We start from the raw sequence: 144,179 nt of genomic DNA on the forward strand, positions 1-144,179 counted from the left end.
TTTGATCGACCTCTGCACATAAGCAGCATACAAACGTTTGGAACTGGAGAGTCAAAAGTCCGTCTCATGACTTGTGTGGGATTGGAAGTTTGGCTTTCAGACACTGTCAGAATTACAGAGTTTAACATTCTAAAGGCTGAAGTGTGCCTTTCCTGGGTGAATTCTAACCAAAGGAAAGAAATAAATGAAATGTGAGAATGTGTGTGTGTGTGTGTGTGACACAGGGTGACCAGAGACAATGATGTTTAGGGACTGGTATAAAAGTGGCCCAGTGGTCAGAAACACCCTTTGCACTTTTCCCACCTGGAACCCAGATGCCAGAGCACTGATCATGGCCGCTGATTCCATTCCTTCCAGCAAACTTCTCCATGTCTGATTCTCCATTGTCCTTCTATAAAATAAGCCATTTGGAGAACATGACTGCTGATATCCCTTCCAGCACAAATAGTTCAGAAGAGCGGGAATGTTCATCAAGGCACCCAAGAGTAAAGATTTTCTCAAGAGGCCTGTGTTCATCCCAGCTTCCCTGCGCACTGACTGTAAACTTGGTCTTGAGCAAGTGTCTCACCTCTTTAAGCCCCAGTCTCCTCATCCAAAAAATGGGGATGATAATAGTATCTACCTAAAAGAGTTACGATGGGAATTACCGTGTTTCCCTGAAAATAAGACCTAGCCGGACCATCAGCTCTAATGAGTCTTTTGGAGCAAAAATTAATATAAGGCCCAGTCTTATATTACTATTTTACTATAATATAAGACCAGGTCTTTGTAATATAATGTAATATAATATAATATAATATAATATAATATAATATAATATAATATAATATAATACTGGGTCTTATATTAATTTTTGCTCCAAAAGACATATTAGAGCTGATTGTCTGGCTAGGTCTTACTTTGGAGGAGCACAGTAACTAAGATGATGCATGTAGGATACCTGCCTGGCACAGAGTAAGAGCTAATAAATCTAAACCATCATTATAATTGTGTCGTTAGCATTACAATTATTCTAGGATCCTAGAGCGCATACCGGGGATGCCAAAAAATATATGTACACATTTTAAGAGATGTTAACACTTTGGTCAACGTTGCTCAAGCAGTAGATCACCGTAATCAGAAGTGTCTGGACGCTGATGAGCACCTCTTGTAATTGCAGAGGTCAAACATGATTTGTATTTATCTTTTGTTATCGGTATATATTATTACAATTTTAATACAGTTTTACCTTTCTTAAAATATGTATACTTTTTTTGGCACCCTCTATATATCAGAGAGTATTGTCAGTAGCAAAGGATTAAGGGCACAGTTGTGCGGCCAGACTGCTCGGGTCACTGAAATGACCACACAATATCTGGCATTAGGTTGACAATTTCTATTACCTATTATTGTTCTCTTATCACTAAAAGTTCTGTTGCCCTTGGGAGGGGTGATGTGGGGGGTTGCAGATTTTTATTTTCATCTTTATGCTTTTCTGTACCTTCTAAAATTTCTACAATGAATAGAAATTACTTTTAAAACAGAAAAAAAATCCTTTTCTTGGTTTGTTTTAAATACAGTATTGACTAGATCATGGACCAACCATTCATGAATGTATACACTGCTATCTGATAGACAGGAATCATTTCTTTGTTCAGAGTAAAAGTTTACCTGGTTCTTATTTGAGTTATTATAATGGAGAGCATGTTTGTATGAATCAGATTGGCCAGCATCACCCGTCTGGTGTTGGTGGAAATACTCTGAGGCCTCCAGGTTTCAAACTATGTTTTCTCCCATCAACCTGAAACTTCTCCCCAGAGTTTCATTGCTATGGGGAGACCTTGCTACACATGTGATGACAAATTTCTAGGGATGTCCAGTGGGGGAATCTTATAAATTGGGAGCCCAGCTAGTGACACAAACAAAGAGACACAGGGAATGGACGCAGTGACCAGCAGAGATAGCAAATGACCTGTGTCTTCCTCCTGAAGTGATCACAGTTCTATTTGTTACAAGGAAAGCTTCTTCCTGCTAACAGGGAAGGTAAGAGGCCCCAAATAATGCCTTTCATCACTCCAAGTTATAAAATACAATGAAGGCTTTTTAAACAAGAAGGGGGCGAAATCCTCGGAAAAAGTTAGAACACATTTTTAAGGGGTTGAGTGCCCATTGGTAGAAGGTACAGAAAAGCATAAAGATGAAAATAACACAGCAACAAGAAAGAAAAGATGATTTCCTGTGATCAGTATAAATTTATATACACACGACTTGGGATTTTATCATTACTTTTACATATACCAAAGCTTATCAATCTCCCACTAACATGTGGCCAGGACAAAGGAAAGTTAACACGTGAGCCCTGTGTGTGTTTGGGGGCACATGCAAAGAGTAGCAGGGAAGGACAGCCTATAGTAGACCCCAGAAAGCTTGCAATTTCTTCTAAGACTTGGGATTTTATCTTAAAATGATATCGATTCATTATTTCTCTATAATGAAATAATGAACCAAACACTTGTTTTCTGATTCTTTGCCCAATGGTCTTTCTAATTTATCACACTGCCTCTTTTATGGCTAACTGTGACACTCTGAAGAAATACCCATCTTTGTTCCTTTGAATGCCCATTTCTATCGGGGTTAGCAATTATAAAACGGGATGTTAGTATCCCAGAGAGAAAAAGCAACACCACAGGTGATAACACTCTACTGGGGGGATAGGGAGATGAATATGTATGGTTCTGATGCAGCAAATAGGAGGGACGCCATCTTCCCAAGCATGTATGCAAGCTATGATTGAAAACCTGCCAGAAATAATCAGGCAGTGATCACTGCCCACTTGTGCTGACTCATGTAGGAACAAATGATACAGTCATTAAAGCTCTACAGTACAACACTGGAGACTTTGAAGTTCAGCTCAGGAAACAGACCTGAGGGCACAGGTAGTATCTTCATTTCTCTTTCAACATAGAGCCTGACTTCAGAAAAGATGGAGTTTTTGACAATTAGTTAAGTCAGTGGTAGAGTATAACTGACATTTTGTTTTCTAAAATTAAGCTCTTCTAACTGATACGTACTGAAAAAAATTCCAGTGTAGATAGTAAGAGGGTCCTTCCGCATATTAAAGTTATGATTTAATGAGAGCATACTGACTGGCAGGAGTTTATTTTACAAAAGACAGGTGGGAAGTACCTTGCCACAGACTCAGAGAAGCCATCCCAAAACAGACTTAAAGTAAATGTGATGAGAGACAGTAAGAAACCCAGAAAAAAAAAACAGAACTAAAAACAGATTTTATGGACAATATAATTCATTTTGGATAAAGAGAAACAAAGTGGAGTAGACAGTTTCTAAGGGTGGATAGTGATTATCATAGGAACTTTATCAAGAACAATATGAGATCTGACAAATAAGTTGCGAACTCATCCTAGAAAAAGTGCTACATACCGCATTGCTGAATATCACTACTGTCACCTTCGAAGTACTCCCCTTGGGAAGCTATGCACCAACACCAGTGCCTAGTCCACCCTTCAAAGCAATTTCGGAACTCTGTTTCTGGAATGGCCACCAGAGCTGTCGTTGTATTGCCCTGTGTGTCCTGGATGTCATCAAAATGTCTTCCTTTCAATATTTCCTTTATCTTCAGGTAAAGAAAGAAGACATTGGGGGGCAGATCAGGTGAGTGGGGAGGGTGTTCCAATACAGTTATTTGTTTACTGGCTAAAAACTCCCTCACAAACAGTGTCGTGTGAGCTGGTGCATTGTCGTGATGCAAAAACCATGAATTGTTGGTGAAAAGTTCAGGTCATTTTCGTCTAACTTTTTCACACAGCCTTTTCAGCACTTCCAAATAGTAAACTTGGCTGTTTGTCTAGTTAGAACAAATTTATAATGAACAATCCCTCTGATATCAAATAAAGGTTAGCAACAGCATTGCAACAATTCACAAACTTAATTGTTAGACCTCATATATGAATATTACATGTAGAATCTGCGAAACAAAACAAATATGGGTTTTACGTTTTTAAAGTAGAAACTAAATGTTATCATTTGTTTAAAAGAAAACGCATCTACTAGAAACATTGCGAGTTTGTACATGATGAAGGTTGCATACTTGTGTGAAAATCCACGGTCTAGAAAGTGGATGCACAGTGAAGACCGTTGAGATTAGGATTAAAAATTATAGAAATACTATCATTGTGGGAGAATTATATAGGCAGCTTAGACAAATGAAGGCCATGCATCATGCTTTCTTAATTTAATTTTTAATTATAGATATTTGAAACATATGTAAGTATGTAAAATAAACCCTTTTACCTATCACTCACAATATTAAGTTTGCCTTTTCCTCTCCCTCCTCCTCTTCTTCTTCTTCTGGATAAAGAGATTTACAAACAATAGCCAAGTCCCACACCCACATCCCATCCATTTTCCTCCCTCTCTAGGTAGAGATAACCAGCACAGAGGGCTATCTGTTCCATTCTTTTTTATTTTTATCAAGGAATAAATTCACAAACAGCACAGTAAATGGCTTTCTAGGTTAAAAAACTTGAGAACAGCATATCATACATATAATTTTTAAAACTTTATTTTTTTCCACTTGACATCATGTTTTTGACAATTATCACTATTAATTCATGGAAGACTAGGGTATTTATTTTAAACCTTTATAGTATTGCAAAACAAAGCTTCCAACATTGACGTACAATTAAGTCTTTTTTTTTTTAACTATTGCTTAAAATTCTCGAAATACAAGATTTTACATAGCTCCTGCATATTTCCTCAAATTTTTCTTTGGGAGATAACTAGCAGTGGAATTTGAGGTAAAAAAAAAAATTATGTACATCTTCCACTTAACAATATATTACAGAATTGATCTCCATGGCTGGTTTGTTCATGTACAGCCCTTTCAACATTAAATGAAAATCTCTTTTTACCGCATACTCAACAGTACTTGGAGTCCTCAGGTTTCTACCAGGTTTTCAGTGTGGTGTGTATGAAAGAGCATGGTGTTTTAGTTTACATTTTCCTGGTTAATGTAGAGATTCAGCATCACTGTATATGTTTTCTTTTTTTATATATTTTATTTTTTAATTAAATTTATTGGGGTTACCATGGTTAATAAAATCACGTAGATTTCAGGTGTACAATTTATAACACATCATCTATGTATCACATTCTGTGCTCACCACCCAGAGTCAGTTCTCCTGGCCATTCAGCTGCCCTCTTCTTTAAAGTGTTGCTTATATTTTTAAGTTTGTAGAATGTAGAATGGTTCAAACATTTCAATGTTTTTTTAAATACCTTTTTTATTTTTGGGTCTTACTTGAGAAATTTTTCCTTCATACAATATCATAAACATGTTCTTACCTAAATTTTTTAAAAAGCTTTGTTTTTCATAGTTAAGACTCTGTATACAAGGTAGAGATGTTTCTCTATTTGGAGAGTTGATTATCCCAGAACCACTTATTAAATAGTCTATCCATTACTCAATGATTTGTCATGGCCTCTGGGTCGTATACTAAACAATTATATAATTTATAGGTATACACACACACACATATATGTATATATACTTACATGTTTATATATAGTAGTAGTACATATAATATGCAAATAGTACATATACATTTATATATAAGCAATATATAATATATATATTTATATATACATAGTTTCTAGTTTCTCTCTTCTTTTTACATTGGTCTATTTGGCTTGTTCTTACTTTTAACCCTCTGATATCAGCCATGATTATTGTTATTGTTGCTGCTACTGTCGTTGTTATCTTATGGTATTGTTATTATCAGTATTGGTTTTATAGTGAATGCTTATTTAAATTTACCCATATGACCACCAATTTCTTTGATCAAAATTACTTATTGTGTGTCAACTGACAACTATTTTCTCAGATAAATTTCTTCCCCAAATAATTCTTAATAAGTCTTCAGGTGGGGCCTGTGAGTTGTCTCTCAGTCTGAGAAAGTCTTTCTTTTCCCTTACTCCTGAATAACAGAACAACTGGATATAGAATTTTCAACTAACAGTAATGTTCCCTGAACTCAAAGAAGAGGTCACTCTGCTGTTTTCTGGATTGTTCCTTTTGAGATGTCTGCTGTCGGTATAATTGTTCCTTTTTTAGATAAGTCTTTTCTTTCAAATTGCTTTTAAGATTTATTTTTTGGTGTGCTGCAGCTTAACCATTACGTGGCTACAGGCACTTTATGTATCATTCTGGGACTTGATGTGTTTCTTCATTCTAAAGATTTGTACCTCTCATCACCTTTGAAAAATTATCAGCCGTTATCTTTTCTAATATATCTCCTTTGCATTCTCCATTCTTTCCTTTTAAACTCCTTTTCCTATGGATATATGTCAGAGTTTTTTCTATTCTCATGTCTCTTGACGTCTTAAGATTTTATAACTCTCTGTGTTACATTCTGGGTAATTTATTTATAATTTATTCTATTCCAGTTAATTTATTTCTTCAGCTGCATATAAGCCACTATTTATTTTGCCTATTAGGTATTATTTTCCCTAATTTTATATATATACATATTTCTCATTGCAAAAATTCTATTTGGTTCTTTTTCAAATCTGCTTCTTTTCTTAGTGACTTGTTCTTTCCTTGTGCTTTGACTTCTTTTATCTCTCCTCCTTCACTTTATGTATTTTTTTTTTAATTTGGACTCAGGTTCAGAGAATGGAATTAACCGTGTGTCTCAGACATTAATAATGACAGCTGCCACACGTTGGGCTCCCTAGAAAGCAAACCTGAGGCAGAGATTAGACTGTAGGGACTTTATTAGGGATGGTTCTTGGGTTCCACATGTGTGGAAGGGAAGAGGATGAAGCAGGATGGGGCAGGGAGAGAAACTGAGTCGTGGTGCCTCCCTGTGGAAAGCAGAGTGAAGCTGCTGCCCCTTCACAGGTGACTCCAGCGGGACAGACATCAGCCCTTTGCAATCTCATGAATTGGGTGCAAGCCACCCCAGAAAGAGGGTGGTAACTTTGGATGAGGCCGTTTCCTAAAGGAGCTGCCCGCTGAGGTCTTCTCCTTGTCTGCCATGCTCCTGGCAGTTAAAGGGTTAAATCCTTGAGTCCTGAAGAGAGTCTCGGCAGCCCCTTATGGGCAGCCCCTGCAACAACTAAAAGTATGTGGCAGCATTATGTACTTTCTCCACATTCCTGTGAAGCAGGTACTGTGGTAAGCTGTCAGAAATGAGGAAACTGAGGCACAGAGTGATTAAGTACCTTGTCTAACCAACTAGACCCAGTCAATTAGGTGGCAGCATTGAAATCTAAATGGAGGTCATCTGGCTTCAACACCTGTGTACTTCCTGTTATGCTATGGGTGCCTCAGGTCATGGCCTGCCAGCATCTTCAGTCCATACAACAGCCTGTTGCTACTTTATTTCATTATTTTTCTACCCTAATCCCCACTCCTATTCTTCTCTTGTGTACATAGATTGTATTGTTCTAGAGAAGTCACATTCTTACTATTTTCTCAAATTCAACACTATTTAAGACCTATCCATGTTAATACACATGCCTCTACTTTAGTCTTCAGTCTGCCTAATAGCTCATCTCTTTAAAAACGTGTATGTTATAGTCTCTTTCAGATTTGATTTTACTATGTCCATTTCTGGGGTAAAAGAGTAATATCCTTGTTTGTTGAATGTATAGACTCTTGATTGTCAGGGATTTGTTCTTGGTGTGTGTTTCAGTGTTTGTTTGCTAGCTCATCTTCAGTAGGATTTTTTTCTGTGGTAAGTCCCAACTGCCTGGATTGGGGAGGTTCCCTCAAGAGCTATTTTGGGTTGGATTCTTCCAGATGTCCCAGGAACAGCACTGACGTTGGACCACTTTTGTGTTAATTTCTCAGTAAGAAATTTAAACTCCAATCCTACTTTATGGAACAAAACCAGCCTTCTGCTTTCATACCCTGTGTTCCCCGAAAATAAGACCTAGCTGGACAATCAGCTCTAATGCGTCTTTTGGAGCAAAAATTAATATAAGACCTGGTATTATATTATATTATTATATTATATTATATTATATTATATTATATTATATTATATTATATTAAAGACCCATTCTTATATTATAGTAAAATAAGACCGGGTCTTATATTAATTTTTGTTCTCCAGCTAGGTCTTATTTTCGAGGAGACATGGTATGAGAGAACTTTGCTTTGCTTAGAAAGCAACAAGAACTAAATTTATCTTTGGTCTCCTTATGTGGATGAGCAGATTTTTTTCTAGTCTCCTTTTGCTCTGTGTGTAGTCCTTCAGAAATCTGGCTCTGGGCTGGGGGTCCGATATAGCTCCCTCCTCACCAGGCCTTACATGCCACTTCTGCAAGGGCAGGAAGTCCCATCCCCGTGCTATGATCAGAACCAGCCTTCTCCCTTTCCAGGGTGATCACGTGTTTAAGGAACACTTGTAATTCTACCATCTGGCCCCTACAGAACCCCTGCCTTTCCTGCAAGCTCATGGACATCTTAAAAATGGTTTGTTATATTTTATTCAGCACTTGATATTGTAGCTGGAATGCTTGTGTGTTAGCTTAGATCATTGTGTTGCCAAAAGCTAAAGTCCTCTCACCTGAATCATGTGTTCTTAGTGCCTGAGCTAAATCGGGTGGAAAAGGAATCATTCATCTACCTGCTTAGCAGCAGCCTTTTTTTTTAACAGCTCTATTGAGATATAGTTCATACCTTAAAACTTGCACTTTAAAGTATACGATTTAGTGAGTTTTAGTATATTCACAGTGTAGTGCAACCATTACCATGGTCAATTTTAGAGTGTTTTCATCATCGCAAAAACACTCACGCCCATTACCAGTCCCTCCTCATTTTCTCCAGCCTCTCAGCCCCTGGCAACCAGAAATCTACTTTCTGTCTCTATGGATTTGCCTGTTCTGGACATTTCCTATAAATGTAATCATATGATATGTGGTCTCGTATGACTGGTTTCTTTCACTTGACATAATGTTTCCAGGGCCCATCCATATAGTAAGTAGCATGTGTGAGTACTTCATTGTTTTTTATTGCTGAGTAATATCCCTTTGGACATATATACCACATTTTGCTTATCCAAGTTGACGGACATTTGGATTGTTTTCATTATTTAACTATAGTTAACAATGCTGCTATAAGCATTTGTGTATAAGGTTTTCTGTGGGTATATGTTTTCATTTCTCTTGGGGATACACATAGGAGTGGAATTTCTGGGTCATTGGCAACTCTATGTTTAACGTTTTCAGGAACCGACAAACTTTTTCAAACTGGTTGCACCCTGTTACATTCCCACCAGCAGTGTGCGAAGGTTCCAGGCTGTTCTGCACATGCTGAAATGCAGTGCATTCTAGAGTCTTGAGGTGCAGAGCACTGCGCTTTCTGACACCTCTGTCCACTCTTGAAGCAGAGCATTCTCTTTGGATGTTTGACAGACACCTCAAACCCAGTAAGTCCCAAATAAGAACCGTATCTCTCCCTTCCTATAAATGTGCTTCTCTTGTATTCACCAACTTGCCCATACAGAAACCGCAGAAATCTGGGAGTCACCCTAGGTGCCCCAATCTCGCTCATGCCCCCACTTTTAACCTTCACTTCCCTGTGAAGAGCTCACAAAGTCATCTTCCACTGTGTGTCACAAATGTGATTGCCTCAATTTACATTCTCACATAAATCATTGAAATGGCCAGTTTACTGATTGCCCTGCCTTTGTTCTCATCTGTCTGCCAACCACCAGCCAACTTACTGGGCATGAGGTCTTTATAAATGGCAAAATGCAAATCCAATTATATCCTCCCCCACCTTCTCTCTTTTTTTTTTTTTAAATGTGTCCCAGAACTGACAGGAAACTATCTAAATTCTATAGTAGAGCATCCAGAGCCCTTCAGGATCTGGCCACACCCAGCTCCCCAATGTCTGTCTTTCCTTTTACAACCTCTGCTCCTACAACACTGAGCTCCTTTCCATCCCCCTAACTACCTCTGCTACCTCAAACCACAGGCTTCAGTACATATTTACTTATCACCAAATTTGATCACAGCACTTGAAGTGGGCAGGGCAGACTCTATTGATGGCACTCACGCTTGGTGAAGAGAGCTGCCCAAAGTCCTACAAAATCTAAGGCAAGAAGCCGGAGCTCATATCCGGGTACTCTGAGTCTGAGACACTTCGTTCTGCCCCATACCTGTCTCCATGCTAAGCACAGAACCAAGACTGAGCTTTGCCTTCACTGCCTGAATCTCATCGCATTCCCTCTTAGTTACCTTGGATCCTTTAACTGCTATTCTCATTCCATGCACCATTACACTCTCTCCATTTTCTTCATTACTGCATCATTTGACTTTAGCACACACATTTATGTTTCATCATACACTATTTTGCACTTTTAAATGGTCTTATGTGGTGATTTCTCATCTAGATGAGGACTGCCCACGATTTTTGCACAATGCCAGGCGATGGTAGGAATTCAATTATTATTGCTTGGCTGGTGGCTGGATTCTTCCCATAGCCGTCTTTTAGCCTTTATCCAGAAGAGTTCCCTATAAAGCACAAATACTATATAGCATCTTATGTCAGAGCATTTTTACAGTTTCTATTCTTGCCATATTACAATATACTAGTTTCTTGTATTACTATATATATATTGGGATCTGGGGCCTTGAAACATACAACTACTTATTATTATTTATATATTTACATTTGAAAATCAAGAACCATATATTGGTCCTTATTATATATAATTGGGGGGGGGGATAATGGTATTCTGTCAATTAATTATAGTGACAATTAAAATAGACTTATCTATTTTGAGTTCACCCACAATTTTACCAATTCCAGAATCAGATGGTTCTTGACTTTCTTTAATAAACTGCTCTGCCTGGCATCTTCTGACAATATCTTACATCTCACTGGAGCATAAATCAGAGGTGAAAACCTTTCATTTCATCAGTCACTGATTCTCTGTTGGTTTATATAGAACTTTCAATTGTGCCAAATGCTTTAATGCTTTTGGGCTTTACTACTTCTCTTTCACAAAAGCCTCATGAACTAGAAAACAAACTTTATCAACCTTTTATTTTCTACCATCAAACTACAATTAGAACTCACACTCCCAAAGCCTTCTCCATTGCTCAGTTTTTTATGCTTTTGTGCCGTATATTTTTTTATTTATTTTTATTATTATCAGTGTGTTATGTTAAGATCATAATCTCCTCCCAAACAGTGATTAAAACTTGCATTTAAGAAATGCAGGGGAGTTTATGAAAAAAGTTTACTATTAAATCTCTAAAATAGGTACAAGTTAAAAGTCACATTGGAATGTTGATTATTAAACTTTCTGAAATTCTATAATATAATTGAGCTGCATCAGAATTTACTCAGGGACATTTCAAGTGATGCAGAACATAAGGTCTTGACTAGTTTATTTTCTGCTTTGGAAAATGCAAAGGACCTTGAACAGTGAAGTCTATAATAATCTAAAATTGTCATCATATCTGACACATTCTTGCCCATAGTATTAGTCAAATACTATTTGATTGGTATACCGAATCTAGGTAATATGTAATAAATGCATTAATGTTAAAAGGATGGTTCCATTTAGTTTTTCAGCTTCAGATGAACATTGACAATTAAACGTTAATTTAAAAATTATTTTAAGATAATGTAGCCTACACAGGTGATTAATTTATGTTACCTGATCATTGAATCTTAACTTTCGTATGGATCCTTAGTTATCCCATTTTGTGTTACTTTTAAAAATTCTTTTCAGCATCCAGACTTAATGGAGAAATCCCCTGATTTTTTGATCTGTGGAAGATGTACAAGAAATGTAAGACACCTGTGTACACACACACACACACACACACACACACACACACCTCAATTCATCTTTTTCTAATGATTGCCTCCAAGCAGCTCTTTCCATGAGCTGATGGCATTGTGTGTCAGGTAGAGCTCACGTCTTCACAAAACAGAGCTATGCTGCCTCCAGAATTTTAATTTCAAAACGTAGCCTTTTCTGATTCTGTGCATATTCAACAGGTGACATTTGGAAAATGTGAGGCCCTTTCACCAAGGAAGTCTTTTAGAGTGAGTCATTGTGTTCCTTTCCAACTCCAAGAACACAGATAATGTTCTGACTTATACTTACGTTGAGAGTGTTCTTTGGTACTTGTTCCAGCTAAGATGGTTAACTTGGAACTTGGAGCTGCTCAATTAGATGATTTGGTCTATAGCAGTACTGTCCAGTAGAAGTTTAATGCAAGTTACAAACGTGAGCCACATGGGTAAGTTTCCATTTTCCAGGTAGTCACATTTAAAATGTAAAAAGGAAATATGACATTAGTTTTAACAATACATTTTATTTCACACAATATGTAATCATTTCAACATGTTATATGTATAAAATTGAGATATCTTTTATACTAAGTCTTTGAAATCGTGTGTGTGGTGTATATACTTACAACACACGTCAATTTTAACGAGCTACATTTCAAGCCACCTCCACGGTATCAGATAGCTCAAATCTAGAGCTTCTCTATGTAGCAGTCACCAAAATCATTCTCGTATCAGGATTCTTTTTGTATCTAATGTACCAACATTCTTCTTCTCAAAAAGATGCCCAGCTATAAGCCAAGCAGTCAACAATTTCAATAACAAACCAAAAAGAAATCTAGTCTCTCAGTTTGGTTCCAGTCATAAGATTTAATCTTCTATGCTAGCAAAAATACTTGGCTGAAAGGATAACCAACAAATCACTAATTTCATCCTTTACTTCTCTCTCAAGTAGGCAAACAGTAGCAACAACAGAAAAAAAAGAAAAAAAAAAAGTCTGTCTGAGTTATATTGTAACCAGGGCCTGGGTATTTCCATATTGATATATTGTCATGAAGATACATGTCAGTAGCTTAAGTGATAGTCACATAGGAAAAATGGGAAAGTGTTGGGCGTGATTCATCAGTCTCAGCGCCCAAGGGCAGAGATTGAAAACCCATGATATGTGCTAACACAGAAATCATAATTGGAAGGTTAACTGAATTCATTATAGTTTGTGTCTTCCACTTTCCATCCTTTCCTCCTATGCAGAAGCATTGCTCCCGAAATACACCTAATGGTACAGTGCAGTATTCTTGGCAGGGAAAAAAGACTTCCTGATCTCATGCTCTGCAGCATCAAGACTGATAGGCCTGTCATCCTTCAAAATGATAGTTGGTTTTTGAGGGTAGTGCATTTGTTTTGAAATGGATCTTCTTATGGTCACTTAGAACCTCTAGTCAAGGAAAGGTTAGGCTTCACTTGTACGTGCCCTGTCCTAGGCGCATTGAGCAACCCTAACAGTATATTCTGATGGACATGTGCTTTCATAAAGCTTGGAAAATAAAGAGATTTTAACAGAAAAAGAAAAAAAAACTGATAGGCCTGTAATTTTACCAAAGTGTAGCAACCACAAATGTTCTTCTTTTTCACATATGACTGTTTAATCCCTGTTAGAAACGTGCTATGCTACGTGAACGAGTAACGCTTTAACACTGTGGGTTTCACAGGTTAATTACAAATTGCTAAAAAGAAGGGACCACAGTCGCCCAGTTTATTAGGTCGTAGATATAAGACACTATCAAGAAAACCTGTTTCCCGCACTCCTGAGTAAGGAGAAAATGGAAAATTTAGGAATAGAAGTATCTGAGCGGTTGTAACTAGACGTAAATTTGGGGTGTGGTACAGTTTTAATATAAGTGGTAGTTTTATCTGATGTGAGTTAAAGTGTTAGGCAAGTGATTTATCTCCACTCGTCTGATCTCACAAAACTTCTAAGAAAGACAAGAGAAAGAGGCATACGAGAAATAAACTGGAAGAGAAACTTGTGAGTTAATTGGTTTAACCCATGTTGAGAGCTAATAGAATGACACAGCAGAATCTTGTTTGTTCCTGTTTCTTTTTGTACTTGCACTGCTTTAGAAAAAGGCCTAAGAGCTACTCAGCTCATGTCTGTTTCCTTAAATGGCAATACAGCTGTCTACTGCCCATTCTGATAAAACGGAGAAGCAGGGTGTCAGTATTTTTGTTACATTCAAAAAATGATCACAATGTGTCTATACTTCCTTGAGTAATAAGTGCAGTGCCTAATGCAGGGGTAAAGCTTTAGGTGAGTTTACTTATATCTAAGGCTTTGCTCCTTTTCATCTTAGTACGAGGGATGAAGAGAAAACAAAAACTGACTTTCATGTAGAAAAATGTCCTGATAAATCTGAACTCAGAGTCAAGATACTTGGTTTGACAAAGGACTGGTTTCTGAATACAAATGTATATTGTGAAAACAGAACTGAAAATAAGATTGTTCTAGAAATAAGAAGAGCAAACACTTACATAAGCACATGAATCAGGTACCTTTTATTATTCTAAGTGCTTTGCATTATATTAGCTTTAATTCTTACAACAACCCTCTCTGATGTAGATATTCTCTTTTTCCCTTCTTCTTTTAGAGATAAGCATGTGCAGGCACAGAGAGGTTAAATAACTTGTTCTAGGTCACTCAGCTTGTACATTGGTGCTGGGATGCAAAATCAAGGCAGACTGGAACGAAACGGGGACCCTCAGCTATCTATCATGTGTGGCCATCATGCCGGTGTGTAGTCAGAATAGAGTGTCTACAAAGTCCTAGGCTAAAAGTACTATTGGTCTTTAAAATAACTTCCTCAAAGTGTCCCAAATTTCTATTAGTCGTGTCTCTCCTTCCAAGAAACATCATTTCCAAGAAGCCCAAATTAAGTGCAAATATTATCAGAAAGGCATCACACCTATCACAGCTTCCATAGTAGCACAAAATGTACAGCAGCGTTGATGGAAAACAATTTTTAAAAACTGCTGAGCTATGAGGAATTGAATCTTGAGGAAACTGAGTTCAGGACAGATTAACTTTCTTAGGTCAGGAGAAGGGATCCAGAAAAACACGAAATCGACATCTCAGGGATGAAAAAACATAAGGAAAAAAGCAAAGCAAAGACTAAGATATGACCCTATATATTTAGCCAAAAGTTTATTCTGTTCCAAATCCAGCAAAGCCGTAAAAACTCAAACCCAGTGAAGATTAAACAAAAAGTGAAAGATAACTTTTCATTCAAGTATCCGATTATTGTATTTCTCTTTTTTTTGTTTGTTTTGTTTTGTTCAGAGGATATTGTGATAGAATCAGAGCAAATATATTTTGAACATATGTGGACCAGGCTCATTTCTAGACATTGTGGTTGGATTAGTTTATTGCATCTTCACATAGATCCTATGCAGAAGATAGTATTATTATTCCCATTTTACCAATGAGAAAAACCAAAGGACTTGGTTTTATCATGATCTAAACCCTATAAGGTATGCAAAATGACTTTCTTAAGGTTGAACGTAGTAGACTCAACTAGTAAATGATAATTTAAAAAAAAAACTTAAGGGATGATTAAAATCCTCCATTTCTCATTAACATCCATCTGAAATTTGATGCCTGCACACAAGAGCCAATAACCCGTCCATTTGACTATATAGCATGATTTTTTAAAATAAAGAATCGTTGTATCAGAAAGCTTGATAGTATAGGAAAGGGGCACAGGGGAAATTTTTATGTGTTTTTACCTTTCTACTATCCACTTTTCCCTTTCCCCATCCTTAAAAATTGATCAATAGTCAGAATGCACTTAAAAAGTCCGACTTTAAAATTGAGTGTGAGAGTTAATTACAATTAAACTCCCTGCAATTGGTCCGTGTGTTTGATCACAGACCACTTCACAGAATCTAATTCAGAGATAGATGGCCCCTTAGGCTGGCGGGGCAAGGAACATGTTGCAATTCCTTCTACAATAGGAGGTCTGAGGCAGAAGAACCTTCCCTTTTAAGTTTGGCTTCCTATGGAAATTAACTCTGAGTCCCCCTGAAAAATATTACGATGCAAACATGGGATTCATTTTTTAATTTCTTAGAAGCCTACGTGTCGGGCCATTATGTCAATGGTTCGTAATCTTTTTATCATATACTTCACAGAGAAACCTCATGCAATTTAAGAAAGCTCCTCACACAAAGACATATATATAGATACACACATTTCAGGAATTTTATGAACCCAGCGCAGCCTATGTATGTGCTCTATTCTCTGTCAGATACCAGATGCACAAATGAAGACCAACTGAGTTAAAGCAAAGGCGAGGCCAGGAGACACTCAATTCGTGGAACAAAAACATTCCTCAGTCCTAGTGGGCGTTGGATTATATCATTTATTTTAAAAACCTCGGAAAACAATGGTGAGGGATTATCTTTCACGCACCTCACTGCTGGCCTCCTCTTCATTTTGCAATGATGTGTCTTTTTTCAGTGTGTCTCTCTCAGGAATACATACAAGAGAATGAATCATGTTCACCTGCAATATAAGAGGAAAGGATGTTGCTAATTAAGAGCAGGGCAATTCAAACTTCTTCTTAGCCCTGGGGAAGAATACCCAGGTGTGCTGAGACAGATAGGCTCGCAGAAAGAAAAGGAGATGCTCTCTAGTCAAACACACAGCTCTCGCCCTTCTCTCGTGAATTGATTTTCCCACTGGGTGACATCCTGGCAATTTCTGCTACCCAACCGATGATATAACTAAGTAGATGAAGCTGAAAGCCGGGTCAGATAGAAAAAGAATGTTTAATCTAACAAGAGCAGCCTGAGTCTTGCCATGAAGGGAGGCTGATTTAACAGGCAGTTGCAGATTAAATAGGAAGCTGAAACAGGAAGAAAAATCATATTAAACCATTGAAGAATGAAGATAGAAGAATGTCACAATGCCAATTATTTGGACAAAAAGCACAACATTTCCATAAAACTTTCAACAATAAGATAAATGATATCTGCCTTAGATGTGCAAAAATAGGCCTTTGTTCTCAGTACATAGTTTAAATAAAATGCTATTGTTTAATTAATAGACTGTAACTTCATGCATTAAAGAAAAGCCTAGGTCATTGGACTATTTTAGACCACAAAATTACTTCTGAATCTCAAAAACAGGGACAGCCAATGTGTTTCGAAGTTTGTAACATAAACCACCTATGTTTGAACTACCTGGAATATTTTTAAAAATTCAGATTCTGAAGCCCCACGGAGCTGTTGAATCAAAAACATAAGGGTAAAGTCTGGAAATCTGCATTTAAACAACCTCCTGGGTCATAAACTTACCAAACTATGAGAACTATTCATTCATACCCTTATTTCTTCCTTCTCCTTCCTTCTCAACAGTAAAAACCCCTTTACTATTAGGGAGCTCCCACAGTCACCCCATTCCTGACCCTCCTCACCGCCCAGAATGGTTTCTGTGGGGGAAGAGTACAACTGAGGGGTGCCAGTGAAAGGCAAGGGGGGGAGAGCTCTTTATTCCCTAATCTCGCTGTTGCTACTCCCAGTTAATGAGACTTCCTGTCCCATCACCCCATCCTCACTCTCGCACTCTCGCTTCTTCCCATCCCCAGTGTTGAAACACCCGGATGAAAGACACTGAAACAAAAGGAACTTTTTATGTCCAAAGACCCACTCATCTGTCTTCCATATACCTTTTGCCTAAAAAATCTAAGTGGGGAAAGAAAAAGGAAAGAGGCAGCCTTCTGGAAATGAATCTTTTTAAAATGCCTTCCTGTTTCCCCATGCAGGTGATAGTCAAATTCCCAAGGGCAGGAACAAGACAGTTTGGAAGCAACAGGACATAAAATAGAGGACAAACAAGAAAAAAACCCAATTCTTGTGCCACTCAGGATAAAGCGGTGGCCGGAGAATCCAAGACAGACCAACACTGCCATCAGGGCTTCTGTTGGGAAGAGGCTCCTTGCCTCCACCCCCAATGCTTGCACCATAATCCCAGCCCTCAGTTCCTTGCTCATCATATCACACCATCACCACACTCCACGCTTCAGCTGGCAAGATGACTTGGAAGAATTTGGAGACCTTCCAACTCAATGCTCTGTGGAGAGTGGCAACGGAGGAGAGGACAGAGAGCCTTCTACCAGGTGGAAGTGGCCTGCTGTCACAAAAGGTTCTCTGAGCCTTTTCCAACGGCAACCACTCGGCAAGATTCTAGAATTCCATTAGTAGAGTGTCACTGATAGGATACTACACAACTTTTAACTTCTTTTGTTAGCCTGAACTGGAGCCACCATTTACTCATTCCCTCATTTAGATTACATTTGTGAAATTAATATCAATTTTCTGAATAATACAACTGTCTTATCATGACCGATGTTTATGTGTTCCACTGTCTGTAATCGTAGAAGTCAGTGGGTGTTGGAGGCAAAGAAACCTTCATTTAAATAAAGGTCCGTAACATACTAACCGTATGATTTGGGACAAGTTATGTAGACTCACCAAGCTTAAGCGTCTGCATCTATAAAATGAGGATGATAGTATATATCTGGAATGGATTCTTGTGAGGATTTAATTAATAAGTATTTATTGAGCTCTTCTACGTAGGCCGTGCATGTTGGGGAAGACCCACCGGCAAACAAGCAGTGTCATTACCATATGCCAAGAGCTCTGATGGGGGCTGGGGTGGGAATAAAGAGCTACAGGAGATGACGAGGGGGATGAGGGATGGGTGAACGTGACCAAAAGGTACAAACTTGCAGTTATAAGATACAGAAAAGTCCTGGGGATGTAATGTACAGCATGATGAATATAGCTCATAATACTGTATTGTATGTTTCAAAGTTTCTGAGAGAGTCTTTTCTCATCACAAGAAAAAAAATGGAATTGTGTGTGACGATGGATGGATGTTAATTAAACTTACTCTGGTAATCATTTCACGATATATACAAATACCAAATCTTATATTGAAAACCTGAACTGAATACAATGTCCGATGTCAATTTAAAAAAAATAATAATAACTACAGGAACATCCAGGAGAAATATCTAAACTATTCTTGGGAGGAAGGAATGCTCACGGAAGGCTTTGCAGAAGTGATGGCATCCACGAGGATACCTCAAGGAGAAGTCAGTGCTAGGAAAGAGGGATGGGCAGGAGGAAGAGCTTGCCTACGCACAGAGGATACCCAGAGTGAAGCCAGAGGAACAGGTGGATGGGAAGAGATTAAAGTCCAGATGGTGGACAAGTAAGAAGCAGTTAGACCCAGGAGGGCACTTCCTGTGCCAGGCTGTTGGGTGTGTGTCCTGAGACAATGAGAAGCCACAAGCCATGGGATGGTGTCATGGTGTCAGTCTAGGAAGATCACTGTAGTTAAAGGGAGGATAAGATGAGTTGTCCTGTAAAGTATCTGGCACTTAGCAGGTACCAATAAGTGATATCTGGTATTATTTATTAAATCATTTGCATCTTTTTTTAGCTTTTTATACTCTTTATTTTTTAACATTTGTTATTTTTCAATTGCAATTGACATATAGTATTATATTAGTTTCAGGTGTACAACATAGTGATTAGACATTTATATAACTTATGAAGTGGTACCCTTGATAAGTCTAGTACCCATCTGACACCACACATAATTATTATAATATTATTGACTATATTCCCTATGCTGTGCTTTACATACCTGTGACTGTTTTTATTACTGACAATTTGTGCTTCTTCATCCCTTCCCTTTTTTCATCCATTCCCCCAAGCCCCCTCTCATTTGTCAACCATTAAAATGTTCTCTGAATCTATGAGTTTGTCTGTTTTTCTTGTTCTTTTACTTTGTTTTTTAGATTCCACATGTAAGTGAAATTATGAGGTATTTGTCTTTCTCTGTATGACTTATTTCACTTAGCATATTATAATACTCTCTAGGTCCATCCTTGTTGTTGCAAGTGGCAAGATTTTATTATTTTTTATGGCCGAGTAATATTCCACTGTATATATTTACCATCTCTCCTGTATCCAGTTGTCTACTATCCATGGATACTTAGGTTGCTTCCATATCTTGGCTATTGTAAATAATTCTGCAATGAACATAGGGGTGCATATATCTTTTTGAATTAGTATTTTGAGTTCCTTCAGATAAATACCCAGAAGTGGGATTACTGGGTCCTTCTTTGTCTCTTGTTATAGCCTTTGTTTTCAAGTCTACTTTGTCTGATATAAGTATTGCTACCCCCAGCGTTTTGTTGTTGCTGTTGTTTCCATTTGCATGTAATAACTTTTTCATCCCTTTACGTTCAGTCTGTGTGTGTCTTTCAATCTGAAGTGGGTGTCTTCTAGGCAGCATATGTATGCATGTGCATTTTATTAATCGGAATAACCTATGTGTTCTGCTTAGGGGTTATTTTTCATGTGAGTTTTTCTGTACTGAGGCACTGTGTATGTTTCTTATATCATAAATTATATTATTGGCATTTGACTCATCACTAGGAATAGTGGCAGCAATTCAACACATGACAACAATTCACACATGAAAGACAGCTCCACGACTATTGATGTTCAAAACACACCCAGTATGGAATGCACAGTGGCTTCTGCTTCCTTGGGAGTCTATCATTGTAAGACCCCCGCAACTCAGATTGGTATTTTAAATACTTGACTGTTTTTAGTAACAGCCAGAGCAGTTGATTGATCACCCTCATTACTCATGATTGTAACGTAAAGTTGTCACCTTCCTTCAGCCATTCTTCGACAGAATCAAACCTCAGGCACAAGCCTCAAGTAGAACAAACCCACACAGACCCAACTGCGGATGGATGCTGAGAGCCCAGAAATTCCAGAGCTATTTTCTTGTCTTCTTGGGATGCTTTGCCTTAGTACTAGTAAAACCGAATCACTTTTGCCTGTAAATTTTTAAAATTTTGAGGCTGAAATTGAATTCCATCTACCAGGGCATTGTTTAGAGTACACACAGGGGAAAAGTGTGGTAAGGTCACTCATTTTCTCCATTAACGTTTATAAGACATGGACGTGCCTCACTGAGCATCTCGAGTCTTTGGGAACTATTTCAGGATCACTTATTAGCTTGGAAGCATCAGTCACAAATAATAATCACCATAAGGGATAGCTATATGTGGGTTACTGAGCAACAGAGAAGTAAGAAAATCAACTGAATCCCACCTGTTTCCTTGAGTCAAACCACAGTGAAGGAACTGCTTAGTTTGAAAAGACCACAGCCCTCAAGGGGGAAAAAAAAAAAAACTTCGCTTTTTATTATTAAGATTATTTGCACAGGTCAGCCTCAATTTTTAAATTCATCAGTACTTCTATACCAACCATAATGTTATTTTGAAAGTTCTCATTTTCTGGGTTGTTTGTTATTGTCTGTTCTTCTTTTCTTTTCTTTTCTTTTTTTTTCTTTTTTCTTCTTTTTCTTCTTCCTTTGGTTACTATGTGAAAGTGCTCACATTTATTTATATGCATTTTGCAAATATGTGCCAAGTGCTTTTTAAACATTTAACACTCTGTTAAGTAATATGGATGTAACAAGTATAAATTATATTTTGAATAAAACAAAGACACATATGCATGTTGGAAAGATCTAAAGAGATATGAAAATATGTGTGTGTTTTTGTTTTCTTAAGTTTGGTTACTCTCTTGTTATTATATAGTTTCTTTTTTTTAATAAGGGTACTACTACTGATGACAATAATAATAGTAGTAATAATAATATTTATCGGGTGTTTTCAATGTCTCAGGAATGTACCACTGCTTGCTTTACATTTATTATGTCATTTAATTATCCCAAGAAATCTATGCAGTTGTTCATATTATTAGCCACAGTTTACAGATGTGAAAACTATGATGTTGAGAAATTAAATAACTTGTTCAAGGCCACATAGTCCAAAAGTGGTGGAGCCACTGACTTCCTGACTCCAGGTTCTGTTCTCTTAACCATTATTCTATGCCACAATAAATACACAAATAAATAAAATACACATGCCTGACCTCAAGAAGAGAAAATTCCAGCTGTGGAGAAAGCCATATATACATAAAATATTCAATCACGATATGAAAAAAATGGAACAGCTGCCAAAAAGCAGATGCCCAATGAATAGTAGAGTCAGTAAAAATTCAAAGGTAGGCACGAATCCAGCAAACGGGAGAGGCGCAGGAATTTTTATGGTTTTGGACATCTTGAATTGGCTGTACAAGGATAGCAGAGCATGGAGGACTGTGCAGGAAATGTGGGGAGAGGGCTAAGTGTGGGAATGTACGTGGTGAGTCTGGGGACACACAGTCACGGTTTTACTGGAGAGGAAGAGGCATAAAGTAAGGCGGCTAGCTGGCGTCAAGTGATAAAAGGCCTCTCATGTCAGGGCATGTGCCTTTGGCCAGTGGGAAGACTGATCAGACACAGAAAGAGACTCTCTGATGTCACTGAAAGACCACGCAGGCTTCAGGGTCAAAGGGCCAAACTCAACCCTATACAGCATGTATGACCTTGGGCAAACCATTTCATCTTTCTACACTTCCGTTTCTGAAAAAGGGAAATTAAAATTAAAATGTTCACTTTGCAGGGTGAACATTTGGATGAGAGACCATTTGAATGCAGCATAGAACAAATGTGGTTGGCATACAGCAGCTTTTCAATAAACAGCAGCAATCTTATCTCTGTTTGAATGCATTTGTTGCAACCATGGTTCCATTGCTTAAAATAGTTTTGATCTTCTTGCTTATCATTTCCCTCAACCAGAGGTTGTATCATTGCAAAAGAAAATCTGCTTCGTTATTTTTTCCAAACATGCATTGATTTTTTTCCTACTATAAATGTACAAAAAAAATCTTCATAATTCAACTGCTCTAATATTAACATTTTAATGTGTTGTCTTCCATCTGGTTTTCCCTGGGTGAGACATTCTTTTATTCACCATTATCATAGTAGAGATGTATATATTTTGCCATTAATTATTATTTATCTGTTCCTTTTGCTAAATAATGTTATTGCAAAGATTGATAATGTACTTTACCAAATTCCATTTCAATTGGTTTTAGATGTTTCCAAAAGTAAAATTTCACTCAAAAGTTGGAGACTTTCAAGATTAATGCAAAAAAAAAAAATTTTTTTTTCAGATTCTAACAAAGTACAAGTCATTGTTCTATTCCTCAAAGGACGTTTTTAGACAAATAAGATGCAATCCCTACCCTCACACTCAAGGAGCTCCCAAGGGCAAATGAAACCAGGTCACACGTGGTATAAAATGATGCATTACACCATGGGATCGGAGTGCCATTCCAGTGTGCTTCCAAAGGTGTTTTTGCACCCTGTTGCACATTGTCAAGTATCTTACAGACAGCACCCCCCAGGTTTTCCTAACTGAGGGGCTCATACTCAGTTGAATGTGTAAGCCCATGTGGATACATTAAAAACCTGTTACATTATTTTATGGTCTTTCTTCACTCATGCCTAGTGAGAAAATATGTGCGCTTTCCCACTCATCCACCTTGCCTGTCATTTCTGGCCACTCGGCGAATATTTTGTAACCTGTGAAAGAAAGCAAGGCTTTGAAAACAGAACCAAGTTCTTTTTTTTAGTGATACACAACGTTGACAGAAATATACTCCAGAGGAATTTAGTGCAGCTTTTTTCGGGTTCCTGGCACAGCTTCTTTCGTGCATCAGTAAGTGAAAAATGAGCCCGGGACACTCCTGACAGTAGAACAGCAGTGAGGAGAGCCTTCCCCACAAAGCCACCGATTAGATTCTACTGTACAAACAGGGAAACGTCTCTGAACTCCTCACCTCTGAAAGGTAAACACTGAGAAGGAAATGCTCCTCCCACGTGCTTTGAAGCATTCACCTTGTAAAAGGAAAAAGGACTTCTTTAAAGAGTTCTTCATGCAGAGAGAAGAGGAAGTTCTTTGAAGTCCAGGATAATTTGGGGTCACCATGAAATCAACTATGCTTCTGTCTGACCTTTTGGACCAAAAACTATAAGCATCCAAAAGGCAGCTCTCTCAGCTCCCTCTCACTCTTTAGCTAAAAGGTAAACCATCCATTAGTGGAGAGAGTAACAAATCTGTTGAGATTCTTCTCTCATATAAAGAATAGAATTGTGTGTTAGAAAAGATATGCCTTTGTGAATTTAAAAAATCCAAATAATGTAATATGTTTTTGCTTTGTAGTACTCAAAGCCAGCATCCAAGAGTTAAGTACCCCTCCGACTTAAATTTCAGTAGCAAATTAAATAGCTTATTGAAGGATCTCTAGGAAGAGCTGTACAAACACAGCTGGAAAATTCCCAGGAGGATGGGCAGGTCCTATCGATTCTTCCATTTGTCCACATGGTTCTCTGGACCAAAGCCCAATAGCCTGCATATCTACTTCAATCCCTGATATTATCTCTTCTTCAGAGATTCTGAGCCACAATTCGGTCACCAGTCTTCCTCACAGTCACCGCTAGAAGAAGAGTGTTTAAGCGATCTCAGAGACGTATGTATGGGTTCAAGATGATTTGCACCAGAAACTTTGAAACAAGTGTCAGAGGAAGGGAAAAAGCTATTTTTATGTTGTTATGCATAGTTCTACAGCTACCGCTCTTGCTGGAAAGGATAGGTTTTATTTACATACCAGGTTTTAACTGTGGGTGGCATGGCCAGCTGGCTTGCTTGGCATGGCACTAACAAGGATGAGGTGGTGGAACTGTTTGCCCCATGGGCCAGACAATGTTGACTGAGGTGAAATGACTGTCACCACACAATGTACCCCCTCCTCATGGCGAGGCATCTCTCCATGTCACAGGGATGTCAGTGAATATGGGCAAAGAGAATCCAAAAATTGACATGATTTTGTATCATGTCATAGAGGCTTAGGACTTTGTAAAGCTTATGATACTTGTAGGTCAGTAGTATCATCTCCATTTTTAAAAATACCAAACACTATATGTAAATTACTCATTAGATGTATGTTGCCTCATGCTTGAGGATGTCAAAAAAAAATTATCAAAACCTTCCTGAGTGTCCACTATGGCTTCACATGATGTGGGTCCCCTTTCTTATTTCCTAAATTTAAGGAGAATATTCTAAATCCGTGTGATATCATCATCGATAAATGTAAGTACACAAGTTAGCCTCAAGTAGGGCATATACAGATCATTCTCTCTCAAGATGTGATTCAGGTTGTCAACATACAGAGGTTCAAGAAGAGTTTTAGCACTATCTCTTCCTTTGTAGAAATTACAGATTAGGAGTTGAGATGCAAATATGGATGATGGATTCGCAAAGGTTTTCCAAAGTTAAATGAGCAGCATTCCATGGGTATTTTCTGAGACTCTGAAAATGACAAAGAGGAATTCAATTACGAGGCAGTTAGTTGCTCAAAATGCTGACAGTGTGAGGGATGGAATACCAGCTCAATGGAACAATGATTAAGTCCTACGTGACATTTTTATTAGTCTGTTTTATCTCTTGCATCCAATTTTCTTCCTAGCGTTGTGAATTTGAATCTTTAATTCTTAAATTTATATAGTGTTTTATCTCATTTAAGCCTCATAACATCATTTGGGGATAGGTTTCTTTTTTTCACATTTTACAAATGAGTGAACTAAGTCTCATAAAGGCATAATAATTTTATCACAGTAAAGTAACTAATAATTAGTAGAACCAAAACTTGAGCCCAGTTAACCCAAAACTAAATCCTATCAGTTCTCCCTTATGTCACGCTTGTCACTGTACAGGCATTCCCCAAATGACAAATAAATCATATTACAATACTTTGTTTTGGAATTTAAATCTGAATTTAATCTCTACAGAAACAATGTTGTAAATGGCAGTTAAGTTTCTGTCTGGTTCAGGAAAGACAATTTAACCTGTAAAATGAAATGAATCATTGTAGACTTGTTAGACAGAATTCTGGGACCTGGAAACAAGAAACTTGTGATGACAGCCCTTCAAACTACCAGAGGTATTTGCATTTTTACAAAAGGTACTTGGTATGCCAGAACAAAGCTATAATTGGAGAAAGTACATGTAATATTTCAGAAGGAAGTGGAAAGCAAACAGCCAGTGTGGGAAGGAGAGAGTTTAGGGCCTGCAGAGAAATCTACCACTGAGGTCACGTCTACTTAATACACTCCTGATTTCCATACCTTCTTTTCTTCCTCTACATTAAAAAAAAAAAAAAAAAGCAGAAACATAACACACACAAAGAAAAGTGCACAATATAAATATACCATTCAATAAATCACCATAAATTCAAAACCCATGTAAACCCCTCAATGTTCAAGAAATAAGACATTGCCGGCCCTTTGGGAAGCTCCCTTCTACCTTCTCCTACTCAAAACTCTTGCTGGTCCTCCAGTGGAAACAATATTTTTATAACTACATATTTTTATAACTTGATCTTCTTTATAGTTTTATTACCTATGTGTATATTCCTAAATTCTTTATTAATGCTTTGCCTACTTGTTAAATTTTATATAAATACGATCATACATAAGCATTTTTTAGAGTCTACTTCTTTTTGCTTAACATTATGTTTGTGACAGTCAACTATGTTTTTGAGCAGAGTTTCAGTTCTCTTCATTGCTATATAAATTCCACCGTACATATTTATCTATGATAGTGTCAATGGTTCTTAAGTTGTTTTCAGTGTTTAACAAGCAAAAATAATCCTGAAATTCTTGTTTATGATATTCACACTTTTCATTGAGTATATATATCAATAAGTAGACTGGCAGGTCATAATAAATGTAAATGCTTAATCATAATCGATAATGCCAACATAGTTTCCAATGTGATTGTATGAATTTTCACTCCCACAAGCAATGGATAAGAGTTTCAGTGTTTCTATCTTTGTCAACATTTGGTAATGTCAGTCTTTAATTTTAGCCTTTCTGATGAATGAGTAGTGTTACATAATTGTGGTTTAATTAGCATTTCCCTGATTACTAATGAGGTTAAACACATCTTATAAGTTTACTGGCCAATTGGATATCCTCTTTTAAAAAGTGCCAGTTAAAGTCTTTTGCCCATTTCACTATTTTACATACTTGATTTGTTGGAGCTAATCATATATTGGATATTCGTTAGTTATACATGCCAAAAAATATTTCACTGCTCTGTAGCATTTTTACTTTCTTGTGTCTTTTGATAAATAGAATTTCTTTAATTTTATGTAATCTAAATTGTTCATCTTTTTTTATGGCTAGTAATTTTTATATGTATTTTAACTTAAGAAATCTTTATATATCATGAACATATTTTCCTATATGATCTTTCAGATGCTATAGTTCAGTACAGTCCACCTGGAATAGCTTTTTATGTGTGGTGAGAGATAAGGGTCAAATGTGATTTTTTTCTCATATGGCTAACCAATTGCCCTAGTACCATTGATTGAAAAGGCCACATTTAGCTCTTCAATGTAACATTGTCAGAAACAAGTGTTCAAATAATCAGACATCTATTTCTGAGCTCTCTATTTAATTCTATTCATATGCCCTTGTGACAGCACTAGATTGTCTTAATCACTGTGTTGTATGAATATGTCTTAATATTTATTACAGCAAATCCTTTCCTCTAGTTCTTCAAATAGTTCTGCTTTGAGTTTACTTTGCTCTTCCTTTCCTTGTTTCCTAATTTAGAAGCTGAGGTAATTGACTTGTGACCTTTCCTCTTTTCTAATTTGTTGCTCAATGCTATAAGTTTTCCTCTTAAGTTCTACTTTGGCTGCATCCCACAAATTTTTATAATTAAACATTACAAAACATTTTTATAATTTAAAATGTTTTCGTCTTGATTCAATTTGGAATATTTTCAATTTTCTCTTTGATTTCTTGTTTGACCCATGGGTTGTTTGGGTTATTATATTGTTATTATGGATTATTATATTGTTTCATTTCCAAATACTTGAGAATTTTCCAAAAATCTTTCTGTTGATTTCTAATTTAGTTTCATTGTAGTCAGAGAACATTTTTCATATGACTTGTTCTTTGGCCTGCAAGACTGTCAGAAGTGCCACTTACTCTTTCCACAATTAGGAGAGAAAGAAGTAAAAACAGTAGAGTTAAAAACTGTCCCAAATACTGGGGTTATTACCCTAACCCTCTGTCCTCAACTAGATCCTGGCTCAGTAACTCATCTCCTACTTGTCATCTTTCCAATGCATTCAAGCAAACTTTTAAAACTATTTTTTCCAACTATTCTAATTTTTCTCAGCAGGGAGTTGGTTTGAACTATTTAATTTATTATTATCAGGGGGGAAAAAAAAACCCTTTTCCCACTTGCCCTTGTTTTGTTTTGTTTTTTCTATTATTACTGTGGCAATAAAGACTAAGAGCATTAGTAAATAAACAATTGTAGGCATATACATACCATTTATAATTTGAGTGCATGCTGTTTGGAATCTTCCCAAATAATTGAAGCTAGAGATACTTCTTATTTCATCTTTAATTTAAATAACATAGTTAAATCAAACATCAAGCTTGCTTTCTCTGAGCTCAGTAACTCTTCTCTGAGACACTTATTTGGCCCTTACCTAAACTATTTATATTATAATTTAATTGTTTTGTGTCTATAAGTCCTCATTCCTTGACTAGTTTGCAAAGTACTTTAGGAGTGAGATTATGTCCTACAATTTTTTCTATCTACTTCTGCTACTTAAGACCATCCATTTTATTAAAATGACAGCTACTCAATACAAAGTTAGCTGATTGAGATTTGAATACCCTCCATTGCACCCAAGAAGAATTCCAAGCTTTTTGATGCCATTCAAAATCTTCATGGTCTGTCACTGCCATGCTCTCCAGCTCTATTACAATCCTGCTTCTCCAATGCCTGGACACAGAAAGTCTATGCTCTAATTCTACTGACCTGCCATGCCATGAGTCTCCAAACTCACTGTATTCTCACAGTTGCATCTTTGTAAATTCTATTTCCTTTGCCTGGAATCCCTTCCTCTCTGTCCTACTCACTATTTTCCCACCACTTTCCCTATCTAACACCTACTAAGTCCTGCTCAGCCATGAGAAATCAGTTTAGATATCACTTCCTCTGGGAAGCTTCCCTGGTTTATTGGAGTAAGTGCTTACTGTAGGTTTTCTGTCTTATTTATCCTTATTACAGTCCTTTCAGCGCTGTATTATAATCACCTCTTTATTCGTGTGTCTCCTGCACTAACTACATATTTCACAAGAGGCTTATGAATTCATTGTTTACATAGTTATTGCTTTCTCACATTCTAGATTCTCAATAAATGTTAAATAATTGACTCGGTGAAGGGATACAAGGAATGAATGAATATAGGCTGAATAAATAGTAATGTGTTGAAAATTGCAGAAATTGTAAGAATGTGTGAAAAAATGTTTTAAAATATGTTGTCAGATGTCAATATGCTATGATAAAAGAAATTATACTTATCAAGGAAAATCCTTAAAGAAGAGAAAAAAGTAAATGAAATGTCCATCTTTCAAAGAAAGGAAAAGTAAGATTGGTCAACCTAAAACACAGTGCCAGGGAAGTTACTAAGATAAATCATCAAAATGATCAATTTGCAATCACCTAGAAGAACATAACGAACTGGGTAGCAACCAGCATGGCTTTTAGAGGAACAAATCATGCCAGACCAATTTAATTTCCTTCTATGATAGAGTGACAGGTCTTGTAGATAAAAAGGATGCAATAGATGTAATCTCTCTAGACTTCTGTAAGCCTTTGATTCTGTCCTACCTGACATTCTCATCAACAAACTGGGGAGATCTAATCTAAACCGCACAACTATTCAGTGGGTGCACAGCTGACCGGACAGAGGCATCTGGAAGGGAGTCGTCAGTGGCTTAACATTAACCCCGAGAACAGTACTGGCAATAGCCTTGCTGTGGGGCATAGGATTATTTGAAATATTTTAAGGTAACAAAAAAGTAAAATTATAAATATAGGCATACCTCTAATAAAGGATATGTTTACACAGAAACTGCTGCAAATAAAATTGGAGTCAAAAGAGTATTTCTGCATTAAGATTACTTGACATAAAACAAATGATCACCAAGCAAATAAATACCTTGTGAGTGACAAATCTTTACGCTAAAGAGATTACTTTCCATACAAATTACAGTCCCAGGTCCATAAGAGTAACCCAGAAGGGTTATAACCCCACCAACACCGACACCAGATCCTATACTGTTTTCCTGAGTAAAATTTCTGCTAATCAATACCCTGACTTCTGCTTCTATCATCTGTTTGTTCTGTGTTGCCATGGACTGCCAGTTCCATCTTCCACTATTTGTTTCCCAGCTTCCTCAGCTGTAGAAATGATCACTTCAGCTCAACCTTCTCTCTTCTTGTTCTGTCTCATAACATCTGCCTTCACGCATAACATGTGACCACCTATTCTTATCCATGTTTTCTTCCCTTGCTGAATATCCAGACAGTGCAGAAGAGTGAGATAGTGTTACTGGAAACTCAAGGTAAGCAAGAAGTTCAGGAGCAACATTTAGAAATGAGGTAATCATCAGGGTCATCTAGAATATATTTTTTTAAGGACAGGTTCAGTAGGCTTGGAGGTGGGTCCTGGAAAGTGATGGATGAGAGAGTAGCCTTGATGGAGTGGACAGTTGAAAAGGATGAGCAGAAAACAGAATCATGTTAGGAGTCGGGTTGTGAGATTCATACAAGAATCAACCATCATCAGAAAGACAAGAGATAAACGCTGGCATGAATGTAGAGAAAAGGGAACCCTTGTGCACTGTTGGTGGGTATGCAAATTGAAATTTGTGCAACCAGTATGGAAAACAGAATAGAAGTTCTCCCCAAAATTAAAACTAGAACTACCATACAATCCAGCAATTCCTCTTCCAGAAATATATCCAAAGGAAATGAAAACACTGACTTGAAAAGATATCTATACACCCATGTCTATAGCAGCATCATTTACAATAGCTAAGGCATGGAAACAACCTGTGTCCATTGATGGATGAAGGGATAAAGAAACGATAATGTAACGTAGTATACAACATGATGATTATGGTTAACACTGCTGTATAATACATAGGAAAGTTAAGAGAGTAGATCCTAAGAGTCCTCATTACAAGGAGAATTGTTTTTTCTTTTTATTGTATTTATATGACATGGTGGATGTTAACTAAACCTAATATGGTGATCATTTCACAATATAAAAACCAATCCATCAGGCTGTACTCCTTAAACTTATACAGGGATATATGTCAAGTATTTTTCAATAAAACAGGAAAAAGTATCCCTCATAAGAATTAGTTTTTAAAAACTTAAGAAGGAACGTAGATAAGATCCTGCTGTCTTGGTACAAGACGGCCTGGGATTGTCGATTTCCAAAATCTTGGATATTAACAGATTTCCTGAGTGGCCAGTTTCCACATCTTGTCCTGTGGTGGCCTTTCTGTCTGGATGAGAGACTGTTCACCAACATTCAGAAAGAGATAACTTGTCTTTAGGGGTGAGTGAAAGCCTTCCAGCAGCTGTACTGCTGCTATTTTTATGCAAACTCATGGACTAGTAGAGATAAGGGGAGGTCTGCTCTGCTCTCTGGGGAAAGAATCGTAACTCTAAAATGGCCAATTAGATTAAACGTCCCTTCTGGAAAGAACAAACTAACAACTAAATGGAATTTGTATTATGTAAAGAAGAGCAAGTTAGATTTTGTTTAAGATAACTTTGGAATTCATTTATAGGCCTCTCCTTCATAGAAACAATTAAGCTCGACTAGCACTAAATATCTCAAGTAGTGATAGAACGTATGAAGTGGAATAAAAAAAATTGACGTTTTAATGAGAGAGTACAAGTCAAAAAATATTTTAAAAACACTTTTTCCTACACATCTGATCAATATTTCAGATGGTAGAACGGCAAACAAAGGGGGCAGGGAGCTCATTCACTCAGCTCCTCAGTTGGCTTTGCAGTAGACGACTAGGTGATGCTGCTGACACTTGTCATAGGCTTAACGATTTCTGGGTAGCAAAGTGTCCCCCACATACTCTATATTTTTGCATCGCCACCCTATCTCTGTAAAGTTACCGGAAATAGTATTATTCTTCCCATTTCATGGGTGAGGAGACTGGAATAGGTAATTAATACAAGATCACAGAATTTTGAGTGTTAGTTGAACTGTAACTAAACTGAGATCTTTCCTTCCTAAGAGAGAACTCTACTAAATCACAGAATTTTTTATAGTTGTTGATATATTGTGAATATACGTTCTCAGCAAAGGTTGTAAATATCACTCTCATGAAACAGCTTGTAAATTCTAAATGTTCATTTGTAATGAATTTGATATTTATAGGCTCCTAAAAAATATAAATTTGAGGGTGTGGAAAATGTGGCTCTGTGTCATTCAATTAGATGACTCAACGAGACTGTGGCTGGTGCAGGCTGAGCAAATGAGGCCTTGGGATGGTGACGAGATGAGTCAGGGACAGAGTCTGAGCAGTTATATAAATAAAGCCAGTGATCTGGAATTACTAGCCATGAATTAACGTGCTTTGGAGAGAGAATGACATTTCAAGTTGTAAAATATGGTGATGGTTTTACTCAAAGTAGCTTTTAAGTACTACACTTGAATTTTATTCACTTTATAGACCTAAATTAATTCATTTTAATCACATTCCACAATAAAGTGTTATTGTACCATTTAACTCCAAGGGAAACTGAATTTAAAAAAAAAAAAAAAGGTAAATAGCCTAAAGTAGAATGTAAAGGGTTCCACTTTAAAACTGATTAATTATGAATTATTGATCAGGAACAGTGTTCAAGAGACAGAAGTAAATTTAACTCTTGGCTTAAACCTCAGTTAAGTACACAAAGCAATTTCAATCTTAACTATAACAAAAGGAACTATCCAATGAGGTTTCTCTTTCTTGGTTTTATAGAAGAGGAGGAAAACTTAGCTTGCGGGAGAAACAGGAAATAATAGCTAAGATGAAGGAAGGAGATGGTAACCAATGTTGGTGATCACCATGGCATTTCATACATCCCAAAGTGACCAGGAAATCTCAGGTGAAAGCAGGAAGTTTAAAACCTACCCTCTGTGAACACACTTTGATATTTTACATCTCTTCTCCCGTGTCCCACTCCCATCCCTGACAGCCTCCCTAATGCTTTCTTAGAATGCCGGCCAGTCACGCTGGTGAAGCTCAGACACACGTATTAATTACAAACTCAGGTCACTGTTTGGACCCAAACAGAAAAAAGCACTGGTATGGTGGGAGGTGCCAGAGGAATGTGCTATAAAAATACAAGTAGAATTTACTGATGAGAAGCAGGAAAAGGAAAAAAAGCAGGGAAAGGAAAAACTGAATAGAGCTCAGGGTCTGCACAGAAAAGGGGAAAAAATGGTAAGCATGAGTCTGCATGCAGGATGCTATTGATGTTTTAATGATTAAAGAAGAATAAACATTAAGTGTACAAACTTGCAACTAGCAGATAAATAAGTCCCGGAGAGCTAATGCAAAACAATATAATACTGTATTATAAACTTCAACGTTGCTAAGAGACGATCTAAATTATTCTCACCACAAGAAAAGGAAATGATAGGCGATGTGATAGAGATGCTAGTTAATGCTACGTTGGTAATCATATTACAATACATAAATTGGATCAAAACAACACTGCACACCGTAAACTTACACATTGTATATGTCAATTCTATCTCAATTTTAAAAAGAGGAAACATCATAATTTCATCAAGAACCAGGAATTCCCTAATAAAACACTCATAATTATCAACAAAAATTTCCTCCATGTCCAGCTCTGTGTTGAGCCTTCTCCATGCATTAACTCAATGAATCTTCACCAGAATCCCACATTTTTACAGCTTTGAGGATGAGGTAAAAGAGGCCCAGAGAGATCAAATAGCTAACTCAAAGACATACAGCCACTAGCCACTCAACAGAAAGCTTTCACTGGAGGAAAAGGAATAGAAAAAAAGAAAAATTAGCATAGCTAGCATTTATTGACATTATATGCCAACATTGTTCTAAGCGTTTTACATGTACTGCCTTATTTAGTGCCACAACTCTATGAGGCAGCCACTGTTTTACCAATGAGGAAACTGAGGCACAGAGTGACTGAGTTGCCCACAAGCTCCCAGCTAACACATGACTGAACCAGGGTTCAAACCCTGACTGAAGAACCCTTGCCCTTAAAATAGTTTTGACAATAATGCCAACCTCACAGGGTTGTTTTGAGTATCAAAACAGTTGACATATGTAAAATGCTTAGGATTGTGTCTGGAACATAGTAAACGTTTAACGAATACTAATTTTATTATTACTAATGAGATTATAGTAAAGAGGCCTCTTCTCGAAATGGAGAATACAAAGCCGGTGAAAATATAAACCCGGCATGATCAATGTTCTAAGAAAATTTCATTGAAAGAGAATAGGTGACATATACAAAATGGTGGGATTTTTCAAGGTTAACTCAACTTAGATTTGAGCACCAGGCAGTTTTAATGCACAGGGGAAGTGCATACCCTATACTGGGACATGAAATTAAAGGGAATGCTTGGCCAGGAGGAAACTGGACCAAAAGTTGCCTGGGACAGAGCCCGTAATTGGACATCTAGCACACAAAACAGGAAAATCAATTTATGCCAGCATGTTGTTTGTGAACGAAAAAGAAAGCAGTGTAACATATTTCTAGAACTCTCCTCCCCACTGTCCTCTAAGCTCCTTGTCCTCTGAGTGTGCAGAAAAGAGAGAAATAACCAGGGACCCTCATTCTTTCCTTACCCTAATATTAGCAATGAGAAAAATTTGAGCCAGCCAGTGCAGGAAACCTACGGGGTGGGCAGCAGGGTCAGATCTTGAGTCTTCTGCTCAAGTTCGCACTAATACATTGTGGGCAATGATTTATCCTTCCTTTTGAATAATCCATTTGTATTCCTGGTTTGGACTTTTGCAAGGCGAAGGATGGTTGATCTCTCAGCCTAAGAGTCGAAGAGCAGAGAATTCCTGTTTGATCTTTTGACCTTGCTTTCTTGTCTGAGATGAAATTGTGTTGACAGCAAGGTCAGCTTCCCAGCCTTGCAACCTGTGCGATCACCCTGGACTCCCTGGGCTTGATTTAATGCTCTGCTGTCACTTCTCAAAATTCTTAATACTTTTTATCTTTGAACAAGATAAAAATCTTGTTCAATGAAATCTTGTTTCATTGTTTTGTAACATCCAGTGAGACAATGGAGATGTGTGAGCAGAGGCATTACACACGACATGTTCCTCCATTCCCTGTCACCCCCTTCACATATAGCATTTCTGATGCCCCGTGACCGCTGACATATAGATTCAGAGAGACTCAAGAACATAAGATAAGCATATTCTGTTGCTAGAGTGTGCATGTATCAAGAAGTGAAGTTAAATAGTTGAGTTAATTTTGTGCAGCATTTTACCTGTTCTGGTAAGAGTAAACTACATACGCACATACAAGCAACAAAATATGCATTGTGTCATTTCAATGCATACTAGTTAAATGCTCTTACATTTGCACTGAAACCTGACATTGCATGATATAAAGATAAATGGTAAAATTTATGCTAGTTTTTTACATTTTGAAGTTTTCTTTACCTAGAATGACAAATAACAAATAACGGCGAGAGATATAGAGATAAAGATAGAGATAAAGAGAAGCTTTACATTTCAGTGCATTTAATGGTACTTTTTTTTTCTATTTTTTTGAACAAGAGGCCCTACATTTTTATTTTGCACTGGGTCTGCAAATTATGTAGCCAGCACTAGTTGACAGATTCTGCATGCCTGGGAGCAAGAGTCTTTCCGAGGCACCCCTTTCATGTTTGAGTTCATTCCCACATGTCCTGAGTCACTTGTTAGCCCAGGGAACTCCTGGTGTGTTTGGGCAAGACCAGTTAGACTGCCACCGCTTTGGAGAAACTGGATCCCTCGTTCCTGTTCCTTCATCCTCTACACCTCCCTCACCTTGGCTGGACTGAACCACTTTACTCTGTGTTCCCAGAGTCCTCTGTAAGCTTTTTACTAGAACACTTCTTATTCTGTGTTGGCGTGGTTCCTGTGATTTTCTTCCTTACCACGCCATTAAGTAGCTCTTGGAAGATGAAGAAAAGCAACCTGAGTCTTTCATCTTGTCATGTCCAGACCCTGAACCTGGGGCCTTGCAGGTGGCGGTCGTTCACAAACATTGTTAAACTGAATTACACCTCGTCCTCCCAATGTCCACTTCCTCATTCCCCTTCATACACCTCCTCACTCACACGAGTATATAATAAAACCTTTTCTTTCCTAGTCCCTAATGGTAGAGAAGAGAACTGTTTTCTTGTTTTTTCATTGTCCCATTGAACTAAGTACAAAAGCAAATAGTCTGATTCTAAGAAACACTCCATAGCAACCAACAAAAAAGGAAACCCTTCTTCCATCTCATGGCACCTTTCAGTCAATCACACCACCTACCAGGTCTGACAATTACATTCGCAAACTTGTTGCAATGATGTTGCTGACCTTTTTTGATATCAGAGTGATTATTCATTATGAATTTGTACCAACTAGACAGTTAACCAAGTTTACTATTTGGAAGTGCTGAAAAGGCTGTGTGAAAAAGTTAAACGAAAATAACAGGAACTTTTCACCAACAATTCATGGCTCTTTTATCATGACAATGCACCAGTTCATGTGACACTGAGGGAGTTTTTAGCCAGTAAACAAATAACTATATTGGAACACCTGCCCTACTCACCTGGTCTGGCCCCAATGACTTCTTTTTTCACCTGAAGATAAATGAAATATGGAAAGGAAGACATTTGGATGACATTCAGGACATAAAGGGTAATATGATGACAGCTCTGATGGCCATTCCAGAGAAAGAGTTTCAAAATTGCTTTTTGAAGGGTGGACTAGGCACTGGCATTGGTGCAAAGCTTCCCAAGGGGCATACTTCGAAGGTGACCATAGTGATATTCAGCAATATGGTATGCAGCACGTTTTCTAGGATGAGTTCATGAACTTAATTGTCCGATCTTGTATATCAGAGGGAAATGGAAGAGATAGACAACAGTAATGAGTTTTACAGACCAGAATTTGATTCCCAGACTGGCTTTCAGCACATGCCTCTAGCCAAACCACTCAAGTTTTCTGAACCTCAGCTTCTTCATTTCAGTAAATCGGTGTGATAATAGTATGCCCGGATAGCGTAGTTGTGACATAAGCAAGTTGTTTCTGTAACATGTGCCGTATATTTTGTAAATCCATAATACGTAACTGATTTTATCATGGTTCCTGTCTCCAAGGAGTTTATATTATTAGATTCTCAATTGATGTTCCATCCTCTGACTGTTTAGTGAAGACAAAGGTCATCAAAGGCTATAAGGCATCTGTTCCCTGGAATGGTCAATAGGTGCTTCTTTCAGTGAGGAAAATTTCATGGGTGAGCTGGAGCCTGAAATAAATAGTTCTAGTCTGTGATGAGACAGAAAGGGTAGGCTCCCCAGGTTTGGAGGGAAATGTCAGCCAAGTATGCACATGACTGCTGTTTTCGTGGCCATACCAATCTATGTGCACAGAGTGGGCACTGGGCAAAGGGTGCGTAACCCAAGGACATTTAGTATGAACGCTGGGCTACAATGTCTAGGCTCCTAGTAGTTTGGACTTGTATGAACCAGTCACTACGAAGTCTTGACCAAGGAGTCTTGCTCGATGTGCGTATGTGTCCGTAGAGAACTTGGTTTGTATTTGTTTAGACGCTTTGGTCTGAATCTCAATATGGGATACTTAGAAGTAGGGACCGTTATTCTACATTTCCCTTCTCCTGGCAGGCCACGAGCGGCTCGCTTGATGACATCAAGAGCTGTAAGCATCCATGTCCAGTGACACCCTGGTCCTGATGGCCAGAGATTCACTTCCTCAACTTCTGCTTCTCAGAGGAAAGCATTTTTAGGAAGAACATTTTATTCTTTGATATTTAGTGAGCAGCTCCTTTGAGGAAAATAAGCCAGTCTCTCTGACCTGAAGAAAACTCACCTTTCATAGAATGTATAAGGTACCAACTCATTTTACCAAGGATAGAGTGGAGTTTTTACACTTAACATTTGGACTCCTGTTGCAAACTGTATAAAATTAAATTAATATTTAAAGCCATGGACTCTGTGTGTGTGTGTGTGTGTGTGTGTGTGTGTGTGTGTGTGTGTCTGTGTATGAGAGCTGAGGGAAGAGTGAGCAGAGATGAGGAGGAGATAAGGTGACAGTGGCAGTTAATGAGTCAGCAGCTGGTGGTGGTAAGCACTTCAAAAACTGGACACAGAAACAGAAACTCTTTTCAGGTTATACCTTCTTTTGTTGCCAACCCTTTTGCAGAAGAGCATAGATTTTCTTGACATATTATGGGCCTTTTTTTCTGACTTTCCTTATCTGTAAGTAATCTTGGAACAACAAATATTTAAGACCTATCTCAGAATTTTTTTCCAGAATCTAACTTTGCTGTGATTAGTCTGCTCCTTCCAAACACTTACTACCTTAGTCATGCATTTGGTTTTCTTTCTTTGTCCGCTCCAGGTCAGCTCTAACAGTGCAGACTATTCCTGAAGGCCCTTTTTGACCATATGAAGAGAAAGTTCTCTGCAGACTCTGTTCCGTGTACACTCACCATTCCTATAATGGAATGCCAGCTATGTTGCCCGAAGCAACCTGACACATGCAACAATATGTGTATTCATTGAAATATTTAACAGCAAAACAGTTCTACAGCACAGGCTTTGTGATCTGTGGATCACAAGCTCTTAGATTCTCGCTTCATCCCTCGCCACACATCACCCTCTACCCCCAGAAAATGCATTTTATTGAACATTTTGTGGCAAGATTTATGACAATTATCATCCAAATCCTTAATTAGCAAGTGGTAACAGATAGGCAGATAGATCCACTTATAGTGACATCTCTGACAGATTGACACCTCCCCCTTTAAAAATACCTGCAAGACTTCTCATTTTAAATGTGACCATGCTCAAACACAGTTGTTGGCAAGCCTAGTCTCGTGTTTGTGGAGGGGGAGGGGGCTATAAAAGCAACATGTTCTCACAAGCATGGCAGAGCCCATGCATAAACCATTTGGCTTTGCAATTAAAAACAGGTTTGGCTTCCCTCTGCATCAGTAAGACAACGTCAAAGCAACATTCATCCCGAAAATTTTCCCCTGTGAATTCAAATGAACTGTGAGTCTTGGATTTCTCTTTGTTTGCATGTGCATGCCTTGAGAGCGAATTTTTGGAAGGGTTCTGTGTGTTTCTATTTGGGTTAATGCCTTGATATGTATATGTGTTGAATCACTGCTACCAGATTGGTCTCAGTGACACTTTCCATTCTGTGTGCCTTGGATATGTGGTTAGCATTTTGGATTCGTTCCGTCAGGCTTATTACTGCCAGTAAATTAACTCTCCAAGACCGACCCTCTTGCCCTAGGAAATGATCACTCATTCTAAAGATCTGCCTGAGCAATTGCCTCTCACAGACTGGACCTGAGTTACAAAGATACTGAAAAACATAAACATGTTTACTACTAGGAAGTGTCATAAACTTGACTACAATGATGGCTAATTGTATCTTTATCACTGTCATTTTTGAACTATTAGATCCCATCCATCTCCTGGGAGAAATCACTATTTTACATCTAAAATCTTCCCCCTCACTGTACAATGAAGAGTTTAAAAGAATTCTATGAAAGGTAATCGCAGTTCCAGTGAAATCAATTTTCTACAGGGTAGTTTGCTTCCATTTTCTTTCCCTCATTCTTTTTCCCATCCAATTGCACAGAAAAGAACATTCCCCTTATTTGAGAGTTTACTGTTAAATGATAGGTTGGAATGTTCTGCCACAGAAGAAGTTACAAAGTAGTAAGACCTAAGCCATGAGTCAAAAACTGTCAGAGTCCAGTCCACTCTGCCTATGAAGAGGTTTTAGCAGCAAAACAGGTCACCAGTACGTAGGCCCGTCCACTGATGAACAAGGGAAGTTCTATCAAAAGCCAATGCATTAAGAATGTCAATTTTTTAATAATAATGATGACGATCAATAGTAATTAAAATAGAGAGACAGATAAAAAAGAACAATTAATCTCGGTGCAGTACACTTGATCTAAAAGTTATCATAGAATGATTCTGCCCCTATTTAATTTATTAAAGTCTCATCAAACTCCACTTAAGAAATTTTAGTTTATTCATGTTCCTTTGGATGAAATGATCTTATCTCACACTATCACCACAAGAGTTGTTCAATAGAATAATTACTAAAATATAGATTGACTTTTTAATTGTATTGTTTTGCAATTCATAATTTGACATAAATATAAAACATGGTTATAATGTGTGAAATAAAAATATTATCAGCACAAAGTAAATAAAAATATACTAATATACATGGTAGTATGAATAGATGTGCTGAAAAATTTTTAGAAATTAACCTATTTTGTCATGTTTACCTTTATATAAAAGTATAGCTATATATTTTTATATATAATTTTTATATACTTTTATATGCAATTATTTATATTTCTCAAAATATGTTTTGCTTACTTTTGATCTATGGATTCAGTGAATAAGAAAAGAGGAAATACATTTCTCTAAATATAAATTTTTATTTTTGCTCTGATAAAGGAAATAAATTCCCTCAATTAACAAGGTATTAACTAAGCAGATGTTTTCTGTTTTTATTAATTCCCTATATTAGAGATTTTTCATTGACTTGGGCTCCCATTGGCTAGACTGGGTGTTTTATAACCAGGTACAAAAAAGGCAAACTATCAGAAACAACTTTAAGTTCACTGCAATTAAGACAGAAATAAATTTAACCATTAATGTCACAAAGATTACATTATAATTTTATTAAAACATATCATAGACATAAAAATAAAGTAAAAGTATATATGTATGAAAATAAAAATAATTTAACAAATCTTTTTCTAACTTGAGTCTTCCCCTCCACTTACCAAAATATTGCTTCTTATTGAAAACATTTTTTTAATGAGCGAGGAACTGCTACCAATTAATTTAAATATTGATTGGAGTGAGAACAGAGTCTATGCTTTTTATAAGCTTATAAATTTTACTGGAGAGGCTACTTTATATGAGTATATTCTTTATTAATTCAGTGTTAATAGCTTTACTTCCTCACAGTTAATGTATCTGAAGTATGGTAAAAGAGAAAAAGGAATAAAGGGAGTTATTAGGTCTTTAAACCCAAGTTTTCAAGCATCAGTAAATGACACGATTAAGTGATTAAAGAAGGTATTGAGTTAGAGAAGGGTTAAAAAAATGAAATATTCAAAACTCATTTGACGTTGTGATCGACAGTCTTTGCGAGAGTTCCAAGAGGCCCAAGGGACAGGATTGCTTCTAGGAGTGGGCTGAAGAATCAGAAAGTTATTAATGAAACTTCTTAGATCTTAATCGTAAGCTTCCATTTCAGTCAATTAAACACCCTCCGTGTAAAGAAAAAATATACACAAGTCATTATATCATTATACTAATTTGTCATATGCCTGAACTGAAAAATCCCATTGCCGAATTTATTCTCAACAACTAGAATTATTACATAGTAGTTTTTAAAAAGAGTATTGTTGTTGTTTTGTTTTGTTTTTAAGCCATTCTCCAAGTTGGAGAACTTACTCTCCCAAACTTACCGTGAATCACATTTATGAGGAGGCTTTCTTTATGGAAACAAAATGAAACTAAAGCACCTGCCTATGGAAACCACATCACTTGTGCCGTTCATATAATGCTAAACATGAATAACAATCAAGTCCTCCGTTTTTCTCCATGTGGTTTAGAGCCAGGGAAAGAGCTCAAAAGGGAAATTCTGTCTCTCTTCCTTGTATTTTTGGTGACAAGTGTCCTGTAAAAAGCACAGACGTGCCACACAGGTGTGTTTGGAAGTCGCTAGTAAAAATGATTTTAAAACATTCAGAAATCGCCAAGCTCTGAGCAAATGCTTATTAAAGAGTAATAAAATTGTGAAAATTGAGGAAAAAACATCCAGTAAACTTTTTTTGTGCGCTTTAAGGAAGTCGGTTTAGTCTCTGTCCACGTGGGCTTGGCTGTGGTAAACTCGGGCAAGAAAAACAAGCTTGGCCATGATTTCACAAGAGTGTTAAGGAGACTGAAGAACAGCAGCTCAATATTCACGAGGTCGCCCATGAAGGCAGAGAGGCATTTCTGTCGTTCGCTATCATAATTCTAGATTTTCACAGGTGATTGAAAGTTCTGCAAACTAATCTCCCAGATCGTGCCCAAGCTCTCAAGGCTAAACTAAGTATGATGAAGTGGAAAATGGTCATTGAGTCTATTTCTGCCTGATTTCGGGACCATGAGGCAGGTGCCTGAGCAAATTTGGTCATTTTTGACAAGCAATGTGGGGTTGTTTCATCTCTGGTAACTGTAAGAAGAATCAGCGTTGCGTGGTCTTAGCGTTCCTGATGCCGTCGATAGGTATCCCTCCAAGATGTTATGGTTTTGCAATGGCCAAAGGGAAATATTTTCCCCCCATCTTATGACATGTGTAGAATGTTTAATTTTTTATTTAAAAATTTATTTTAGGCGAACTCAATCAGCTAAATTTGGCATGAGTATACCTCAATTCTGAGACTGTAGTGACTTTACTCTTTATTCAGTAGCACTGTTTTTACACTGCGCTGATGTCTAAGAATCTTCCAGAATGCTTGTTAAAGATGTACTTCCTGAGTACTGTCCAAGACCTAAGGGACCAAAATCTGTAAAGAAGAGCCCTGAACATAAGCAGTTTTTTTAAGTATCCCAGATTGTGCTTATGATCAAGCAAGTTTGGGAAATCCAGCTTAATTGGAATTGATTTGATGTTGAAAAAAAACCAAAATGCCCCAGAAGTATAGAGAGAGGAATCTTTACTATGTAGCCCCGAGAAGTATAGTCATCTCTTTCCTTAGAGACTTTCTGAGGTCTGTTGTACAGATTTAGAGATAGCACAATAACCAGTAGTTGGTGGCCAGTTTAAACACACACAAACACACATACACAAACATTTCAAAAAGCTGTTTCAAAGGGGATCAAATTTATGGTGATGGAAAGAGAATTGACTTTGGGTGGTAAACACACAATGTGATAATATAGATGATGTAATACAGAATTGTACACCTGAAATCTATGTAGCTTTACTAACCATCGTCACCCCAATAAACTTTATTTTTAAAAAAAGCTTTAGGGAAATAACAGCTTAAAAACTGTAACTAGAGAATCTCAAACATAGTGGTCAAAAATTTGTTAAATGAAAGAGAAAAATTATTCAATCACATAATTATATCTAATTATCCAGTATCTACTTGACATTTCATTAGAATAGATCCTGGGGTAGTGAATTTAATATGTCATATAGATGAGAGGCTAAGCAAAGTGTGTATAGAAATTCATGGGGACATCCAAGAGCATGACTTCCAAAGATAAAAGTTGCTTTGAGTGAAATGGAATAGTGCAGTCATAAAAATATAGTGCTTTTTTTCTGGATTATTACTTCGATATTGAAAATAATATTCTTTATAAAGCCAAGAAATGGCAACAAATGTAGCATAAGAAAATGATTTTTGTTTCACCTTTTGACTAAGAAAACTGTACCCAACCACACCACACACCACAATGATTAAAAATTTATTTTTTTGTGTTGAATATATGAAATTATCCAGGCTGCTTATGTATTAGTTTACATAACAAACAAGTAAAAACACAAATGGGTTCAGTTGGACCAGTTCATACAAACCACGTAATACAAGCTCCTCCAATATAATAGCTCTTATAGGTCAAATATCCCTTTCCACTCCCCATCACCACCAAATACACATTAAGTTGAAGTAGTGGGGTGTAGATGAACAAGCTTTTATCTCATCATCCAATTAACATTCTAGATATATTTTTCCCAGAGCATTCTTCTGAATAAATGGCTACCACCACTAATCATACTAATACTCTTGTTTTTATATCTAAAAGATATTAATATTTAATAAATCAACAGCTTCCTATCACCTTAGTCCAAACAAAGAAACTGAGGCACAGTTGGCTGACTTGCCCATACTCATAGGAGCCGGAAGGGGTTTTCATTTCAGATCAGTGAGACTGGTCACTGTTCCAGAAAGACCAAGACCTAGTGGCAATCAGGGAGAGAACAGCAATTACTGTAATTATTAGTTTCGTCTGTATATCCAATTAAACAATTGTCACTTCCATAAAACTTCATAAAGGAAAAACCATAATGAATAATTTAATGCAAAAGTAACAAAACGAAATTTCCACCTCCAGAAATTTTAGTGACTTTGACAGCAATTGCAATCTGTGCCATAGATCATTGCTTGCCCTTTTATTTTGCTGAAATGCCTCTAGGGGATCCTAATAGCTATATGATATGTTTGCTTTGGAATCAGATACCTGGAACAGTTAGCAGATGACCTGAACACTCAGTGATAAATTCAACCTTGTCTGTTTGCTTATTTGTTACCTGTATGTTGTGATGGAACATTCCCACTCAAAGATTGGCTTTCAAATTAAAAAGCAAGAGTCTGGAAAATTGTTCAGATGATATTCATAGGTTTAAGTCAATGATAATACTTTCATTCTATTTCCAAATGGAGATAAAAAGGAGATGTAGCTGCCTTTCCTTTTTTTTTTTCTTTTCCTCTAGACAGAGAAAACACTTTGAGACTTTCAGAGAGTCTCATCCGTTGTGAAAATAAGGTTTAACCCTCCAGCTGTGTCTGTCTCTATCTACCTCCCTGGGTTTGGCTGCAGGAGAGTGGGAAGGAGACCAGACCAACGAGCTTATTCTTCATTCAGTCTCATCTCCTGTCCGCATCGCTACCAGGCCACCAGAGTGAACAAGGCAGAGGTGTCCAGCCCCTGAGAATTCATAGGCAAAAATGAAATTTTTCCTGGACTCCCAAGTGAAACAAACCTGGAAGTGCTCCAATTATGAATAGTTCTGTGTGGAGGGACATCCCATGTCTAGGACAGGGAAAGGTTGAATCAAACAGGAGACCCAACATCTCATTCTCCTTTCGTGGACAGCAGAAAAGTCCCCTAATCGGCAACCACACAGCTCCTGGAAAGGAGAAATCCATCCTGCTGTTAGGTGGAAAAGAAGGTCTAACTATCCACTATCTCTCAGACATCAAATGTCTATTGAGGACCTGTTTTTATATGTAAGAGACTGCCATGTGGACAAAATCAGTACAAGCTGTGGTGTGGCCTTCAAGCGTTCATAATCTCCATGAGTAGACAAGACTGAAACATGAGAATGTCTTTGCCAAAAAAGTGCCACATGAGACGTATGCAATTTTAGCATAATTATAGCAACAAATACATCCTACAGGATTTCTGAGAAAAATAAGATCACGGGCTCCTGAGATGGCTGGGAAAGAAATAAATCATAGATGGTGAGCAGTTGAAGATCTGAGAGAGTTTGGAAGTAGGACAATAATTATTTCTGATGTTTAGAATTTACCCTGACATCTCATTGTTTCTGATTCTCTTTAATTCATTTAAAATACTCTCTAACCAATGAAAAGCTGAGAGATGAGATCATCATCATAGAGCAAGTGGCAGAGAAACAAATGTTACAAGGTATTTTTCTTTTTGTTAGGTCTTTAATTTGTTTGATTTGATGTATTCCTTCCCTGTAAAAATGATTGGTGTTGAATTTGCTGACTTCTGTCCTAAGGATGAGGCAGGGGTGTTTAAGAAATCTCTGAGCACATTGAATAATTATGCTCTGTTTTCCTTTGTATACCATTCCAATATTACAGTAATGGTAGTTCTAACAAGTCAGTGCAGATTCACCAAAACAAAGTTAATGAAGAAGTGAAGACTACATTCAACTTGTCATTTTTTTCAAGTTTCTTTGTTATGTCTAGCTCTTTTAGCCCAAACTTTCTCCACAATTCTATACTTATTACTCACATTGATTTGATATGTTCATACAATTTTCCCACCGTACATTTTTCACAATTCAGTGCTGACAGGATTGTCTCTTTAACCCTGTGCCAGATAGAAAACTACACTCTTGTTGGGCCTACAATGCATGGGTTACCAAGGTCATTTCCATGGCTGTCGCAAACGTAGAAGAGCGGACTTCCCACAAGGAAAAAGAAAAAAAAAGGCAAGGAAGGAAAAAGGGAGGGAAGGAAAGGAAGAGAAAGTTGGGGGTGGGGAGGAAGAAATAGAGAAAGAGAACAGTAAGCATATATTATTTTAGAGCTCTGTCTTGGCTTGTCACAGAGATATTTCTCTTGAATGAAATAATAGTGCAATAAAATTATAACATCAGTTACTTCAACAACAAGCCTCCCACCCACACAAGTTTGCCAGTCAAATGTCTTGCTCGTTTTTCTTGTTACATTATTATGACCAGCCTCTTAGTCAAGTCTCAGTTTGACTAACTTATTGCCGTGGGCAACTAGTTAGTCAACCTTCATCCCATTTAACAAAAGCAATGAAATGGCCCTGAACGCTCCTGTTGCTTCCACTACTGGCATGAGCTCAACCAGATCATCTAGATAATCGGCTATGTCTGAGATTGAGGGGTCCTTTAGGACCACAAGCTCTTTTTCTTTAGTCCTTCCTTTGCTGCTTGGGATATGTTCTCAACACAGTATTCAATCCATTGAGACAGGTATTCTAAAACACTTTTTTTTCTTCTTTGCATTTACATTTGGAGAAGGAGAATTCCAGTAATTTATAGGGGAATAAGGAACCAAAACTGTGATAAAAATAATAATAATAACTGACACTAACATGTCACTTACCATATCCCAAGCACAGCTCAGAGAGTCTTGCCCAGACAGACTCCCTAAATCCTCGTCACAATTCACTGAGGTGGGTGCTATAACTAACTACCCCCATTTTAGAGACCAGAACATTAGGGCACAGAAACGTTAAATGATTTGCCCAAGGTCACACAGCAGGTGAGTGGTGCCATCAGAATTAAAATCCAGGTGGCTTGTCTCCACATAAACACTCTTAACTACTGTTGATCCACTGAAAATAATGCAGGAACATCACATAGTAAAGTTCTATTGCAGTCTGCACATTTGTAAAAATCTAATCCAGGTTTTAAAAAAAAACAACTCTAAATATAAGAGTGATGGAAAAAATGGCACATGGGGTTGAGGAATGATTTCCCAAATCCATCCTTAAATACTGAGAATCTGAATCCATGTGTCAAATTTTCTACATCTAAAGACTCATGTGAACAAATATATCTCCTATCCAAGAAGCACTGAGCCCCAGTTTCCTCATCTGTGTAATGGAAATAACACTCTCCAGCCTTGTAGGGTTGTTGTAAGGATTAAGATAATGTATGCAAAACCCCGGAATAGACGCCAATCTATGATGGATGGTCGATAAGTTGTAGCTACCCTTTATATCCAACTATTACTGGATTTCCCTCATCTTCCTCATTATCTTGTACTTAGGTATCGACTCTCACTTCAGGAAGTAAATGAATGTCCCCACTCACCCATCAAAACAAACCACAATGCTGTGAAATGATATCTTGAACAGAACGCCAATTAGGAAATAGTGAACACACTGGACTTAGCAATCAGCTTTGAAAGGAAGCACTCCTATGTGACGGTGAAAGTTGTTTTAGAAAGATCTGCTAGAGCAGATATGGAGATGGAAACTTGGATAGACATGCCGACTGAAAGAAGCAAGTTACAGCGACGTAGTTGTAATTAGATAAGGTGCCTCCAAACACATTTATGATTCAGAAACTCAACTCCACATGTTTTGGGAACCACCCGAGCCTATGTCTACTGTGTATTCTTCTCCTCAGTCTGATCATCTCTGCCTCTCTCTTCCCTTCGGAGGAGAGCAGGCCGTCCAAACATGTGAAAGGGCCCAGCTCCCAGATTTTGCAGAAGGAGGCATGGCAGGGCCAGCTGCACACCTTTGCAGGTGTTTGTCCTGTTGCTCTGGCCATGGCTTCACTGCTGTGCTTCTGAAACACAGTTGGAGTCCTGCTTTCAGTGGTCACAGAGGCCACTGGGTTCTAGGAGCAATCCTAGAGGGTGTTTCTCATACCGTGACATATAAAGTTAATTACAGTGCAAACGGTAAAAGGTTACACCTAACCTACTTCATACATCCTAATTTCTGGCTGCCACTACCATTTCCCACACTGAGAGACATAAAAGTTTCATTTAAGTAGCTGTGACCCCCATAGGTTTAATAGGGAGGGCCTATACAAGCATACATGTGTGTCTTGGTCTTTATTTGTATATTTCTGTGTCTGAACTTGTATGTGTCTATATATGGGTATGTCCAAATATATGTGTGTCCATCTGTGTCTGTGTGTGCCTGAGGGTGTGTCTGTCTATATGTGTATGTGCATTTGTAAGTTGTGTCTGTATGTGTTTGTGTGCTTCTGTACAATGTGTCTCTGTTTGTATCTGTATGTTTGTGCGCTTGTGTGTGTGCATACCTGTGTGTGTTTGAATGTGTATGCCTGTCTGTGGGGGCATGCTTAGGAGTTATGCAGGAACCAATGCCAATTCAATCTAGAGGACAATGATTCTGTTTAGGGACCAGCCCTTAATACACATTTGAACTGTGTGTGGATATAAATGTGGCCTGAGCAAGGTAGACAAGAAGGGAAAAGAAGAAAAAGGGGAAAGAAGAATGAATGAGAATTGGAAGAACCAAGGACCTGTTCTCTGATGCTTTCCTGGTGATGCCTGGTGATGCTACTATAGGCCATGCTGAATTGACCACTTTCCTGCACAATTTTGAAGTGATCACTGGGGCCACAGGAGTTCCCACATGAGAAAGACAGTCTTCAAGGACAGAAGGAAATCTTTTCATCTCCCTCCTATAACACATAATATATGACAGCCCATAAGCCCAAGAGAAGAACTGTGTTCAGTAATTTACTAGGTGACTACTAGAGGTTTCATTGACTTTGTTCCTTTCTCCAAAGCTGGCATCATTGCTTTAATCACATTAGCATTTCTTAATGGCAACAATATAAACAATGATATTTGAGATCAGAAATACCAAACACATGAATCCTGTATACATCTTAAACTTGGCCAAAAAAATAGTTTATTGGAACTCCCTGCAAAATTATAACACTATTAATGAGGAGTAAAGAAATACGCATAAGGTTAATGCAAAATACTGATTTGACAGAATTAAACCTTGCAGAGTTGCTAACTTAGATGCAATTTTCATGAAGAGCTACTATTATCCTGTGAAGTAGAGATCTGAGCAATTGATAAAAGGTACTGGAGAATGTGAATGGTGGTTAACTGCCAGTTACTTTTACAATGAAGCTTTAACTTGACACAATAAGCCTGAAGATACCTAGGACAACTGCTGACAATCTCAGAAGAGAAAGACATTCTGATACACATACTGCCTTTACGTTTTCAAATGTGATTAAAGAAATAAGGTGACACCTTGAGAGACGTCCAATCAAGAAGCTTTCAGAAAGATGGGAATGGCTTAATTAACTGCTGATTAACTTTTGGCTAGAGATATCTTCTTAAAAAGACTATATTTGAGTTAACTAGCTTGATGAAAACTTACACGCCGATTTTGGTGTTTCATTATAAAACTAATACTCAGGATGGTTTCTCTAGATAGTTTTCTTCTAAAATGTTTACTGATCACTATCTTTGGGATAATTTTGCAAAAGAGCCCAGCTCTCCACTTGTACTGAAAATTATTGTGGTTTGTATGACAAGGGGAGGAGGGAACAGAGAACATGGGATTTGAAAGATAATTTTGGAAAAGTTTATAATGAGTGTGTGTGTGATATTACACTGCGCTTAGATATCAGGGCACAGTTTACAAGGCCTGGGCTGATAATCAGAAGACCTAAATTCTAATCTCTACCCTGCACTGATTTCCTAATTCACCTCAGGCAAGTCATTTCAGGTCGCAAGGGCCTCTCTTAGCCAAGTTGTGTTGATCTGAATCCTTTCTCAACCACTCATAGCTGCGTAAACTTTGGCAAGTTACTCAACCGCTTGTACTTCCATATTCTTATCTGTAATAGGAGGATAATAGTAGTTTCTAGTTCATAGGGCTGTGGTGAAGGGCAGATGAGATAAGAAGTGTAAAATATTGTTGGGACCATCAAAAATCCTCAGTATATACTAGCCTTTGTTATTAGCTCCGAGTCACAGTGTCCTCACGCAGACCAGGAGAGGGTCAGAGTAGGTGACCTCATGAATTCTTTCAGTCTTCTAGAAAACTGCCATATGGATGGAGCCCATAGCCCAACCTCCCAAAATCTCTGTGGCCACATGGAGCCCTGCTCGATCTTATTTACCAAAGCTCACCCACCGTGCTGCTGGTTGGTCCCACAGGCCTCACTGATTCCCATTTTCCATGCAACTGTAACAACGGTGTTTATCCGATTTCTCAGACTACAGCAAATTCACGGCTCAAATTAGAAAGGAGAAGGATTGTTGGAAGAAAATCACGTTGTAAGCAAGAGTGACTGCAAACAGCCTGACATTAAGATGGTAAAATGAACAACTGTGATCACAGAATGCAGTGCGTGGGCCCCGCCATGACATCACGTCATCAAAAATCTTTGAATTACATTTAGTAAACTGCTCAAGGTAGCTTCTAATTCTAGGACAATTTCTATCAAAAATTCTTAGCTTTAATATGGGCTGGGGGATTATCAATTTTCTGACAATTTTCCTTATGGGAAAATATCACTGGTTATTGTTTAATTTGCGGGCCCGCTTTTATCTCTCCTGCGATAGCATCACTAGCACAGTGCTAAACACACAGGAAGGTGTCCACAACTTTTCTTGTCTCCCCGTGGGGATGTGGACATAGGGTGAGAGACTGTGAGGCCAGGTAACCAGCACTGACAACAGCAATGCCTTCTGGGTAAGCCTGCCTTCAAACCCCTGCCCCATTTGCTTCTACACCTCAATAGTACTGACTTTTTCCGTTGGCCTCACATCCCCTGGCTCCTTTTCAGCTTAGACAGTGACAGGTTCAGGAACTAGGACTCAAGCAGACCTCAAACAAGGTTTCCATCATGCCTCTGCCACTTGCCAGCTAGGCCACTCAGAGCAAAACATTTTCACTCTTCTGCACATGATTGTCTCCTCCACAAAACGTGAATAATAGTGCCTCACTTCCCAAGGCTGTTAAAGAGAGTGAGATTGTGGGGGCAGAGCACAGTGCCTGGCATGGAGGGCGCACTGCAGATGGATTGGCATTCCTGATGCCATTGTAATGGCATCTAAATTCTTAACGGGTCTTCCCCAATCATAGTTCATCACATCACATAGGATGTGCAATGGGTGAAGCATAGGTTTGGAGTCAGTCAGGCTTAGGTTGGAATTCCCATTCCATCATCTACCACCAATGTGACCTTGGCACATTATTTAGGCTTTCTGAGACTCGGCTCCCCCCATCTGCATGTTGAGGACACTACCACTTACCAACAAGCTTTTCTTTTTTTTTTCTTTTTCAATAACAATTGACATTCAATATTATTTTATATTAGTTTCAGGTGTTCAGCGTAGGAGTTAGACATTTATATACCTTATGAAGTGATCCCCTGAGTAGTCTAGTATCCATCTGGCACGATACATAGTTATTACAATATTATTGACTATATTCCTTCCTTATGCTCTACTTTACATCCCTGTGACTATTTTGTAACTGCCAATTTGTACTTCTTAATCCCTTTACCTTTTTCACCCTGCCCGCCCCCAACTCCTCTGCCATCTGGCAACCATGAGTTTGTTCTCTGTATCTATGAGTCTGTTTATGTTTTGACCTGCAAGATTTTGTGATGGGGATTTCGTTAGACAACATATTTAATTAAAGAGCCTGATTCTTGGGAATGAGTGATTAACACTTAAAGTATCTTATCTTGTGCCTGTGGTCTTCAAAGTAGTTTCACATACGTTATCCTACTTTATTCTCACAGAAACATGGTAAGGCAGGGAGGGCAGGTGTTTTTATGCCCCTTTAAAAGAAAAAGAAAGAAACAAGTTAGAAATGTTAAGCGGTTCATCCAACACCACTCAACCCATAAATATATCAGGATGGGGACTGGCACTGAGGCATCTGCCTCGGAGACCAATGTTTCCACTCTAATTTTTTGTTACTATGCTTAAGGTCATCCCTGAGCTGCATATTTCAGTGAGAAACATCGGGGAGAAGGGAATACAAGTAAACACATTTTTTTTTCATCATCTTCCAGCACCATTAGAAGATCTGTTATGATGTCTTCAGAAGAAGGTGATAGAAAGCCCCATCACAAAGTGGCTTCAATAACAAGAATTTGTGTTGTGTCACATAATTGGAAGTCCAGAGAGCGACAGGAGGGTTCGAGGTGCAGTATGCTCAGTAACACAGGAATGTTAACAGACATTCTTTCTCTGTCCTCTCTGTCATCCTCAGCATTGGTTTCGTCTGAAGGGGGGTAGCCCTTATGGTCATCAGATGGGTGTTGGTCGAAATTAGAGCTACCAGCTCTCTTGTTCATATGCAGTTGGTCCTCCCCCCAGCATTGAGTATCTGTCCTTCCCTCAATCTGCTAGGGCTGTGCCAATCATAGGTTATCCACTGGGCCAATAAGCAGAGGCAGAAATGCCTGCACTTCATTACTTCAGGTGACACAGTGGATCCTACAGTGGAGATTGAAGTCACCTGCTCCTTTGTCACTAGAGAGCGGGCTGAACACAGAAATAATTAGGATTTTTATGAAGGAATAGAGGGGAACAGGTGTTGGGTGGGTAACGAACAGTATCCACTCCGCGGCGTAATAATTCACTATTGATTATTAAAATGGCATTCCCCTTTTAATCTACCTGCACTCGCCTTAAAACATTGATTTCCAGTGATTACTGGAATAAAAATTGTGAAGGGATTTTCCCATCAATTTTTTAAAATTTCTCTTACGACCCCATCATTTTAACTTAAAACCAAGCACCAAAATCTTCCAACTTTTTATATGAAACCTAAGAAAGGTGATGGGAGTTCCTATAAAACTAAGTTTTATCAAGAGAAATCAATTTGGAACACAGACAGGTTTTATTTTCCTAAAAGGGAAAAGAAATTTAATGTAGTAGATCCATTTGATAAAGAAGAAATACATAGAATAAAATTGAGAGCATGACAACGGTGGGAAAAATAGAAGGCTAGACAGTAGAGGGCCTCTGTTTTTGACCCACTTCTCCCCTAACCTATTATGTGTCCATGGGTTAGTCACTTAAGAATAGAACTAAATTGGAGGTTGTAAATTGGCATCCCATAGATCTGGCCCTGGATGTGATTTTATTTTATTTTTATTTTTTAAATTTATTTTTGCCAGCACCTAAATAAGGCCTAACTACCTGAGATAACCCTGCTGTTGGGAGCATAGTGACAGAACTTCTGAGAGCAAACACAACCAATCACCAAAAGTCTAGGGCTCAGATACCAAAGGTTCAGGGTCACATAAAATAAAAATATGCTTACAAGTTATCCCCAGAGCCAATAAAAATCCATCACGTTATCAACATACCAAGAAATAAATGCCTTGACTCAGAATTACTGCTTGCAAGTTATAGCCTCAAGATTGCTTATGTAACTCAAAACTCTTTTTATTACCTTGTATTATATGACCCAGATCTGTTAATGGAAAAACATAGGGTACTGTCTTAAGGAGACATTCCCCAAATTGGCTATTGTACAGGTTTTTCTTTTACCTCATGTTTGAGTAGAATGAAGTCCATCCATCTTAAGAGCCCACATGTGCCCCAGAAATGGAAATGACGGTGGCATCAAAATGACTGGCCATTTATACATACGGAAGCCTTTTTGACTCAGTTGACTTGTAATATAGCACCTGACTCAGTTTCATCAAAAGATAGCTAAGCCTTTGTCTAGCTGGGAAGTATTCTCTTTTCAGAGAAGTACTACCAACCACAGAGCTTGTGTGAGCCCATGAAATGTGTTTCCTGATGCCTGTTCTCCTGGAGGTAACGCCTTTTCCTTTGTACTGCTCAGAACTCATTCGTCTGGATCTCATTCGTTTGGCACATCTTGAACATTACACAATCATATGTCAGTACAGAAGATTTTAGCTTCTTGTTGCCGCTCATGCTAAGCCATCCTCAATGTTGTAATATCAGTGATATTTCCAAGAGATAACCCAAAGGTGTCTACTGGCTATATAATTTGTCAGACATTAATGGAGATGGGAGCTACGGTAGCAGTAAACATACGGTATTTTTGTCATCTTTTCCTGATAGGGGTTTTGATAAGATTTAAGAGTAGCCTCAGGTTTAGCTTCCTTAAATACTAGTGTGTGTGTATGTGTGTGTGTGTGTGTGTGTGTATGTGTGTGTGTCTTTGTTTATTTGTTTGTTTGCAACAAGTGATTTAAAATACCACATGTGCTAATCTTTGTCACTATATGCCAAAGAGTTGCTAAACTCTCTGACTTTATGGTCAGCTTTGACAACTGCTTTCTCTTGCTGTAAAATGTACTGTTTTCAGTGTGTTAGTCTTGATACCAGTAAACATGACGAGAGCTAACCTCAAGGAAATTCTCGAGAAAGTCCCAAGAAATGTCTGAACGGTGTGCCTCCATTAGCAGATGAAATAGTTCCCAAAGATCCTCATTAAATTCCTTTTTGAAAACTTAGCAACTTAATAGAAAATAGCACACACATGCTGCATAAAATTCTGATTATTTAAATTCAGTTGATTCCTGCCAGAGCCTGAAGGTTTTCCCAAACTGTGATTAGGAAAATGAACAAAATTGATCAATTTGACCAACTTAATCAGTGCAGTGGAATTTCAGAAATCTTCCACTGAATTAATCATAGAATTTTTAAATTAATCTGATAAGATAATTCAGAAAAAGAAAACCCACAACTTTACAGAGTCCCTGAGGTTGATATTTCAAAGCTGTTCGACATCTGACCCACCTGACCTTTACAGGATTTTCAACATGGCGTCGTTGCATGAACAATATATTCCAGCCAACCTAGTCGACTGACTGCCAGGCATGTCTTCTCTTTGCCTTTGTCCGCCCTGTGTCCAGGGCTGAAGTGCTTTCACTTTCCTCTCTGCTCATCTCCTAAGCTAAATTAAGTCATGCTTCCTTCATGAAGTTTTTGCCAATGACTCTCTGAACCCCTGTGGTACTGATTATGCATCCCATACATTGTAAAATCTCTTGGATTATTGCTATCATTTTGAGTGATTATTACTATTCCCTACCTGACTAGGCATTTCAATTTTATATGCCTCACGTAGATTATCATTTCCCTGAGATGCTATATATTTGTCTTTGTGTCTGTCCACTGCCTTATGCAGTGCCTTGCATATGGCTGACACGGATTATATTAGCTAATCTGAATAGTTTAACTGATTGAGTTTAAATCATTTAATCGGAATACGAAGGTAGAGCAATGGACTGTTAGGGAATAGTTGTAAAAACTGTTATTATATCTGGGGCCCAGACACCTGAAATAAATTTCCAAATCTGCCACTTACTAGATTGTGACTTATCTTGAACAAGTCCTTTCACCTCCCGGCTTCAGTTTTCTCATCTGTAAAAATGAAAGAATAATGATGACTCTCCACCTGTTTCACAAGGTTACTGTGAGAGCCAAATGATGTAATGTCTTTGAAAGTGTTTGTACAAAGTGAAGTACCTTTCAAATATGAATGCTCATTGTTAGACAAACGAAACACTGCCTTTAGAAATCCCATATCAAATGTAGGGAAGAGCCCCTGAATTATCAAGACTCGTGTTAGTTTTAGATACATTTGATCAATTTCAAATACTGCTATAGATCAGGTTGAAAATAAGATATTCTTATTTCCATTTACAGATGAAAGTTTGAAGTTATCTCAAAGCTAATGATTGAAGTGAGATTAACGATGGCTCCAAAATGAGAATCTTCATTTTTTCTAGTTTGTAGCTTTAAGCCTGTGGTGTCAAAACTGCGGCCCACAGGCCAACTGCGGTCCGCAATCCATGGTTAATTGGCCCGCAGCAAATTCCAAAAATATATTTAGTTTACTTAAATAAACCAGGTGAGGCAATACGTACTTCACCTCAAGTGAGTGGCCCAGCTGTTTGTGTATTTTACCGCATATAGCCCTTGGTAAAAAATGTTGAAAAAAGTTTGGACACCCCTGCTTTAAGCCTAATGAGCACTTTCCAAATTTTTCTTTAAGCATCATAAAAGCTCTGAATCTTGGGAATTAATATAAAGCAACACGCTGAAAATATCCCTCTGTCCTCTCTACCATTCCTGACACCTTACATTGGCATCAATAACATCCCTGGATCCATAATTTGACTCTATCTTTCTTCAAAATCTTCCTGTATTTTTTCATAGTCCTCAAATCCATGCCTCCTATTTTGTAAGTCCATAGCATTATCATTTCTTCATCACTGCCTTCCTTTGAGACATTTCTATTTGGATGACCCACAAGAATCTCAAAATTAAGAAAACCAAAGTTAAACTTGTCATCTCGTCCTCTCTTATTCACCACCACCCCTCCCCTCCCATCCTGAAACTTGAACTCTTTCTTTATTGGGACATGCTCGACCATCTACGAAGTGGCCAAAACCCAAAACTTGGTAGTCATCCGTGCCCTTACCCTTCCTCAAGATTTACCAATGTCTGCTAATTCTGTCTCCTTTCCATCTCATCAATTAATTCATAAACTTTCATAAATCTCCATGTTCAAAACCTGGGGTTGTCCCATCCATTGCATATTACCACCCACCATAGTTTTCTAACTATACTCCCGGTGTTCAGTTTGCCTCGCTCCAATCCATGGTCCACTCTAGAGCCAGAGTCATCCCTATCAGATGCAAACTTAATCTTGTCAATCCTTGGTTTACAATCTTTCACTGGCGCCCCATTTCCATCTGCATAGTAGATGTAAAATGGAAGATGAACCATGCACCAAACCCTGTCCTGTGCAGCCAGTGCCTCCCTCACCCAGATCATCCCTTCTCCTTCCTTCAAGCCTCAACTTAGATGTCAAGGAAGCCTGAAATATTTCCCTATTAACTCTCTTCCAAACATTGACTGCTTAGCACCCTACACTTAGCCTGATTGGACATTCTTCCACTCTCTTATAATTGCCATCTGCTTCCCTATGCTCCAGTAGCTTGAAACCTCCTTCAGAGGAAGATCAATGTTTCACCAAGTTGTCTTTGTTACTCTTGCCCTCCGAGCAATCATCCATGCTGTCTGGTACATAATGCAGTCTCAATAAATACAAAACTTAACTTATTCCTCCTCCCTCTACACATACTTTTCTTTATCCTGAAATACCCCTCTACCTCTTCAGCTCTGTTGGATTTTTGAATCATGCTTATTTCAGGAAATCTTCCTAAATTAATCTGCTCTAGTCAGTCCTTGCTCTGCATCCCTTCTCAATGTATTTATTAAATGGATGTTTATCGTTTTCACTTTTGGGAATGTTGTCGATAAATACCACAAAGTTGATGCACAGGTTTATAATGTCTCCCTATACCCACTTTGAACTCCTTGGGGAAGCACCACTCCTCATAAATCTTCAGTTACCCCTGACCTTCACTAGCAGTCAGATAAGGCTCATTGAAGTCTATTTAGGATGTGTCATCATCCCTTTCAGTGTTCACACCCCAAACTCCTGTGAATCATGGTTCATCATGCATCTTTCTCCCTCACTCTCACATAACACTGACAGACTATTCATTCTATTTCCATCTAGCAAGAAGCCAGCGTGGTTATTGACAGGAAGGCAGAGTGGAAGGTGCCCTACTTAGAGGCAGTCAGGACTTGAAGACCCAAGATGTGCTATCTCCCTAATCTAGGGCTCCTTCTTTTATGTTGGGCGAGCCATTTCCAACACTTTAGGGTTTTCTTCATCTACTAAGAGAAGGATTTGCAAGAGTCCTACTAGATCTACACCAGGCTGTATCACAGAAGTAATAGTAACCCAAAGGACTGATCCATGAGAGTCAAAATTGACTGCACCATAATGAACAAAAATCTCTTTCATGTGTTTGAAACATGTTTTTAAAGAAAGAAAATGTCAAGGATAGAGCTAGAGCATCAAAGATTTTAGTTTTACATTCATACAGTCTGTGCCCTTAGCTTAAATTTTCTTAGCTAATGTCACTCCAATGCTTGCTACGTAGAAGAAATTTGAAGAACCCTCACCAAACTAGTGTTCCCAGGAGAAGGAAGTACCGAGAATGAAATAGAAAGCAATTATTGAAGCAACCATGAATCCTTGCAAAGAAACTACGCTACTCTGATCCCCATTGTCCTGTTTCTTTATTTTTGGATTAAAGTCCATACTTCGTTAATTTGTTTAAACTATTTTACACAAAATGTCTGCTAATTGAGGTAACCATATATATGACAAAAGAGGTAGATAAGGAAGTTGACCTGAAAAATGCGTGAAGTTGACTCCATTTTCTTTTGGTTTAATAAAGTCACTGCCAGAGCGACAATATCAGATGGTGTTGTTTGTGTCCCAGGTGTTCTTTTGTTCCAGTGTATCTATCTACATTAACATCAGAATTATCACTGCTGCGAAGAGATTTTTATCTTACTTCAGTAAAAATACTTTAGTAATAATATTTAATAATAATAATTGAGTTGGAAAAATGTGTGTATAGCTACAATATAAATTCAAGGTGTGATCAAAAGATACAGTGAATGTTTAAATTTAAAAAAATTATTATAGTAAAAGACACATTGCCATTAATCCCCCTCAAAATGCTCCCTTTTACTTTGAACACACTTATCCCATCATTCTTACCACGTTCTGAAGCAGTTCTGGAAGTCCTCTGTCGTATCTTTAGTTGCGCTGCTATGGCTGCCTCCATGTCTTGAATCGATTCAAAACGTTTACCCTTCATGGTCATTTTGACTTTGGGGAGGAGCCAGAAGTCGCACAGTGCCAGTGTGGTGAATAAGGCGGGTGAGGACAAATAATGTTTTTATTTGACAGAAATTGCTGTACCAGAAGCGATGTGTGACATGGAGCCTTACATGGTGATAAAAACAAATACGGTGAATGCTGCTGCTGAGTGCAACTCAAAGGCAGGGATCTTCAATACGGGAAGTGGCGCATCAAACCTTAGTAACCAGTGTGTGACAGCTTCCAACTTGTTTGGTGCAATATGTCAGGTGTGAGCTACGGTTGAGAGAAGGTGTGTTTTAAAGTGTGCCGTAAATCATTCTCCATCATGAGAACACTTTGTGTCACATATCACTTCTGGTATACAGCAATTTCTGTCAAAAACATACAGTGTGTCATCATTCACCTTATTCACCGGATCTGGCACTGTGAGACTTCTGGCTCTTCCCCGAAGTCAAATTATTTGGGATCTTGAGGCAGTCACAACAGCACAACTAAAGACACTCATGAAAGAGGACTTCCAAAACTGCTTCAGAAAGTGGCAAGAATGATGGGATCAGTGTGTTCAAAGTGAGGGGGAGTATATTGAGGGAGATTAATGGCAATGTGTCTTTTACTGATGTAAGTTTTATTTTTTATAAAAACTTTCTTGTAATTTTTGATCACACCTCATATGAATTAGGGAAAGAACTGTTCAAAAACAAATATATATATATACATATATATATATATATATATATATATATATATATATATTTACAAGCTGAAATAGTTACAAATTTTCAAAATTACTATAACCTTACAGATCCTAAATCATTTTGTTCTCCCTTATTTTCATATGTTTGTATGTAACAATGGTCATATTATTTTCACTTTTAATATACATAGTATTCAGTTATGCTGTAATAGTGTGGTTAGTTTATATATTTCCTAATTTGGAGGAGTTTGGATCGCTGAAAATAAACTTTAGGTCCTTATAGATAATTCTGCTATGAATATCTTCATTCAGATTTCTCATTGTATACATTCATACAACCAATTTATAAATGCCACCATGGCCGTCATATATGAATGTACATCCCCCTGTAGCCTATTTTTTAAAATTATGATTTTAAAAAATTAGGACCCTTTGTTTTGCTAGGTGAATTGGCATAAACGAAGATACCTAAAATTTGTATAATTTTCATTTATTTTACTATTGATGAGACTGCATGTCATTCACCATGATCCTTTACGAACTCATCCATACAGTGGGAATCTACAGAGCTGTGTGCCAAGTGCTGTGTCAAGACCAAAGATCAGAAACAGGAAGGGGAAAAAGGGCACACAATTTAATGGGGGATACAAACATAAAAATAAGTCACAGCAAAAAATAAGTTACTTCCATACAATGGAATGCTACATAGCAATAAAAAGCAATGAACCACTGACACATGCAGCAACATGGAGGAATATCAAAAGCCTGATGCTAAATGAAAGCAGGCAGACCCAAGAAGCTGTATACTGCCTGATTCCATTTATATAATATTCTGGAAAAGGCAAAACTATATTAACAGACAACAAATCAGTGGCGGCCGGGGAGCAGGGGGAAGAAGAGAACTGACTCAAAACTGCTGGGCGAAAGAAGTATTCTGTAACTTAACTGTGGTACCGACTGCATGACTGTATACGTGGTCAAAATGCATAGAGTTGTACACCTAAAACAGATGAATTTTACTAAATATAAATGATATTTCAACATGCTTAACTTTAAAAAGTGCTAAGTGAAACAGTTTAAGGTATTTGATAAGAGTAAAGCTCTTGGGTCGGGCTGCTAGAATTTGTATTTCTTCTCCATCCCTACTGACTACGTCAGCTGGAGTGATTTTTTAACCACTCTGTGCCTCAACTTGCTGGTCTTTAAAATGGGTGTACATGATGGTGCCTACTTTGTGGCACTACTAGGAGAGATGATCAATGCAAAGTATCTGGAATACTGTAAGAGCTCAATAGATTTTGCTTATTTATCTACTTGAGCGTTAAAACAGAATAGCAATCACTGTCCAGTGGAAAATGGGCAAATGACCAGAAAGGCCATTCATAAATGAAGGAATACAAATGCCCATTAGTCATAGAAAGATAACTTTGGCCTAACTACTAGTCAGAGAACTATATATGAAATATAAACATCACTTTTGTTTACAACATAAGCAAAATGTTTCTTTTCCTTTCATTCTTTAATTATTTAAGACTGAGGCCCAGGGTGGGGGCAGATCTGTTGAAACAGTACTGTCATATTATTGGTAGGCAGTAAATAGATTTACCTTTATAGAAAGCAATTTGGCGTATGTACCAAGGATATGAAAGTATTAAAACTCTTCAATCCAGTTACTTTAAGTTAAAAACTTCTTTTCCTTAACAAGTATCAGCAAAGTTCAGAGAAATTTATGTCAAGGTTATTTATTGTGATATGTTTAGAAGAGAAAAAGATGGTAACTCCATTTTTTCTAATAGATAGCTATTAGAGAGAAGGTTAAATAAAATTTAATATATGCATACTGTTATGTAAACACACACACACACATTTTTGGAAATTACTAAAAGGGTGCAGGAAGAATGCAGCCAAAACAAACTTTTTCAAAGGGTCAGTATCTGGCTTCTGGAGAAAAATAGAAGTTCCTCAGGTGGGAAAAATTGGGAGTTACATTCCAGGCAGGAGAGTTAGGTGCAGAGAGGCCAGTAGCCTAAGATCACTTAGGATGGCCTGGGAAGGTCAAGTACCCCTGAGTGATTGGCATATAGAATTTGCAGGAAGAAATGATAAGATCCAAAGCAAAAAAAAAAAAAAAAAAAAAAGCCATCACCAGTTTTTAAAAGATCTAAATGCCATTCTAATAAGCCTGGACTCTATTTTGCAATTGCAAGCCATTAGAGTTTTTTAAGAAAAGGCTTAACACAATTGTTTTATGCTAACTGACTCCTCTTGTGAGTAGTAAGTAGAACCATCCCATTTTCCTCTTTGGACATTCACCTAATAGAATTAGATATAACAAAAATTAGCTTAAAATTAATAGCAGGGGATATCACCCAAGTTCAGTACACTAAATAGGTGATTACAAGTACAGAAAGAAGCACAGAGATTTAAAACATCGCATAACAGCCCACAAATGCTTGCTGAATCCATCTTTTTCACTGGAGAGCAAGTCCATTTTTGCCATCACCTGTTTTTTGTTGTTTGGACGAATGCTTTTCTAAAAAGGGCTTGTTTCCTCTACTTTGATCTGTTTTTCTCCCTTCTGGGTTGTTTTGCCCACTTTGAGAACACGGTTTAGCTCCTGGGTATGTTTAAATCACATGTATTTTTTTTAATTTTTGATAGGGGAATCAGCTAAAGTTGTAACATTTGGAATCCTAAATCAGCAGTGCAGTTAAAGAGAGTCATCCTCCTTTGCTTTTCAATCTTTGATCATCATTTTGCAAAATGGCCGTCACTGCTCCTAATTAGTAATCAAGGCTTGGAGTGGTTACGCCCTGAACAAAATACCATCTTCTTGGCCAAACTTTTATCAGAAGGCGTTGTAGAAACTCATTAAGTCCCTTGAGTCAAAGACCCAGGTGAATCATTCTGAACCTCCACCCAGTTCACCTTTTTCCTCCAGTAACAGTTAATTATATTTTTCCTTTTTCCCACTCCCACCTCCACCAACATTCAATCACATGTTCCACGTGTCCACACACACTCACTCTGAGTTTACAAGCTCACATAAGGTTCACTTGCCTGGCACTCACAGGAAAGCGATAAGAAATAAAATGTCTATAGGTTTTCTACTGAGTGCCTGGCAGTAAGAAAAAACAAAAATCTAAGAACTTAGTCCTAAAAGTCATGTAGCATTTACTATTGAAATTCAGACTTTAACTTCATAATAAAAAGAATGTAAGGCAAACACATTACATGAAAATATTCAAGTAATAGTGTGCTACCTTATTAATTATTTGAGTAATTAACATAGCTTGCATTACTAGAATCAATGCGTCTTATCACTGCAAGAGTGCCTGAAATTGATCGGGCTGGGTGTGAAGACCAGCCCTCTCACTTACCGTCTGTGTGACTTTCAGCAAGTGACTCAATGACACAGAGCCGTGATTTCATCTGCTGGACTAATACCTGTCTCCGATGGCCGCTGTGGGGAGTCATTGTAATAATATATTCTCTGCTAAACACAATGACTATTCTTTGGGAGGCAAAAATGCAACAATAGTAAACAGCCTGATAACATTTACTGTTCTAATCATTCTACCTAAATGAGCTCACTTCTCCTCTCAACAACCTCATGAAGGAGGCACCACCACGATCCCATTTTACAGATGGGGAAATTAAGACACAGAAAGGTGACTTTCTTTCTTCAAGATCATGAAAATACGAATTGGTACTAAACTGGATTTGAACCCAGAATGCATGCATTTAACCCCTGTGAATACATTCCCTTCTCTCCTTGAAGATTTAGGAGAGGGTTAACTGACAGTCTCAAAAATTCAATGTCATCTTGAAGGTTAGTAACTGAGTTGGAAGGTAGGACCTATAAACCTAACTCTTCCAATTCCATTCTAATATAATAAAACAAAACAAAGATAAACAAAAGATAGAATAAAGCTTGGATAAATGTACGTGGCGGGGTTTGAATAAGAAATGAGAATGTTTCACTACTACTTTGTGATAATGAGAAGTCCAATTACAGTGACTAATTAGTTGGTAATGATCAGTTTTGAAATAGTCACTTCAGGTCCTTATCCTACTTAAGTCAGATTCATAACGCTCCAGAAAGATCCTATCTTAGGAGTTGTAAGGAGGAAATCATCTTTGCTGCTCACACTTCACAATAGGCAAAGCTGGATTTTGGTGCTGTATCCCTCTTTCTTCCTGGTGTCCCTCCCTCTTGCCCACGAGCCCCTCATGCACACTGTCCATTGGTAAAGTAATGAACCCCTGAAAGGGAGAATTACAGTCAGCAGAGTTAAGATGGACTAACTGATAGTGGAGCCCCTAAAGACACCTCACAGAAACAGCCACCTACCCCTCTCACACATAAGACAACCCACTTCCTTGGGTATTATTTGTGGACCCAAGCAAAACCTTCTAAATCTCCTAGCCTTTTGGAGTTGTGACCACACTTACCAAGTCATGCTTTTGCCTCCAAATGCACAGGGATTTTCCCACACCCACCCAAATAGCTATACTGGCCGTGGAGCTCAAGGCCAAGGGCAGTGAGGCTACAGCCAGCTGTACTTGAAGAGATGGGAGGTGTGGGTGTGTTATCTGTGCCTCACCAGCTCCTGACCTGAAGCAAGAAGAGCTAAGGAAACCTACCATTCCAGCTCTCCTAAGGGAAGAGAATGTAGGTCAATGAGCTGTGAGAAGAGCCTCACCTTCCTTAATTGAACTAATCAGTGATGGGGCTACTAGGTGTTAAGGTTGATTAATATCTATCACAGGGAAAACTGATAGCAAAGCATAATCAGGACAATGGTAGTTAACATTCCTTTGTGCACTTGCCATGTGCCAGGCACTCTTCCAACTCCTCCGTGGACTATCTCATTTCGTATCCTTACTGCCATCCTTGAGATTGGTGCCACTCTCTCCATTGTACGGAGGTGGACATGGAGGTGGAGAAAGGTTAAACAGTCTTTCCCCAGCTGCCGTAGCAAGTGAGGGCGACAAGACACAAATCCAGAAATCAGAAGTGAAAGCCCTTGTTCTAAACTCCTTTCCCATGAATAATCAAAAGCAGAGGTTGCCAAGCTTTTTCTGTGAAGAGCCAGAAAGTAACTCTCTTAGGCTTTGCAGGCCAAAAGGCTTTGCTGTCTTCCAATACAACTTGACTTAGGTACACTGAAATGTGCATTTCCTACTACTTTTATGTGCCATGAAATATTATTCTTTTGATTATTCTCCCCCAACCATTCAAAAATATCCAAACCATTCTTAGCTCACAGACCCTATGAAAACAGGCAGCAGACAAGTTTTTGTCCACAGGCCAATAGTTTATTGACCCTAGATCAAAAGGATGGAAAAAAATTAAAGCAAAGAAGTGTGGAGAGAAATATGAATCACCAAGTCATTTTCCTGCCATTTTCACATTGTATGTGTTTCACTCGGAAGATTATTGTCCATTATTCTTCTTTATATCATTTGAGCCCACACAGTCCAGCTCCAGAATCTAGTTCAGACCTCCACGTCTAACAGCGGTGTGGCCTTGGGCAGTTTACTTAACCTTAAACCACAACTTCCTCATTGTAATAACAGGCGTTATCTCACTGGGGTGGTGGTTGTAGGCATTAAATTAAATAATACATGCTAAGCAATTACCACAGCTCCCTAGCACACTGTGAACTCTCAGTAAATGTTAACTCTTATTACTACAAGTGTTATTATTATTACTGCTACTGTTATCAGCATTATCATCACCCCAGGTAAGAACATTAAAAGCACCTCTGCTGAAGCTCACCTCTGTAATCCTCCATCGACTGGGTCTCTACTTAGGAGGTGAATACAAAAGGCTTTTAAATATCTTCCCCACTCTTCTCATGATATGGTATCACTCTATCACACCCCAGGTATAGCCCCTCCCTGAAAAAAGTCCCACTTAATACTCCATATTCTCACCATTCTAGAAAAATAAATGTCCCATGCGCAACGCCTAACAGAATCCTTGCTGTGTCTCCTTCAGTCTCTCCTGCAGGACTATTGATCTGCAACCCTCCCCAACATCTCACTCGCCTGTCTTTAGCTTTCCTGATGCTGGATGCCATGCTCCTGGGTCACTACAAAAACAAGGAGATGCCAGACCCTGATGGTGAACCTCCATGAATGAGAACAACCACATCTTATCTCAGTTAATCAGGCCACGTGTGTGTAACACTCCTTCACTGAAACCACGGAGCTCAGCGCTTGTCACCCCTGCGAGTCTCTTTCTCTACCACTTATTGAACATGTATTGTGTCTCTGGCGCTGTGACACTCTCTAAGCATTTCTGTCCTGGCAGCATTTGCTGTGACAGGCGAAAGGTACAAATAGGATGTTGATGAAGATGCGGAAATGACCGCCATCGCTGTGTGGGCCGAGGAAAACCATGGCTCCGCTCGAAGTCCTCTTGCATCATTATCTCAGACTCTTGGGCCGTTTTCTCGGTTACAAGACTTGTGGGCAAGTAACATTGGTAAAGTTCGTCACTTATCGGCTGGCGAATCAGCTGAGCATGACTTAGTTATCTGATTCTCTAGTTCAGAGGACTGATGGGTTATGTTCTCGGAAGGGCATGACAATTCATCAGGAAAAGGAGTGAGCGAAGGTTCCCAGAAAATGCCTTACTTGTCATCTCGAAGTTTTCCATATCACTGGAGCCAAACGTTACCCCCCACCCCCGCCACCCCCCTCCCATCCCTCACCCCCACCCCGTCAGCTAGAGTAGCAAGAAATATCCTGGCCCTTTGGGGGAAAGAAATAGGCTCCTTGTAATTTTTAAAGTGTGTTGATATGAAATCAAATAATCATAGCCCAGATAATTGTAACAATTGAGTATCTCAATTATTGCACCAAGTACAGACTCTTCCCGCATGCATGAGCACGCAACGGCCTGACTTCCAGGATCATTCCCCCATCATTTCAAATGTCTTCTCAGTATTTGTGTAATGGTTAGTTAGGTAAGAGCTTTTCCTGCCTCCCAAACCAGTTGCTATAAGTGGGACAACTCTGTTGATTAAATATTTTATTTAATTTTTTCTAGAACCACAAAATTATCCAATGAGTTGAATACATGACGATGAACCTACTGGCCCAGCTACTTTCTTGATTTGACTGTAAAATTTAAGCACTCTAAGGAATGAACAGACAGATCACTGGACACAGAATTCTGTCTTTTTTTCCCCCAGAAAATCAATCGTAGGCAAAAATGTGAAGTAAACACAGTTTATCTCTACACACCCCCACCTCTAAGCTGCCAACACTATTGTTTTCCTTTGCTCCCTTCCTCGTAGCTACTTCGTTGGAAGTTGCTTTCATGCTTCCAGATTTCTCTTGGTTAACATGAATAAGGCAAGGCTAGGGAATACATTCTCTCTTCCAGTACAATGTGATATTTTATTTTTTAAAATTATAGTAATGTTTCACACAAAACAGTAAGTATCTAATAGCAGCATCTCACACATTTATAACAAGACAGTGAGGATAGCATTTCTTACTAGGACACTTCCAAGGATCTCTCTCTTGCTACCAATAGGCAGCCACCTCCTCACTTATTTTAATCCCATGCATACAGCCATTTGCCTATTGGTTCACAATCTGTTACCCAATTTTAGGAGTTGGGGGCATAATAAGAGAGATTAGTATCTACTGTAAACAAAGCTTTCTGAAATCTTCCAGGGAATTAACAGATAGTAGAAATGCAATTCACCATTCCCTGCCAGAAGATACACGTACACACACACACACACACACACACACACACACACACTATGAAAAAGTAATGGGAATAGAGAATACTGGTGTACAAAGGCAGCAAATGTGACTCTGTTCAGAAACATCCTGGTCTCTTAACTCATTATCAGGAAGTGCTTAAAGAATTCCTGGTACATAGTAGTCACTAGATCAACAATTGTTAAATAACTGAAAAAGTGACTAATTTGTCAAGTATTTGGAAGCAATCTGAAGATACACTTTTTTTTGTCCTGGGTGCCTTATGAGTTCAGGTCTAAGGAAATTTTTGTTCAAGACATTTAAGTATCAGGAGCCACTAATGATTTCTCCTGCGCCTTACATTAAGTGCTGTATCCATCCTTATTTTCCCATCTGAAAAAAAAAAAAATTAAGTATAACCCTACTCAAGAGAAATGAAAACTTACATCCACACAAAAACACGTGCACAAATGTTTATAGTGGCTTTATTTGTACTCACCAGAAGTTAGAGACAACCCAAAAGTCCCTCAGACACAGAATGAATGAACTATTACACACCCATACAAATGTCACACTGTTCAGTAATAAAAAGGAGCAATAAAAATCATGCTAACACATGCTATAGCACAGCTGAACTCAGAAGCACTACACTAAGTGATGGGAGCCAAAGTTAAAAGGCTGCATGTGATATGATTCCATTTATACGACATTCTTGCCATGACACAACCATAGGGCATTTCCTATGCCCCATGACTAAAACGTGGCAGAGGGAATTGGCGGGTGTGATGGACTCGTCTTATATCTTGATTGTGACAGTGGTTACTCAGCTGTCTACATTTGTGAAAACTCACAGAAGCATGCCCTACAAAGGGTGAATTATACTGTATGTACATTACAGCTTAATTTTTTGAAGTGAAAATAACAATAAAACAATGTTTAGCAGCTCAGTAAGGTAGATAAATATTTTACAGGTATTCATTTTTTGTCCCTGCTGAAATACACGTTTTATTTTTGAGGTTTAAATTTGGAACCAGCAAAAGCAGCATCGGCTTTCAAAGAGGAACATTATGCAGCCTCAGTTACCGTTGAAGGGACCGGGGACCTAATATTGTGGGGACCTCTGAATCCCCTAATATTCTAATCCACCATAAGTGTACTTCTTACCTGGCAAGCACGTAACAAGGATAAATTAGTTAATGTATGCAAAGAACTTTGAACATGAAAAGCACCAGGTGAGTTCTAGAGTGCTGTTGCTCACACTAAAACTGGACTGAAGGTGGAAGCACTTTCAAAGCTAGTGCCTGGGCACTCTGTCGATTTTTCAGCTGGCTCCGACACAGCGATTACACAGATCTGCATCTTTGTACTGAAGCAGAAACCACTAGAAAGAAAAAAGGTACTGTGCAAATGCTACCAAAACAATGATGAGGTGGCAGCTTGGCTGACCAGACATTTCAAAGCTAAGAACGAACGTCTGAAAGTAATCATCTTAGAAGTAAATAGAGCAAAACATATTAGCAATTACAGAACATCACACTTTATAGAATAGATGTGTGTTCCAAAGTGCGCTGCACACAAAGAATTACTCTACTAAAAGTTTATTTTGGAGAAGTAAAGTGTCTCTTTATAGTGTAAGTCATCACATCTGAAAGAATGTGATGGTTAAGTTCAGAATGTTATAGATTAAATTTTCTTACCCAGGCCACGGTCTTCTCTGGTGAGGTCTGCAGCTAAAGATGGATGGGCCAGACCGCAGCATCCATATCTCCGCCTTCATAACGACACAGCCAGGGCAGTGAGCACAGCTAACAGGCACTCTGCAGATTGCCCAAACCCTCACACCAGGCTTGCCCTCCCAAAGGGCTCTACTTATTGTCTTGATTTTTATCTCCCCTGCCTCTTCTCTGGTTGAAGTACAAAGCAATAGTGAAGACCTGGACAACAGCCAACAAGTCTGAGGGAGGAGGAAGAAGAGAAAGGAGATGTTTGGCTAAGCATCTAGTGAGAGAGCCTGGCCTTGAGTCTTTAGGAGGCTTTCCCTGATAAGAGCATTACAAATTAACCTGCAGGTTCATCTGCTTCATTGAAAGACTGGAGCGTAGGAACAGCCCTCATTTCTCTCCCTAAATGTTAAATAAAATCATTGGAAGAATGGGTGCCTACACAATTCTGATGGGCAACATGATATGTTGAAAATTGGTTTTGGACCAAGTCCTAGGGTACCTGAATTCTGGTTCCAATCCTGACATAACAGAGCCAGTGGACACTGTCCCTGGCATGTGGTCTCTCTGGACCTCAGTGTCTTCATCTGTGAAGTTAGAGAGTTTTATGAGATAATCTCTAAGATCCCTTTCAGTTCTAATGTCCAGATTCAGCTAGTTCTCCTTTAAGCTAAAATAGCTTTCTGGGGAACCTAGAAATAACTCCAAGATTTGTCTCTCTCCATTATCCTATTTTCAGAGCAAGCTAACTGAAAACAGTACCATTAGTGATACTACAATTATTAGTTCCTTCATTCTTATATACAGTGCGAACAATCTCACATTGTGCCTTAATTATACCTATCATTCAAAGACATGCCTAGGTGCACTACAGAAATAATGAAATGGAGAAAAAAAAAAAGCTTATTTGCACAAAGGCTGAGGAGAGTCCTACTAGAAGATTATTCCATGGAGAGGAGAGAATCATGCAAACAAGGTTGGCCCAATTAGAAAGCTTTAATTTTAAAGAGGCGGCAATTCTGACAGCATGGTGTCCGGTCCATGGACTTGCATACTAGCTTAGCTCCCATAAGCAATAAGACCCTTAGTCAACCTACAGAACGTAACACCTAACGTGGAGAGCGTCCTTCTCTACCATTGTGCAGTGTAAGCCCCTGAGGACACAAGTAGATCAGTAGGGGCAGTATTTCCTGGTCAAACTGAGTGCCTGAAAGCCATAACTGCATAGCCAACTGTCATGGCAGGACCTAGAGGGGCAGGGACCCCAGCAGGCAAGAGGCGCCCAACCAGGAGCTGACTGAAGCTGGATGAAAGTTAGAAATTCCCCAACTCCAAGGGGAGGCACATGGGTAGGGGTTTTGTGAGTAAGTGTGGCATGGTCCTCAAAACTTCTAGTTATAAGGGTGACTGGGAAGGATGGGAAGTTATTGGTCCAGGGGGCTAAAAAGGAAATGGGAGTGCGACCCCACAAAATTCAGGTTGTAAGTTGTGTTTTGTTTTGTTTTTAATTCACCATGTTTCCATAATACTATTATTTTCACAAAGGAAATCACAGAAAAGGAGTTACAGTTATTAATCAAATTCACTGCGTGAGTATTGGAGTGTAGGAGATGTACTCCATGTAAGTATTATAAATACTAGAAGAACATCACAGAATGCCTTTTCTACCTCTCAGTTGACACAGCAGTGAATACTAGGGATTTCCTCGTCTCTACTTAGAACCAGGAGACCTTTCTCAGCCTCACCTCTGTCTTTCCTCCCACTCTTTATTCCCCAGTTTTGCCACTGTCCATATGTATCATCAGATGTTATAATAGTAACTTGAATTTTTTTTTTCAGATGTATATAGTAAAAAGAGCCATCCCATTCGATTGGGGATTGAGGACTTTGGATGACTTTAGTCCCTAACTTCAAAAATATTTTCTCATAATCTATATTGTAGGGAAGCTTATCAAAAAGAAATCTGGTAAGTACAAAATGTAACTGCAGTCCTACTTACTGTGATAATTCATAGAATCTTTAGAAGGAAAATTAGGATTATCTTCCATATAGTTGGTGTTATGGTATATTTTAGAACTACATTCTATCTGGCTGGCTGTCTCTCCTCTACCCCTCTCCTTTTCTTTCCCTATTTCCTATCTTTCTCTAGGAAAATCTTTCCATAATAGTTCCTGACATTTTGTAGCTTCTCTCGGTCTTATCCACACTAAAGATGATGCCCATAGATGTTGAAGTATCTAAATGGTCCAAATTACATCCATTATCCTTCTAGTAAGTCAACTGGTTGCAGAAGACCTTTCATCTATACTCAGAAACTAGAGTAAAAGTGTAGCTCAAATGTTCTCCCTTGTATGAAATCTGTGATTCCTTGGTCAGAGATTACCAATTCCATCTCTCATTAATTCTGTTTATTTTTTCATTCAACCTTTTTTTTTTTAACAAATATTTTTTAAGTCCAACTATTCTTGAGGTGAAAAATCAGGCACCTTGTGATTTTCTTGTGACTTTTATCATATTCAACTTTATTATCTTAGCTGTCCTTTATTTTTTTTTACTGTGTGATTGCATTTATTTATTTATTTATTTATTTATTTATTCATTCATTCATTCATTCATTCATTAGTTTCAGGGGTACGAAACAATGCAATAGTTAAACATTTCACCCCTCACAAAGTGGTAACCCCCTCCCTCAATCTATTGTCCCTCTGAAATCGTATGTATCTATTACAATTCCATTGACTCTATTAGCTGTCCTTTATTGAGGCACTACTATGTGACAGGAACTGACCTGGGTACTTCACATACTTTCATTCATTTCATCTTTACAGCAAATCTATGAAGCCTGGGTGCTTTCTCTATTTGATAGATAAGGACACAGATCCAGACGAACTACATGACACCATGGTAGATAGAAGAGACGTATCTTTCTGACCCCAATGCCTATTATTTTTCTAGTTCATAAAATAGATAACATCAGAGCTACTCTGACTGAAGCAGGGTCGAGGGACCCAGAGACCTCTCAGCTCACTGTCCCCCACTCCTCAAGGAGCTCTGTAGATCTTCAGGGTTCCCCAATCTGAAAACCACTGCACTACCATACTCCTTTAAGCCCTGCATAATTTAAACCTCCTCAAAGACAAGAACTGTATCTTATTAATTATACTAGTTTCCATAGCACCTTGTTTGTGCCATAAACATGGAGGGTGTTCAGTAGAAATTAGCTAAATTATTTAGCTCTCGATCACACAGAACATTATGCCAGAGAACAACCGTCATCCTTTATGAATTTCTACAGCCATTGGGTTTGCTCAATGCCGTCCATGAGGATAAGCAAATTCCCTTTAAGGTAAGACTTTAGGATAGAGTTTCTAGGAATAGGAACTCACAGCATCAGAGATTTCCAGAAGGCTATTCTCTTCGGGACTTTTCGTGATATGTAAATAAGGAGAGTTTAGAAAGACCTAGAGTAGGGTGAAATAACTACTTTCTACTGCAATTTTGTGACTATCAGGTAGTCCAGTGGAGTACAGGACTAAATACTTAAGGGAAGGACAAGCTAGCATAAGAAAAACAGCCATCAGGATAGGAGTCAAGGAAAAGTTTTACGCTAGTGGTGTCTGAAAATTGGGAGAATGATCTGAAGCAAGATATCTGGCTTCCTGCAGCAAGAACCCTATTGTTGTCTTGTGTCAGAGCAGAGAAACAATCTCAGAGTCTCAAATCTCCCTGGAGAGCCCACCTGGGCAATGCTGCCCAAATTGGGTTCCAAGGAACCCTAAAATCCCAAAGATGGTAACAGGCATGCGCACAAAAATGTTCAATGGACAAACAGGTTTGGGAAATAATATTGCCTCCACCGTCTTCTCTTAGACATTCTCAATGCATTTGCAAAACTGAAAGTCCCAAGAAGATTTGCCCACATTACCAAACTTATTTAGCCATGGAAACCTTTTCAAGGTATACCAGTTACCATTTTGCAAAACGCTGGCTCACATTGGACTCATTTTTGCTACTTATATGTAGCAAAATGGTATTCCCTAGTAATTGCTTCCCTTTATCCCCTTCATCGGTATCCATCTAGGAACATGGAAACAGGCTGAGGGCTTTTTGAAGTTTAACGATAGACCAGAGTAGTCTAGGACAGGGGCTGCTAAACTACAGCCAGCAGGCCAAACCCTGGCCACCTCATGTCATTATAAATAAAGTTTTATTGGAACAAAACCACATCTGCTCATTTACATATTGTCTCAGTCTGCTTCCGGGCTACAACAGCAGAGTTGAGTAGTTGTGACAGAGATCATGTGGCCTGCAAAGCCTGAAATACTTACTATAGGGCCCTTTACAGAACATGTTTGCCTACCCATCGTCAAGGACATCTCATGTGTACTTAAGCCATGATTCACAAAAATTTGAATTTTAAAAACCATTATATCAACATTTTCTATTCTCTCTCTCTCTCTCTCTCTCTCTCTCTCTCTCTCTCTCCTCTAAACTCCTGTGCATATCTATTTTCTCGGGTGCCTTGCCATATTTCCAATGGGAGACCCAATTCTCGAGACCTATGGAAATAAGCCTGGCTCTTACAACCCATGAATTCAACATGAATGAGTGAACAAACTCATATTGTCTTCTCTCTCCCTCTATTTCTACTGTTGTTCAGATCTTTCGTCATTGCCTTCAGTTGTAGCTCCTATGCTAACCTTCTAAGCCTTTTCAGTTCAAAGGAATATTCTAAAGGAACCAAACAATTCCCACTAATCCTGACACAAATAATACCCTTTGCAGTGCCCTCTACAAATATGAAATATCACGTGTAGAGTCTCTTTCTGCATGTAGAGGGTGGCATACTCATGTTACCATCCATGCTAGCACTATTTTCAAGCTCAATCCAGCCTCTATTTAAATGTGCTAACAGTGGTAACACTTTAGCAACAGAAATAGAAGTCGAATCCCATAAAAAGCTTTTTCAATAGAATCCCTTGGGAGCATCTTTCTGTAGAAGAGAATCCCAAGATTGTTCCTTTAAGGAAACATATGTATTGTGTACTTTCCTTCTTCCAATATTCAAAATTAAGCCCCTCCAAATGGCTCACACAGTGAAGTTTATAACCTCAGCCTACACAAGTCCAGTGCGAAAAGATCTACAGCCTGCAGGCAGAGCAAGGAAGCTCTTTAAAGATGAATCATTTTCATAAATGAGTGCAGAGGGAGGTCAGGCCAGGGGACAAGAAAGGTTACATGTGTGCCTGAGATAAGGCCCCATCCATCCTCCTCTTACTGTCAGGTCTTGATGGGTGAACATTGCCTTGAGCTCCCATAAAACATGTTGTTTGTAGAAAACTTGCAGGTGGTTCATAAAAAAGTCCAAACTGTTACCATGAAATTTATCTCCCACTGCGGGATCTGTTTATAATAGAAAGGAAGGATCTCAAATAGAAATTAAGTATCTCAGACTGACTTATATTGGCTAGGAGGATTGAAAAATTCAACCTGCTTCCCAATCATTGCATTAAAAACGTCAAAGTCTTTGTATTGATGACATCTTGACAAGATACAAGTATGTTCAAAAGAAAAATCATGTCCATTATGTTCACAGCCCTTTATCCGTGGGGTTAGAATAGGCTAGGTGAGATTTTATTGGGAGAATTTAATCAGACGACTGAACTCTTCATCACTTTTTATTTCTGAAGAGTGTCAAGGATCTGTTATTTACAATTTTCCCATCTGTATGGTCAAAGTGAAAAGGGCATCTCAATTTTTTTTTAAAAGTTGTTAGGAGGTGTTTATTATCTTGAAGCCGAAAAGAGATTGGGGGCACTGGCAACATTGACCATAATTTGAGTTATCTCCATGTAGAAATTGAAGGGAAATGCTGAGACAATTCATGTAGATAATTCAGACCCTAAAACCTCTGGTACTTGAAATAAAGAGATAAGTGAAAGAGAAGTGTTCAATTTTGTTCATGTTTGTTTTTCCAGTGTCGGTTTGTAATTGGCTCAATTCATCACATCACATACACATACACCTGTATGGTGGTTTGAGGTTGCTGAAAATAGTTGTGGCCATAAATTCCTGTCAAATTGATGACCTTAGCACATCTACATGGCAGAATATTGTGCTGAGAACGGTTTACAGAATCCAAGTGGCTTAGAGCTGGAGGGGATCTGAGGTAGTATGCAGCCCAGGATTTCAACCCCCAGCACAGACATGGAAGGCAGGTGTCTGCAAAACTTCAAGACCTCTTCAAGGACTCACGTGTGCCCTCCACCTTGACAGTAGCTGTGGTCCAGGTCTTCATCCCTCCCACATGCACACCCAAACCTTTCCTCCATTCCTTCACCTGGGTGGAGAGGGAAGGGCAGACTGAAGAGGAGCTGAGAAGCACTGTTTCAATGCAACACCTTTATTTGAAAAATGAGGGTCATGAGACCTGGCTTTATGAGTAGCGAGAAACCAGACATGTTTACTTCAGCGCCCTCTCAGTCCTCTTGTCTCTACTTTAACTCATCTCCAAGCCCACACTCTGGCTATCTGGACCACACTGAATCACCGTTTCCTCTCTGCACAGGAAGTCCCGTGTTCTCTACCCAAGTCGCACCTTGCTTTTCCTTATTTCATGTCAAATTAACATTTTCTCCATGTCCTGTTTTCATCTCTCACTGCTGAGAGAACATCTCTGAGGTCTTATCAGTTCTAGGACTGAAGGTTTCCCTCTTTGTAATAATAGCAAGTCAAAAGGCAGCAGATAATTCTGGTCAAATATGCTACCCCCAAAAGAATGGATTTGTACTTATGGAGTCTCAGGCATTGTGGCAACCAGAAGACAAGTATATTTGGAAATTAGGGGTCCTCTCAGCACGTTAAGTGACTACCTTTATACTATTTTACACATTTTTTGTTGCCAGTTCTTGTCATATATTTCAATATTGAAGGGAAGTAGGAGCCTACTGTTTGGAATGTTAGGCTATAGAAATCTAGCAGGTGACATGTCACCGAAAATGTTTAATTGATATTCTCCAAAGCAGATAACTTGGGCGCATGTAATATGGTAGGGAAGCAACATTGTCCACATCATTCAATGATTGATATTTGCAATTTTAAAATCATAAAATACTGGGGGTGCCAAAAACATCTATACACATTTTAAAAGATGTTATCTTAACATGTGATCTTAAAATGTGTATACCTTCTTTTGGCACCCTCTGTAGATAGGACTTTATCTGCCCTCTAGTCTTCTCTACTGCTTCTAGCAGGATTCTATCTAAAATGACACAAATGAGTTATTAACTTCATCCTAAAGGCCTCCATGAAAAGATTCCTCCCCAATCTGTCTTTCATTCCCGTGTTTCATGTCACTCACTGTCATGGATTGCTTTCTAGTCTAAGACCACCTCCCATGACAAGGCATGAGAGAAGGCTTAGACTCACTTATTTCAAGAACAAATATAGCTTGAGCATTTCTAACGTGCAAGTGAAGTGTTTCATGTTGCTTAAAATCAAGCAAAGATAAAAAGGCAAACTTAATATTTTTGTAAGTCATGGTATATAATAATAATAATAATTGTTAGAGCATAATATAATGCTTAATAGCATAACAAAAAGTACTATGCTAAGAATTGAATTCAAAATAACTAATTTACTCCTACCACAACACTATGGAGTATAAATATTACCATTTTACAGATGAGAAAATTGAGGCTTCTGTTAAGAATCAGGGTCATCTAGCTATATAAAGTAGCAAAGCTAGGCATTTGTTTATTAAGTAAAATTTTAAATATTCTAAAATATTTTTGGTATTTCCCATTTCCCTGACCTCCAGGCACCCATTAATAACCTTTATTTTAAATAAATAAATAAATAAATAAATAAATAAAACTGCATTTCTTGGTCTTAGCTCAACTTCTGAAATGTGACTGTTCTGAAAGTTTATGAAGGACACTAAACTGGACTAAACCAATTATTTTGATGTTTTGTCAATTGAAACAGTATTCAATGGTTAATATAGACATCTGCTTTGATCCAAAAGGAAACCATCAAAAAAAATCTCACCAGATGCTGTTCTCCCCTGCCCAATACAACAAACCCTGAGTTGTATTTCTTCCCATCATCACAAGTAGGCACCAGATAAAACATTCTTGAAATGTTTTATTTAGAATTGTTTTGATAAAATTGATTTAAGTGACTCCTTGTCCTAATGTATAAACCCATTCTCCAACCTTTTATTGAGCACCGATGATTAAGTGCAACACATACCAGAAAATAGAATGATGAGCCCAATGCCAACCGTGTCCCCAAGCTGACAGATAGTCAATGGAGGGGGTAAGATATAAATAAAAATAATATAAGGTAAAAAGTTGGAAAGCCCATGGGAAAATAAAACCCCCAATTTGGAGGTGATCAAATTGAGCTTTATGGTAAAGAGGCCTTTGAGTTAGAACTGGAAGGAGAGGGGAAAAGAATGCACATGATATCAAAGTCTAGCAAAGCAAAGAGAATGTTTGAGGTCTACGGAGAACAAAAAACCTTCTTATGTAACAAAAAATGTAGGCGGTATAAGATTTTGTGACTGTCATACAAAGGAGTTTGAATTGAATTCTCTTAGAGGGAAGAATTCATTAAAGATTTTGAACAGGGAGGGGGAAGAAGTTAAAGTTTTGCATTAGTACTAATGGTCCATTCCAAGCTACTTCTCAACATAGAATATACTCAATACATGTTTGGTGACTTGTTGGGTTTACACAGGGATTGGGGAAAGAGGCTACTAGAGCAGTCAAGGAATATTTTATTAGAACCTAAACTAGGAAATGAGAATACAGAGGGAAGAACAGATGAAAAAGATTTTATAGACATTAGTAAACATCAGATATCAGCTGATGGTGGAAGGTAACGAAGAATCAAATATCAATCCCTCATGACAGGTAGGATAGTGGTAACATTATCCAATAGTACAAAACATTAGAAATATGATTTCTACTTACCCAAAGCATATTACTTTTGTCAATATTGGTCGGAAACTTCTTAGTCCACAACTTACACAAATATTCTATCTTCAATAAACCATCTTGATGTGTTGAGACCCAATCGAGGCAAACATGGCAGTACATATGTTGCCAAGGACATTTGCAGGTCAGTATTAAAACTCTATAATGATAAAGGACAATACTTGGGGAAATGAGGAAGAGGAAAACTTGCAGAACAATTGGCTCATTATTCAGAAGAATCACTTTGCTCTAGCTAGTTATAATCACTCTCTTGGAGGAAACAAAAAAAAGTTTAAAAAGAAAAGATAAATGTTTTGAAAGGAAATAGGGTAATTAGACCTAATTCTAACCTAAGAATCATATTTTTGAGAAGAAACATGGGAAATATTATTTCAGATAAAATGCATGCAGCCAACATGGAATAAAGGTAACTGAATTTCCCTCCCACCTGAAACAACAAAAAAATGGACAAAAATATATGAAAGAATGATCTGTAAGAGCATGTATATCAGACAGTGAAGGATAGTGATCCTTGAAAGATGAAAAGCAAACAAAGTGAGCCTTCTAATAGCCCCAGAATTCTGCCTTGAGAGAGCCTCCTGGCCACAGTGCAGGGAGGCGTAACTCAGGTGGGGCTCGGTGTATTACATGAGTCATGGAGATGCAGTTGTGGTTCTGGAGAGACCTGGGCAGTCCTATTCTAGGGGCAAAATATCAGAGAAGAAAGAGCTGCTGGGAGAAAGAATACCAGATATCTGCAGGGAACACCCTAGTATCCAGCTTAGTACCAATCAGCTCATGCATGTGAGGAAAGTACCCATGGCCAGAGAAGGGACCGTCCAAAATTTGGACTTAGAAGGAACAGTGTCTGGCACTCACACAGGGGTGGGAACAGTTCCTGAAAGCCTGATGTGAGAGCCTCAAGATTCACAGGGCATCGGGTGGAGTATTTAAATGGGTCTTTCCTCAGTAGTGGAGAGTAATTAGCTCTAGGAAAGGCACTGCTCTAATCACCTGACAAATCTTAACAGCAAGACACAGAGGTTCAAACTGTTTCTAAGTAACTCGACTGCATCCCAGAAGCAAGTTCAAGAACACTTACAGGAATTAAAAAATAGTGCCCACTAATGTAAATTTCACAATGTCTGGCATCTAATCAAAAAGTACCAGATGAGCAAAGAAGAGAGAGAATATGACCCATAATGAAGAGAAAAATCAATCAGTCAAAACATACCCAGAACAGACACAGAATTTAGAATTAGCAGACAAGTACACTAAAACCATTATTCTAAACATATTCCATTTGTTAAAAAAGTTAAGTAGAAAGATGGAAGATATAAAAAAGACCCCTATCCAACCTCTAATGATGAGAAAATCAATATGTAAAATAGAAAACTCACTGGATGGAATTAATGAAAGATTATCTATTATAGGAGAAAAAAATTAATAAACTTGAAAGACATTGCAATAGAAATGATCCAAAGTGAAACATAGAGAGAAAAGAGAATTGCAGACAAAAAAAGAACAGTATATCATGGAGCTGTGAGAAAATTTCAAGCAGCCAACTGATCATGTAATTGGAATCTCCAAAGGAGAGGAAGGGGGAAGAAAGTTATTTGAATAAATAATGGCTGAAATTATTGAAAATTTGATGAAAACTGTAAACCCATAGATCTCAATAGCTCCCCCTCACTCATCTACCCAAATTTCCTTTACTTGTGACATGATTTCAGGTAGAGGAATACTAAGTAAATGATCGTATTAGCATTTAAAACATACCACTAAGATAGTAATATGTGTGGCTGGTTGGAAGATGAGAGATAAGGAATATAATTTGCAATATTACAGAAAAGAAATAATCCCCTAAACTAAAGCAATGGCAATGAGGGTGGAAAGAAGGATCCAAATTTGAGAAATACTTCAAATTGTAACATTGATAAAGTCCCTGACTGCAACAGAATGTCAATCAATTATGGGATATGAGACCTACCTGAGGTAACTACTTTGGGGGAATTCAAAGAAGACTTTTGATATCAGAAGTGTCATTTAGGATGGGTTCTAATGCTGAGATGGGGGGAAAGTATTTTAGTTGGATGGACTAGCAGAAGAAATGGTACAGAACAAGGAAGGTACCATATAATATCTCAAAAATAGCAACCAATCTGGTGGGACTTAACTAAAGGGTCCTGACCAGAACATAATGAGAAGGAAGCTGGGAAGGTAAATAGTATTAAGTCCACAGAAGGCTTTGAAGAGCCAGGTACGTTTTAGGAAATCATTAGCAGTGTCTGAACAGGAGATAAGACGCATGATTTAGGATATTAGAAGGGAGGAGGCAGGGAACCTGTTTGTGAAACCCTCATAATGGGCTAGTTGATGGTTAATAAAGAACTCAGCTGGCATGGATGCAGTCAGAGCAGACAGATGCGAGAGACATCACAGAAGCCATGTGTTGGGAAGGGGGGGGGGGGGAATGTTGCAGGATTTCTGGAAAGCCAGAAAGCCTCAGGCTGTACACTATGTAGGCCCTTTTCGAGTTTCCTCTTGTTATCCATGAACTCCAGACTGGAGTTAGTAATCTGAGCTTATTCATGCCAGCATGTCCCATAAAGATATAAAAGGAGATATACAAGTTCACAAATAGACATACACATAGATATAAAGATACCCAGATAGACTGATACCAAGGTACATCGACTCATAGATACACTTACGATGGATACCTGTTTGTTATTCCAGAACTCAAAGATACATTACAAGGAGGGAGAAAATGTTCCAGACTTTGGCTCCAGAGACTTCTTTAAAAATTGGGTGATAGGTCAGAGTGAGTGGGATGAACAAGAGTTCTAAGTTTTCCAAACCAGTTCTTCTATCTCTCCACTACATAACATTACCAGTATAACAGGCTCACCTGTTGACTGAACCTAAAGACACTCCTACTCTTTCTCCAAATGCCCCAAGTCCATATGTGCACACGGAGATCCAGTTTTAAGCTGTCTTCCTAAACACACACAAACAGCACAGTGAGTGACATTGTGTTGTTGAGTCAGCCAGGCTAGGGCTTCAAGCTTGTGTGATGTTCCAGCTGTTTCAAAACCTCAGGCTCAGGACACTACACTGGCCCTAAGGCTTTTATGAGAGCTATAATCCGCAGCTGAGCGCAAGCAACGATTTGATGGGTTACAATCGTGGTGATGGCAGTTCACACATTTCATAAATGCTGATCACGCGTTAAGTCGCCAGGTTCTTTGTGATGCAATGACTCTTGAATTACTGGGTAGCTTAGTTGGGTTTATTAGTTAATGCTACATGATAACATAGTAAAAACAATTAACTCTATCACATTCAAAAGGAAGTAGTGTAAGGATCCTCCACTGTGGTTTAGAAAGCAAAGGTAATTATAGCTCTACCCCATAATTGTATGGTTTATCTCTCTCTCTAAGCTTACCACTTGATGATGACAAAGGCAATGCTATGCAACTTGCATTGGGAAACCTGGGAGCCATGCGAAACAATGAAGGGATTTACCCATAATAAAAATCTCAACTTTTGCTGGAAACACAAAGTTAAGATCTTGTCCATGGCGATTTTAACTAGAGAGATAATAACAGGATTTAAAAGGAAGCAGATGGACAGAACAGGTATTGGGAGCTCATCTATGAATAAGATTCTTTGTTCTTCCCATTTGCTTTCGAGGTGAGTGAGGTTTAAGGTTTCTTCTATAGGAAGGCAGCGAAATGCCATGTGCCTGGTGGCCCCTGGCCCGCTGTGTCTGGCTGCCTACATGAATAACTCTGCCCCCTGGTCCGGTGCCCTCACACAATAAGAAAGGAACCTGATGTTAGATTCACTACCTGGGTTTGAATTTTGCCTACTTGCCAGCTGTAAGATTTTAGATAAATTACTTGTTCCATTGACCTCAGATTTCTATCTGTAAATTAGGACCAATAACTAACTTGCATTATTACTGAGATTGCACGTAAAAATGCTTTGCAAACTAAATATTAAAAAAATACCATCGTTCTACCATATATTTGTTACGTGGTACACTATGGTCATAGGAACGCAACATATTGTATAAGAAACATGAAAACGTTTCTAATTAAAAGTTTATGAAATAAAAACTATCAGGTGTTACTTTCTAAACCATCAGATTTTGAAATGTTGCTATCATCCTCGCTAGAGGAGCACCATTTCAGCTGGATATGAACACAGATGCTACTTAGCAAGGCCATGTGAAGAAATAGTTGCATAGCTAAGTACAAAAATATTATGTAGTCAACCATGGTTACTGCCTAGATGATGAAACAAAATATGCCTGAACTGAAATGAAAACATCTCTAGCATTGTGTTCTATAATAACCTTTCATGTCCCAGGAGAGGAGGTTAAATGGGATTCTCTCACTAATCTTAAAATATTTGTCGATCAGATTAGAATATTTGTAATAATGTGTGGAATACTAATGTTGTTTCCAGTTACAAAGAAACGAAACTAGCTAAGTCTCAATGTCCATTCCCCCCAAATATCTGACCCAGAAGATGTTTTAAGTTTATTAAAGGGGACATGAAATGAAAAGTGGCAATAAAGCAAATAATAAGACATATCTGGGGTTAAGACGCTACAAATTTTCTTAGGCCTTTGGAAATACTGCCCACATCTGCTCAAACCTGACACCAAAGCGAACCTCTCCCACCCCTGAGCCAACCTGAATGAAAACCAGTTCCACTTTAGCTTAACTGTATCAGAACCTGTATTGTTGTTCCTGGGCCTCTGTAAGTCCTTGTAATAGATCAAGTCAGGACAGCATCCTCCTAATTTAGTGTCGTGAATAGTACAAATAAAGCTTTCAGTGACATCTAATGAGAACATGTTCTTTTCTCTTCCCTAAGACCATTATTCCTAGAGGTCCAGATGTCCCCAGCCTGTCTGCCATTACCACTGCAAGCTGCCCAAGCACATTTGAAAGCCATCCAGTTGCTAATTTGCCAAGATAGATTTAAAAGATATGAGACAGCTTACGGTGGTGGTCTCTGTGGCTCCTCCAAAGCAGGGTTCTGAAGCCCCTGAGGGGATTCCTTTTGCTGATGGTGGGCTATTGTTTAAACAGTGGTTTGCCTCTTTTTTGGATTAATAATATCGTTACACTTTTTCTCCCTCCGCGGAACCCCGCCATTCCCAGTCACAGACTTCATTCACAGCCCATCCGCTGAAAGTTCTGCTCTCAACACACTAACAAAGTGAGCCATTTATAGGTCAGAGCTAGGAGAGAAAAAATAGCACTCATAGATATTAACTAAGCCTTGAGAGAATTTTTCTTATGTACTCAAAAGACTTACATGCTTTTTATGTGGATAAACTCTGGCTGATGCCACCAAAAATGAAGCAATTCATGTTAAAGTAATTCCCTAATGCATAAAAAGGACTATACAAATGCAAGGTATTTGAGAAATAGGTAGCGTATCTCATTAGGGATGAAAGGGACAAAAGGGACAATTTTCCCCAGCCCACTTTTCACAGAGCAAGCACATGGGGATTTGTAGTCCAGGAAAGGAACCATAGATTTCTAGAGTTGGACCTACATGTGAATGCTGAATTGATCTCTTCTTGATGACCGTGGACCACTTGATTTCTCTGGGCCTCAATTCCTTATTTGAAAAAAGGGGTAACATTACCTATCTCACAGGTTTTGGGGAGTCATCATGAGCTAATTTACATAGTATATTTAACAATCCCTGGCGCATCGTGCCCTATCAATAATAATAGCTATTCCTATTTCTTTTGACTCTGTGAAGATCAGAAACAGAGGCTAATTTTTTCATAGAAGATAACACAGAAAGCGTAATAATAAGATTAAACATGTACCTAATATTAACCATGTGTCGTGTATGGTTAATGGCATCATTCTATAGAGAAACTGAGGCATAGAGATAAAGTAATTTGCTCAAGGTCACACAGCTAGCAAGCGGGGAGGCTGGATTTGAACCCAAGCAGCCTGGCTGCCGAGTCCATGCTGCCGACCATTACACTCCAAAATACATGTTCTAATTGCAGGTCAGTTATACTCGTGGTCCTCATGGTTTTAAAAACCAGAAACACACCTAAATGAACTTGAATATAGAGTTTGTCAGCCTAACAGAGACTCTTGAGGCCATGAAACTCAGTTCCCAGTCGTGACTCACTGGAGCTGAAACCAGAGAGTAGTCCTGAGCTCAAGGTGGGGCCAACCACCTCAGCACAGGAGTTGTGCCCTCACACTGTACAACCTCTCCTGTTTTCACTTTCAGATGGAAGTCCCTGCTCCACTCAGTCTTTCAATTCTGTTCCTCCATGGCTCAGTTCCTCCGTAATCCAATTGGATATTCCAAGGAAAGGCATTATCGTCAGACAGTTTAAGGGGGAGGGGCGTGTCCATTCCTGAATCAGTCAGGTCTGTCTGAAGAGTCTGGGTCCGCGCCACAAATATGGCTGCCAACATTCACTGTTAGCTGATGCTTTAGAGAAAGGAACTATCTATAGGCACTTCAGAATAGATCTTTCCCCTTGTTACCTTCCTGCCCTCTTATCTTCCCTATATGGGTTGTGAGGAACATAGTTGTTGAATTCAATCTTTGGAATCAGTGAGACTGAAAAATAAATTCTGCCTCGACCATCACTGTCCATATGAGATTAGACAAGTTATCAAATCTCTCTAGGACCATCTTCTGAGGTGTCAAATGGAGGTGATAATAATAACAACTGCCTCACAGGTGTACTTTGACTATTATGTGAGAGGGTATATGTAAAATACTTTGGCATAAATCTTGGCACATAGTAAGTGTTCAGTAAATGTTACCTGTATTTTTATCACTATTCCCAGCTCAAAACTCTTCATAAATGGACTTCTGCCTTTTGAGTTTCAGGGCTTCTAAACTCCTTTGTCCTCTTTTCTCCCAAATCTTTGTTTTTTCTTTAACAGCCAAATCGTCAAGGCATCCAAGGAATCAGAAAGGGCCAAAATTAGATACATGACAAGACAGAGGAAGGCAGTGAGTAAACCAATATGTATGGTACGTGCTGCTGATTTCCACCTATTTGGTCTCTTCTTTACCGACAGAATCTCAATTTTTATGTCTGTTGACATGGCACACAGCTAACATATTACATTTTCTGCCTGCCTTGCAGCTACATGTGGCCTTGTGACCAAAGTCTGATCAACAAGATGTAAGGCAGAGTTTTGTTGGTCTCCAGAAAAACACTGTGCAACACTTCTATTTTGTGACAGAAATAACTTCTATCTTGCTTAAGCCACTGTTATGTTAGGTTATTGGTATCAGAATATAACAGAATACAACCCTAATGTATACCATGAATCTGGAAGTCTTCAATAAGTATCTAATAATTGAAGTGTTGGAGATAAAAGCATTAATCGGATGAGAATGGATAAGTGGAAAGGAGTACAAAAAAGGAAGGAAAGATAAATAGGACACTTGCAATTGGAAATCATCTTCCTCAAAAGAAAAACCACATACGACAGCAGAGTTTTAGTTAGTTTGTCTAATGTGATTAACCTAACGGGAAATTATCATGACATGGTACTCTACACCTAGACACACGGTATTGTCTTTCCATTCTCTATGCCACTTTGCCCTGGTGGGGCTGGGGCCCTCTCCATCTCCACTAAGCCAGCTGCTCTGCTAGGTTCTGCCAATAGAGGGCGATGGAGGGAGTCTGCAGTGGTTGGGGAGGAAGAAAAAAACCTCCTCCTTCTTATTTGCATCCTGTCATCTGCCAACAGCTTTCTGACTCTTCACCCTGTCAGCAACAGTTGATTCTAGAAGTAGCAAGTGATCCCAATTTGCAGTTTTCCCCTACTTCAAGAACCAGCCTTATTGTACCCCTTCAGACAGCCCCACCCCACACAAGCAGTGCCCCCTCCTCAGAGGTGAGAATTTCAGCTCAGGGGAGCACCTCCTCCATGCCTCTAAATTGTAATCATCCCATTCTCTGTCCGTTGTTCTCCCAGCCTGTATTAGTCCATTAAGGGTGCCATAGCAAAGTACCACAGACTGAGCGGCTTAAACGGAAACTTATTTTCTCAAGGTTCTGTGGAGGCTGGAAATCCATGATCAAGGTGTGGGCAGAGATGTTTCTTCTGAGGCCTCTCTCCTTGGCTTGTAGACGGCCATCTTTCCCTGTGTCTGTGTCCTAATTTCCTCTTCTTATCAGGACACCCTCATGTTGGGTTAGGGCCCACCCTGATGACCTTATTGCAACTTGCCTCTTTCACGGCCCCATCACCAAATACAGCCACATTCTGAAGTCCTGGGGGTTAAGACTTCAACATATAAATTCTGGGGAAGACAATTCAGCCCAAAACACAGCCCTAGCTGCTTCCTACAGTTACCACCTCTGAAACTTCAGTTGCCTTTGTTTTGGGGATTTTTTACCTTTTCAGTTCTCTGATACTTCATTAAGACTCTCTTATATTAAATTCTCTCTGTTAACTTAATCATGTGCTTTCTGTCTCTTGAATGGACTCTGGCTGATAACAGTATGTCTCATGATGACAGTACTGTGGAGAAAAAAATAACAAAGCAGAGAAAGGACATAGGAAGTGCTGAGGTGAGGGTAGGTTTCAACTAATATAGGATGGATAGGAAAGCCACATCAGAAGGTAACATTTGAACAAAAACCTAGAGGAGTGAAGGAACAGGCCGTGAGGCTTTTTGGGGGCATAAAAGACACTAGAATTCTTATAGAACATTGTGCAATGCTCATTGAGACAAGTCATTGCAGAGCACAAAGCTATACATTAATCCTTGCTCTGAGGGACTATTTTCCATGGCAAGCATATCAGTATTTGCCAGTGGGGAGCTGGGAAGTACTGAGCAAGTCTCACATTAAAATAATCATAATCCAGAATTTTAGGGCTGGCAAAGGATCTCATAGTTCATCAAACCCACCTTCATGTTTTATGGACCTAGATCCCGAGAGATGAATTCGCTTGGCCAGGTTCACACAAGTGATTGACTGTGGAACTTGAATTCCAGTCTCCTGAGTCTCGCAGTTCAGAGGTCTTTCCAGAGCACCACTGTGCACTTTGCACATCAGTAATGGCAACAAATCTTAAGTAGACTGGAGACAGAGAAGCAGGGATATACCTCCACCAAGAATGCTCAGTTCTCAGGTTAGAAGATAAACTTACTGTTCAATCATACCTTGGATGTGGGGGGGAACACGATAACAAAATTTTCACACACACATAAAGACATGGACAATTGTCGCAGTCTTAATAAAGAAGAAATAATAATACCAATGTATACCCTTGATTACGCTTTTTCTTGGCCCACATTGCAGGTGTGTCCTTGGGTTCTCTTTCTGGACTAGACCTAATCTCATTTACTCCTCAGTCCTCTCCAGACATGCTTGAGAGTGACCCATACAGGGGTGGCATTCCGCCATTAGCCCATAGGAATTCCTGAGGCAGCATTACCAGTTTGTAGAAACCAAAATCCTGGCAACTGACAGGACACTGATGGCAAGGATAAGAGAACAAAGCAAGGCCATGAAGCCATTTTGTGAGCTGGTGTTCTGCTCTTCGTCTTGCAAGGCTCTAGGGAGGGTATAGGGATTCTCATGCCATGAAGACAAAGGCTTTCGTATGCTTTCTAGAGAAAATTATAAAATCATTTCTATGTGAGTGTCTCTGCTTTGGACCCCAGAGCACAGTGGAACCATTGACAGCAGGCCCAAAGAAGCAACAGGATTGCCTGAAGAAACATATGGACATCTAAGTATTTGATACATGTTCTTGCCTTCCTAAGCCATAGGTTTCCGTGGTGAGTTTGGCTCAGATGGGAACCTCATATATATTATTGTTTTTATATTTATTAAGGATTTAATTACAAATGTCATTAGCATCACTGACACATACTTTTTGATGGTAATTTACATACAAATCACCGGGACAGGTAATGGCAATCACAAGACAAAATTCTTTGTTTATTACTGCCTCTAAGACAGTCAACCACAAGCTGGGAAAAGCAGAGGCTAAAAAGACACGAGTGGGGAGGGATGTGGATTTGAAGAAATGAAAAGATCTTAGAGAAACGATTACATTATTATTGCATTTGGAAACTTTAGTAGTGACACATTGTCATTTCAGTGAAATAAATATAAAATCACGTTAAAAGTTATTTCTGTAGAGACAGTTTGTCATGTGTTATATACATTATTTTTAAATTTGGCTTCCATTATAAATATAGTTGAATATAAATGTAATGCCCTTGGGAAGTGGGATTTGGGCTGGCTGGGGGAGGCCATGGGGAAAAGGTGTCTCTTACTTTTCAGTTCATACATGTGACTGTACTCTATGGTAACTTTTTATTATAAGTATTTCTTACTTTTATAATAAAACTTTTAAATAAATAAACTCAAGGTGACCATCAAAAAAGCTCAGTGTGCAGAGTGGTCTAAACATGAAAGAAAGATTGGAAAGGCTGGCCGGATACTGTATTATATTCCACTAAGACATTGTTCTTGAAGAACAAACAGAATATCAAACAAATCCCAGGGTCTAGAATTCAGTATGTACTCAGGGAAGCAGCACAGAAGAAAGACCTAACAATAAATAGGTCCAAATGCCAAAAATGATGGTGTGATAATAGAGGACAATCCAGAAAGTGTTTTTAAGAAAACTCCACACAACAAAATAAAGCTACATCAGGCATTAGCTCTCCACTTCTTATTAAACAATGATAAGAACTATAACCATGATCTCAGAATGAATAGACCTAACTATTGGCATTTAACATGCTTATAACATTTAAACTTTTGAATGTCTATTGCTAATTTATCCAAACTAACTTCCCTAAGCTAATTACTAATATTTACTTTTTATCACGAGCATTGTGGGGGCTTTTTACTTGTTTTACTCAATATGTTTCTGTTTTTTGTTTTGTTTTGTTTTTGCACTTGATTTTGACACTGTTCTAATATCAAATGGGCAATAATACAGGAAAGACAAGCTGTGGTGGTCTGGGGCAATTGAAAATTCTTCAGGAAGGAGGTGAGACTCGAGCTAAGATTCAGTATTTGGATGCGCCTTTCGTTCGTTGCCAGTGGAAAGCGAGCTAATGAAATTTTAGCATCTTGCTCCTGTCCCCACCCCTCAAACAAGAAGTAATCGTTTTTTTTTTCTTCTTTTAACCCACTGCCATGATAGATAGCTTCAGTCAAAAGCTACATTTGTCTATAAAACATATCAGCGTTTGTATTGTTGCTTTTGTTTATTATTTTAGTTCCTTAAATATTAAATGTTGTATAGCGAACAGAGTTCCACACACTGGACTTCATATGACTCAGAAAATGCACAGCTTTTGCATAAATATGGTGTGTCATAGCCCTGGGAAAGCTTCCAGCGCAAGTTGCCAATGCCTCACGCAGTTCAGGCCATCTCGATCACTTTCTCTCTGATCTGACACCCCTCTCAATCCAATAGACGTCCCCCCAACGCACAACAAAAGCCAACATAGCAATCATTCATGCTTTATATAAGCTGAAATAGGTATCAGGACTGGTAGCAGAGATGAAAATTAAATAGAGGTTTCCTTCCCACAGCTTGTAAAATTCCAGTAGAGTCACTGCCCTGTTTGCTCATTCAGTGGCTCTCCTCAGTTTGGTCCATCCCTATGTCCAGTCATTCTGATGGAGACAAGGCTCCCCTATACTCACAGCTTCCATTTGGAGGAAGCCATGGGTCGCCTGCGGCTTTATCTACCCACTGTTTCATCTGGGGTCTTACCTCTCCGTATGCCCTATGCCCTGCACTAATCATGTACCATCACCGTCATTCTTTTCCCCTCTTTCCACAAGCATAATACCAAGTCCCCATTCTCACCTGCACCTGCAAAGATGAAGCTGCAGGTGTTTATCTGTACAGACGTCACCAGAAGTCAGTGCAAGTCAGGGCAGTTCCCCTAGCAACAAAAATTAATATGTAGGAGAGCTCCAGGCTCAGGCAGTGTTTCCTTCCAATTATATTTACTCATTTTCGTGGGGTGTTATTTAATTCCCGAGCTTTCGTGATAAATTGTATCAAGGCCATTCGGTTTTCCAACGCAATTTGCGATTCCGTTATGTGAAAAGACACTGTATTAAATAAAAATTAGTCTTAGTATTAGGTCCCTCTGTTCTCTAAGCAGGAAACTCATTTACAGTAATATGTCTTTGCTTTGAATACCCTGATAGCACAGAAGTGGGCAGAGGAGAAGGAAACTGCGCTTCGAAATGTCAAACAACATCTGTTTCCCATTTCTGAGAATTACAGAGCTTTCCCTGGCCCTTTAACCCTTTAGCCCACATTGTATCTGTCCCCTCATAGTTTATGAGCTTTATCTTCAGAAGCCTCTCAGTAAAATGAAACCTGATATAGAAAGTGAATCTCTGTCTTAGTTCTCTCCAAGGATTAGGGACGAGATTTATTAGAACAACACCACTCACACTGTGATACTTTAAGGTTGTGTCAACATTTCAATTATGAACCTGTGCTTCCAGGAGCGAGTACACAGTCTGTGGAAAAATAATAATAATGATTCCCCAGCTTCAGATTTGGAAAGTGGGATAGTCATTTGAGGATCCATGTTTGGTGTATTCGAATTTTTTTTAAGTTGCATGCGATTGACCTTTCCTAGTGTAGAAAACTATATCCCATGGACTTTTGTATGTTATACTTCAAGACGGTATCCCACAGTCAAAGCAAAAATGTAACGATGAGATGATAAGTTAAATAATTAGAGAAAAAAAATCTAAATAAGGTCATTCTGGGAAACTACAAAATGAGTCGGTATTTTAACATTTATTGTGAGAACAAGGCAGAGGCTATTTTGTCACATTCAGTAATAACTGACATTATTCTTCCAGCTTTAACTATAGGTCCACCAGGAAACTGCAGTTTCTTCTAAATGACCTGCAAACCCCCTGCCAACTAGACAAACAGTGGCTGAGGGGACTGACGGAAAGGCAGGGAGGATCAAGGTCAACCTGAAACAAAGCAACGAACATATGAGTTTATCTTTGGTGCCCACCTCCTTACATTTCATTGCTCTTCTGATGCCCATGCCCTCTGTCTGCCCCTCCTCGCCCTGTCCCCTTAGCCTGTCGGCCTGAATCATGGCTCTGGCTCTGAGATTTCCTTCTTTCACCTTCCTTCCCACCTGACACCATCCTTCAGTCGAAATTCATCTGCTGCCCACTTGATTGGCTGAGAATCACCTATAAGGTTAGAAAAGGATCTACTGGATTTTACCGATTTACTGGCAGCCGCTAAACCTTACATGGTTGTCTGTCTCAACGAGGTTTTCATTGTTTAAGGAGCCAAGCTGGTGGAATTTAGGACATCTCTACAGGTTCCACAGGAAGGTATTTTTAAGTAAGGCATCTGAAAGCCCTCTTCAAATAACATCACATAGGCAACAGTATACTTTTTCTGTAGTTAGGAGATTTAATTACTTTTCCATTGTTTTACACCATGTAGGGAATCGATCACAAAATGTTTCAGGAAAGCAGAGCTTTCCTGTTTTGTTTCCTGCTAAACACCTAGCACCTAAAACATGGTAGATACTCAATAAATATCTGGTGACTGAAGGACTAAAGAAATTCATGAACATAGCAAAGACCACTCTATCAGTTATGAAAGGCTTGGTAACAAGTGACTTGCAAACGTGTTTCCTCAATGCAGAAAGAAAAAAAATCTATTACAGTAAAGAAATGATTATCTATATCTTGGCATCTGGAGAAGGGTGATGCAGAAAAGCATTACGTAAGAAAAAAGTGAGTAACTAAGAGAAATACCCAAGAGCAATGTTTGTTCTTCTTTTCTGACTTTTAAATACCATTCAAACCTTTACTTAAGTACAATTTGAAATTGAAAGAAAGGTTAACTTTTCTGTCTCACCTCTGCATCTCCTGTTTCTCAAAGATGAACACTATCTCAAAAGAAATTGGCATTTTTAAAATATACAGTGTTTCACCAGCTCACCCAACCGGATTGCAAGTGCCTTGAAGGTAGACAAGTGCAATTTCATTTTCATGTTTTTCCTATGAAGACCCTAATGGTGGGCTGCACAGAGAACATCTTTAATAAAAACGTGTTACGCTGGATGGCTTCTTAGGAATCCAGACAATGTCTTCACATCTCCTCTGCAGCAAACAGCTTATCTAGACTGCTAATGAGCATCAGAGCCTGCTTTCATTTTCATCTACTCTCTCTTCCTCTGCCAAGGCTCAGATAGAGTGAGAAGGAGAGATAAAAGGAGGTGAGACAAAAAGAGAAACAGTCTGACAGTGAGGTCGTCTAGGTATTTAGATGATCTGCGTGTTTGAGGAAACTTCACGTATTGCTTATCTATATTTAATAATTTTTCCACCATAGACCAGTATTACTTTTATGAAGGAAGTTGTGTGTTCATTTTGTTACTAAAGTCTCATGCCACTGTGAGCTGAGAAGCTTAACTTGGCCACTTAACTCCTCTTGCTCCGTCCGTCCCCTTGCACCTTTAAAACAGCTAGACTCAATGGTCTCAAAACTATTTTCAGAGCTGATATTTTGTGCAACTACCTTCTGTTTTTCTGTGTGGGCTTTCCAGAGCATTAAAATTGCACTCGAGTTCCCTGTAAATCTAATTTGGTTTCAATTCACCGACAGAATTCTGGTGTTTTCCATGGAAAGCGAGGGTGCTCGTCTCTTGGAAGTTACCCATTTCTGGCCCATTGCAATGAGGAAGACCCTCCATATAATCAAAAACAAACAAACAAAAAAAAAAAACGGTATTGTGTTCCGAAGTGTTTATGTCCTTCGTCTTAATAGCAGTTTCTTCTTAAGAATAAGGGGGGAAAAAATCTGCACACACTGGCACAATCAGTCTGATTTCATTCCAGCAAGTAACGACAACAACAATAAAAGCAGGGCCTTTTTTTTGTTGTTTAATTAAATTCTTTCAAGCCTTGTGGAGCAATACTGCTGGGTAGATCTTGTAAGAAGAGATAATTAAAACACAAACAAACTAGTTCTTTCATTTGGAATGGCAACCACAGCACATGCTCAGGATGGCTAGCCCTTACAAACTCCCAAGGGAGCCTTAGTATGCAGCCGAGTATATAGAAATCCTGAGTATTTAGAAATAGGTCCAGCAGTTCGTTAGCGAGCTATAAACCCCTTCACACTGGGAATCAGGCAAGATATCTCTGGAAAGTCAGACTTTTTTGGAGACATTGTCAGTAGAGCCAGGCAAACGAAATGACACGTTTGGCAACACGCTCACAACAGACCAAGGGGTCTCAGAAAAAGAGCTTTCTTCTCTCACTCGGCAGCCTGGGGCTGAGGTGAGGCAACTGAGGTCTCCAGGCCTTTCAAAAGGGAATTAAAGTAGGAAAATATGTTCATACTTATTCATGTATTTTTCCCCCGATGCTGGTGGATTCTGTTTGCAGATTCCACATTATATGATCTGATTTGAAGCGATATATAAACCACACTATTTATGACGTTTCTAGGGGATGGTCAGTATAGTTGTCAATTTTGTTAAATGTGGTAAGGCATATTGACTGGGGTGGATTCTCTGCAATAAGTTTAAGAAAACATAGCATTTGGAGGAAAGTAAACCTAAATTTGAATCCTGCTTTCCTGTGTGATCTTGGCAAAGTCAGATCCTTTCTGAGCATCAATCTCCTCACTAAGTAGACACTGAAAACATTGAAATTATATTGTCATTTTATGTATTTTTCCTATTCCAAGCATGTTACGTCTGTTAGGTTTATAATATGCATGTTTGGGGCAACAAAAATATATTGCAGCCCTAGGAAAAAATAAGTCAGTGAGCAACCTCAGTGGATGGAATTCCCCACGTGCTCTCAGGCCTCTGGACCTTTACTCTGTGTGATCTCTCCCTTGGAAATCTTTCCTTCCATCTAATTCCCACTTATCCTTCAGTACTCAGCTCACCCATTTATTTACTCACCAGTGTTTACTGAGCATCAAAGCAGGACACAGGTAAGTATATTCTAGTATGTTCCACCAAACTACAAAAACCCTGACCTCACCTCCTTGTCAAGCTGCAGCCCTAGCTCTCGCCTTTCCTTCTCAACCAAGCTTCTCAAAACAATTATCCATGTAAGCTCTCTTACCTTGCTCGTCTTCCACCCCTACTGCTTAACTAAAACTTCTCTTACTAATTAATTGCCTCCATATTAATAAATCCCAATAGACGACTGGGCTTCCTCTTACTTGACTTCTAGAACAGTAGGATTTCACACTCTTGGCCACGCATGCTGTCACGTGGAGCGGCCTGTGGGGCCTCCTGTCCTGCTCCCCACATAAGAACGCAGGACATGGTGAGGCCAAAAAGGAACACCCACGGAGCCATAGGTAGGGGCGTCATACCATTATATTCTCGCTGGCGGCTGGGTTGGAGACACAGGAAGCAGGAGCCTCACCACCCACAATCTGTCGTCCACTTTTCTCTGCCAAACAACCTCACTTGCTAGCTGCAATCTGCGCTTGCCAGCTCAGCCACCATCTTCTTGCTAGCCCCCATTTTCAGCTAGCGTAGCCACGACAGTTATATTAGTGGCCAATGGCTCACTGGTTACAGCTGACAGCCAACTAGCCACAGCTGATGGCCATCTAATCACAGTTGATGGCCATTTACTACCTGAGCCAGCACCTTTCCACGTGAGGCCGAGAGCCTGGAAACTGCACTCCTGGCTCTGTCCACACACATGCCTTATAAGGTTTCCATGATTCCTGCTTTCATGGTTTCCTCTTATATTTCTAGTCACTTCTTTTCAGGGCCCTTCCAGTTTCTCTTCTTCTAAATCACTTAGGGTTCTTAGCTGCAAGCAATGACAACAAAGTCATTTGACTTTCAAATAATTCAAATTAAGTGTTGTAAGTGGCTCACAGAGTCAGTGGGAAGCTCAGAACCATGCAACTAGGGGAAAATACCCAAAATCACCCGAAAGGACTGGCTGGTCCTTAAAGGCGGGAAAGGTCTGGTAAGAAGCCAAGCCCTGGACTCTGGCTGGTACCACCACAGCCGCTGGTCTGGGAATGTACCATGACTACTCCCAACCCTGGTGCACCACTGAATGTGAAATCCAGTCTTGTTGCAACCATGAGAACAGCCAAGGAAAACCCTGACGTTCTCAACCAGCCCGTGACCTTAGACTCAGTGCAAGTACTACTGGCTGGTGAACCTGCATGACACACACCCGGTACAGGAGAGGCTGCAAAACCAAGCCTAAGTTCACAACACCTAGCAGGCGAGGTATTCCATGTCCCACCGTGTAGGGGCAGAGCCCAGAAAGTAGTTTCCAGGCTCTCGGCCTCACATAGACAGGTGCTGGCTCAGGTAGTAAATGGCCATCAACTCTGATTGGATGGCCATCAGCTGTGGCTAGTTGGCCGTCAGCTGTAGCCATTGAGCCGTTGGCCACTAATATAACTGCTGCAGCTACGGAGGAGAGCCGAGGAGAGTGGAGGAGAGTGGTCGGTCGGTTGGTAGAAAACGGACAGCAGGTCACACGTCCAGTGAACCCAGCCTCCAGTGAGATCATAGTGGTATGACTCCCCTACCTATGGCTCCATGGGTGTTCCTTTTTGGCCTTACCATATCCTGCGTTCTTATGTGGGGAGCAGGAGCAGAGACCCCGAAGGCCGCCCCGCACGACACACCGAGTCTCAGAAAAGGTGGAATTCCACAAACATAGGAAGATGGCTTAGATGCTAGGCAGCCAAGAATAATGGCAATTAGCCATGATCTTTCTAAATCAAATCTTGTCTTAAGCTTTCTCTAAATTGGCATCTCTATTGGGAAATCTCATCTGCTCCCATGGCTTTAAAACTCTCATATTAATGACCCTCAAATCTTGATTTCTAATTCAGACCTTTTCTGAGGTTCAGATTCACATATCCAAATACACACTTGACAGCTCCATTTGGATGTCTCATAGATATTTTAACCTTGAGAAGTCCAAATCTAGGCTCTTGCTCCTCTCATGTCTATCTGCCTGTATTCTACATTTGAGTAAATAGCAGTTCCACCCACCCATTTCCTCGCGCCAAAAATCTGAGAATCATACCTGACATCTACTGCCTTTTAACTTCCTCCTCCAATTCACGGCCACCTCCTGTTCTGCTTCCAAAATACATTTCTAATGTTTTCCTCATCTCCACTGTTACCATCCTACACTGATTTACCATCATTTCATCATCTTCTTCCTGGACTATTGCAATAGCTTCACAATTGTCTTCTTGCCTCCACTCTTGACCATATTCAAATAATTCTCCAGGTAGCAACCACAGTAATCTTAGAGACCATAAATTGACTGCCTTGATCAGAACACATGAATAACCTTCCATTTGAAAAATAAATTCAATTAAAATGTCAAAATGGCATCTGCTGACTGTTCTAAGCTCACCTTGAGGCATTATTTTTCTATCTCCATTACTGTGAACCCACCCAAGCCAAGCTTTTAGAGTACTATTCTCAAATTCTTTTTGGTAAATAGCTTTGAGGTGGGTAAGTTTAGTGACTCCCCACAACCTCATGACTAGACTGAAATGAAAGTAAGTCTGAAGCCAAAATCTGTCCTACGTATACATAGTTATTTATCGAGTACATTTTTATTAGCAAGTATATTCATTTACTAGGGCTGTCATAACAAAGTACCACAGACTGGGTGGCTTCCACAACGAGATTCTGAGAATCATACCTGACATCTACTGCCTTTTACTTTCTCATAGTTCTGGAAGCTAGAAGTCCAAGATCAAGGTGTCAGCAAGGTTGGTTTCATTCTGAGGCCTCTGTCCTTGGCTTGCAGACAGCCACCTTCTTGTTCTGTCCTCACACAGTCATCCCTTGGTCTGCGTGTCTTCTATGTCCTAATCTTTTCTTAAGGGTACTACTCATATTGGATTAGAGCACACCCTCATGACCTCATTTTACCTTACTTGCCTCTTTAGAGGCCTTGTCTCCAAATACAGTCACATTCTGAGGTACATGGGGTCAGGACTTCAATATATGAATTTGCAGGGGACGAGGGATATAATTCAGCCCATGACAACAAGTGAGCAGAAGAACAATGTATACACTCTATCACAAAAGTCCTCGATCTATATCCTTTTAGAGACTCTGACCTCTCCCTGCTTGACAGGTCCATTGAAGTTGACCCAACAACAATGCAGACGCAGCATTCTGTTGCCTATGTTGTTGGCACCAGACAACCGGGATGCTTCTTAACGAATGAATGCACACAGAACGATTTAGGGGATCAAGTTGGAGACTCCATTCCTGACCCCCCAACTCAATTACTTTTCCTATTACTGTCTTGCAGTCTTTTCTCCAAGAGCATATGACAGTGTTCATCAATTATTTATTTGTTTGTTAAATGCTATCAACCATTAATGTCCATGATTGCAGACACTGGGTCAGTTTTCCTTACCACTGTAATCCCTGTGCCTGACATTTCTTTATTCATTTAGTAATCCAATTTTCATTTAGCCAGTCAGCCAATAGTACCTACTATGTGCCAGCAGTGAAAAGGCACGTCCCTGACCTTACCAGAATTTACCATGAGTGTCCATTCATAAACACAATATGAGCAAAGAGAAGGAAAGAGTGTACTGTAAGTGAACCATGATACTAACATCTGCAGAAGGTTTCCAAAAGTATCTGTTTCCACCAGCAATTGCATCTCAACATAGCCTGAATGAAAAACTCAGACTAGGACATACCAACTTCCACTGGCAAGAATGTCTCTTTTTTGACAAATGGATTTCAAACTAACATTTTGGTGGAAAAATTGGCACCAGGCCTTAAACACACAACCTTGAGCAACCTCAACCTACCATAAAGATATTTTTACAAAGTATTAGGAAAACATTAATCGTGATGTTTGTATTTTCTGAATCCCTAGTTGGAAAATATAATTTGACAGTAGACTTTTTGTTTCTCAAGCATAGTTTTATTATGAAGCTTTAAAATTTCTTTAATTTGATTATGTTTTTTAATTGGAGTGTCCTGGTCTTTGAGATTCTTTCTGAGAAAAAAATGGGATTGAACATTAAAAGTAAAATCTGACCTATAAAATAATGGCTCAATAGTGACTGCAGGTATGAACCGCCACAATTTTTTAGCCAGCTGATCCAACTGCCAAATCTTACCTCCCAGTTCATTTGTTAATTCCTGAAATCATACCACTAAAATTTCATTCCTCTGGCTTAAGGTTAGGTTTCCTACTAAAATGTAAAATATCCCTAGGAAAGAACATACTTGAAATAGTGACAGTCATTTACCCCTGGCTCTTGTCTCAGTGCTTAAATATGAGCAGAAAGAGAGAAAAGGAAGGATATGATAATCAGACCCACATGCAGGAAATAGTCTAGAAAAGAAAATTTAGAAATTCTAAGTTAATGGAAGGACATCTTCCCCTAAAACTCTGCCCTGAAAAAAAAATGTTTTGAAACATTGGGAATTGAGCTATGCAAGGCAGTCTCGCTAGATATGCACGTAGAGAAGAAAAATATGATCTTCCTTGAGACATTTCTTGAAGCTTCTCTCATTACTTACCCGATTATAATAAACAGCTGATAATCTCAGTGTAAACTGCTTCTGATGTCTGTCACTTAATACTAAGCGGCTATATTTAGCATTCCTAGATAAATAAATTCATTCCTGGCCAACACTGGTATTAAAGAATCTAAAAGGGCTTTAGGAAATTCCCCTAGGTAATTGATACTTTAACTGAGCCAGTCCTAGATTAAATACCTAAAATGAGTTGTAACACCTACGAGCCAATCACTTGTGGCCAGAAGAGAATCATCTGGACATCCTATTGCCTCAGAAAAGCAACATATCAAATATCCTATTCAAATTACATCTTGAAGCATGAAGAAGAAAGCTAAGTCTAGACTCACTAAGATGATTTGGAAAGGGGTTACCGTGATGCCCTGAGAGAACTTGACTTTGATTTCATTTCCTCCTCTGGTTATCAAGTGGGAAAGTCATTTTCCTGCTCCTTCCGGGAATGTGTGTTTTCCTTCCCCTAGAGAACAGAGGGCCCTGGTGTGCACTGTATGCTCCACTGAGTAGCTGTATCTCCAACCAAGGCCATGTCTCCAGGCTTGGGCTTCCCTCAGCACAGTGGTATTGCCTCACATTGTCAAACAAGGTTGACAGTCAAACTGAAAGTAGACATTCCACAAGGATCAGAATTGTGGAACATGATCACTCAACAGTCACTTCTGCACCACCAGTGTCTTTTGATTATTAAATGCTTATTGTGCAAATGCCCCACAATGAAGTAATAAAATTTTATGTTTTCTATTCTCACAAGACAAAATTGATTATTTGTTTAAAAGATCCAGAATTTGAGGAGGCCATATTAACGAAAATCTGTTCTGTTTAAATTTAGGAACTCAGATGCAAAAATTATATTTCTGCCTCATCATTTCTGCCTTGATCAGAGCTTACCTTTTTTTATTACTTAAACAAATAACACTAAGGTATTTACTTAAACAAATGAGACTCAGCTTCCACAATTGTGGATGAATTACATATGGTCAAGGTGATCCAATTTGCTATTGGTTTTTGCAATGAATGTTTATAGTGCCCCAAACTTCATACATTGAAATCGTAATCCCCTGTGTGATGATTGGGAGGTGCTTACTGCCCTTAGAAAAGAGATCCCAAAGTGCTCCCTCCCAACTTTCTGCCAGAGGAGGATACAGCAAGAAGGTGGCCATATATGAACCAGGAAGTGGGTTTGCGACAGATGCAGAAATTGATGGCAACTTGATCTTGGACTTCCATTTATTTCACACACTTCTGGACGTGAGAAATAAAAGTTTGTTGCTTAAGCCATTCAGTCAGTGATATTTTTGTTATAGCAACCCAAACAGATTACAACACCATTTTCATGCGGGTCTTTTGCTTATAGGTGTCTACTAGGCATTTTGAACATTTATTTAAACCAGTCACAAATTAGATCAGTTGGTTTTTCAGTTAAGTTTGATTTGACTATATAATTGAATAGAAATTATTTTAATTTCTTATTTACCAAAATCATCAGGTCTAATACAATTCATAATTTCAGATTTCTCTATACTTCATTCATCAAATTGAGGCAACAACTCACTTAGAAATGACATCACAGGATTTATGTGATAAGACCATTCCGTGCCAAAAAATATGTATCTAAAAGTAGTCCTTCTCCACGTACAAAGATCCTTTCCTTATGCTTTTTAACCCAAATGAGTCCTGCTTTCTAATACCCAAGACACCCCCTTCTGCCTTCCCACCCCTACCCCCATTTCACCCTCTGATGTTTTCATATTGCTCCAGCCCTTTCTACTCAGAAGGAAAACAATTTAACAATCCAGGATTATTTGAGACCAAGACTAAGGTATCTGTGTCTTCATATATCACTCTCTCTAGAATGTTTAGAGTTTAAAACATTCTGGAACCCACTGACCACCTCTTGGTGGGGAGTAGAAAAGATATACAGATACACAAGTGTCCCACTGTGTGACAGACACTACTAGAGGTGTTTTCACAGGAATTGTTTCTTCTAATCCTCACAACATCCTTTTTCTGTAAGCCTAAATGTCCCTTTTTAGAGGTTAAATAAATTCCCTAAGATCACATAGCTAATAAATGCCAGTTTCAGGATTCCAACCCAAGTCTGTCTGACTCTTTACCGCGTATGGGCTTTTCACTATGCCAAACCTAACCCAAATGAATCTCTAATGGGGGATTTTAACACTGGGGAATTCTAACATGGTCCATGAAGGTGAGTGATATTGTTGATCAGTGAAGCCCTTGAGTTGCAGTAAAGTAACCACATACTCCATCTGTGTGTGAGGCTTTCTTTCCCAACCTGTGTTTTTTCTTTGCCACATTCTAGCTTCAATGCCTTTTCCATTCCAGGCTAGCTTAGCATTCTTTTTTTAATCAATTATTATTCATTCAGTCTTTAGACTGGAAATCCTCTAAAGACCTCAAGGCACCGTATAGAAAAATATTGCATAATGAACAATAAACATTTGGATTACCAGGAGGGTACAACTGAGAATGCTGCATTCTTACTTTCTTCCAGTCCTGGGGGAAAGGGGGAGGTTTCATCAAATTAAAATGGGCTCTTTTCCCCATCTCTCTAGCCAGTCTTCCTCTCTTTCTTACGGAACATGAAGCCTAGACTGGGCAGATTTCCGAACTTGATACCCACCAGCACCTTCCCAAAATGTGGATGTATTGCTTTACTAACATCCAGTGGATGCCCCCTAAACCATCAGTCTTCACTGCTTCTCCAAAATGATTTAAATCATGAAGGAAAAACACCTAAGACCTCCAAGGGACCATTACCGTGTCATTGGAGGGTAAGCTGTCTGAGCTGTCTATCTGGGCATGAGTGCATCTCTAGCTCCATGGAGGCCCAAGTGAGGAGGGAGGGCAAACCCAATGGGCACTACGTCACGTAGCAGCACAGGCATGAAGACAAGGAACGAGGGGCTATTCTTCTAAGTTTTCCCCAGTCACCAGGTGTTACGATTGAGTTGTGTCCCTACCTTCTCAGAAGAAAAAGATATCTTGAAGTCTTAATCCCCAGAACCTTAGAATAGGACATCATTTGGAGATAGGGTCTTTATAGACATGAGCAAGTTAAAGTGAGGACATTAGGGTGAGTCCTAATGCAATATGACTGGTATCCTAATAAAAAAAGGAAAAATTGGACACAGGCAGGCATGCCTGGAGGAGAGAGACATGGGGTTAGATAGCCATCTGCCAGCCAAGCAGAAAGAACTAAGAAAATCTTTCCCTCACAGACCTCACAAGGAGCCAACCCTGCTGACACCTTGATTTGGAGTTCCATCCTCCAGAACCGTGAGAGAATAGGTTTCTGTCGTTTAAGCTGCGCAGTGTGATCCTTTGTTATAGCAAACTAACAAACCAGACGACTAGTTAATGTACTTGGGCAGTTGATGACTGACCTGCAAAACGCAGAATGCATTATCATCTGAACACTGGAAGAAGAATGACAGAAAAAAAATCCTGCATCCCAGTAAGTGGTGTTTTCTATCCCACGAAAATGGGGTAAAGGAATGTAGTTTTCCCCAAGGTCACAAGTTAGATGCTAGCTCCCATATCAGGGTGGTCTGACTGTGGAGGAGAGTTCTGAAACTGAAATGAAATTAATTTAGCAAAAAAGTTCATGAAGTGTAAGAGGCCTGTGTTCGTCCACCAGAACGGAGAATCTGTTGTGATTCCACTAGGGCATAGGGGAGAGGAGGACAGGAAAGGACAGCTCTCCGATGGAGTCAAGGAGACAGTGACCAGTGACCAGGTTAGTTTGTAGCAGGGCTGAGGACAGGGCTTCCTCCGCTGACAATCTGATGGTTTTCCCTCCTAAAGAGCCCAGCTTCAGTTGACGTGTATGATGGACTTGAGGTAGGCATGGCAGGCACACAGATAATGAGTTCAGGCATCATAGATAAATTCCTTTACTATGATTTTGCCAACAACTTAGTCTTCTGTGTAGGAATTTTCTTTGGGAGCGGTGGCCTTAAGGGGAGAGGGGTACAAAAGTAACTCCATATGTAAAGTCCCCAGCCCAGACAACTCAATATGGAAATGTATGCTGGGCTTACAATTTGGCCTGAATTTCAGAACCTTCCATGGGTTTTCTTGGATGGTGACTCTCCTTAGTCTAGTAACAGAGACCCAAAGGTGCTTAATCTAATTATGTCCCAGCCTTCGTGTCTACCAAATGGGGGTGGTATTATCGAGTTGTATATTAAGACCATTGGCTGGAAAGTATGTTAGTGGAAAGTAACTGGTAAACATATACCAGAAATTCATTCTCTCACAGGTCTGGAAAACGGAAGCAGGAAATCAAGCTGTTTGTAACACCACCCCCCCTCAAGAGGCTCTGAGGGAGAAGCCATTGACATTCCTGGCCTCTTTCAGCTTCTGGTGGTTCCAGGTGCTTTTTGGCTTGTGGCCTCATCACTCTGATCTCTGCCTACATCTCTGCTTCGCTCTCTCCTCAGCGTGCATCTCTATGCCATCTTCCCCCACCTGTCTCATAAACACATGATTGCCTGTAAGGGCCCCCTGGACAATCCGGTATAAGCACCTCCTCTCAAGGTCCTTAACCTAATCACATGCTTTGCAATATAAAGTAACCATCACTCTTTTGCTATATTCACAGTTCCCAGGGATTAGGAAATAAATATATCTTACGGGGGGGGGGGGGGTGTCCTTTTTTGCTGCCTACACAGACTCAAACCACAAAGCCTGTTAGGTTACCTTAAACGTGACCCCTGCTCCCTAATGAGGAATGTTCATTTGTGCTCTAGTCCCAGACCCCATGTCAAACTTCACCTGAGACGTGCGAGGTTAAGATTTAAATGTTGACATGAGCCATAACCCTCTGTTTCTCCCCTCTATCTATTAGGTTGGTACAAAGTAATTGCAGTTTAAAAGGTTGAAAATAATTGCAAAAACTACGGTTTTTACATTTTCACCAACCTAATATAACATCTGGCTAGCAAGTTATCAAAATGTGAAAACATTGGCTTTCAATCATAGTAAGTTCTGATAAGAGTAAGAAGAGAAACCAAGTTTCCAATCTTCATTCGTACTCTTTCTTCTTGATCCCTGAGGGTCCCGGTCAGTGTGTGAATGAGGAAGTAAAAGTGCATTTATAAAATACCTCAATCTTGTCCCCCCATCACACACACACACACACACACACACACACACACACACACGCACAGCACTTAGAAAATGTGTATGAAGCTTCATGTTTTTTCTCCCCAATTGCCAGGATCACAATTGAAGCCATACCTGTAAGTGTTCAGTGTTTACGTCTCCACAATCTGGAGAGTGTTAATGTTCAAAGCTCATTTTTCCCTAACAACTTTTAAGAATTCACTTTTTCTTTCTTTTACTGTTTCTTTATTGCTTTACTCACCCAAATCCTTTTCTCTCTAGAATCATGCAGCACAGAGGAATAAACAGAAGGAAAGTAAGAAGTTCGAAAAGCACTTGGGAAAACATTTGAATTAAGTATAAAACTGATCTTAGAATTTTGCCAAAAGTGATGTTTGAGGGAATGACAGCTACTTGATCAAATAGTTGTATAGAGGCAATACCTGGAATTACGACATATTTCAAATTTGTTACGAAGAAATGAATGTATAATGTTCTTGGTAATTCTGGCAATGTTTTAAATATTATATAAGTATAGAAATGTATTTAGGAGTGCAGTTCAAGATGGGGGATCATTTGCTACACTTCGAGCAGCCAGGCTTTAGAAATGCAGTGGTGGTTGTCCCTAGCCGTGTATTAAAATCTTCCGAGAGCTTTTTAAAAAATACCGGTGCCTGGGCCCCACCCCAAAACAATCAACTCAGAATTTCCTCAGATAATTCTAAACGCTGAGCCAATATTAAGAATCCCAGATTTGGTGCTCATTTAACTGAGGAAGAAATCAAAGCACAGAGTGAGGCGGCCTGCTTATCACCCGCCTACCCTTCGTGACCAAGAATGCAAGAAGAAAAGGCTGTAAATAAGCAGCAAGAAATAGTAAATAATTTAAAATAACATGATAGTAGAGAGAAGCCAGAGGGGGCTGCCAGCAGCAGAAGAAATGAGGTGATGAATGCCAAGGGTGAGGATTGTGAAAAGATTGTGCAGCACCCTATGAAAATGTAAATCCGACTTAAATCCTTTATCACCAACTGTGTGTGTACCAGGGAGCTGGCTTTGGAAAAAATACATGAAACTTTTTACTAAAAGTTCAAAGTTTGGGGGAAGCAGGACAGGAGAACAAACTCTGGAATTTCAGACACAGGTAGTTAAGATATTAACGCCCCTGAGGTTAAACGCAAGGGAATCACCATAGAAAATAATTTCACCGAGTTAACCACGTTCGTGTAAAATTTTATTGTCATTTGTACATATTCTCATGAGAGTCCTTGAGTTGAAATAGTTCAAGTCTGCTGGCAATCACTACCAATTTCCTGTCACCATTTTCTATAGATTTCCTGTCATCAGTCCTGCAAATAAAAGAAAAAACCTAAAAATTATTTTAAACTGATCACTGGCAGTTTTGTTGCATGAAGTTTTTGCCTTGGATTTAGCAAACCACTTGGCTATTACCTGATGAATATCCAAATAAACTGTAAACGCCAGTGTCTGTTTCTTTTCCCAGGTTCGTCCCCTGGGCCTGGAATCTCACGAACTCTTATCCAAGGTTTTGATGTGCTAATTTTCTCATCAATACACACTAGCCTTTCTGGGTTTAATTAATAAATATTTAGTTTTGACAAAGGCAGGGTAAGCAGAAGTCCAATTCATGAATTCAATCTTTGTTTATCCCCCCTCTATGACCCTCACTTGAAATTGGTCTTATCAGTCTGCTCTGTTGTCTGCATTTTCATTTGCATATCAAATATATCGTTGTAACCAGGCTGCTTGCAGGCAGTCACAGAACCAGTTGCCCATCGGAGCCTCAGGGTGACATCTGTAAACCCACTGTGATTACGGAGAAGAATGGGGGACAGGGGATTACCCTCATCCCACATTCAGATCCTCTCCTCCAGAAATCAAGACCTTTCATGTGTCCTGTTTTCCTAGGTTTAATCAATTGACTGAGTGATTAATTGATTTAATTCTTAACGTATTTTCTTTCCTAAAACTAGAATGACAACACAGGATTCCCCAACATTTGAACTTTGAGTTTCTTGCCACCAAAACCTCCCTGGACCACTGAGTGTGCCTCAGCAGATTCTAAGGGTAACTGAAATGCATCATCATGACAGAGCTGCATTTCCACGGTACACTGGAAAATTAGTTGGCTTCAATATATCTGCCCTTGAAACCATTTTCTCCCCACGTGAAGGACAGGCTGATGGTGGCCACTGATTCAAATCTAGTCCCGTTGTTTTTTAGGATTCAGGAATTGGGACTTACAGAATTATGAGAGCTACCATAATTCTACCTGTATCATTTAGCTTTGACCTGCCCACATTTATCAATATATCCCTTACCCAGAATTCGCCTTTTATCATTATGTGACATCCTGTGTATATTGGACTACTCAAATGTAATATTTAAATCTCTGGTAAGGTTAAAAATATTTCAAAGATTTTTAGAACTGTGTTTCAAAGCTGTTTTATTCGTATGACCCACTTCTCTAAAGAGCATTTTAGAGATGTGATCTTCAGGCACTTGAAAGTAGGATAACCAAGCAAGATCGGGCCCTCAGGCTGATGTCTGGCTTTTAAGAACGCCACACAGAGACCCAGAAGCAAGCATAAGAGGAAAATAATACCATCATGGACGACATTAATTATTCACTTAAAAGTAACATTGTCTCCTTTTAAAAAAATTAAAATATTACAATGTAAAGCCACATGTCAGTTCTCTTCAGTGTGCTAAATGAATTAGGCAGGATCTCTGGAAAATCATATTGTGGTTCTTTCTCTAGGGCACTACTGCCTGGTGTAGTGTAGGCAAGAGCCCCAGACTTGGAGGCAGAAGGCCTGAGTCTTATCTCAACTGTACAACCAACTCTCTGCCATCTGAGCAAGTTCCATCCTATCTCTGAATGTATATTTCCCACTCCGTAAGTTGGATTACGTTTCCATGTAATCAACTGTGTACCTCAGAAATGTACTAAGTGTTTCTTGAAAAGATTTATGTGATCAAATAATTATAAGGTATCATTGTATTTCTCTCTCTCTCTCTCTCTCTCGCTCTCTCTCTCTCTCTCTCTCTCTCTCTCTCTCACACACACACACACACACACACCCATTCTTGGAGATTTGCAATACACATCAAAGGATTTATCAAATGCCTCCTTGAGACATTCTGATAAACCTTTACAACAAATTAATTGATTTAATTGTGTTTCCCAAATATATTTTACCAAGAATCCTGTGTGTGCTCAAAACAGTTTGGGTGGCACTGGACAAGATTTTTCGAAGGGCCTTCCAGCTGTGATCGGCCGGGCCCATGTTCAGATAGGCCAGGCTTCCTGATGGTATCATAAAGTGTAGTGACTGAAAGTGGGACCTCTGAAACTAGACAGCTGGGATCTAGCCTGTAGCTTCTCTACTTCCTGGCCTGTGACCTTCTTTAACTTCTCTGTACTTGGTTCCTTCATCCGCAAAACTAAGACAATAATAGACCATCGAGCTCATAGGGCTTTTATGAGGATTGAATGAGTTAATAAAATATATCAAATGCTGAGCGGATGACCTAACACCTAGTAAGTGCCGTGGAGTTGTTAACGTCATCGTTGCACTATCAGACCTTGTCACACACAACAAAGCAAGAGAAGGAAGATCACGTGAAGGAAATTGACATCTGCTGAGCATTTACTATGTGATTTACAGACATAACCTCGTTACACCCCCATCAGAAAACTAAGCTCAAAATATGATCATTTCATTTTACAGGTGAGTGAGTAAAATAGAACTCTGAGGTTTTAAGGAATTTGCTAAACATTACCCAAATAGTATAGTGAGAAAAGGAACCCCCAACGCAGGCATTCCTGATTTCAAGACTCAAGCTCTTTCTGCTACATGATACTGCCTTAAAGGATCAAAAGGAATAAACTTCCTGTCATTTTATAGATGAAGAAATGAGGCAGACAAACTAAAATATGTCCCGGGAGGACACAATAAGACTCAAATTAGAAAATAATCCATATTCTGTCATCTACCCCTATAACATATTCATTACTGAATCCCAAGTGGAGAAGGAAATATGAAAAGGGAAAAAGGAACTATCTCTAATTTTGATCTGGTTACAATTTTTTAAATTAAGATTATTTTGCCTCTTACTTAAGTACCTACTGTATGTATTATGTCCCACTTTAGCAGACGTTTTGCTCTCTCCTACCCAGCTCAGATTATGTTTTTAGAGAAGCCTAGGTCTAAAGTAGACGTTTAAAGGTCAGATTAATTCTACTGCCTCCAGAAAGGATTGGATCAAAATAATTCTCAAGTGATAATCCTTTACCCTATTCTATTTTTAAATATCCAGAGAGGAGAATTCTGTTAAATATTTGGTTTAAAAATTCAAATATTAATAATACATTTAAAATTTCATAATATGCAAGGAACTTTGAGATGTATGTGAAAATAAAACCATATTAATCCAAAAAAAAAAAAAAACAGAGAGAAAAACAGAATAAGAAGATGAGTTGATTGTGCGTGATGGAGTACAGTATTGTGCACTAAGAAGTGAAATTCAGGACTAAGGACTTGGGAAGTAATTTATTGGATATTCATCTTCCTTTTTAGCAGGCAAGGCACAACTTTACTTAGATATGTCTGCTGCATCCAAAGTTTTAAAATATAGGGTCAAAAATGTATTCCTGCCACATATCCCATACTGCCATTCTGCTTGGTTCATCTTATCACTAAAACTGGTTTTTTACAGCAATGTCAAAGATGATGGAGCTTAGAGAGATTTCCATTTTGCAAGTAAAAAAGGGCAGACAGGTGGTGCACAGCCTGCCGTGTACTTAGATGGAGCAGCCAGCTGCTTAATTCCCATCATCAGAGCCTATTCTGGAACCACGGGGCATCTGATTGAGCAGGCAACGTGCCGAGAGAGAGAGGGGCACATGGACGATTTCTCAGCATCTGAAATTCTCCATTTAGGCTCAGTGAGTGGGAGAAGGGACAGTGATAGGTACTCTGATTTGGATGAGAGGAAACAATCTCTTTCTTTGGGAGTTTATGATGATGAGAAATCCACACAGTGGTTGACAAAGGATGTTTTCTAACCTCTGTAGTAGATAAACCAGATATCAGTCTGCATAATATGACTCGTTCCTGGCAAGTCTTATTCCATGCCTTTTCTTCACTTTCAGATATATATCCACTGGAACGAGGGATTTGTCCTCTTGCAATCACTGAATGCAGTACTTACCTCAAAAAATGAAAACATTTGGGCCAAGTTTGTGCTTTGGATGCTATTTCCCCATTCTCAGAAAACCAGTACATGTTGAGGCTTTTTCCTTCAGGACTCAAAGAGATAAATGTCGAATTTGGTCCCTGGGGGTGCGGCAGAAACTACCTTACCAGAATGTAAAAAAAAAAAAGAATGAAAGAAAGAAATGGAAAATTCCTAAGATCCTAAGATTTTTGTGATGCAAGTGCAAAAGAATTCTTAGCTCTGGCAATTCCTGCCCTTCTCTAAGGTGAAAGTTAAAGGTAAATGTAAAAACAAGTGGTAGTGGCTGGGGGAACAGTTTACTAGGACATTCTGTAATCTTGTTTACTTTATATAAGTCCACGATCTTTTCAATAGCTGACCTTCAAATGTACAGTTGAATGAGAACGAAGGAAACCTGGAGCTCTGCTTCAGTTTTTCCTAGTGCTTATTCTTACCAGTCTTATCTATGGTTGTAAAATGGCCAAATCCATCATGTGACAGAAATACTCTCTCTCTATCTGAGCAAGACGTACCTCATACTTATAAATTGCCAAACAGAAATGACCATTATGAATCTCTCACAAGCGCTGAAGAACAAGATGAGTCAAGAGTATTTATTTCCTAGGCTCTATTCTTTAAAAAAAAAAACAACTCATGTTGCTTGCTTTGTTTGTTGCCAGTCGGAGGTTCCAAAACACACTATATGCCCTCAAGACTGTCCATCTCATCAACTGTCCATTTTTTCAACTTTGACCCCTCTCTTGAGGTTACTAAGCATAAACCATTTACATTTATGGAGAACTCTTCCTGACTCCTTGTATTAAAATGAAATCCCCCAATGCAGAAGCCATTCAAAGAGAATGGCTATTTTAAAAGAAGCCTTGTAATCTTCTATTTGTGTCTGTAAGGACCACGCTTTTGAGAGATTTAGTTAAATTGTGCCATTTCAGACACACACAAAAATCGGCTGCCCCTAAATGTCTTTTTCTCCAGCTTCCCAAGCACTTGTGCAATGGAGAATTCTCCAGAAGGCCCCTTTAACATGCAGATATGTCCTTACCCCAGAGGGGCTGCACCTCAGCCCAGATCACATTAGAGCAGATTAGTTTATCAGATTAGCAGAGCCCTGAGGAAAAGAAACACTGGCCAGGTAAATTTAACAGGGCACACTCTCCTCAGGGAATAGGAACTGGAACCGAAGGCCTTCCTATAGGCTGGGAGCTATTGTATCATCCCAGAAATCCAAGTCACCAGCTAGTCACATCTCTGTCAGGCGCACTCTCCCAGAAGATAGCCCTAAGCATATCATGAACTCTGGCTCCCTGAATCTGCTTGTCTAAAGCCCACAGTCTGTGGGTAAATCCTGCCTTCACCATTTCCTACATGAACCTTTCTGTGCCTCAGTTTCCTCATCTCTAAAATGGGAATAATCATAGTACCTACTTCATGAGACTATTGAATTAATAAATAAACTTGCCTTTGTGAAACACTTAGAATAGTGCATGACAAATAGAAGTACCATGTTAGCTGTTAACAGCATCAATAACTAGCTGAATGATCCCATTTTTATAATACCCACCCCCCACACACACGCACCCCTATAGAAAAAGATTGGAAGAATAGTCATGCCTATCAGTGGCAGAAATTATGACTGATTCTTTTAATGTTTTCCCCTTATGCATTTTCTAAATTCCTTACAATAAATATGATTACCTTGACCATAAAAAATGTATAAAAGACTAATTAATGTTGTATGTAAAAGACGATCATTTGCATTTTATTTATACTAACAAAAAAACTGGAAACAGCAAACAATGCCCATTAATATGAATTAGCTCAATAAAAAGATGTCTCATCTATATAATAGAATTATGTACCTACAATTTTAAAATATAACGTTGAAGAATGTTTACTGGTATAAGAAAATACTTATAATACAGCACATGAAAATTTAAGGAACAATGCTGAATAAAAATTAAATCTCAGTTTACTAAAAATAAAGTAAATATAGTTTTATTTGGCCATAAATAACAAAAGGTATATACTCCAAAAATGCTAATGCTAATTATCCCTGTATCACAGGATAGCAAGACTCTTAATTTCTTCCGTATAGTTTATAAATTTTCCAAATCTTCAATAATGAACACATGGCGCTTTTAAAGCAGAAGAAAAAAAATACACTATTAGAAAAATAAATAAAGATTGATGATCAGAGTTCTAGTCAAAAAAAAAATAGGGAAGTTCAGATTCAGTCAAGGAATTAAGTTAATGGACAAAAGACAGGTTGATCTCATTCCTCTTTCTCTGCTCATAATTGCCACTGATCAATCCCCAAGTGTGCAAGGACCAAGGAAGTGTTAGAACTCAGAAAGAAAACATCTGGGAGAGATTTTGAGATGCTAGACAAGAGATTAGAGCTGGACCAAGAACTTCCCTATGTCCACCCAGGGCAAGTGTGGACCACCCCTGTCTACTTCCCAGTTTTAGCAGAAGTCAACCCAGTGAGCATATTCAAAACCTAAGTACCCACTGGAATCTTCTTCCTATTCTTAGAATTTCTGTGGGCCTCAAAGAGTGAAATGAGAGAAAAGTGGATACGAGTCACCTCATTGAGTAAGTAAGGTAGGTAAGACTGGACAAAAGACCATAAGCAGCCCGAGTCAGGAATGTACCCCTGCGGAGCCGGTCCATGGAGTTAATTGCAGTGGCCATGAGAGGGTGGGGGCAAGAGCACGCTAGCTTCCCTTTCGGCACTCCCTCCAGCCTCCCGCCCCAATCTAATAACCATGTACATATTAAAGTGTTTGGAACAGAATGTGTCAGTTTGCCAAGAGAGATTACGATGCTTGAAATAGTGCTGAGTTGACAGGAAAATCTTAATGCCATGAAACAAACTGTTAATGATGGCATCCTCAAAATCAAAGATGGGAAGGGCTGCAGTATCTTTCCCAAGACTCCTCAAATCAGGCAACATCTCTGTCACTTCAGGTATGCCCTGGAACCCCAATGTCAGTCACTCTTGTATCTTAAGACCACCCCCTCCATATTAGGGTATGTGTGTGTGTGTGTGTGTGTGTGTGTGTGTGTGACCATTTCTTCAAAATGTAAGAGGAGGCAAGACTATGGTATGGTGAGAGGAAAAACTAGGCACCAGACAGACCTGGGCTGGAGTCTGGATCTCTCCCTGTCCTTCCAGGGTCCCTCTTCGCAAGTTGCTGGCCTCCTTATGGCTACATCGTCTACACAGGGGTTATAAAACCCACCTCACTGTGCTGTTCGGTGGTTCTAGACATCAGATGTAAAGCGCCCAACACAAAGTTTTACACAGAGTAAGCACCCAGTACTCAGGGATGAAAACTGAAATACAAGGAAAGATGTTTTTCTCAGAGCCCTACAACCAGCCTCAGTTTGGTGCTTCTGCTAGGAGATCCCTTGCTCAATTAGGTATTTGGAATGAAAGGGGAATGCGTGCATTTATGTCCTCCAGCCTGCTGAGCAAACAGTCACCTCTGCCGAAATCACGCTGAAGCCCAGACCCAACACCATGGGGAAGGGGAGGAGCAGGGGCTCCTTGCCAGCACCACCTCTAAGAAAAATATGAATCAAATAGTAGGTGGTTGCATATTTGAAAACAAAAATTATCTTAGGAAGCAAGTCTGTAGTACAGGAAACACTTATTCCATCTCTAGTGTTTCAATTGCTTTGAGAAACATACTGGATTATTTTTTTCCCTAATACTTTAAAGTATAGTATATTTAATGCAGGAGCCCAAGTAAACATCAGTGTTCCCATCAAACAGAGGGTCCCAAATGCAAATACTCTCATCACAGTGTTACAACTTAAAATAGACACTTAGGGCTGACTTGATAGGCCCAGGTTTGTAACACCCTCCCTTTGGAGGGCTGATTTCTGTAAATAGCCATTGTTTTCATTCACATTTTCCTGCTATGTGTCTTAAATATAAAAATCCCCTTCACTCTGTAAATCCAAACACTCCATTCTGACACTTTTGTCACCCACCGAAAATGCAAAAGCATTTCTCAAAGTAACAGAACTCCACAGCTCTGCAAACTTCCTGTCTCACAGCACAGAGAGAAAGGGGGAAAAGTACAGAGTCCCTCTGAAGCCCCCTCCTGACATTTCCAGACTTATTAGCCAGTTTTCACACTGACTTCAATCAACCTCTTTAATCCTCCAAGGAAAGAGCATTTTTAATTCACCGATTGGCTGATAAGCTTGAAGCCAAAAAATGATTTACACGTAGATGAATTGTGCTTACAAGATGGAACTTGGAGCATTAGAAGCAGATCTGAATTTCCTATCTGTCATTTTATTTGCCACATTCATTTTTTCTCTGCCATTACCTTACTGATTGCGATCTTTCAGCGCTATTGGGCCCCTGCTTCCACAGTTTTTAATCTGCCTTTAATCCCATAGATTTTAAATATTCCCGGCACCGAGAGACTGGAGGCAATTAACTGCCCTTCTGATGCTCTCCTTATCAGTTTCCTCCTTGTATCTCCCAGAAGCAGCCCCAAGACACTTCCAGGCTGACAAATACTACCAGCATTTCAGAAGAAGCATCCCCTGCAAATGGGGATATGAAGTCCAGCTGTGCACACTGACGCTAAGCAATCAAGCCTTTTTTTTTTTTTTTTTTTTTTTTTTGGAGAAGGAAGCAGAAAAGACAGGTGGGGGGCAGGCACTGTATGCTCAAAGCCCCCAGCACCCCTGCTCTGAAACAATGCCATCGCAATGTGTCTTGGGGCTTTAAAAATATGTGAATCGTCTAATCTGTTTAATCTGATTGCCGCGTTTAACTAGAAAACCATTTCCAGCTCTCTGGCTTTAACGAGGGGTTCAGATGGGATGTCAAAAGGAGGTGGCAGGTAGAATAGCCACTTGAATCTGGCTCCCATCTCCTCCCTGGTTCTTGCTTAATTTTGTTCCCATGATTTCAGTGTGTTACAGTGAAAACCTGCCCACCAGTTTTCCTGACCACTAGTTGATAAATGTCCAACACGTTTAACTGATATCTGTTCAGACTTGAACTAATTCAGATTTTCTGGTGGAACTTTCAACATCACCCTGCTACATCAAAGGCTCATGAGCTCTGAGGGTACCTGAGGGATCTAATCAGTGTGACACAACTCAGCCGCCATGAAAGAAAAGAGGATCCTATTCATTCATTAAAACCCACGTGCTCATCTACTAATATATGTGCATTAAGTACACTCTGAAAAATACTACGTCCCTAGTGACAGCCCACCCAGTGGAGCCCAGAAGTTCTATCCTTTGGCCTCCTAAGGATAAATCAGCTTGACTCTATCCTTGCCTCTGTCATCGATTCCTGTTGGAAAGTTTGAGCCTTTTTGCCTTTTTATTGTAGTGTAGGGTTCGAAGGGAACACCTCTGAATTCCAAGCTATAACCCAAAAGACGAAGAGAGATAGTCGTCCATGTCCCAGAACACTGGGCAGATCTCCTCAGACCTCCAGTCTCCTCAGCAGACACGTTTGGCAGCCACGTGGCTTACAAATGAGTGAGCTGTTGGGGCTTTGCGTAAGAAAGATTGTTTCTTACGCAAAAGATTGCGTATTGTTTTGCCCGTGGACATAAACACACAAAATGCTTGTAAATTCTTGCAGTTCGGTCCGGTTGCCATTAGTTCACACATAGTCATTGGCCTTTGTTGGTCAATCCTCTCACCACACCTTCAGTCACATTTATTGCAGTTTATGCTGACATCTCCCCGTGGGGAGGCCATGGGAGACTGTCCTCTCTCAGTGGGGAAAAATGAGGTAAGTTTCCGAGTTCTCTCAGTCTCAGGGTTGGGCCCCCAATCAAACTATATTTTCTTGAGGTGAAAAATAGGCGTTTTGTAAAGGGGCCATTGTGCATCCAACAAGGGTTCTCTATCTTTTGGAAGCTGCTCTATTTTTTTTTAAGTACAAACAATCGCAGAGGGCGATGTCAAACAGGAGAAAGGATATGGTAGGAGAGACAAACAATGCATTAAGTGCATGTGGTTAATTGATTGGCTCCACTTTCCGTACTAAAGGAGGAACGCAAGCTCTTTCCATCAAGCTCCACGGCAAACCCAGCACATGGTAAATGGATGGATTTTACAGCGCAAGAAAGGCTGGGCTGTTGAGAGGTTGTTTATAAACAACGCCCAGCAACATAAACAAGGGAGGCATCCAGAAAAGCCAATGAGGAGGAAAGGGCCAAACTTTCGTTATATAACAGGAGAGACACCAGGGTAGCAGCTCTTACTGTGTTGTTTTGCTGTGACTTGCAGCTTTGCCTAAGCATTTTAAAGATTCTTGCAGGTCTTTTTCAAGCTGCCAGCTCTAGCCTACGAATTATGGTAATATGCCACTTCTGAGCCCTCGGCAGGATTTGCAACAGAGAAATCACATCAGCCTATGCTGATTAACAATTCCATTCCATCCAGAGATTTATATAAAAAAACTATCTTACATTTTGCTTTTTAATAAGAATGATCGCTATCTCAAATTGAGTCCCAGCAAATTTTAATAAAGGCCCAAGGTTGAGTGGCATTTTGCATGCTGATTTAGCTGTGATTGCTAGCTTTTGATGAGCGCTAGCCTGGCATGTATAGCTCTCCTCAGAGCAGGTTTAAAGACCAGGAGTAAGGAAAAGGATAAAAATAAAAACTTCCAACCAAAATTCGAGGTCTTTTCTTTCTATGATTGATGACTGAATAAATACCAACACATATCTTTGGATTCAGCCTAACAGTGAAATTCCCTACAGCTAAACAGCTGTTTTTTAATGGCTTTTAATATACTAACCTGTCAAAATATGTTAACTCTCATGACGGCAATTATTATTTTAAAAGATGTTATCAATCTATTTATCTATCTTCTGCCCTGATATTTCTTCTCAGATCAAATGGAGAGTCACAAACAAGCAGCGTTTTGTTTCCCGATAAGTAAATTGTCAATAAATAAATATCTCTTGGGGGGAAGCATTCTTCTTTGTTGAAATAGATGGCACATTAATTATTCTGAACAATAAAACTAGAAGTAAGCTAAGATTTTTCAGCCTATGCCAATGGTTGATGAAAGACATCCCCAAGAGGGCAAAGATTATATAGGCAGAGCACATGAGAATGTTTGGGGTGGGGTGGGGGAGGGGGTAATGTATCTTTAAAAAGTAACAAATCAGTGGTTATAGTTTTATGGGATGGTGTTACTGGTTTTTGTGAGATGTCATGTATCCCCACTGTCAATGATTTCATTACTCTGTGGATATGTGCATATAATTCCATGCTACCATGAAAACCACCCCAAACAGTAAGTGAACATTCTACTCAGCTTGCCTGCCTCCCAAAGTAATGTTTGCTTGATCCACACAAAGCAGAATTTTTCAAAAAGCTGAAGAGTGCAAATGTGATCCAGTTCATTAGCTAAAGATCACCAAATTTCACCCATTAGGTAGGCTGTGAGTTTCTAAAACGGAGATCGTGACCCAGAAAAATGCGGCAGTGAAATCACAGAAATAACTAAATCTCAAAATGCCTAAAACGGTTTTCAATATAATTTTAGCTACAAGAAAGTATCTTTCCAACAGCCAAGTACTTCTTGGATATGGCATTTTCCCTACAGAAGTCCTTTTTTAGCTTCCTTGTTTTTTAGGGGACAATGGAGAAATGAGTCAATATGATGCTCATTACAAAAGATAGTAATCACATGAATTATTATATTATGTAATAACTTAGCTAGCCAATATTGTCAAGAAATTTTCCATATAACTGAAGTCTATCGCTTTATATTACTTTTAAACCACTTGCATTAGAAATAGTACTTATATTTCTTTTTAATGAATGAAGCATATTTTATTTTATTTTACTTTAATTCTATTGTATTATTTTCGTTTTATAAAATTTTAAAAATTTCAGGTGTTTTTTGTTTTTTGGTTTTTTTTATTAGTTTCAGGTGCACAAGACAAAGCAAAACTTAGACGTTTATCATTTATATCCCTCCCACTGTGTGAACCCCCTTCCCCCCATCCACTATCCCTCTGTACGTTCCCCAAATTAATTTTCAAACCCCCATGACCATCTTGTGGTTACCGACTATTTTTCAAAACCTCTCACCTTCCCATTATCCCCACTCCCCCGCCCCTCTAGCAACCCTCTGTTTTTCCTCCATGTTTCCAAAGCTGTCTCTGATTAGTTCATTCACTTATTCTTTTCTTTAGATTCCGCATATAAGTGAGATCATATGGTATTTGTCTTTCTCTTTCTGACTTAAGAAATAGTACTTATATTTTATGTTTAGACTTTCTTTTAAAAATTCTGTACAATTTAATAATGTTTGTTTCAGTTTCTCATAATGAACAATTTTGTGATGTACTGAATATTATAAATATATTTATATTTAATATAATTACAATATCATATGATATTTACATATTATAAATGATGATATTATAATAAACATTATATATTGTAATTTACTTTTTAAAATAAGTATTATTGAGCATCTATGATAAGCCCAACATATTGCCAAGTCCTGAGGATACAATGATAAAGACATAAATCCTCTCCTCAGGTAGCTTACTGTCTACCCCAGGGACCAAGAAGAGACAGGCATTTATAACATAGGGTGGTCAGTGCTGTCACAATGGGAAAGTATTGGTTGCTGTGGAAACTCCTGACTGATAAGAAGAGAATCAGGAAATGATCCCTAGTGATGCAAACTCAAAGTTGAGCCCTCACAGATCCATAATAGCCCAGTTAAAAGACAGTCAAGATCCAAGAGTTAGAAAAGGCAGAAATACAAATAAATCATAACAGCTGTAAGCAGCAAGGACAGCTCAGTGTTTTCAAAGCATTTAACAAATAGTCATGAGGACCTACTACGTGCCGGCCACCTTTCCACATGCTGGAGTGTATTGCAGTTATGAACAAGACAGCTAGTCCAGGCTCCCATGAACTTTACGTTTTTGTAAAGAGAGCCCAAAATCATATCTTAAAAAAAAAGGAAACAAATCAACAATACCATGTAAAATGGAGTAAATACTACAAGGAAAAGTAACTAAGGAGATGGGATTGAGAGTGATTGAAGGGCTAGCTTAGATTGGATGACCATAAAAGACCTAAGGGATTTTTAGCCTAAGGTAAATTAGTAACCAGTACAGGATTTTTTAAAAAATGCTCAGGTTTCGATTTTAGAAATTCACCACCGCTGCTCTGAGAAGTATGACTTGGAAAAGAGCAAGACTGCAGATGGGGAGACCCAGTCGGTAAAGTGTTGCCTTCATCTGGGTAAAAGAGGAAAGTAATCCACGCGGAGGTCATGGTCCTCAAGTGAGGTAGTGGCACCATAGAGAGAACTGGACAGTGCAGGAGCGATTGAGGAAGTGGCATTGACAGAATTTCACAATGCAGTAACTTGGGCTGCACTGGGGCTTTGGCTCAGCCTGCAGGAGGGGAGCACTGTTCCTGATACAGAAGAAGTAGTCTGGGGGCAGATGATTCAAGATTTCCAGCTTTCACCATGTTGAGTATGAGTATCAGTGTAAGTCTGGATATAAGTAAGAAATGGACGTCCAAGTGGATGTAACAGATACACAGGTGGATATATAGATGGGACGCTCCCTAGGAGGATCTAGAAAGATCTTCTCGTGTGAATCTTTTCCTCTTTTATTTACCTGTCCTTCCTCCATATCAGCTATTACCTAAATATACAATTTTTATTTCCCAAAAATATCTGACATCTTCCTACATGTTGCCTTTTATTTCTGATCTTTCTTCAGCAGGACATTTCTTTTATTATTTCACCCTAGTCACCTATCAAAAGTCTAACCCCTCGATTAAAGACAAATTTAAGTATCAAAAATATAAAAGAATGGGAAGAAAATAGGGGTTTTATAGGTTTTTTTGAAAGGGAGAGAAAAAACTTACCAACAATAAAACCAAAGGGAAAAGCCAAGAATTTAGATAGACAATTTATTAATAGAAAAAAGAACTTAAGTGGTCAATGAACCCATGAAAGAATGATCTCACTAAAATGAAAAGAAGGGCTAAAGAAAACAATAGTAAGAAACTATTTTCACATATTAGATTCCTAAAAAAATTAAAGGAAAATTAAAAAAAAAAAACTCCTATGTTGGCAAAGATGAAGAGAAGCAGCTATCTTTATATACTGCTAGTGGGAATTAAAATTTATAGCATTCTGGAAGGGAACTTGGCAAATGTATCTAGTCAGCCTTAAAAGATTTATACTTTTTTCCCCTAGTAAAATCATTCTCAGAACTTGTCCTAAGGAAAGAATCGGTAATGTGCATAAATCCTTATGTATATGAATGTTCATTGCAGCTTTATTTATATTTAAAAAAACAGACTAAATATTCCATAATGGACAATTAATTAAATAAATTATGATAAATATACAAGATGGAATCACGTAATACATAAAAACATCACTTAAAGAGTATTTAATAACCCAAGAATGCTTGTGATATGTTTTTATTTTTAACATATTTAATTACTATGCAAAAAATAAAAATAGAGAGAAAAATCATCCAAAACAACAACAAAAAATCACATAGGTAACCTTTTTATATACTATTTTGTGTCCTGTTCTTTTTCAGGTTCTACAGTGAATAGATGCCAAAACAATATTTATTTAAAATTAATATCTATTTCTGATTTTTATATATGAATAGAAGACAACTTCTTTAATATACCTAGTGAACTATTGGAGGACTTCTCATTGAATTGACTGTTGTTTGATATTTTTCTGAAAGTTTGAAACAAGTAAATAGTACAAGAATAAATGACGTGCATATACATATGAAAAGATAAAATTATTATTGAGAGAGGTACATTTCTCTACTCAGAATCAAGTTGAAATCTATTAGACAAAATAAAAACACTTAGGTGAGTGATTAAAAAGATGTACCACAATAAGATCAGTGGTTGCCGGGAGTAGTGGGGGGTAGAGAATAGCCGAGCACAGAGGATATTTAGGACAATGAAAATACTCTGTATGATATTCTAATGATGGATCCATGTCATTATACATCTGTCCAAGACCATAAAATGTGCAAAACCAAGAGTGAGCCTTAAGGTGAACTGTGGACTCTGGGTGGTGAGGACGTGTCAGTGTCGCTTCATCCCTGAGAAAAACTGGGCCATTCTGGTGAGTGGTATTGATAATGCAGAAGGCTACACGTGTACATTTTTTACAATAAATGTGATTACTTTTTTAAATCAGAAATTAACAAATAGCACATAATTTACCTGTCTTTAGGGATACTTCCACAGGAATGGGTGTTTGCCAAACCTTGAACCCTCACGTCCTTTGTCCCTTTCAGAATTTGTATTTAATTCAGCTTCATGGTCATTTGCACCTTTTCTTTCTGCTAGAACGGTGTTTTACTCACCTTTTTGTGTTTGGCACCTAGAAAGTACTGTGCACATTGTACTTTACTAAATGTTCTTGTAATTGAATATCCAATTATAGAAAATTTATATTTAGGACCAATCTGATATTTACAACCGAGAAACCAAAAATCATTATAATTGACCCAAGAATTTGATAAAGATCACATTTTTCAAACAATTAGAAACTCAGCATTAATTATACTTTCTAACATTCATTTTGTTTAATAGATTTGAGCAACATTAAAAAATAATGTGACTCAAAACTGATCGAATCTGTACCTTTTCCTGACTCAACCCCAGGCCAACATACCCATTAGATGGAGTAGATACAGAGCCACTGCCTGTAATACTTTTAGGAATCGAGGAACTGTTTGCATTCAAGGTCAGAGGGGGTAAAATAAACTTATAGGGTGGAGAATTGATTGCATCTTTATACCAAAGCAGTCATCAAATATGTTTTAATATTTTTTTAGTAAAGGAAAGGACCTACAAAGTCAAAAATCACTAAGGGCCCATGGAAGTTGTGAGGATATGTGCTCTCAGGACAGCAAATGACAAAGTCAGTGGTAGAGGTCACTGGGGGTGAAAACGGTATGCAAAAGAAAAGAAGATGGAGGATTAATGAAGGGGTTCCACAATGGTGATGGTGGGAATTTTGAGACAGAGAAGGCTAATCAAGAGAGAAGAATTGAAAGGGGACAAGATTGTGAAGAAGCCAAAAAGAAAGTGAGTAGATACAGGGAAGTGGGAGAGATGGCAAGTAAGGAAGCTGTAGCTGGAGATGAGAAGGACCAATGCGAGGTCTTGGAGAGAGGTACCTGATGATAACAAGGGCTAAGGAAACTGCTCATAAGGAAATTGTGGGTGTGAGCCAACGCCTCAGGCTGATGAGATTCAGTTAGAGACGAAAAGGAGCTAGGAGATGTGGAAGTAAACTTTAGATAAACAAGGAAACCAGAGGATCTCAAAACTTGGGGGACACCACATCAACTATTTCCCAAGCCTCTTTCACTGAGACTGCGAAATTAAAGTCTTGTGCAGGAACAGAAAGAGTACTGAACTTGATGAATGAGATGACTTGGTTCCAGGTTCGTTTTAAACAACTAACCTGGTGTAAATCAGACAGATAAACTGTCTAATGTGTGTCATCTCTAGAAATGGTTCTATTAATACCACATTTGCCTGAAAGCAAAGGCCGAGCATTTCTGATCCCTTGCTGTATCTCCAAGCTTTCATTTCTGTCGCTTCATAGTTCCATTCAGGGTGCAACAATGATTGCAATATAGGAGTTGTTTTGCATCATAGCTAAGTGTCCAAAGGGCTGAGACAACGCTTATAAATGATATAAATACACAGGTCCAAGAGGAATGGATATTCCTCCTTTTTTTCAAGAAGAAAAACCTTTTTGTTATCATTACATCACTTCTCCCTTTTCAGTAATAAGCCGTGAAAGAATATGTCTCCACTTTTCCATTTCTTGCCTTTTGAAGTTAATTTCCAATCCTAACTGTAAATCAGAAGTGGTGCAATCTTTTGATATGTTACAGAGCAAATGAAAATTTAATTTCTATAATATCTTCCTTTTTTTAAGTGCTTTGTTCAACTGCAGCTGTGAATGATGGCTAAGTTAAGAATAAAAAGTAACATCAAAGTAACGTCTGTTATTATGATTTCAAACAGCATGTGCCACTTGGAAAGGTTTGGGTAAAATATAAAAATGTGATCAACTAACTGAAGTAGGATATAGGCATATAGAAAGTAAGATATCCAGTGCATTTCTGATTGCCTGTGCCCATATAAAATCTAACGGACAATTTTGAAAATGAACAAGCCCGTTGGACGTTAAATTCTTGCATGACTCTGTGTGTGTGTGTGTGTGTGTATGTGTGTGTGTAACTTGGGGATACCACTGGTCAATTACACATGTCTCATATGGGTTCTCAACTTCAAAAACAAGTGTGCTTTTTCTTTGGAAGAACCAAGCTCAGGAAGGATTCCTGCCCCCATAACTTACAAAGTGCTTTGCTGGTATTGGGGTGGGCTGCAGAGAAAGAAAGGGGACTCATGGAGGGACATATCACCCCTCACAGCTCATGTCTTCATGCTCTGCAAAGCATCTCAAACCAGTGGGCCTATAACTTCCTAGACTTGAGGTTGATTTGGAGAACACCACAAGTCACTTGATGGAAGTAAGATTTCTATGGGAATAGTGGGCTTTTATTGGAAGTGAAACTGGGTTATTTGGACAACAGTCCTCAGTGCCAATAAACTCTAAGTATTCATATTAATAGACTTCCAAGGAGAAGAGGGCTCTATTTTGCTGCCAGCAGAGCAATTTGTTTCATGTCAAAGGCCTTCCAAGCAGATGCAGTGCAATTCCTAACAACCCTGGCCAAAGTGGTGAGCCGAGCTATTTTGTTTCACTGAACCCTGAGAGCTGAAAGCCTCAGAAGAAGAAAGGACAGCCACCCTCACCTCGGAGAGCTGGGAGGGAAGTCAAGCCCATGGAAAACCCATCCATGGGCAGACACAATCTGGTGTCTGTGACACCCAAGGGCCCTTTGTCACAAACACCCCGTTCGGGAGAACCAGCCCCAGCTCCTGGGGATTCCTGGACACTGCGACTCAGAGCCCTGATAAGATGCTATCAGCAGTCCCCTCTAAGCATTTGAAGCAGATCGCTGGGACAATTACCATCAAGAGTGAAAGATACGGGCCTTTATTGATGGGAGGTTAATATTGACCACAAGGCTATTGATTTTTCTCTGCATCTTATTTCTGATGGTAAACTTGTTTTGCAGCAACCTGAGGTTGGTTGGTTTGCTTGGTTGGTTGGTTGGTTGGTCATTGTATTAGTGAATGAGTGAGAATACATTTAGATACAATTATTTCAATGTATAATTCTGCTTTTAAATGTATTTATGGTTTTGTGTGTTTATTTTTCTTATGGAAGCATTAGGAGACAGAGTATAAATGGTTCTAGCCAAAGATTTTTATATTCCAAATAATAACTACCACTTATTGTCTACTATATTCCAGGCACTGTGCTAGCTATTTCATATATATATGGAGAAAGAAAGAGAGTAAAATTTGACTCTCACAAAATTATACCCAAGGTAAGAATGCTAAACTCACACTTCAGATACAGAGACTGTCCAGAAAGATTGGGAAACTTGCACAAACTCACTCAGATAGTAGGTAGTAAAGTGGGGATTAGAACTCAATATATGTTAGTCTAGTTCCATATAATTCTAAAAATAAGTTTACATCTATGTCATTAATCGTTTAACAATTATTCATTGCAACAGTATTGGAAAGCTAGAATTCGAAGTATTCAAAGCTTAATTGTATGAAAGACTATTTAAAAAAAAAAAAAAAGAACAGACGGAACAGTATCTAGCCTAGATCACTAAGCAGATGATAATGGCTTTAAATGAGACTAGGGGGAAGAAGGAAAACAAACAGAGAATAGCAGGAGGTTTGAAATGACACGTTTAGCTTGGAACAGTTTGTTTTGGTGTTGATTTTTAAAACTACATTTTTAGGTTATTAAAGCAACATGGTAGCAGAAAGGAAAATTGAGGAGAGAAGAGAGAAGGAATAATAAATCATCCATAATGTCACATTTCCCAACACAATTATCCTCAATATTTTTTCTTCCAATAGTTTTCTGTACATCTTTTTGCTTTTAATTACAGTGGAAGTGCATATCACAAGAAACTTTTTTTTCTTTTCATGATGAGATATTTCAAAGACATTGCTACATAATCTTTATACTTATCATTTTTCATGGATACCCTCCATCTCATCCAGTAGATGTACTATAACTGACTTCACAGTTTCTTTTATTGTTGGACATTTTGCTTACTCATGTCTTTTTAGTACTTTAAATCATCTTGTGTTGAATAAATTTGTGTACCCTTTTTAGGGTAGGTGCTCTGAAATATAATTCTGGATGGGTCCATTCCTGTTCATTTTTGATGCTGGTGAATTCAAGTTAAATATTTATTAGACATGTGAATTGTAAGTCTTAACTTCAGGAGAAAACTCAAAGCTAGACGTACGGATATCTCTCCGGGAGGAGAGATGTAGATATGGGAGATGGGTGCTGTCATGGACAATGTGGGAGTTTTCAAACTTGACCCCTAATTCTTTGACACTTCTGCCAATGAGAAGTGACATCTACGTTCCCAACCCAGGAGTCTGGAAGCACTTGTAAATGATGTGAAGAAAAGACTTTAATGGCTGTGGGGAGAGGGATGGCAGGGGGCAGATGCCATTATGCAGTAATCCAAAGCTAAGTCATAAAAGGCTATGCAGCCACCACCTGCTTCTCTAGGCATGCTCAGTTGCTGGATGTTCCAGTTGCCATAAGAAACCCTAGACACAGGGAGAAGCCACATCTAGGGGCTGTGCTTGAGGCTCAAATAAAACCAGCTTTCAAGTCATCCAGCCCAAGACCCAGACAGGACAGTGAAGAAGCCTTCTGATGGCCGCAGTGCCATTGTTTGCATCCTATCCCAGCCATCAGCATGTTTCTGATAAGACAACGTGGAACAGAGGCAAGCCACTCCCTCACCAAGCCTGTTCAAACTCCTAACCCACAGAATACAAGAGCATAACAAAATGGTTGATGCTTCACCACTTCCATTTTAGGGCAGTTTGATCTACAGCAATAACTGGAAAAGAATTTGGTACCTTGAAGTGGTTTCTGCTGTAACAAATCTAAAGCTTGTGGCGTTGGTTTTGGAGCCCACTGATAGACAAAAGCTCCGTGGGCCTCATGGGGGCTCTCACTGCCGGCTTCAAGAAAAGTGACAACATCATGAACTCAATGATCAAGGTAAGAGAAATTTTAGGAAGAGTGTTGAAGATGTCACCTAGCTTTAAATACCCTAAAATAAAATGAGAGTAAGAGAGATAAACTAAAGAATGAATTCCTCTGTTTTTAACTATAATTTAGAGGAAATATATACAGTAAATCCTCACGTAACATCATCAAAAGGTTCTTGGAACTGAGGCAAAATGATGTATAACAAAACCAATTTTACCATAGCCTAATGATGTAAACAAGAATTAAGTTCCCAGGGCATTCACAAAACGAAGTTATTCAATGGCCTGCTGTACTTGGGAGGAAATGTAACAACAGCTAACAGACTCAGAGGGAGTGTAACAGCTAGCAAAGTGTCTTCAAAATAAGAAATGGACTCAGGGCAAAACTCAAATCTTAGCTGCTGTCAGGAAAATGTGGACTCAGGGTGAAGACAATTCCTAACTTACAGTATCCACGAAAATAATAAAATGGTGGTTGTATTATGCCACTAAGATGAGATTTTCAGAACAGAAGCACTACTGATGGGAAAGGAGGAACAATTTGAGGCCTGACAGCATGAGGGGGGAAAAAAGGGTATTTCACAAGCAGAATGAGAAGAGATATTCTTTAAAGCAACAGATTGCTCATTGGCACTAAATGAAATATAACTTCTTTCACTCAGCATAATTCTTTTGAGATTCAGCCATGCTATTTCTTGTATTTCACTGTATGGAGGTACCACAATTTGGTTATTCATTCACCCTTTGAAAGACACGTGACTTGTTTCCAGATTTTGGTGATTATGAATAATGCTACTATGAATATTCACGTACAGATTTTTTATGTGAATCTCAGTTTTCCTTTCTCTAAGACAAATTCCTAGAAGTTGCATTGCTGAGTCATATGGGATGTATATATTTACCTTTGTAAGAAACTCTCAGACTGTTCTCCAGAGGAATTGTACCGTTTTGTATTCCCACCAGCAGCGTAAGAGAGTTCCAGTTTCTCCACATCCATCATCACTTGATATCATCAGTTTTTTTTACTTTAGTGGTTCTAATGGGTGTGAATTGGTATCTCATTGAGGTTTTAATTTGTATGTCCTTAATGACTGATGATCTTCTTCTTTGCTTATTTGCCGAAACTTTCATCTTGGTGAAGTCTCTGTTCAAATCTTTTGCTTATTTTTTAACTGGGTTGTTTGTTCATTTCCTGTTGAGTTTCAAGAGTTCTTATTTCTGAATATAAATTCTTGGTCAGTATGTGATTTGCAAATGTTTTCTTTCAATCTGTAGCTTGTCTTTTCAGTTCCTTAACTGTGTTCTTCGAAGAGCAAATTTTTAAATTTTTTATGAAGTCTAGCTTATCAGTTTCTCCTTTATTGATAGTGTTTGCCAAACCTAGCAGGGAGGGTTTATCCATGAAGGGTCAGAATGAGGGAATTTTTTAGGATATTGGCTCTATTCTGTATCCTGTTTGTAGTCAGGGTTACATGAATCTACATACATATTTAGACACACAGAAATATACACCCAAAAATGTGAATTTAAATTCTTTTAAAAAATATCTTTCATATCTAACTGATATATCTGGGGGTGGAGGAAATGAATGTAAATGGCATGCATGAGAACTCTTCAATGCATACAATCTTATTTTTATTAAAGAAGATATAAAACAGAATTTTTAAAAAGTATCCTTTAACCCTGATTTATATCTATAAGCATGAAAGTGGCATAAGTTTATATTCTGACACTCCTCCATTGTTTAACATAATGTATATGCTAATGATATGTTAATTTTAACAGTTGACCAATAGCAAAAGAATCAGTTCTTTCAGGAATTTTGCCCAGTAAATCTACGTAAGGCTCCATCATGTAATGGTCAGCACTCTGAACTCTGACAGCATACTTAAGTATTATGGATGCTAATGTTTTCATTTATATCCACACTTGATGGTACACAGGAAAAATGGGTTGTGGAGATTGGTCCAATTGCAGGTTGCCTTACAACAAATGAGCCCATGGCCGGGGGCCTAAGTGACCCAAAACATTTAAGACCTTTCAAATTATTCAGATTATTGATTCCCAGAACAGATAAACAAAATCAAATAATTTGGTCTTTTTCTTTTCCTTTATAACAAATCAAATCCTGAAAGTCTCAAAAGTCACTTCTAATTGGTTTCATTGTTTTGTTTATTGTGATTCTCACAGTGTAGTTTTAATTTGCATTTCTAATGGACCATTGCAGTTGGTTTTAAATGACCCTTAATTGTTTTCTGTTACAGCATAAGCAGTAAGTCCATTCTTAGAGACTAACCTTTACTTGCAAAAGAGCCACTTTTTTATTTCCCTTGTGGCCTTAGAAGTTAGAAATACTAATGTGTGGCTTCATACATATATTAGAAGGTATATGTTCATTCTCATCCTGCCATCAGCGACACAGAAATGATACTGGGAGCTAACCAGAGTGGGCAACCTACATTTTCCTGTGTATGCCCTGGATTTTCTCACATCTATGGCTTTTCTTATGTGATTTCCTCCTCCTCTGATCCATCCTTTCCCTCTGGTATCCATACCCTCAGGAAGCCATCCATAATTTCATAAGCTGGAACAAAGCTCCCTCCCCACCTCAAATGCTGCTGCTGCTGCATTGTTGGGATACCACTGCATTAATTTAGTTTTAATTAAGTAAGTATTAATTGCATCCTTCTTCACATACAGTTTGTTACACAGTGAGATCTATCACCATTCAAGTCCAGTTTCTTATAGAAAAAGATCATGCTTTATTCAATTTTCTCTCTCTCAAAGTGCCTTGAATGTTGAGTCCTTTGTCTGATAGGTGATTTGCAAGGGTTTTCTCCTAGTCTGGCTTATCTTTTCATTCTTCACTGTGTTCTTCCAAAGCGAGGGAATTTTGTACCTCTGATGAAATCCAATTTATTACGATTTTTTTTCTCTTATAAATAGTGTCAGTTATATCTAAGAACTCTGCCAAATCCAGAGATTACAGGTGGGAGGAGCATCTATCTACAAAGGGTCAGCAAGACGGAATATTTGGGGGGTGTTGGAATTGTTCTGTATCCCGTCCGTGGTGGTAGCATGTGTGTGTTAACACTTGTGGAAGTGTACACGAATTCTTATTTAGCACCTTTGAAAGTGCTACTAAGAGAATATTTGCGTGATTGAATTGTATCATTAAGGGAATCATTTTTTCCTAACTTATTTGAGATCTTGCCTTCCCTAACCATGGTTGTATTCTCAGGCCTCCAGAAAGCTAAGGGAGCTGAGTAAAACAGTGTTCCTCATTCAGCAACCTAGATTAAGCACCTACTCTATGCAAAAGTACTTTTTTCCCCTTTCCTTTTCAAATTGCCTCAGATGGCAACCGGACCTGTCACCAGTAACCTGTGAACCACACTAGAGTAAAAATATGGTCCATCTTTGGAGACTTTCTATTCTCCCCCCCCCCCATTTTGGAGTGATGGGAAAAGGACCCCATCTACACTGTCTGTCCACATTATCAACCTCTTCCAGGAAGGAAAAGAGTGATGGGGCACAGGAGGAAGAGGCAGGAAGAGAACTAACTTCTCAATGTCTTCCTGCTACCCTCCAAAGCTTGCTTTGGAAAGAACCCAGAATACTTCTTCTCCAAGGTGGTGAGGGTGCAACAGCTTAGTAGGTGAGGGTGCATCCTTCAGCTCTGAGCAATCTGCCATGGGCCCTGCCATCTTGGAAATTGGTCTGGTCCACTTTGCAGAGGCCTAATTATCTCCTGGCTTCCTGTACAACTTTGCAGGATCCCATCTGCAGTGTCCCACTAGAGATGAGGGCTGGCTTTCACACGGCAGGAAATGCTGACGAGCTCCCAGACCTCACACATGAAAAGGAACTTATTGCTCCTAAACCCAAAGCTTGACGGCTTCCCACAATGAAGCCTTGTCTCCATTTCCTTGGCTATGTGCCAATGAGGAAATTGGACAAGATTTATGAGCGTTGCCCCCAAACTTGCCACAGTAAGGTTAAAACAATTTTTAAAACAGATGAAAAGCAGAAGAAGTTGTCTTGGGTGTGCGCAGATTCTCCGTAGGATTCAATCAGTTTTATTTTAAGTCAAGGGATCTTTCTTGGGAGGGAATGAATGACCCCTTCCTCTGATGACAGTCATTTTATTTTGAGATGATAGCACAGGATTCTCATCATTGGAAAAACATGCTGCTCAAAAATGTCATGTTGTCTTATGTGTGTGATTGATCGATGGCATGTACAGTACCTTAAGATCTTTGGGCTCTTGGACAAAATCTAAACTTATTACAGTTAAGCTAAATCCATTAATTAGTAAGATGAATAAGAGATTCAATCATCAACTAATGTAGAAGGCCTGTGTAGTCGGCACTTAGACCTTACCCCTAATAAATTATACACAGTTCTTTGCGGCACCGCGTATGTACTCCACCCTTTCCTAAGTGGCATTCAGTTGTGGTCACATGGCTCTGTGATAACATAGAACCAATTAGCCAGAGACAGCAGTGAAATGGAATTCCAATTGCAAACTCCTTACAGCTTAGCAAACCACTATATGAAAAGCCTATAGAAACTCAGCATAGATTTAGTTCTCTGCTGAGCAATCAGTTAACATTACAGACTGTCAGACCAATTTCCTTCTCTTCCTCTACCATGATTTTATGTGTCTGAGAACTGGCATAAAAAAAGTGCCATTAACTGCCAATTTGTTTCTAAGGACAGATAGCTTTTATCGGAAATAAAATATAAATAAGATTAGGCCCTCTTAAGATAACACTATATTATAATGAGTTTAAAAAGACAAAAAAAACAAACAAACAGATAAATAAACTAAATTGCCTTTTGCAGAAGAATTAACATGTTTGCTGCTTTTGTTTTCTTAAGAGCATCTGAAATAGTAAAGTAGGTTACTTAATATTGTTTACTTTAGCAATCTATATAAAAAGAGCATCCAATCACAATTTAAGTGAAATGTATAACCTTTCTGGAGCTTCTATAACTAAAGAGAGCGAGAAATGTAGAAAAAACAACAATAGAACTCAGTTACTCAAAAGAGGTTAGAGACAGTAAAATGAGTCCTTTATTCCATCTTTTACTGGTCCATTGTATGAAAGATGAGGTATGAGGGAGAAAGTATTTACAAGGTCAGATAGCATGAAAGGCAGAAAATTTACATTGTATTTAAAATATTCATTTACTCAATAACTGTATACAAAATGCTTTTTATATGCAGAACCTCTTCAAAGCATTGAAATACAATGGTGAACAGACACAAAAGTCCCTGCTCTCATGGAACTTACATTCTTGTGAGCGAGACAGACAGTAAAGAGTTAAGTACATAAAAAGTCAAGGATAATGCCATGTTTCCTCGAAAATAAGACCTAGCCGGACAATCAGCTCTAATGCATCTTTTGGAGCAAAAATTAATATAAGACCCGGTCTTACTTTACAGTAAAATAAGACCCGGTCTTAATAGTAAAATAAGACCAGGTGTTATATTAATTTTTGCTCCAAAAGACGCATTAAAGCTCATTGTCCAGCTAGGTCTTATTTTCGAGGAAACACAGTGTCAGTTAACTTAAAATGTGAGTAGAAACAAACTAAACAAAAAGATAAAGAGTGGTTGGGGAAATTATGACCGACAGGATGACCCAGAAGTATTTCTCTGGAAGGAGACTTCTGAGCACAATGAGGCTAGGAGGAAGTTAGTTATACAAATGGCCCTGGGAAGAAAGCCTTAATTATTTTGGAGAAAAAGTAGATATTTTAAAATTTAATTTAAAGTATAACATTTTAAAGCAATGTTAATTCCAGATGGCTTAAATGAGTTAAATATAAAATAGAAACACTTTTTAAAAACTGAAGAAATATAGGTAAATACTTATATAATTTAGATGCGGGGAGGATGTGCTAAACATCTAAGCAAAACAGAAACTCAAAAAAAAAAAGGCTAAATTATACAGCAGTGTAAAATTCCTTCATATTTGACAGCCCTATAAACAAAATAAGTGGACAAAAGACAGAGTGATTAAATAGTTCAATATATGGATTTAAGATGTCAATATAGAAATAATCTTCAAATAAAAAATACTTCAGATAATATTAAGAAGCACTTCACAAAAGAAGAAATAAAAATTGCCAGTGAAGACCAAGAAAAGTTCAGTGTAACTTGTGTCAAAGAAATGAAAATTAAAACAGGATTGATATGCCATCATTTATCATTCAAGTTGACAAAGAATTTGTTAAAATGATATAGGGCTGAAAGTAGGCACTTCATACACCTCTGTTGCACATGATACAGCCTGGTCGGTAAATTGACAATAAATGTGTGTGCATCCTAAGGAAGTAAGCGTATATGCAAACGAAGATTCACAAATGAGAATATCGAAGCGTTACAATTTCTCCAAAGCCTCCTGAGATGTGAGGGGGGAAATGAGGAGAGAGAGTAGGACGTCTTGACTCCGAACAAAGCAGATAAACTTGTACTTGTTTAACGTGTTAACATTCTAAATAAGCTTTGAATTGCAAAGAGGTTTGGCAACAAAGTATGCACCCATGTACATATTTAAACTCTACGTGTCTGCCTACACATATAGTGTAAATTTACATAAAAATCATAAGTAATCCAAATTTTCAATATTAGGAAGTTGATTAAATAGTCACTTAACTATACTCCAAAGCTACTAGCAATCATATTGTTAATAGTTAATAATTTGGAAAATGCCTGTAATTAATTGAAGAAGTTTTTTTGTAATTATAAAATAGTGTACACAATATAATCCCAATTATGTTTAAGGAAAAAATCCATTTTTTATGTATGTGTTTCGAAAAAGACTAAGACTGCACATTTCTATACCAAAATAATAACAATGGTTATCAGTGGGTAGAAGAATTATAGGTAATAAGGTGAGCATTTTAAAAAGGAGTAAATTAGAAGTCACCGAGACCTTTATATATGACGATCTTAAAGGCTTTATATTATATTTAATTAATTAATATACTAATACATATCAATATAATTAAGCATACTGTAATATTAATTAAATCATAAAATACATAATTATGCGATTAAATTATATTACAAAACTAAATTTAGATTTAACTTAAGTAAATATTAATATTATATAGCATACATAATGTAACTTATCATATAAGAAATGAAACTTCTTGTAAAGACTCACAAACAATAGTCCTGTTCAGCTCTGATTTTTACTTATTATATTATTACACAATTTATTTAATTATTATACAATCCAGTAACAGAAATATATTTCTGGTTCCCCAATTTTCTCTGTAGCCAGATGGTTCTTCCTGAAATCTTCATTTCAGGAAATAATTCCTATACATACTTAAACAGGCCAGAATGAGAGAAAAAATAAGGAGATAACTGAGAAATGGTAAGAACCACCAACAGTTGTACAGTGCTTTGTAGTTTTTAGGCAGCTTGACATATATAATCCCATTTAAATTCAATACCAACTGGGTAATGTAGCTGGGGCAGGCAAACACCGGTCTCATTTTTTACAGATAAAGGAACTGGGCAGAAAGAGTTTAGAGTGACCAACCCAGGAAGAGCTTTAGGATTCTCTGCCTTCTCGACTTCTGCACATTGAGTTGAAGTATGAGATTTTCAGATCACTAATTGCCCACCTTATAATTACCAAGCCTGGCCTGAAAAACTACTTTAAATATGTGCCATACAGAACTTTATTGTTAAACTCGAATAAACTAAAACTAACTTCATTTTGATACTTTTGAAAATTCTACCACATTCCTAAAGGCAGAGAGAGACACCCTGAGATACTGCAAAAAGGATAGGGTTGCTGCCCTCAGTAAGAAAACGCCTATGCGAACCACGTGATTTCACTCATATGTGGGATATAAAACCGAAAACAACAAAAGAACAAGACAAACAAATGAGAAACAAAAACTCACAGACAGTAGTTTAGTGGTTACCAGAGGGTAAGGCGGGAGGAGGGTGGGAGATGAGGGTAAAAGGGATCAAATATATGGTGATGGAAGGAGAACTGACTCTGGGTGGTGAGCACACTATGTGATATATAGATGATGTTAATACAGAATTGTACACCTGAAACCTATGTCACTTTACTAACAGTTGTCACCCCAATAAACTTTAACTGAAAAAAAGAAAAGAAAAGAAAGAAAGAAAGAAAGAAAGAAAGAAAGAAAGAAAGAAAGAAAGAAAGAAAGAAAGAAAGAAAGAAAGAAAGAAAGAAAGAAAGAAAGAAAATGCCTATTCGGCCAAAATAGGGAATCTGCATAGAATTCCAAAGAAGAAAACATAGAAGCCCAAACCACTAACCAATAAATTCCAACTTCTCCCTTTTCCGGTCAATGAAATGATGGAATATTAACATATACCCAGTGATCTGTATTCTGCTGCTACTAATTTAGGCTATAGGCATCTGAAACTCGTCTTTTTAGAACAGGCCTAACAACAGGAAGTTTATCCCAAAAATATTCAGAAATTTTCTGCTGAAGTGAACTCCAGTTTTGCAAACAAGGCTGGATGCAAGGAGGAGCAATTGCCTGCCACCCAGAGAAATGCTGCCAAGCAATCTGGCAAGGAAAAAGTGTATCCAGTTTGGCTTACATATTTCACAGAGGCATCTCAAACTGAAATTGCACCATTGTGAACTGGTTATTCTTCTTTTCTTTGCATTTATCTCTGCTTATCTCAGGGATGGCACCCTCTACATAGTAACCTCAATCCCTCAATCAAAATATGGGTGTAATCTTAAACTCTTCTCTGTTCCTTAACTCCTTATCTCAACACTCACCACTGCTCCATTTCCATTACCGAATTCTGTCTCATTTGACTCTCCCTCACAAGCATACATCAAATCCATTTCACCCTATTTCTGGTCACACTGGGGATCCCACGGCCACTGCCTTAGCCCACCATCACCCACCTGTGACTGCCATCACGTCCTAACTGTCCTTGCTGCTTCTACCTTGTTGTCAGTTCAGGCCTAAACACCCACCATTTTAATCTCACACCCAGCTCTTCTTGGTGCCATTGCCAAAGATTTAAAAATTCTAATTATAAAAGTAATGTACACACTCACTGTAGAAAATTTAAAAATTATACAAAACATAAAGAAGAAAATTTAAAAATTCCCCAGTTACACCTTCCAGAGGTAACCACTGATTTTTCAAAAATCTCTTTAAAAGCATCACAAGGAAGATGTTTAAATAGTGACTGCAGAAATGACTGATTATACTGCAATTATTCTCTGACTTGGCTTATCTAATTTGGATCAAAACAAAAGTTGGGGCCAGAGAGTATTTCCTTATTTCTTGCTCAGAAAACTTTAATTTTATGATAAATTATGCTCAGTTTTCTCATCATGTCAATTATGTGCATATTCTAAATGTGGTCCTACTTGCTTTAAAAAAGAATGTTATTGCATTTGCTTTATCCTTTGGGGGTAGTTTTAGTCTAGAGAGAAGGAAGAAATTCAAGAAAAATTTTGGTTAAAAGTCACTAAGGAGAATAAAATTGAGCTTGCTAAGCAGAAAAATGAAATCAAATATGTCTGCTGCAGTAGCAAATGACCCCAAATTTCAATGCCTTACAACAAGAAAGGTTTGCTGCTCATGCCACACGCCTATCAAGGGTCAGCTGCAACCCTGCTCCACGTGATTTCACTTCATGGGTTAGGCTAATGCGGCAGCTTCTGTCTGGAGGGTGGGTAATTGCTTGAGAAAAGCACAAGAAAATATGGGAGATCAAGTCTGCCTTTAGAACTTCTTTTTTAAAATGCCCCATATGTCATTGGCCAGAGCAGTCGTGTGGCTAAGTTGGACATTATTGGCGTAGAAAAGCATAATTCAGGCTATGGAGAAGCAGCAAATATTTGTGAATATGCAGACTACCCCACATGCCTGATGCTACAATGGTCTGATCTATTATGGAAGCTCTAGACACTGCAATAAGACAAGAACAATAAATAAGAAAGAATACAAGTATTGTTGTTCGCAGATGATTACCTGTGTAGAAAACCTAAGACAAACAACTGAAAAACTACTAGCATTACTAAGAAAGATTATTAAGATGGCTAGCAATAAAATATGCAGACATTAATAGCTTTCTTACATAGTAGTAATAACAAGTTAAAAGGGGAAGATACTAGGCTTGATGTTCCAATTTGAAGTAAGGAATTTGAATTCAAACTCCACACTTATCGTCACGTTTTTTGATAATACATAGCATTGACTTTAAGCACTTTTCATATATTATCTATTTAATTCTCATACCTCTTTTTATCCCCATTTTATAGATGAGGAAAGTGAGGCAAAAAGAGATTGAATAACTTGCCAGACTTCACAGAGCTAGGAACTGACAAAGACAGGATTCAAATCTATACTCTATGGCTTCAGGGCCTGTCCTCTGTACACTATGCTACACTGTTTCTCTTATCTACCTAAGAAAACATGTATAAACATGATACAAATATCTCATCAAGTTAGAGACATTATTGTTTTTACCTTTATAACACAAGAAAAATATGTTATGGTAGCGTTGATTATTTATATCTCCAAACAAAATAGTTAACTTGATTAGAATCATATTCTTTATTTTACTCATGAGACTAATGAGGCAAAAGCAAGTTATCTCATTAATACAGGAATAACAGAACCAAAAACAGGCTACATTCCTAAATCTACTAACTTATTTGCATTCTTTTAATCAAGAGACTTCATCTTTGAATCAATAAATTTTTTTGACAGCACTCTTTTTTTTTCTTTTTAGATTTTTTTTTTATTGGGGAAGGGGAACAGGACTTTATTGGGGAACAGTGTGTACTTCCAGGACTTTTTTTCAAGTCAAGTTGTCGTCCTTTCAATCTTAGTTGTGGAGGGTGTCATTCAGCTTCAAGTTGTTGTCCTTCAGTCTTAGTTGTGGAAGGCGCAGCTCAGCTCCAGGTCCAGTTTTCATTGCTAGTTGCAGGGGACGCAGCCCACCATCCCTTGCGGGACTCAAGGAGTTGAACCGGCAACCTTGTGGTTGAGAGCCCACTGGCCCATGTGGGAATCAAATCGGCAGCCTTTCAGAGTTAGGAGCACAGAGCTCCAACTGCCTGAGCCACCGGGCAGGACACTGAATCAATAAACTTTTTGTGGAGAAAAAAAACCCTTTTAATTTCACTAAACACTTGAAATTATGCTAGTGAATTAGTTCTTTTTTTGTTGTTGTTCTTTTTTTTTTTAATTCTGGGAAGACAGAAGGAAATGAAATGTTCTAATGGTAAAGTCCCAGAATGGGATGGAGCTGGGATTGCTGTCCGTTGTCTAACAGGTGAGTGCATTCTGAGCCACAACCTGTGGTGTAGCAGGGCTCAAGATGAATTCCACATCATCACATATCATGGGTTTATGGGGAAAAGGAAAACCGTATGTGGCTGGGTCAGCAAGAGGAGGCATGAGTCCTCTGACTGCCATCACCACACAGAGAGGCACACAATGTCCTGAGAGGACTTCTGCTCCTGGAGTGTGGGTCCGTGTTCCACTAGAGGGCTATTGCTTCCTGCTATTTAAGTTTCTATAGGACAGAGATGAAAACGCAGTGTTGTCAGCAGGGCAATACACAGGCTACTTGGAGATAAGGAGTTTGGAGAGTGGGGTACCAGCTGTTTCCTGGACTTGTCTGGTAATGCCAGCTGTGTAGCATCTGAAATCCATACAGCAAACAGGATTTTGTAGGACTCTCATTTTTGCAAGGTACCTCAGGTCTAGTGGGAAGCTGGACTTGGGTACAGTACCTCCCATTAGGAGAGGGGCCATCGCCAGATCTCAGGCAACAATCTAACTAATCCAGAACAAATACCCACACTCACTTTCAGACAATTTTGTCCACTCCTTCACAGATAGAAAAGGGTCTTGAAATTCTTGGCCTGAAGATGTACCATGTCAGATTAAATATTTGTTTCCGAGTAAATTCCAATCTAAAGGGAATCCCTAAAAAAACAAAAAAACAAACAAACAAAAATAGCTACTAGCCTTTATCAATACTGCAGTGTTTCAAACGATACATTAATTACTTTGCATCTATTATTTTATTTGATCCTCCTAATAATAGCATGACAGAGAGGTTACACTTTCCATTTTACAGATGACTAAACTTATGGGAGGCAAAATCATTTTTCCAATCCCACAGATCTGGTATGTAGCAAAGTGGAGTTTTGAATTTAGACTAGACTAAATCTTCAAGCAGTTTCCTTCACCACTGCTCTGCTCTATCTATCTTAAATTATTGATAACCCTTGTGAAAATGTTTAGAAGCTGAAGTCACTCCATGATTTTTCCATATTTGGTACATATCCTGGTACCAAGTTTTTCGATATATGTTTACTGAGTGAATAAATAATTGAGAAAAGAGTAAATGAAGAAGGACGAGGATAATTTAAACTTAGTGAACATACTTTATTGCTCAATGTTTTGGCTTCAATTTTGGTACATGTTGCAAAATGGCTTTACAGTTTGGACTTAAAATAGTTCAGAGGAAACAGAGTTTGTGTCAAGTCAGCTGTTATAAAGTGATACCAATCTCAGTGCAATAATGCCATGGGTCAAATGTTTCTCTGCATATTTATTACAAGATGCAAGGGTATACATGAAGACAGGAGGAACGGGCAAGAGTTTAAGTCCTCTAACTTAGATCTAGTACAGTAGAATATATCTGAAACACAAAATAATCCACAGTAAACTTGTCTTGTGATCATGAATTTGGCAAAATACCAAGAAATCCGTAAAGTCATCAAATTCCTTTTACTTTCAAGAAAGAGAAGTAGAGGGTCTATTACCTTCATAAAGCTTGGAGAACACATGCAAAAACCAGCCAAAGACACCCATCATTTTTTGGGTTATCCATGCAAACAACAGAAAGGAAAGTCTTTCCTCCTACGGGGTTGTTTTTCTCGGTAATAATTGACTGGAGGAACCAAGTATGAACTGAGATCAGTGTCTCTGCAGATCTCGAAGGCAGATAGACACAGAAAATGTCAAACGTAGTGAAGTGCTAGAGGACTTCACCACAAACACGGAATTCCAATCTTTATTACCAGATGAAATTTTCCCTGAGTCACCCAAGGAAGTTGGAGGTGGGATGTTGGGTAGTCAAGGCTGAACCCTCAACTGCTTCGTCTGTGAATCCTGGGAGTAATAATAACAGGGTAATGACCTTTTTGTACTTCACAAAGATGTTTAGCAGATTAACTAATTAATGACTGTAAAGTGGTACATCTTATGAAGTTCATTATGATCATTACGTTCTCATAATGAAGAGAGAAATTTTGAAATTTGCTGTTCAGTAGGTGGCGTTCTTCCCTCTGGATCTGCGCGGAATCCCATCCGGGCTCTCGGGACCATCTCTGACGACTTTTTTACTCTTGATGGTTAAAATAAAACTGTCCACGAGTACTTTCTCTGGGCACATGGGGGAGTTAAGGAGGACATGGCTGTCTTTGATTGTGACTTGAGTATCGTTTTGACATGGGCTCCCTAAATAGTATGTTATCAATATATGTTCTCCAGTATATTTTTTAAATATAAAAACTATATTAATATAGAAATAAAACAAATATGTAAAATAAATTTATATTTATTACATAAAATAAAATATATAAATAAACAGTATTTATGTAAATACATAAACATAACAAAATATAATAATAGCCAACGTTCATGGAACATTTAGTTAGGTACTATTTGCCTTATATTATTTCATTAAATCCACTCAATAATCCTATGTTTTTTACACTGATAGAAAAATAATTGATATAGTGCTCTTTTCGATCTCATATCATCAGGTGGATTGATTTAAACTTTCCTTTTACTTGCTTTGGACAGGAGGTACTCAAAACTGTGCTACCAGACTTCATAAATAATTTGTTCATGGCACATTTCACTTCATCAGAACCATCAGAATAAACATGTGGAAACAACTTGTTTAAAGTTATATCTTCCTCTAACTTCTCATTGTTCTTCATTGAATTTGCCAATCAATTTCTTATAGAGTGAGAGGATGTTGGATACAGGGTTTTTTGCATCTGCATTGATGTTTTGGCTTAGGTACATCTCCACCTAAAGGACTTTTTAAATTTCAGTTTACAGATGAGAAACTGAGGAACAAAGACAATAATTAATTTGCCCAAGGTCACACAATGCATAAACTGGGGAGCTTAATCCCAGTCTCTGCCTCTCATCCGCTAAGCCTTCCTCCCTTCCATACTGCACACGAGTACATATTCCCTGGTTGCCATGAGAAAATACTTACAATAGTTTTATTTTGAACACAGAACATAAAATTTGCATTTCTTCTATGAAAAAAATGACAATTTTTGATGGACGGTAGGCAGAAATTTGTTATGGTGGTGATATGTTGGAATTACTTGCTTTAAAAAAAAAGCTTCTTGCATTGTATAATAAATACTTTTTTTGTTTACACACATAAGTATATATTCTACTATTGCTAAACTTCTAATGATGTTCTTGTTTTCTTTCCCTATTAATTCAGGGAGTGTCTGTTGTGGGGAACAGCCTGGGGAGGGAGAAGCAGTGAGAGATGGATTATTGGCTTTAGAACTTCTAGATGAGGGTTCCTGGAGATAATGACAACACCAAACCTCTGTACTTTTCCTCCCCAGGTGGGGAGTTTAGCCCCAGGACATTGTTTGGGTGATGGAACTTATTGGCAAGTGAACAGAGAGAAATGAGCACAGCCGATTTCAAAATGCCTGGTGAATACTACCTCTGTGCTATCAACTTAAGAATTTTAATCCGTGGTATCACCAAGGGATCCTATTAACATCACTTTGGTTATCACATGGATATGAATTCTTTTGTGACCTCCTCTAATACGATTAGAATACAAATATTGATTTAGATTTGGTGCTTTTTTGGGTTTTTTTCTTAAATGTAGAATATGATCAATAACTAAGAAAAATAATGCAAAGCTTATGGACTCTGGCCAGTCATAAAAAAAAAAATACTATTTGTTAATCACCATAAATTGTTCTTTTAATTTTTAGGTATCACTGCCGACTAAAAAAATCCATAAAGTGCTAGACTTTGCAAAATATGGATCAGGGGGGAAAAATGCTTCTAGAACTTATATATAAAATTTAGTGCCAACTCACTGTAAGAACACTGGAAGAGTAGCACCAATTTTAAAGAACGCAGGGCAAGTTCATTACTGCTGCTCTTGGTGCTGTTATTTTTATTTCAACGGTGATGAATGGAATTTTTGCCTCTGTAACGGAAGAGTCCAGAGGAAATCTGACTGAAGTTAAGCTTGATTCCGCAGCTCAGAGACGAAGCTCCAAGCCAGTTTCTTTCCCTCTCTCTTTGTCTGTGCAATGCTGGCTCATCCTAAGGCCCCCTGGAGGCCCCAGGAGGCCTGCCACATACTTCCTTATTTATGCCAACAGGAAAGGGGTTCACTTTTATTTTAGAAATAAAAATAAATAGGACTCTGTGGCAAAGGTGGAAAAGATGAGGAAGAAAAGGAAGATACAACTCAGATGCATAAAAAGCATAAACTACACAGATAAACAGCCTATGGTGCTTTTCATTAAATAGCCCCAAATGCTCTAAGAGCCACAATTCAGGGTGATAGGGTTATAATGAGTTACAAGGAAAAATGACAGGTATTAGGAGCAGTTGTTCAGTCTGCGGGGGTTGATTTTGCAAACATGGTCCCTCAGGAAACATCGTTTTGGCTGCTGTCATCCTGCATGGCAATCTTACCACATCTGTCATTGGGGCATGGTCTCTGGATATGCTCCTTGTAATGAGCGGGGAAAAAAAAAAAAAAAAAACAAATATATACATATGTATATTAGGAATATATATATATATTAGGTTGGTGCAAAAGAAATTGCGATTTAAAAAGTTAAAAATAATTGCAAAGGACCGGCCTGGTGGCTCAGGTGGTTAGAGCTCCTAACTCCAAAGGCTGCAAGTTCGATTCCCACATGGGCCAGTGGGCTCTAAACCACAAGGTTGCTGGTTCAATTCCTCAACTCCCGCAAGGGATGGTGGGCTCCACCCCCTACAACGAAGATTGAACACAGCACCTTAAGCAGAGCTGCCGCTGAGCTCCTGGTTGGCTCAGTAGGTTGGAGCCCGTCCTCTCAACCACAAGGTTGCTGGTTCGACCTCCGTAAGGGATGGTGGGCTGTACCCCCTGCAACTAACAACGGCAACTGGACCTGGAGCTGAGCTGCGCCCTCCACAACTAAGATTGAAAGGACAACAACTTGACTTGGAAAAAGTCCTGGAAGTACACACTGTTCCCCAATAAAGTCCTGTTCCCCTTCCCTGATAAAAATCTGTGTAAAAAAAAAAAAAATTTCAAGAACCGCAATTACTTTTGCACCAACCTAATGTATATGTGCGGCGGGGCTCTAAAACAATAGGTCTAACATGAGTTTTGAAAGTGCATGGTAACTGAACTATGACAATTAGCTCTCTATAGGTAACACAGCTAACAAAGATGATAACAGTGTACACTTTTTAACATCGTTTTTCTGAATAATCTATATGTCATAGGACTACTATTTTTCAAACTTATGTCAAATTCCCCACAGGCCACCTTCACATACCAAACTTGCTAAAGTGTCATAAAAAATATTGCAAAGTGACAATCTGTCAACAGCCAAAATAACTCTTGAAAGATCTTCTTGCTTGAAACTGTAGAATCTCATAACAGAAATTTCAGTGGTCTCACCTGTGTTTGTCACATATACACACAATCTACACAAATCACTTATACAAAAATATTTATATGTGGATTGACTTGGGAGAAACACATGAACTCTGTCTCAGTTGTCTCACCTATAAAGTGAGGTAATAGCAACCCTACCTAACTCATTTGGTTTAGGAGAGTTTATTTGGAAATTAAAGAACAGAAAAAGAAAAAGCTGTTCAAACACTCTTGATTCAAATCCATCTGTTTTGAATTTGATGAGGCCATCATCCTCAAGCGAGGACACAGTTTCTGGTGGAGCACACATAGTATGGAGAGACAGGAAGTGACACATGCCTGGAATGGCCGTTAACACAGAGGCAAACACTGCCGCCAGCTGCTCTCATATGCACCTGCCTCCTGTCGCCATCACTTTGAAAAGTGTCGGTATATCACACACATGCAAAACACTGAAGGGGAAAGTCCCCTTTCTCAAAACTTAAAGTTTAATTCGTAGAAGAGGGGACATTTTATGCACCACCCATTGCAGATAGATCCCTTCTTTCTACTGAAGTGCTCCCAAGAGCTAGGGCATATTCTTACGTTCTCTCACTGATCCTTTAGTTCAGTGTGCCAAGCCTGTTCCTACCTCAGTACCTTTGCACTTTCTGTCTCCTCATTGGAATGGCTGTTCCCAGGTCTCTGCACACCATTTTGCTGGCTGAGGATATAGAAATTGACCATAATTTGCCTCTGCTTTCAAGGAGCTTCCGACCTGGTTGAGAAGAAAAGCCAGAAAAAGGTTTTTGACAATATGTGATAAGTGAAAAAAAGAGACAAGTACTGTAAAGACTCAAAGGAGAGAGAAATCACTGTCATGGAAGCAGGAAGATTTCACAGGTGTTTTGCACTGAATGTTTATGTTTCCCCAAAATTCAGATGTTGACATTCTAACCCACAATGGGATAGAATTTGGAGGTGGGGCCTTTAGGAGGTGATTAAGTTTCGATGAGGTCATGAAGGTGGGGTCCTTGAGATGGAGTTAGTGTGCTATTAAGAAGAGACCAGAGAGCTTGCTCTCTCTCTCACTCTGTCCACATAGTGAGAAGGTGGACAGTTACAAGCCAGGAAGAGGGTTCTCACGAGGGACTTAATTTGCCAGGACCTTGATCCTGGATTTCCAACCTCAAGAACTGCAAGAAATAAATGTCTATTGTTTAAACCATCCCATTTATGGTATTTTGTTATAGCAGGCCGAACTAAGACAACAGACAAGCTGTGATTTGAACAAACTGTAAGGAGAAGTAGCATTTTAATGAATGAAGGGACATTCCAGGAAGGGGGAGGGGGGATTCCTTTTAATAACATATCAGTTCATAAGTTTATAGCATATTAAACAAGCTCCAGGTAAAACTGGATTTGAGAAAAAAACAACTTAAGAAAAACAAATATCTGCGTTGCTTTTTAAAGATATACAGAATAAATCTAAAACATGTAAATTTGGAGAGGGGAATAACATTATCTGTGTAAACTAGAAAAACGAATGGGTGAGATGGTACCAGGTAAAGCCCTTTCTATAATTTTGGAGGAGAATCTTTGTTAAATCCCAAAGTTTCCTACAGTAAACTGGAGTTGCAGATGTATGCATTTCATTTTGTCAGAGTTTTAGGCAGATTTTCCCCCCAGAGAAGCACCTGTAAATGCCATTTCTGGTCTCTGTAATTTCAGTTCAAAATAGGTTCAGTTGGACAAGTTAAGACATGAACTCTCCAACTGCCAGCAGTGCAAACTCAACCTCAGATCTGAAAATCCTAGGGATGTTTTTCTGCCTCTTCCATCATTATTACCAGGAAGAAAGACTCTGTGAGCTGGCAAATGAGTTCATTATGCCGACGGCAAAAACATCCCACAGCGGTCCTGGCTCTGGCCTCCTGGACAGGTTTGAGATGGTGACAGTGGGAAATGTGACTTAAGACAACCAGGGACTGCTCAGTGGCTTCTCGCACAGTATCACCTGGCATCATTTTAAAACTCCTGATGCTAGGATCTCAGGGAGCAGAACTCAGACATCTGTCTGTTTTAAAAATTGGTCCTAATGTGCAGGTAAGGTTCTGGGTCGCTGCTTCCATTGGGCTGGTGGTTTCAAGCCTGCAGCCAGATTAGCATTACCTGGGTGCTTTTACAAAACAGTGATGTCTAGAAACCATCTGCAGAGAGACTGAGTCCACTGGTTTAGGATCAGCAATATTTAAAAAATCCTCAGGGGATTTTACTAGGCACCCGGGTTGAGGACTACAGTGGGTCCTAATTCCATATCTGTTGCCGTATTCATGCAGTTCCTTCT

The sequence above is a fragment of the Rhinolophus sinicus genome, linkage group LG02, assembly GCF_036562045.2.
Source record: "Rhinolophus sinicus isolate RSC01 linkage group LG02, ASM3656204v1, whole genome shotgun sequence".
NCBI classification, from domain to species: Eukaryota; Metazoa; Chordata; class Mammalia; order Chiroptera; family Rhinolophidae; genus Rhinolophus; species Rhinolophus sinicus.